The sequence below is a fragment of the Sabethes cyaneus genome, chromosome 2, assembly GCF_943734655.1.
Source record: "Sabethes cyaneus chromosome 2, idSabCyanKW18_F2, whole genome shotgun sequence".
In the NCBI taxonomy this organism is placed as follows: Eukaryota; Metazoa; Arthropoda; class Insecta; order Diptera; family Culicidae; genus Sabethes; species Sabethes cyaneus.
This window is the reverse complement of record NC_071354.1, coordinates 229,498,790-229,630,850: the sequence shown is the minus strand read 5'-3', so window position 1 is coordinate 229,630,850 and position 132,061 is coordinate 229,498,790. Positions and strand designations below refer to the sequence as shown.

The 132,061-nt window shown below is 39.3% G+C and overlaps 5 protein-coding genes across 5 annotated transcripts; 2 read left to right on the top strand and 3 right to left on the bottom strand.

Annotated features, from left to right (window-relative positions):
* Nucleotides 1-26,307: 26,307 nt before the first annotated feature.
* On the bottom strand, nucleotides 26,308-54,737 carry LOC128738964 (mitochondrial folate transporter/carrier). Its single transcript, XM_053834472.1, has 6 exons — nucleotides 53,593-54,737; nucleotides 37,561-37,714; nucleotides 37,241-37,496; nucleotides 37,048-37,161; nucleotides 27,743-27,888; nucleotides 26,308-26,801 (listed from the first exon to the last, which is right to left on the bottom strand). The coding sequence occupies exons 1-6, from the start codon at nucleotides 53,762-53,764 to the stop codon at nucleotides 26,672-26,674; spliced, it is 972 nt and encodes a 323-aa protein (XP_053690447.1). The 5' UTR covers nucleotides 53,765-54,737; the 3' UTR covers nucleotides 26,308-26,671.
* Nucleotides 54,738-62,598: 7,861 nt separating this feature from the next.
* LOC128736732 (uncharacterized protein K02A2.6-like) lies at nucleotides 62,599-63,702 on the bottom strand. Its single transcript, XM_053831218.1, has one exon. It carries the CDS (start codon nucleotides 63,700-63,702, stop codon nucleotides 62,599-62,601), a length of 1,104 nt encoding a protein of 367 aa, XP_053687193.1.
* LOC128734314 (electron transfer flavoprotein beta subunit lysine methyltransferase-like) lies at nucleotides 63,005-127,187 on the bottom strand. The gene is made up of 6 exons (XM_053828443.1): nucleotides 126,935-127,187; nucleotides 79,781-80,088; nucleotides 67,930-68,160; nucleotides 67,728-67,858; nucleotides 67,379-67,566; nucleotides 63,005-67,227 (listed from the first exon to the last, which is right to left on the bottom strand). Exons 2-6 carry the CDS (start codon nucleotides 80,035-80,037, stop codon nucleotides 67,075-67,077), a joined length of 960 nt encoding a protein of 319 aa, XP_053684418.1. The 5' UTR covers nucleotides 80,038-80,088; nucleotides 126,935-127,187; the 3' UTR covers nucleotides 63,005-67,074.
* Nucleotides 91,218-92,682, top strand: LOC128734315 (uncharacterized). The gene is made up of 2 exons (XM_053828444.1): nucleotides 91,218-91,715; nucleotides 91,988-92,682. The coding sequence occupies exons 1-2, from the start codon at nucleotides 91,398-91,400 to the stop codon at nucleotides 92,177-92,179; spliced, it is 510 nt and encodes a 169-aa protein (XP_053684419.1). The 5' UTR covers nucleotides 91,218-91,397; the 3' UTR covers nucleotides 92,180-92,682.
* LOC128734316 (growth arrest and DNA damage-inducible protein GADD45 alpha-like) lies at nucleotides 125,214-126,601 on the top strand. Its single transcript, XM_053828446.1, has 2 exons — nucleotides 125,214-125,745; nucleotides 125,836-126,601. Exons 1-2 carry the CDS (start codon nucleotides 125,470-125,472, stop codon nucleotides 126,031-126,033), a joined length of 474 nt encoding a protein of 157 aa, XP_053684421.1. The 5' UTR covers nucleotides 125,214-125,469; the 3' UTR covers nucleotides 126,034-126,601.
* Nucleotides 127,188-132,061: the final 4,874 nt, after the last annotated feature.

The following is a 132,061-nucleotide window of genomic DNA, read 5'->3' as shown; positions in this document are numbered from 1 at the left end:
ATTACCAAGACGCGCGGTTTCTAGTACCTATCGATGCAATGCATATTTCCATTTCATTTGTGCCTCGGTGATTCGACAAGATAGCATGAAGGTTGGAAAGCCAAACCGGGAAGCCAATGAAAATACGTTCCTTCGTAAGTACAGGTTTCCGTAAAATGACCAAAGCAACCGAATGAACCGAACGAACCGACCGAACCGCTTCCAAGCGAAACGAGTACGATTATTTCGGGCGGACATTTTTTTCCCTAAGCCGCTTATCAGTGGTAATTTGTTGCCTTCAGCTCGCCCCGCCGCATGAACTGTCTTCCGAACCTCATTAATAATCAAATGAGTGCGATTGGTTTGTGTATTTTGACCGAGAGAGAACGAGATTCCTTGCTGGCGCGGCGCGTCGTGAGGATGTGAAGTGACGCAGATCCGCCTGCGATGCCGGTGCGCGGTGCATCACAGGACAGGGCGCGTTTGTTATCTCACACAGTCGCTACAGAATCAAACGTTCTGATGCTTGTAATCTTCCGGATGTTTAATACTTTTTTGTTTGATAATATTGAACACCCTGTAGGGTAATATAGAGAAACGTGTACATAATCGCATTCGGGATTTGTATATTCTATTTTTATGAATGAGTCTGATTACCGACCGTTTCGAGTCGGCATTATTGCGTTGTTTAGTTGACCCCGATTGTTGCCGCAAGAATATATTGTTTTTAAGAAACAATCGGTTGATCAAAGAATATAAATGCTACTTAGTTACTTAACCTTCTAACGGATGAACTGTAAGTGCGTAAGTAATTTAGCTTCTATTGAGTGTACTTTCATGATCAATAGTCGTTAGCATGATCGCATTTTAACGATGTTGCCCGTTAAAGGGTTAGTGGCCAATCGCAGAGCAGAGCTCGAATAGTTATGGTAAAACTCTACGTCTTTTGAGGTTATTCACGAATCGAGTCATTGTTTGATATCTTTATATGAGTATAAGCGCTTACTATGTGCCATCGAACGGAACAAGTAATAATCGGATGGCGCAATATCTGGGAAATATAGGGAAATTCAATCTTAATTCAATCCTTCATGCCCAATGTCAACACTGATTTCCAGTCCAATTTTAAGACTAGTTCGACTAGAAATTCGAAATACAATTTCAAGTGCAATTTGAATCCAATTTATATCGAATTGCAAGTCCAATTTTAGTACCTACTTTAAGTTCAATTACACGTCTAAATTCATGTCCATCACCAAATCTAACTTCAAGTCCAATTTTAGCTTAGATTTTAGATTCAACTTTTAGTACAATTTCAAATTCTATTTCATGTCCAATTTGAAATCTTTCCAAGTTCAATTAAAAGTCCAATTACCAATTTCATTCATTTTGATATATGATATGATACTAGGGTAGTTGATCCAATAGTTGTGGTAGTACCAATAGTTGCGCTACTATTCATTATTAATGCATATTTTCGTCACCGTAGCATTTTAGATAAAACAATTACATTCATTATATAAAACAGGTTTTTAGAAGTATTGGTAGTTGGTGTATATAAAATTAAAGCATTATTTGCTAAAATGCCAATTTTCCAAAATCTAACGCGCAGTTGGAGCGCACAACTACTTAATTAAGGAAACATTAGCGCAACTGTTGGTACAATATAATTGAATCGGAAAATTCATTTTTTCCTTATAAAGCTTCTCGTACAACGAAAGCAATTGTCTTGCCTTGTGACAAATACCTTATATTTGATAAATTTATATCCCACAAGCATTAATTGAAGCATATACCTCAATAAACAAGCAAAATGAAGTTATATTGTGCTTAGTGGCGCAACTAATGGATCATCTACCCTATATGATATGATACGATTTATGCTATATGATATGATATGATAGAAAACACGAAGAAAAGCGTGTCAAAAACTAGACAAACGTTATAGAAAAAGAGGAAAGAGGAGAGAAAAAAGAAAAAATACTGGAACTGGAGTTCAAGCGGGACATAAAAAAGTAGAAAAAATAATTGGAAAGAAAAGAAAGGGAAAACAGAGGAGACTGAATAGAAAAAGAATAGAACTGAGACTGAATAGAATTGTCAGGCGGGTTTCATGGGGGCTCGCGCAACTACGGTCCAAATTTTTACTATCCGACAGATCTTGCAGAAATGTCGGGAGTACAACGTGCCCACGCATCAAATCTATATTGATTTTAAAGCAGCATACGGTACAGTCGATCGAGACAAGCTATGGAAGATAATTCACGAACACGGTTTTCCGGACAAACTGACGCGACTGATCAGAGCTACATTGGATCGAGTGATGTGTTTCGTACGCATCTCTGGGACACTCTCGAGGCCCTTCGAGACGCAGCGAGGGTTGAGACAAGGTGACGGTTTATCGTGCATGCTGTTCAACATCGCTCTTGAGGGGGTGATCCGACGAGCGGGCATCGAAACGAGAGTCACGATTTTTAGCAAGGGTAGCCAACTTCTAGGCTTTGCAGATAACTTCGGTATCATAGCCAGGAACTTTGCGACGGCGGAAGCAATCTACGCCAGACTGAAAGCGGAGTCTAGGAGAATTGGGCTAAAATTAATGCGTCGAAGACCAAATACATGAAAGGAAGAAGCTCAAAGGAAACAAATGCGCGTCTCCCACGGACGGTAACCGTTAACGGTGACGAACTAGAAGTGGTAGAGGAGTTCGTGTATTTGGGATCGCTGATGACCGCGGACAACAACACTAGTAAGGAATTCATGCGGCGCATCCAAGCGGGAAATCGGGCCTACTTTGCCCTTCGTAAAACGCTACGATCAGGAAGCATACGCCGCCGAACGAAGCTAACAATGTACAAAACCATTATTAGACCGGTAGTTCTTTATGGACTTGACGCTGCTTACGGAGGACATACGCGCCCTTGCCGTGTTTGAGCGGAAAGTGCTGCGGACGATATTTGGCGGAGTACAAACTGAAAGCGGAGAGTGGCGGAGGCGTATGAATCACGAGCTACAGACACTGCTTGGGGAGACTCCCATCGTATATCTAGCGAAAGTTAGCAGGCTACGATGGGCCGGACACGTCGTAAGGATGCCGGACGAAAGTGCGACGAAAATAGTCCTCTTCAACAACCCCACCGGCACTAGGAACAGGGGGGCACGATGGCTCGACCAGGTCGAAAGCGATTTGCGACTTCTGAGACGACGAGTGGCCCAAGATCGAGTTGAATGGAGACGAGTGCTTGAAACAGCACGAGCCACCCCGGCTCTAAGCTGAAGAAGAAAAAGAATAGAAAAAAAGAAAAATATGACAAAACACAAAAACAATATAGAAAACGAGAGAAAATAGACAGAAATGGAGAACAGGTTAAGAAAGCGGGAAAAGCAAAAGATAAATTACGGGAGCAGGAGAAAAGAGAATAGAAAAAGAAGAAAATTGAGAGAAAAGCAAAGGGGTATGGAAAAGACAGAAAATGACAAAGGACATAATAAGAGGAAGAATATACGAAAACGAAAAAATAGAAAAGGACGAAAGAATGAAAATGACAAAAAAAAAGGAAAAGAGAAAAAAACAGAAAAAGGAAGGAGAAACGGGACAATCAGAAGACAGACGGTACAGAGAAAATGTGACAGAAAACGTTGGAAAACGGTAGAGAAAAAAAAGCAAAATGATACAAGATAGGGAAAATGAAACAGAAAACAAGTGAAACCAAAAGAGAAAAGAACAGCGAGAGAAGAAAAAAACCTGATAGAGGAAACGAGGAAAACAGGAAAACGAGGTCAAACTGGATATAAAGGTAGAAAATGGGACAAAAAACGAGAAAATGGGACAGAAAAAGTAGAGAAAAGAACAGTAATTTTCCAAAGAATCAAAGAATAAGAAAAACGGGAGTGAAAAAGAGAAAAAAACAAAAGAATCGGAGTGCAAAGAAATAAGGGAACCAAAAACAGAATATTAGTTACAGAAAAGAAGGATACACAGGGTTTAAAAGAGGAAGAACGAAACAAACGAAGACGAACAACGAGAAACAAAGCAGATAAAAACAGTTAGAAAAAGACAAAAACTGGAAACGAAAATGACGGAAAACGGGAAAGAAAATAACAAAAAAAACGAGTGAAAACCAAAAGCAAAAATAGGATTGAAAATAAAATAATATGAGACGAAATACGATACACCAAACAAACCATAGAAAAAGAGGAAAATCGGAAGGAAAAGAAAGAAAGTGAGAGCAAAACCCATAAAAGTACGATTCAGAAAAAGAGAAAAAACGAAGCAAAGGGTGAAAAAAACTGGACCGGACAAGAGGTAAAACGTGTGAGAGAATAAGACGAAAAATTCCAGTCCTAATTTTAAGTCAAGCTTCGTACCGTTTGTCTGTCTGTCCGTACATTCCTTATAGAATCGAAAACTGCTGAACCGATCGGCGTGAAAATTTGCATGTAGGGGTTTTTGGTACCAGGGAAGGTTTTTATGATGGTTAGAGACCCCTCCCCGCCTAAGAGGGGGGGCTCCCATACAAATCTGTGCCTATGAAAATGGATTTCTGTCTGTCTGCCCGAATGTTCCTTATAGAATCGAAGACTACTGAACGGAGCGGCGTGAAAATTTGCATATAGGGGTTTTTGGGCTAGGGAAGGTTCTTATGATGGTTAGAGACCCCTCCCCCCACTAAGAGGGGGAGCTCCCATGCAAATGAAACACAAATTTCTGCATAACTCGAGAACTAATCAAGCAAATGGAACAAAATTTTACATGTGTGTGTTTTTGGAGGCAAGAATTTTTTCTATGGTGAATTGAGAACCCTTCCTACTTTAGGAGGGGGGGGCTCCTATACAAATGAAATTCAAATTTTCTCATAACTCGAGAAGTAATCAAGCAAATGGAACCAAATTTGGCATGTAGGAAGTTTTTTTTTTATTTTTATTTAAGGAGGCCCACCAACACACCCCCACACCAAAGAACATAGAGTCCCCTGGTAATGGACTTCTCATTTGGCAATAAAAATCTTAATACGAAAACTAAACGAAAAAACAGAAACTAAATATAATGCAATAATTTAAAGGTGTGTGCGATGAGCTATATAAAAAGTAATATCATGAAGTAGTCGTGGGATGTACCCAGTGGAACTAAGTTCCTTTGAAGGGTATCCCTAGAGTACTACAGGTTAATGATTCTAATGAATTTGGTTAAGTGTAGCTGTTTCTAGCTGATGCAAAATCATAGCAAAAACTGACTGATATATGATTTGTAGTGCTGCTTCAAACGGGATTTAAAAAGTACACGGTTATTTAAAATTTTCAGTCGTTCAGGTAGTTCATTATACACCGATGGACCATAAAACGAGATCCGAACTCGACCCATATTAATAGAAGCTCTGGACCGAACAAGGTTGCTCGCATACCGGGTGTAATGATCATGGTTTGTTATAGACAAAACGATGTTATGATGAATATTTGGGGTTTTTATTGCATCGTATATGAACAAACTTGTTTGTAGTTTACATAGTCCGCGTAGAGGAAGAATGCTGTGCGCCATATTTGTGTACAGTTGAATACAGTTGAATATTTGTGTACAGTTTTGGAGGCAGGATTTTTTTAATGATGGTTTGAGACCCCTCACCCCTGTAGTAGGGGGATAAGGACGCTCATACAAATAAAACAGAAATTTTTGCGTACTCAAAAACTAATCGAACTCGAGAAATTTTAGACTCTATCATAAAACATTAGTCAATAACAAGACCACCAAAAACTATCAATAGTAACATTAGATGATTCAGCGCGAGACGACCACAGGTCGCGAGTGTTGCCGGCCACTGCGGGGGAGCAGCCCCCCGTAGAGATCGCCTCTATCTAGGTTTATTTATTTTCCTAGATCTTCTGGCTTCTATCACTTTCATTCAGTTGGGTCACCCCTGCAAAATGATACTTTCTACGAAAAGACTTTCCGTGAGATGGTACATCCCGCGTAGTGATGGGCAAAACGGATCACTAGACTGATCGGATCAGAGCCGGTTCATTTAGTCAAGGATCCGGATCTTCGAAACGGTTCATCGGATCTTTAGTTACACAGAACATGTTTAGTTACACTGGGGTTTTCCCTACTCTTCAGGCAAAATTTTAGAAAAAGAGTCAATGTTACTCCATAGAGAGAAAGACATAACTCTGAAGAAAATTCTACGGAGATTATGGCCACGCATGCTTTACGTGCGCACGTTTCTCGTACAAGCTAGTACTTTTAAACGGGTTTCCTCATCCCTGCACGAACGTCATTCTCATACATGTTTCGGCTCGATTTTACGTACGTCAAATTTGACAGCAGCTGTAAGAATTACGCAATCATACGGTTTTATGCTTCAGAAAATTTGTTGCATGTGGGATGTAGATAATGAAACATGTTCGTTTTTTCTGTTATCGGCAACGTAAGAAAGGAACAATTCTGACTTTCGATAGTCTTATTTTTTACGATAAATGAATGAGGGGAAACAACACGCTGCATTCGTCATACTGCGCAGCATTAAATACATGCGTTGTCTCGTATAAATTTTGTTTAAAAATTTGATGTCTAGCTCTATTACCACCACTATCGGAGGCGGCTTTAGCTGACAACTGTCGTGACAGGGATCTGGTTTTCTCTCATTTTGTTAAAATGCTGTATGGCTACGGAGACATTTCCATTCAAACCCAAATTTGAATTTATTATTAAAGCGCACGAAGAATTGAGCCATTAGGCCGTATGAATAAAACAGTTTGCTTTGCTTATCCCGTTTAAAACGTATGGGAGCATTTGCTCTAACTGTTTTATTCATACGGCCTATTGTCTCTGATCTCGTTTTATCCTGCCTTGTCAGTAGTCTGCCTTCATGACAGCAACCTGAAATAGAGTGAAGAGAACGAAGAACTACTAGGTAAGACATAGAATGAAATTTTAGGTACAACTGTCATCAGCGAAATCAAACCTAATGAAAACCGCTGCAAACTAAAAGTCGCACGGGCAAGATCCGTGTCTTAAAAGAGAAGATTCACGGATCAGTCATTCTTTTTACGGATCCGGATCTTTTACATGGATCAGGAGCGGATTGCCCATCACTAATCCCGCGTAAGGTTTTTCGCGAAATGGTATTCTGCGAAACTCTATATTCCTTGTTATGGTCAATCGATTATTGGTGTTCCGCAAAATGGTATTCGGCGAAATGGTTTGTAATGATGGCGAATATTTAAATGCTATCCGCTTTATTTTAGACTGAAGGGGGGAACAAAAAAAAAACAAAGAGAGTTTTTTAATCGAGCAAAAAAAATATGGATTTTAATATATACGTTGTTAATTTCCATGCAATAATCTACGAAAAAAAGACAAAAATGTAAGATAATTTTTTTTGGCCGATTTTCAGAAATTCCGCTGTTTGAATTTCCATTTCTATTCCATGCTAGAAGCGTTAACTCAACTCGTACACTCATTTTTCAAGTTTTTCAGGCTGTAGAGCCCACAGACAATTGATTTTATAAAAAAAATTAGCTCATATCCTACAAATTATTTTTTGCCCCCTATTTTTCAAGCCAATTTCCAAGGAGGGGGGGTGACAAAAACTTTCAAAATGATTTGCATTGGCCTTATCAGGCTAAGCAACGAGGGAAGTTGTTTTCTACTTTACTGTGAGGAAAATTTGTATATTAAAACACCCATGAACTCCCCAGAAACTTGCAAAACTCGAGATTGCGACAAAGGTCATCCGAGATTCACGATTTATGTACAACACAATTTAATTTGTGGCAATACGAAGTTTGGTAGTGATACGGTTTGGTTGGTGAGCCTTTGAACTACACTGGATAAAAAAGAGACTCCACAACCCCCTTATTAAGTTTGTGACGTACTTACAACTACACTAACACTGGCAGGTCAAGTTATTTTTAAACACAAATTGTGCCTCTTCCTCCGTCAAATTGTGCCTCTTTCTTCGGTTGGTTGAGGTGGTACAGTAAAATAAGTGGAATCGGTTCACAGCAGGAGCAGGACAGCCCTGCTGAAAATAGATTCGACAGGCTTAAAATGATTGCCCTAAGCTACTCATTTATCGGGTTTAAAACTCAAATTGAGGAACATTTTATTGATATCGAAATACACTCAGATATTCACTAAACGTTATCGAAGGAATTGGTATAAAAATTTGCATTAAATAATTAAAGTTACATCATATTGTATGAGCATTATTCAGGCTGCCACTTAGCTGGCTGAAAATAGGTCTTCTGGCCTCTGCAACGATCGAGCCAGACTATCAAAATATTTACAAGATTACAGTAAAACCCAATCGAGATGACAAACAAAACACCACGACCAAAGTATAAACGCGTAAGTTGTACACGATATATTTGACCAAATTTGATTGCGTTATAATGGACGATGCAAATTATGCTAAGACGCATTTCAAGCAGCTCCCAGGTTAATAAAACTCTTTACCGGAAAAGAAAAGATTCAACGCGCAACCCGGAGCTGCGCCCCACTAAAAATAGGGAACTTTGGACCGACACACAATTGCTACCGGTTTCGAACGATCTGTTTCGATCTGTTAAAATATTGTCTATTTTGCTAGAGATAGCTACCCAACAAACATTTTTGTTGAATAACAGCTTAGCAAGCGCTTGTTTACTGGATATTAGCTGTATAATGGTTGAATAAACTGCTCTTCAAATAAAATGTTTGTTGGGTATTCTTTCTATTTCTATTCTTTTGTAGAATAAAAAGTGATCAACAAGATTGATTCAGAGTAAATTTTTAAAATCTCTAAAAAGTAAAGCTGTGAAACCTTGCAGAATGAATTTTGCTAGTTTCATTGCTTTCGATTATCTACTTTTAAAATTGACCAAATTATTTTATTCAGACACTGAGAGATCTCGTAAATATTATAATAAGGACACATTTGTGAAACTAAATTAACATGTCATTTCCGTTTGTCTGCGGACTAACGTAATTGTTTATATTAACATATTTGCTAAGAATTCAGAAGAACCTGGTGGTGCATTTCGCTGAACTGTGTTCACATCAGTTGGCAAAATATTTGCTTAGTATTGTAAACATTCCCATTCGAACTTAACGAGTGCTCAATCGACGAACTAAGCAGAATTCTAAAGCACTTTTATAAACTTTGTCGAAAATAATAAAATAAGAATAGACTCAACTGTGATGAGTTCTTCTCAATTGAAACCAAATCGAGATAACGTTCTAATCACGACACTGCGTCACACACTGACTGTTTGTTCACGGTACCTTGGACACGGTTCCAGCAGCCAAGCTCGCCGGCTGCGTCGTCACAGCACCGTTCGTTTCCCGTCTGAACCAGTTCTTCAGCACTGACGACCGTCGCCGATCGTCGTCACGAGTTACCGGACCCAGTTCTAGTTCTAGTTCACTGTATCCACCGGAAGCACCTGCACGGGAGGCGAACGCTGAAACAACCGTTATGACACTGGTGACCATCGCTACCAGAATGAACCCTGAAGAGATTTCGGAATCGGAAGAGCAGCAGCAGTGCAGTTCACTACATTGTCATCTTTCCGTTCGTTTGTTTGTTCAACAATTTCTTTCACGACTGTTGTTGACTGTCGGATGAAATATAATGCAATCGTCACATGTACAAAATAAAAATCTCGACCCTCGAGTCTGACTTCACCTCCTCTGCTCGCTACTCCACAACCGCGTACAATAAATAATTTCAACGTAAAGTGTTGTACCCGGTGCAACGCAGCAGCAGCATCTCTAGCTTTATCAGACAATCTGAATGTTTGACTTACTTCTTTTTCTTTCTCTGATATCGTCGCTAGGCTCTCTCACCTCGTCTACAAACGGAATTCTTCTACACACCACACCACATTAGAGCAAAACACCGATCACTCACGCGCTGTTTATCACTACGAAGATTCTGTTTGCACGCGGTTGGGATAAACAAAGCCAAGTCAGCACGATACTACTATTATTTTAGGCTGCGGGGCTGATGGCCATCGGCAGGGCCTTAAGTAAACACTACGACCTGCAAAGCGTTGCAGCAGTCACGACGACTACCGTTTGGGCGGAGTGTGGAAGTTCGTTCGTGCTATATGTAACCACGTCGAGTTTCTACACCTCGTGTTGGATGGACTCTCAGTCCAGTCCAGTAGGTGCGAGAGAGCATCTACGAGAATGTCGTTCTTTTTCCTGCCCGAACCGAGCTACGGCGGGGTTACCAACCATCATGATTGATAAGAAGTCGAACGGAGACGATGCGTGTGTCGTCGTCGTTGCCGCCGGCGCCGTCATTTTCGCCCGCGATTAAGCTTTCCGAGCTTTCGAAGATGATTAGGAATTAACCCATTAGAGGACTTTTTAATGAAATGACAATTTGAAGCAAATCAATCATTTTTGGAATGAAAAATTTACACGGTACAAACTTTATGATTTATCAAACCAGTAAGAAGGTTCAATTTGAGTAAGGCAACAGTGGGCTATAATGGGTTAAATTGTTGGTCCCATCCGAAATGCGTGCTCAAAAGAATGCTGCTACTGATGGTTAAACACTAGCGGAAGAAAATTAACACATTTACACAGTGAAAGGAGCGTTATCTTATCTGGGTGTCAGTGTCAAACCGATGAAACGAAAATAGCTTCAAATTCATGGTGAAACTGTATAGTAATAGTAAACTACCATTCCGGGCGAGTCTACAGAGTAAATCAACAGGCATTGTTTGCCGTAATAAAATATTTAATTCGATTAAAATCTCAATTTTAACAAAAAACTAAATCAACTAGCTTGGGACTTGGTTTGTTTGTACAACTAGTTTCTCCACAAACTATCAAAGAAGCAAAAAGGTCGATGATCGAACGTGTTTAGCCAACAAAAACCTTGACAGCTCTCACTATCTGCGTTTGTTCGTTATCATTTGCTGAAACTGAGCAGCAATCCGTAGGTACTTGTACGGGACCTGTCAAAAATGTGAATCATGCTGTAATTCATAAAACGACTGCGTGTTTCATTTTAAACAACAGAGTCATGAGCCGACCTTGCAAGCGCCATTCGATTCGGGAAAACTTTCCCCTTATTTTCTTATCAGGCAATAAGTTGGAATCATAAGTCATTATTCACATTGTAAATAGTGTTAAACAGCACATATAGTTCGGTATCGATTATTCAAAGACTTGATTATCCAGATCATTATCCGACTATCCAGGGCTCAAATATCTGAAATTTTTTGGAATCTAGAGTATCTGAAGCAAATATTGAAATTACGCAACTGACTTTATTTCTAAAATTCGTCGTACCGTTTTAAAATTGGGCCATCCAAATTTTTAATCGTCCGAACTAAAAATCACAACAATGTTTACGAAGCAAACGCGCATGTTATTGTGTAGGACGGCATAACAAATGTTATTCTACAAAATTTCTGCAGGTGAGGCAAGTTTTCCTGTCTGTAGAATAACGACAATGCCTTGCGTGAGTTATTTTCATTCATGAATGACGAAAATTAAAACGATTAGTCGACATTGTCTTCTTCGTCGCACGAAAAAACGTCGGAAATTCAGCTGGTAGGACTTCTTTAATGATAAAGAGCATTTAAATAGATCTCAGCTCACTTTGATTGATCGCGTATGATAGACAACAAACTAAAATATTAGGGAATAACTAGTTTTGCATTATGCATGTCATAAAAATGCTGATATTTTTAATAATTTGTGTTAGATAGGACGGGAATAGGCAATTACGACGAAGTAGCAACATACCCTATGTTTTAATTAACTTTTGGGGTTCCTTCGGAGTGCAGTTGATAAAAGTTTTTATTTTATATAGACAAACTATAGAAGTTACTTTCCTCTAAAAGTTGTTTATTTTATCCAAACAGACTCCAAATAGATAAAAAAAATTAGAACAGCGTGATTAGTTTTAATATTCTTTAACACACTAGTTGAGCCCAAATCTTACGATCCGGAAAATATAAATTTCAGATTTCAGAAAACTGCGGATACATTCCATTGGCCAGTGTTTGCGAAAATGTTTAATCTTTGTATTAGTTCTTTGAATTCTTATACAGTAATGTTCCGATTTTGTCAGCCCCATGTTAAATTTTGGGCTGACAAAAGGGGGAAACTAACAAAATCGGGAAATTTTTTTTTCGAAATATCGAAAATATTTTGAAAATTCAAGACTTAAGCCTTGCAATATCAAAGATTTCCATTGAAAATTAAATTTTAACCCCCAATTGGTCAACCGAAAGCTCAATCAACCGGGCACAGCATGCTGGTCCAGAATCTTTATTAGTACGCATATTAGCTTTGAGCAGGGAAACTTGGTTTTAGGTCTATGGAACCTTTGGAAGAGTTTCTAAAAATTAAAAGTTCTATCGTTCAGCAGAATTTAAATTTTGATTAATCCCCCTAAAAGTGCAATAAAATATGTATTTTTCTTCAGTTTCAATATAACGCATTGCTGTGTTCTGCAAAGTTTTACAGAAACATCCGATTTCTCATAAATGAGAAATCATCAAATCAGTTTTTCGATTTTAGCTGCTTTTGTAGTTGTTGTATGACTTTTTTCCGTTCTACAAAATTGTACAAATAGTAAAAATACACAACATTGCTGAATGTAATATACCTCTATCTTTGCTTGTTTAGGAACTGTAGAACTTTTACTATCAAAATACCCTAATTTTGACCCTGAATTACTCGCCTGACAGTATCATTTTATTCAAAAGCTCTTCCCAGAGAATCAGAATAGTTTCAAGCAGGCTGCAGTTGAGTCAAGTAGTCCAGTTAAGCAGCTGAGTCGAGCAGTCGAGTCGAGCAGTCGAGTCGAGCAGCTGAGTCGAGTAGTCCAGTCGAGCAGTTAAGTCGAGCTGTCGAATCAAACAGAAGTCAAGCAGTTGAGTCGAGCAGTCTAGTCGAGCAGTTAAAACAAGCTTTTCAGTCAAGCAGTCCAGCCGAGCAGTTGAGTCGAGCAGTCGAGTTGGGGAGTTGAACCGAGCAGTCCAGTCGAGCAGTTAAGTCGAGTAGTCTAGTCGAGCAGCTGAATCGAGCAATCGGGTTGAGCAGTTGAGTCGAGCAGCCGATTCGAATAGTCCAATCGAGTAGTTGAGTCAAGTAGTTCATTCGAGCAGTCGAGTCGAATAATTGAGTCGAGTAGTGCAGTCAAGCAGTAGAGTCAAGCAGTTGAATCGAGCAGTTGAGTCGAGCGTCGAATCGAACAGTTGAGTCGAGCAGTCTAGTCGAGCAGATTAATCATGCTGTCCAATCAAGCGGTCCAGTCGAGCAGTCCAGTCGACCAGTTCAATCGTGCAATTAAGTCGCGCAGTCAGGTCGAGTAGTACGTCAAGCAAATGTGTCATGCAGTCGAATCGAGTAGTTAAGTCGAGTAGTCCACTCGAGCAGTTAAATCGAGCTGTTCAGTGAAGCAGTCAAGTCGATCTGTCCAATCAAGCAGTTGAGTCGAGCAGTCGAATTGAACAGTTCAGTTAAGCAGTCCAGTCGAGCAATCAAATCGAGCAGTCTAATCGACCAGTCCAGTCGAGCAGTCTAGTCAACCAGTTGAACAATCGAGCAGTCCAGCAGTCGACCAGTGAGGTGACTGAGAATACAACCCATTGCTACGAAAGCATGACGTCCTGTCAGGGACCTGTTTCAATTACCGATAAGCCTCTTATGACGTCCTGTCAGATACCTGGTTTTCGGTACAGACATAAGCCTCTTATATAAATAGATTATTAAAATAGATAGAAGATAGATTAAGTATGGATCCTAGCAATAAACAGTCTTCAAAGAAAATGTGTATTTTGACTGTATAACTTTGTTGAACATTTGAAAGAAAGTGTGGGTTGTGTTCTTATTAAGTTGTCAAGTTATTGTGCAGAGAAAAAAATTGTTTGGATGCATTCAAAAATACAAAAGTTTGTATCACCCTAGAAGGGGGTAACACGGTCACACTGATAGTGGAAAAGTACGATTTTATCAATAATTTTTTCCAGATAGGGTTTATTTCTAATTCCCGTCACAATAAGTAAAGCCATTCTAATTTTCATCATTTGTTGGATGGATTTAATGAATACTCCAAAAGTTCTTGTGCTGATTTGACTAAACCACACTTACCTTCCGATCCGTGAACTTTGAAATCACCGAAAAGCGATTATTAAAGCATATTATTGAAATTACGCAACTGACTTCATTTCTTAAATTTGTCGTATCGTTTTGAAATCCGTCCATCAAAATTTTTCATCGTCCGAACTAAAAATCACAACAATGTTTACGAAGCTAACGCGCATGTATTTGTGTAGGACGGCATGACAAATGTTATTCTGCAAAATTTCTGCAGGTCAGGCAAGTTTTGACGTAGGACTACGTCTTACGGCAAGTTTTGAGATAGGGTGTCATTCCAAAAAATCGAAAAATGCGAGCGTCACGAAAAATGAAAGGTTTTGAGCGCTAATGGCTCAGCGGTTTTCCGATCGATTTTCAATATTCTTAAACCAATCGATCGGAAAATCTTCTAAGAATTGACACAAATGAAGAAAAGTATGGATTCTTGATGTTGAACTATTGAAAAATTGAAAATAATGAACCTATGTTTTACCAGAATTCTCGCTTCGTGATTGGTTGGAAGATTCTGTACGATGATCTAAACCTATACCAATTTGATATCTGTGCTTGGGAAGTAAGCCAAAACAAGTGACAAAGTTTCCTCATTTCAACAAGATTTCTTAACACCGCGGTTCAACCTACACACTTAAAAAAAAGTACCGAGTTCGGTAAAATATCGTAAATTTTACCGAACTCTAAGCAGCAAAACGTTCGGAAAAAAATTTTTATGATGCCAAACATTATTAATGATCCGTAAACGTCGATTGGCACCATCGAATTTTACCGAACGTTCGGCTGCTCAGAGTTCGGTAAAAAAAATTTAAGTGTGTAGACCATTTTGATGTCCTTGCTTGGGAAGTACGCCAGAAAGAGTAACAAAGCCCCCTCGTGCCAACAGATTTCTTACGAACGCGATTAAACCTAGTCCAATCTGATGTCTGTGTTAGGGAAGTGTGCCAGAAAAAATGACACAAGCTCGTTGTCCCAATAGATCGCAAATTCTTTACTGCGTGACGATTAAACCTCGGCGAATTTGATATCTGTGTTGGAAAAATGTGCTACAGCTGTTAAGTTATAATACGGTTGTGTATGAATACGCATGCTTGCCGTTTCATTAGAAGTGTAGTGAAAATATGTGCTGTTGATAAAATAGGATTGAATTGGTAAAATCCTTTCAACGTGGGAAACCATGGATAATAAAAACAATCTTTAATTTCAGTAAGGTAGCAGGAAAGTAATAGTTTGTGTTCTTGATTTTGTTCAATTGTTTTCAAATGCACAATCTTTTGAACGTATGCAATGTTACTACTTTGATAAATGTTACATACAACGCATGTAGCATGTATATATGTTGCATATAGCATGTATACATGAAGAATCGAATGATTACAAGCATGAATACATGCTACTTTCACTACAAAGAGACTTACGTAGTCCTGCGTCACCTATATATGCGGTCGTGTCTTGTATGCAACCCCTCTGATTTTTTTTTTGGTTGTATAATAACGACAATGCCTTGCGTGAGTTATTTTCATTTATGAATGACGAAAATTAAAACGATTAGTCGACATTTTCTTCTTCTTCGCATGAAAAAACGTAGGAAATTTGGATGGTAGGACTTTTTTAATGATAAAAAGCATTTAAATAGATCTCAGCTCACTTTGATTGATCGCGTATGATAGACAACAAACTAAAATATTGGGGAATAACTAGTTTTGCATTGTGTGTCATAAACATGCTGCTATTTTTAATAATTTGTGTTGGATAGGACGGGAATGGGCAATTACGACGAAGCAGCAACATCCCCTACCTCTCTAGAAAAATTACGCATTTATCACTCAATTCTTTTTGCCATTCGGCACCTCTGTACCTCCGTCAGAACAAGCAGCTTCCAGCTCATCTCAACTAGTTTGTCCTTGTCGACGTGAAGGCCACGCGGTTGGTATTATGGAAGCCCTCCGCTGTAGTCTTGCAATTTCTGCCAGCGACCAGCACTCATCCCTGCCCTGTGTGCTGGTGTGGTTACAGGGTCTTCCAACCTAGTTATGCAGGCAAATGCATTTGTAATCCGAAGATTCCTTCCGTTGATGTATTTCCCGCTTCCAGCTTGAGATCTCCACGCGTAGGGAGTTCTGTTTTGGAGCTTTCACGACAATGACGCGGATAGTATTTGTGCATGCTATCAGAATGTGCGAGGTTTATCCAAGTAACATTTTTGTTGTATAATAGCTTATCGAACACTTGTTCCACGTTTGTTGGGTGAGGACTAAAGTACACGACCTATTCCTAGCATCTAATGACTATCTGCTAATTATGATGCATCGATTCCCTCCAGCTGTTTGGATCCGCCTTCAACGTGTATCGTTGTGATAGTAGCTCGAAGAATAGTAACAAAAATAGGTTAGGTGGCGTATTGATTGCCTTTGCTCAACAGTTCCCTAGTTCACTGGTCGATTCAAGACATGGCAATTGTCTCGAATAAATCTGTGTTTCTGCTATCATCAAAGGAATCAAGTATTTGCTTGCTGCAGTTCACAAACCACCTGACAGAAGTAAGGTTATCAACTTTATCGACGAGCATATCTTTTTACGTGACAAAGAGTCTTCAAACGAAAGAATTCTCATTTGCGGTGACCGCAAATTTCTTGGTTTATTGAATAGGATGGAGTACAGTGAAGATCCAGCTGTTAGTTTCGGAGTTGCTCTTCTAAGGTATCATCGTATTAATTTTGATGCACTTGGGGAGCATCTTTCGTCCCTATATTAGGCTACCTTACTGGACGAAATTGATGTTGGCTGAACGAAAATCTTTCCAGAATTAGCCCCTTCCCTAAGAGGGGGGCTCCCACACAAATGAAACATAAATTTCTGCATAACTCGAGAACTAATCAACCAAATGGGACCAAATTTGACATGTGGTGGTTTTTTGAAGCAATATTTTTTTCTGTGATGAATCAGAAGCCCTCCCCTCTTTAGAAGAGGGGCTCCCATACAAATGAAATATAAATTGCCTCATAACTCTAGAACTAATCAAGCAAATGGAACCAAATTTGGCATATAAATATAAACAAATTTTCAGACTAGAACAAGATGCAAACGATGCTTTTAAGGGCGGTGAAAACTGGATCTTGGGGGTCGAAAATTGATACCTCAACATGCATTACAAATTTTACATTTATAATGATTTTTTAAAATATTTAGTCATAATTTTTATACGTGATATCGCAGCCAAACTGTTTGTGTTTGTTTGATGACAAAAAATTTAGGTTTTCTCATTTTCTGTTTACAAAAGTGGCGATTTTTGGAGCCGTTATCTTACAGTATTCAGTCCATTATGTACACTTGGCGGATAGAACATACAGATTCAAACAATATTAAACCATTTATTTCAACCTGCATGTTGAAAACCGAAACATATTGGAAACGTAAACAAATATACAAGAGATTGTGCCAGTTTACTGCTCATGAATTTTAATAAGCATCTGTTACCCGACGGAACACGTGTCTTATCGTTACAGTACGGTTGATTTGCGGCTCTATTGAGCCTGCAGGCCGCATACGACTAAAAGTGGTTTGCTTTTTCCACGTGAGAAGCTAAAAATTCTCCGTTAAAAAAGTGGCTGCGTTGCTAAGGGCTAATTTATCAACAAACGCCACTAACAATATTTAGGTTTTGCTTATTCATGTCAGCGAGACTAATCGAATTTCAGCACAAAAAGAGTTAATAAGTTTATTTAACTTTCATAATACTGAAAGTTGAGTGCAGAGGAATGGCGGTTTATTATTAGCAGTGTTATTTACCTGATTTTAATTAATCTTATTCAGTAGTTACCTTTCAAAAATCCAACAGTAATGTATCTTTTTACATATCATTAAAATATGGTGAAACTAATGCAATGGATACAGTTGCACAGATTTTTATAGAACTTTTTTTGTTTTGACCTTCAAACCAAAATACGAGCAGCCTTCGGATCTCTTACCTTTTACTATTAACTGCGAACGCAATTTATTTCATCACATCCAGCCGCCCAAAACACTGCACTATCAAACTACTATTTATATTCACAATATCCAGGTCCTTCTCGTTTGTTGTTTTATCACTCATCGAACGGCACGCTGATTCTGATTATATGGCTCCCCGTTGTTGGACGGTCACACGATGGTTATGAGTAATCAAAACAAAATCACACAAGCAGTATGGGAGACTTCCCCCGTGTTCTGCATACCCCTTGCGACCTCTCCGACTGCGTCGTGTCCGATTACTTAACCCTGACTGCGGCGGTGGCAGTATTTTATCTTAACATTTAACACCTATCAATAGTAAGACTAGAAAAACGAACGAACTAAAACTAGAAAAACACCGGAAAAGGACGCACGCACTACACAATTCGTGTCAATAATTAATCAGTCCCAAAAGGTTCGACAGCATCGCGTTGGTTTCGGCAATCTTATTTTTGATAACAAACGTCTATCACTACTCTGCTGTTGCTGCTGCTGCTGCTTACCGATTTGATAGAACAGAAAGGGGGCTCTCGTGTAGGTACATTTCACTTTCCTTCGTCACCAGACTGTCGCTAACGGCTCCCCAATACAACACGACAGTCATGCTATGGATGTGTGTTGGATGAAAAACTCGCATTCTTCGATGAGGAGCCTGATATGTAGCTGATAGCGTCGCGTTGCCAGCTTCTCTATAGCGAACGACGAAGGGCAAGCAGTGTGCGTGCCGAAATTTCTCGCAGGAACAACACTCACTTAGTGCGCCGGCGCAATAGAACTCACAGATGGTATATTAGGAAGGGTTTCTACTGTGATTACCGTACGATAGCGATTTTTACGTGGTTTACAGTTATAGAAAACCTTTATCACGAATGTGACAGCGTCCGCATAATTTTTCCAAATGAAGGAGACGTGTGGTGTTCGATCCAAAAGCTGAAACACAATGCGTACGGTTTTGGTTATAATGGAGTTTGACAGTTTTACTACAGAATTTCTGTAAAATTTTCGCAACGTAGATAAAACTGTATACATTAGACAGCATGAATAAATCAGTTTGCTTTGCTTTTCTCGTGTAAATCTTGTGGGACAAGTAGAGCAAACTCTTTTATTCATACGGCCTATTGTCGTCCAGAAATGATCATATGATCGTCGCATGCAGGAAACGAAGCGAAATCTAAATGGGTTGGATTTTAGAGATTCAACCAGAAAGTGGTTGATTTGCCAACCTGCTTAGCAGAAATTCCTTGCCATTTCCGGGTTAAGCAGATAGGAACAATCGGCGATATACGTGAAATGTTTCACCAGTTCTATATAGGACGTGTAAACCGCTCCGCTCAATGCTTCCTCATGCGAAAAATTCCAAATCAGAATCCAGAAGTGCATTTAATGGACGCAGGCATCTTTGGCTCCAGCTGTTCACCGTGCAGTGTGCACTATCATTAAGAACCAGAATGCAGAGGAATTTTTCGTAAAATATCCCAGGGCAGCAGAGACGATAGTTAGGTAGCACTAAGTGGACGACCATTTGGATAGCTAGGGCAGTAAAATGGAAGCTAAAAGAGTTGCACCAGAAGTAAAAATATTCCACGAAAAGGGCGGCTTCGAGATACCTGGCTGGAGTTCAAACTCCTCGCAAGTACTTACCCATTTGGGCGGAAGTGAGGTTCCGGTATCTGATAACTTGAACTTGGGCAAAAGCTATGTATTAGCAAGAGTTATTGGTATGCGATGGCTTCCCACAGATAATGTTTTGGGGTTTTCAACTCTAATGAGAAACGATACAGCTACGTTTATCAACAATGCCAATAATCAAGCGCCAAGTCCTTCGGTGTAAATCATATCATTATTTGAGCCCCTCGGATTGTTGGCTGTGTACGTGTGGAAAGGTTTTGATTCAGTCGATGTGGAGTTCGGACACGGAGTAGGATAAGGAAAGCCATTCTCATTCCTTGTTGTTATATTGTTCGAACGGTTTCTATAGTATAGCATTCCGCCGGGTTGCACGTATTCGTGGAGGTATACAATGAAGAATTCTCTGGTCAGATTCTAGCACCGTCCTGGCTTGGATGCGATCGGACGTCCATAAATACTGACAGCGTGCCACATCGGTGAACTTCTCACAATGTCGGAATGCAGCGATTGCCTAGGAAAATGAACAGTGCGCACGTAGCAACGAAGTGGGGTCAAGCACATTGCTTATCATCGTTATGGGAGTGGTTTCGTGGTCCGGACTTCCAGAACAGAAAAGAAACGAGACCTATCGCCCTTGAACTCGAAAAAAATATTCTCTGGTACCACTTGCAGGAAGAGTCTTTCCTGAACGAGGTCATCGTTCGGGCGAAAAAACCGTGAAAAGTCTTCACCAATCTACAAACGGTGTCCACACATCGATGAGTGTGGAGTTTGGGGGTAGGACGGACGGATCAGAGCCGTAAAAACATAGAATCAAATGTCAAATTTCTGATTATCTTGCCTAAATCACACATTGATTGATTGCTCCTGGATCACTATCATCGTAAGGCACCATGATAACCATAAGTCGGTGATAATTGACGTGAGCCGCTCTTTCAGCCGCTAGACTGGCATAATGAGCGTTCCTTCTCGTTCGTAGGAGTGGATTTTTTTGTCCGGTTTTAGTATAGGGTAGTGTTTTAGTTGGGTATGAAACGGAGAGAGTTACCTGGAAGGAGCGTCAAACATAGCTCTGGCTCTCTCAAGCTCCTATCTAGCGCCTTCACGCAGATCTAAATCAAATGATGACGGTCGATGGCCTTACCCGGAAATGCTTCATGTACTTACTGAAGCAGCTAAGCGAGGAGGTGCGAACTAGAGCGCCTGTTCTTCAGGCGAGGGGCGGCTCACACAGCGTCTGTCTCGAAACGGGTGGCTGAATATGAAATGCTGTATCCCGCAAGCTATACCTAAGATGGCAGACCCATCAGCGGGATGTAGATATCGCGACCCCGGTGAGGTACGAAGAAAGGACATGGCAAGGGAGAAGGAAACGATTAAGGAATAATGATGGATGGTAAATGGTTGAATAATGCACTCCAGAACCACCATGAGGTTCCACAGCCTTTTATTCAGCAACTCCTATCTCGACCTCCTCGTGGTACCATCCGGGATACGTTCCTTAGTGGAAATCGGACAACCGGTGGAAACTAGGGTCGTATGCGGACAGAGAAGGGGGCACTCATGCGAAGGCTGAAGTGTAAACTCTCCTCCTGCAGGGCTCTTCTCTTGACTCCCAGGAACCAAAGTAGAGGGTCCAAAGCCTCCGAAGGAGATGGTTGTAATAGCTGTTATCCATGGCTATTATGTAAAAACTTGAATGGATAAACTCTTAATCCAAGGTGTGACGCGACCCGTGCCGAGGAATGAATGGTGGAGGGGGTTCTATAAATTCTCTCGCCGCAACGGAGCCTGTGGAGTACCAGGGCGCCCTTCACAGCAATTTGCCTTTGCTGCATCAAGCCGGTCACTGATGCAGTGGACGATTTCTTACCGTGCAAGCTCTCTCTGTTGAAAAACAAAGAAACGAATGAGGTGGAGAGGAGAGTAGGGGAGGAGCAGGACTTGAACGATGCGCTAGCAGAGGTTCAGTCCTGATCCTCGTCTATTCTCAACACGCCGACTCGTTGTGAGTCGACAAACGAAGCTGTGGCTCCAAAACATTCTACTCACGGGTCGAGATTCACTCTGTCTGATCTCTGACTGTGTGCTGGAGGGTCGGCTGAAACAAAAGGAGAGCCGAACAGTTATGGCCAATAGGATGGCTGTACAATCGTTCAAATAATCTAAATAAATATATAACGTCGAGTATCCACCCCTAGGTTACTCAAAAGTTGCTGAGTCTCAATAAGAGAGATCTCAGCAAGCTTACCGGTCTTGCAACAGGATATTGTCCGAGTAAATATCATCTTCGGAATCTCAGTTTCGTACAAGATGATATTTAACCTCGGAACTCTTGCAATCGTGGAGCACAAAAAGTACGCAGACTGCAGTATCTCAAAAAGGGGAGATCTGGTTGGCGTCGCCGATCAGGGTACTGGGTTCATAAACCTAGTCATCCCTGATTGGCACATGTCTCGCTCCAGCTACCAGCCTGTCTCTTCCTCAATAAGTGATAGGTAAGCTTGAAGCGTACAGTAAAACAATAAAACGGGGCATACCACAATAGTTCAAAATAATGGACGCAGTGGTAAGAGTACCCAACAGAGGAGAAAAAAAGGGATAATGATTGGAAACTTGGTACCTGGAATGTCCGAACTCTCCATGAACCGGCACGGGCAGGCTTGCTTGCTCGAGAGCTGCATCAACTCGGAGTGGAGATCGCTGCTATTCAGGAAGTTCGGTGGCCAAATTCCGGAGAAGGAGAATTCCGTTCTTCCGTTCAGTCATTGGGAACATAACCTTCATCTGTCGACCAATGATAACGGTCTGAGGCTCATAAATTTTGCCGCGGCCAGAGGAATGGCCATCTGTAGCATAAATGGGCTATGGAGGAACATCCATGGTGCCATCGAAACAGCTCTGAGAGAGGTGGTAGGTACGACGCGTGGAAGACAGCGTAACAGCTGGTTTGAAGTCCAATGCCAGAGAGTGACACATGAAAAGAACCAGGCCAGGAGTCGCATGATCACTACGGCAACGCGTCAAAAAAGAGAGAAGTACAGAGAGACTAGAGCTGCGGAAAAAAGAATCTATCGTCTAAAGAAACGCGAGAACGAGGAGCACGTACTCGCCGGCGCAGAGGAACGATACGCCAGCAACGATACACGGAGGTTCTATAAAACGGTGAGATGCAGGAATTTTGCCATGCCTGTGATGTGCAATGATAGTGCTGGCAACCTGCTTACCAACAAAACGGCGGTAGCAGCCAGGGGGAAGGTAAATGCGGAGGTCAGCAGGGGAAGGATAGGACTTTTAAGCGGTAAGGCTGCTGGGAAGGACGGTATCCCGGCTGAACTACTAATAGCGGGGAGCGAGCGGCTGCCCGAAGCAATCCTCCGGATCATTGTCAGGATATAAGTGGATAAGCGGATAAGTGGAAAAGCGGCGTACGATTCAGTTAAACGAAATGAGCTGTGGCAGATAATGCTAGAAGATGGTTTTCCGACGAAACTAGTTACGCTGATTCGTGCGACGCTGGACATTGTTTGTGATTTGACAGAATCACAAATCGACCACGTTCTGATAGATGGTCGGCACTTTTCAGGCATTATTGACGTCAGAACTTATCCGGGCGCTAACATCCATTCGGATCACTACCTAGTGATGGTAAGGATTCGTCAAAAACTATCTGTTGTGAAGAACAACGATACCGGCGCCCGCCACGGTATAATCTAGCAGGACTGGAGCAACCGGATGTCTCTGAAAGCTACGCGTTATCTCTCGAAACCGCGCTGCCGGAAGAGGGTGAGCTAGATGAAGCCCATCTTGAGCACCGTTGGAATGCCGTAAAAATAGCCATTAACAGCGTAGCGGAGAACGTCCTAGGTTCGTGTGGCACCGAATCGACGTAACGACTGGTTTGACTAGGAATGCCAGCAGATATTGGCTGAGAAGAACGCAGCGCAGGTTCAAATGTTGTGTAGAGCTACCCGGCACAATATGGAGCGATACAAACAGAAGCGGAGACAGCAAACCCGACTCTTCAAGGAGAACAAGGGCCACCAAGAGGAGAAGGAGTACGAAGAACTCGAACAGCTTTCACGACATACGGAAGTTCTATCAGAGACTCAACAAATCTCGCAAAGGCTTTGTGCCGCGGGCCAAAATGTGCAGAGATAAAGACTGACTGACGAACGTGCGGCGATCGAAAGGTGGAAGCAGCACTACGATGTACACCTGAATGGCGTGCAGGCGGAAGACCATGACAGCGGGGGAAGTGACCACATTGGTGTAGCAAGCAATGAAGATGTGCCACCCCCATCGATAAGGGAAGTTAAAGAGGCTATCCAGCGACTGAAGAACAACAAAGCAGCCGGAAAGGATAGCATTGGATACGGAACGACTACCGGAGGAGTGGAAAGACGGGGTTATCTGCCCTATCTACAAGAAAGACGATAAGCTAAATTGTGAGAACTACCGAGCAATCACTATGCCGCCTACAAAGTGCTATCCCAAGTCCTCTTTCATCGACTATCGCCAATAGCCAATAGATTTGTGGGAAGTTACCAGGCCGGCTTCATGGAGGGTCGGTCTACAACAGACCAAATCTTCACCCTGCGGCAGATCCTCCAGAAGTGCGGCGAATTGTGAGTCCCCACGCACCTCCTGTTTATCGATTTCAAAGCCGCATATGATAGTGTAAACCGACAAGAGCTATGGAAAATTTTGGACCAAAACAGCTTTCCGGGTAAGCTTACTAGATTTATCATGGCTACGACGGATGGGATCCAGTGCTGTGTGAGAATCTCGGGTGGATTGTCGGACCCATTCGAATCTCGCAGGGGACGTCGACAAGGAGATGGCCTTTCCTGCCTGTTATTCAACATTGTGTTTGAAGGTGTTATAAGACGAGCGGCGATCAAAATGCGGGGCACGATTTTCAATAAATCCAATCAATTTATCTGCTTTGCTGATGACGTGGATGCTGTCGGTAGAATATTTGAGGCGGTGGAAGATCAGTTCACCAGACTAAAGTGCGAAGCAGAGAAGATTGGTTTGAAGATAAATACGTTTAAAACGTAGTATATGCTGGCGGGCGGGACCGAGCGTGACAGGGCCCGCTTGGGCAGTACCATGGTAATCGACGGGGATGAGTTCGAGGTAGTCGACGAGTTCGTATACCTTGGCTCACTGGCAATAGAGGACTACAATACCAGCCGTGAGAATAAAAGGCGTATTATCAGCGGAAGTCGGGCCTACCAGGGGCTCCACAAATACTTGCGGTCGAACAATCTGAGCCCCCGTACAAAGTGCATACTGCACAAAACGCTAATTAGACCGGTTGTCCTCTACGGGCACGAAACGTAGACACTGCTAGAACAGGACCTACGAGCACTCGGAGTTTTCGAACGGCGGGTGCTAAGAACCATCTTTGGCGTAGTGCAAGAGAACGGTGTATGGTTGGCGAAGAATGAACCACGAGCTCGCGCGTCTCTACGGCGAACCAAGTATTCAGAAAGTGGTTGAAGCTGGACGGATATGTTGGGCAGGACATGTTGCTAGAATGCCGGACAACTATCCTGCAAATCACTTCAAATCCGGTAGGAACAAGACGAAAGGGGTACAGTGAGCGAGGTGGCAAGACCAGGTGGAGCGGGATCTGACGAGCACTGGGTGCCCGCGGAACTGGAGTCCAGTTGCCATGGACCGAAACAGACGGAGAAATTATACTGTGCAGGCCTTGTGGCCATTATGGGGCACTTTGGAACATCCGCTTTGTGTGAATTGGATGCGGGCGTCACTATTTAGCTAAACGTTAGAATTTTTTTTGGTTGAAATGCACTACCAGGAAAGCTGCTCTGGATAATGATCTGGATTGGTCATACAATGTCTAACGTCACAGCCGATGAAGCGGAAATTTTTTGGATCTGGATTGGACGCTATACCATCAATTTTCCAAAAAAAAGATCTCATACATAGGATACAATTTACAATATTATTCACTCACCTGCATATTTCGTCGAGAAACGAAAATATTAGCAAAAATATTTCAGAAAGTTGGTGACCCTTCTACCAACTTGCCAAAAGCGTTTCCCCTTTTTCGTTGGCTTCATGATATTTTCGTCATCTTAAAAACTTTTTGATAATCCAAAAATTGTCACCTAAACCGCACCAAACTTCACTTTTGGCCTTCCGGCTTTACAACTGCACTAAACGTTCAATAATCTAAAATATTACATTTTTAGAGAACAAATGCACTGCCCTACTGACACAACCCAACAAGATGCAAAACTTAAATAAAAGTCAAAGCATGCTGCGAACGTGGAATTTATGTGCGACGAAAGATCATCTCAGAAGATACCTAATACCGTTTGATTAAATACAAATGACATGTATCGCGTTTTTCATCCCGGGAGCCTTTTGCTGTCTTGATCGATGCACCAGGTCCCGGCGTTAATCAAGAAAATTTTCAACCCGAAAAAATCCTCGATCCTCTGATCGGCGGGACTGGAATTTGATTTTACTGCAGCTTGAATGAGCCGTCCGGCACGGCTAACTACAGAGCCATGGGGACCTCTCAACATGACAACTTTCGGAGCATTACAACCATAAACTCGTAATTTGGCAAAAGCTTGTGTGTATGTACTTTTATAAAAGTATTATAACATAAACGAAATAGTCTTAACCATTCTAACGTTATGATTGTATCGAAATAAGATAAGAGTCCTTAAAGCGTCCTATTGTGATGCAGCATACAGACTAAATTTGCGCACAGCCAATCGGTAGTGACCGACGCGTACTTCACGCTATGTATTTTAAGCTATTCTACGGTACTACTCCTGTACTAGTCATTTTTGGTTGGTTGTATTTAGTTTTACGGCTGGAGCCAGCCAATAGATGCAATTAATTTGCGCATGGCACACGGTGCACAGCACGGTAATGTGCACTTTGCCGGTCGCATTTCGTTTTTGTCGCTTTTTTCGAACGACTTTATTACGACTTCCGGAAGCCCAACAGATAGCGCGAGACGTGCTCGTACGTAACGAACGTAACCATAGTCGCCGGCATCACGCGCAACAAATTCGGACCGAGCCCTTTATAGAAGCCACGCCAGGACTCATATCTGGGAGAGGGGAGAGAAAGAAAAAGAAGGAAAACAAACGATTACTTTTGGTAGTTTTCTTTTGCTTGATTTTTTTTTTGTTATTTTAATTCGACTTTATTACTTCGCTCGAAAAAAAAATTAAGTAGCTATAATTAAAGTCTTTAACTGTTTCCCGGTTGAATCGCTAACTCTGGAATAAAAGAGGGGTCTTGGTGCGTTGTACTAGGAGTAAAAAACTAACTAAGCGGATATTGTGCTGTCATTTTTTTTTGTTTGCTCTAGCTTGAGTAACTTTTTTCTTCCTTAAGTTTTATGCATGAAAAAAAGAATGAGTAAGAACGTAGTTCGGATAGTTTTTAAACCTTTTTCCTATTTTCTTCTAAATGGATTACAAAAAAATGTTTCATCAATGAAGGATATTCGATTGGCAAGAAAAAAATACAGGTGATATTCTGCCACACAAACTATCATTCAAAAAACTTGAACGATACTTTCGTGCCCTATTGATTACTAATAATAATAGTAATAGTAATGTCTGATGACCGTTCAATCAAGGATTATTTTCCAGCTTTTGTGTTGAGTAGGCAACCTGTTATTTCCTTCAATGAAAAATGATTTCGCTTGCAAAACACTTAAATACTTAAACGCTATCTAGACGACGATTTTTTGTATCATTAGAAAAAGACGGAAACATGTCGAGAGAATTGGTATTACACACGATCTTAAGTTTTAATCAGTGGGACAGCCAGAAGAGAATTATATTTTTTTTTACGGTTTTGCGCTTCGAGCCTCTGAAGGTTTTTTTTTCGTTTATTCTTTCCGCATCCTGCGCGCAGCTTCCAGCATCCGTCTAGTGCTTGTTGAACTGCTCATAGATCAACATGACCAGGCAGATGTTGGGCGTGACGTGGACCAGGTACGGCCAGAGCCCCTTGTAAAACCCGGACAAACGTTCGTACCTCCAAGTGAGCTTGATGCAGTCCCAGGTGCCCTTGTAGCGGTGGTTGTGGTCCTGCAGCCGGGCCCGCACTACCTGGTACGGGTAGGTCGTGGCGGCCGCAATCAGCTTCGAAACGGCGGCGAACGTCAAATACTCTACGGTAGTCTGAAAAGAGATAGAACGCAATGATTGCGGGTTATTGGAATCCATTGCACGAAGTTAGAACTGAAATCTGACATAAATCGCAAATCAAATTTCAACAATCTGGGGTTTAAAGGGTTATTGGTTATTAAAAATATCTTCACCCCATATCTTATGTTCAAGATTGCCCAGTAACTAAAAGACGCATTAAACGATGATTAAATAACTAAATTTCTGTTTAGAAACTGGGCATCTCAGCTTCCAATTTGGACTACAATAAGATATGTTTCTATTAAAGAATTGCTGATTTACCGATTTATTAATTATGACGTTAAATTTTCAATTAAAATTAAACTGTCAGCGAAAATATGAGCCGGGTTAAGTCACACTCAAAATGCAGTCATTCGGTAGGTAAATTTTAAACCGAAGTCCACTAACGTTCTAACAATACACCCGAAGTTAAGCGATCATAATAGAGTCAGCGCAGCTCGTTATTTGTTTATTTGTTAAAAAGAAGTCAACGGATTTCTGGATCCTAATGACTAATAAAAACTACCAGCTAATGTTCTAAAGCGAGATTTTAACACGTTGCGGCTAACGCAAAAACAGGATACAAAACGGTTAAAATTGCGTTGTAAGCCAGATATAGTGCTAAAGTTGCTGTAGTTGGTTCTTCTGTGTGGTGTACGTAAAAATGAATTGTTCCGTGTTAAGCGAGGCGGAGCTGAAATGTCGATTCTCACAAGTATCCAAGGGCAGTCGATCCGGGACGTCAAAACATCTGATATAAAAACAGCTTTGATTACGTCCTGACGACTTTGCAGAGAGTCCAGGTTGATTAGTCTGCAACGCTGTTCGTAGCTTGGTAGTCTGATCGATCTGAAAGCGAATGAACCTCCGCTGTACTGCCTCGATTCGGGTGATGCCGTTTTGATAATACGGGCTCCATACGGGTGCGCAGTATTCAAGATTAGAACGAACTAACGCACAGTAGAGTGATTTCAGGCAGTATATAACATTGAAGTTGTTGGCGATACGCGTGATCAATCCCAAATTCCTGAGATTGATCATGCGTATCGCCGAGATCTTTGACGCAATCGTAAAGATATGCTTGACAGTCGGTGTTCGAAGATTATCGGATTCAGCTTTCTGGAGAACGTAATCACTTCACACTTATCGGGGTTCAATGTTAGACGATTGTTTTTACGCCATTCGGCAAATATCGACAGCTGGTCCTGGAGTGCGAGAGTATCATACGAGTCATTTACTTTTGCAAAAAATTTTAAGTCGTCGGCAAACGCAAGCCGAGCACCGTTGAGTGTTATGTAGACGTCGCTAAAATAGATAAGGAAAACCAAAGGACCAAGATGGCTACCTTGCGGAATTCCAGAGAAGGCGATGAAAGCCTGCGAAATGGACCCGTCGATAGATACATTAACGAGACGATTCGACAGATACGATTTAAACCACTGGAGCAGCGGCCCTCCAAAGCCGTGTTTATACTGTTTAGCGATAGCGATTTGATGATTCAGCTTATCAAAGGCAGCAGAGAGGTCCGTGTAGATGACGTCTGTCTGAGAACGGTCGTCGAAGCAGTCCATTATGTGGGAAGTGAGTGTTAGTAGATTGGTCGTAGTCGTTGCGCGCTTGGGCATGAATCCGTGTTGTTCATCGGCCAAATACTGCTGGACGAACGAGGAAATTGATGCAATCACGACGAGCTCGAAGAGTTTTAATAATGCACATAAGGCCGAGATTCCTCTGTATTTGTCCACGTTTCTTTTATTACCCTTCTTATGAACTGGAAACATATAAGCGGATTTCCAGGCAAAAGGAAATACACCTGAGCTAATCGATAAGCTAAACAGACGACGGATTGGGGATACCAAGGCTTCAACACAGTTCTTCAAAAAGATTAAAGGTATGCCGTCCGGTCCAGCGGAGGAAGAGCTTTTTAACTTCAGAGCTGCCAGCCTAATCATAGCATCGTCAATAGTCAGGTTATTGAGAGAGTCGCCGAGACTAGGAACGCTTTCTAGGGCAGTAGATACTTCTTTGTCAGACAGCCTTTCATTAACAAAGACACTGGAGAATTTCCGTGATAATAGTTGACAAACCATATCCATATTAGTAGCAGTGTCGTTTCCAAAGAACATTGCTGACGGAAGATCGTCGTCTTTTCGTTGAGCATTCACATATTTCCAGAACGACTTAGGGCTACGTTTCAATCTGCGCTGAACGTTAAGTATTTACGGAAGCAGTGACGACTGAACTTTTTATAACGTCTGTTGAGCGCCAGATAGTGGTTTCGCAGCGTTTGGGTCTTGTACCTTGAGTACCTACTTAATGCAGCTTTTTTTCGGATTTGAGGCGATGCAGCGTAGCGTTTATCCACGGTAGATACGGTTCTGTGCGTATCGTTTTTTTAGGCACGTGGCGGTCGATAATGTAATTCAAAATATGCGAAAAAGTCAAAGCAGCAGCGTTAACGTCATTACAATCCTGGGACTGTATCCCAGTCGATACACGTTAAGGATCTTTGGATAAGATCGAAATCGGCGCGAATAAATCGTAGTACATGGGCAGTGGCATATTAGACATCCTGGACGATGTATGTTGATGAATTGAAATTAGTAATGGTGGATGATGGAGGGCGTCTTTGACGAGAGGAGCCGGTGCCAAGACACATTCTGGAGCAAGACTGCAAATGCTGGGGAAGCAAAGATCCAAACAGCGTCCGTTTTCGTTGAGGATTTTATTGATTTGTTGCAAAGTAGCTGTGCTATAGCAGTCGAGCAATTCATTGGTGATCGGGGGAAGTAATGAAGAACTAGAGTCGACGAACAGATATCCATTGCCGCGTTCACACCAATTTATACTGGGAAGGTTGAAATCGCCCAATCAGAAGCGGAAGCTGTCGAGAACCCATGCAAGAAGAAATCGAAAAACTCTACAGCATGAAAGCTTATCTGCCCCACCACACTTACACCATTCTCCTCATCGAATCCCTGGCCTCTGGCATCCATCGAACCAATCGCGCTGTAAAATCAGGGAATTCTATAGCCGTAGTTGATGACCCCATCAAAATGGAAACAAAAGTGTCTAGTTCATTCGCCTTCGTTCTCGTTCCGAAAATGGCTGAATTTGGACCTATTCTCTGCCTTCCGCTCAAACACGTCAGGGAGGTCAATTGCTTCATTTGTTTCGTTGTCTGGAACTATAAGCTTACGTGAACCTTAAAGTGATCAAGCTGGTCCCAAGGGGAAATGACATACATACGCTCAATTACGTCTCTTTCAAAATCGGCTTATGCGGACGATTCAAAGCAAAAGCGATGTCTAGCGACCCAACACATTTGGTTTCGGTAATTTGAAGACAATATCGCAAAAGCTTACCGGAAAACCCCATCGGAACCTCTTGGAACGGACAAATTCACCAGCTTCGAGTTTGCTGAGCACGGATGTACCAGAAATACTGGGCTGCCAGGACGCACGCAACGAGACATGATGGCAGCTCTTTCTGATCCCGTACACTCTTAAATGAGTTTACCCGTAAATTGGTTGGGTTTAGCTAAGACTTGGTTACAACTACTTAAAATACTCTTAAAATACCCTTAAAAACTCGCATTTTGAGTAGCTTTTCAACCAAAAAATTGGTAGCAGGAACTTAAAAGTGCGTTGTTTGTCACAGAGAATAATTCAATTATCGGCAGCAAGTAGCCAAAATTGGTTGAATTTCTTATCCATCAACCTAGTTTATCTCTTCGCTATCTTCTCAGTTTTCTTGACCCTGCTCACGGTGGGCCTGTACTCTCAGGCAAGTGTGCGTGTAAAATAAGATTCGTTGAAAAGAAAAATTTCAGCCTTATTTCGTCTAAAAGCCACTGGCGAATTCTGACTGCAACGAATCTTTTTCTTTTGCTACTCTACAACCGGGCCGCACTTCGGATAGTAATAAGCAAGCTCCCGGCTCTCCTAACCCAGTTGAGCTAGTCGCAGCCTGCGCTCCTCGCCTGCGCAACGCGAACTGGATGCATCCAATGACTGCTACGATATCATCGTGTTAACTGAAAGCTGGCTTGACCCGCGAACTCTCTCTCTCTCTTGTCAAGCGTTCGGTCCCGAATGTGAAGTATCCCGTTGCGACCGTGGGTCCGGAAATAGTCGAAAGTGTGGGTGTGTATCGAGCTCGCAAATAGCAAACTTTTCCTGGATGGATCTTACATTCCGCCGATCGAGTACGCGGCGATGCTTTGAGCGCTGGTCACTCCCGGTCGGTTATTTCAGTGATTTCAACTTGCCAGGACTTCTGTGGCAACTATTCAGCAATGGTTTTTCTCCATCCGGATCCCGATCACTCCACTGTCCTCGAAGCATTAGATAATTTGGACACTTACATTTGATTTTGCTGTAAGTACAGCTGCTGATGGGATCCAAAATACGTTGGTTACCATAAAGTCTCTTGATTGCTATAGCTGTGCTACCTTGCGACAGTTTAGTCACGTGACAACGAAAACAATCGCAATATGGATCTCTGGTTCGTCACTGTACAGAATGTTGCCCCAGTGATTTCGCTCGCTCCGTCGCCTCCGGTTAAGCTAGTAAGACACCACCCTTCACTCATCCTAGCCATTCACGACCATTATTCTGATCAAACGAAAGTCATCCCATCTGTTTCGTCTGGCTTTCCGAATGCTGATCATCGAAGTATTGCCGAATTTTTTACCATTATCTACTGAATTGGTGTTCACGACGGCAACGACACCGACAACGTAGCCGGTAATTTTCTTGCTTCTTTATTTGCACGATTGAACATTCGGAAGCACACCTGGAAACACCCTGATGGAGAGGTCTGCTCTCAGAGCGACTACATTTTGGTTGATGGCCGGCACTTTTCTGATGTCGTAGATGTTCGATCCTTCCGGGAACCAAACGTCGACTCGGACCACTATCTCGTAGTAAGCAAAATCCGCGCCCGGTTGTCCAACGTATTCCAATCGAAACCAACGAGAAAGATACGGCTGAACATTCGGCGGTTATCAGCAGAAGGAGTTGCTGCAGTACTCTCGGAAGTCTGAGGAGCGGATCGGTGAACAACTTGAACAAGAGAACCAGTGAGTGGTTTGACGCAGAGTGCCAGCGAGTGACTGATGAGAAGAATGGAGCCAGAAGTCACATATTGGCTGTAACTGTGTCACGCCAGAGCAGAGAGAAATACCGAGATGCCGAAAAGAGACTTCACCGTCGTAAGAAACGCCAGCACTGGTGATCGCGTTCTTTGGGAGGCGGAGGATTGCTTCGAGAGGCACGATACACGAGGACGAGGTTAGTAAAGCAGCGAGAGAGCTGAAAAACGGCAAAGCAGCAGAACTTTTGAAAGTCGGAAGCGAACGGTTGTATAGTGCAATCCATCAGGTAATACTAAATATATGGACTGAGGAGGAATTACCTACGGACTGGTTGGAAGGTCTCATATGCTCGATTTAAAAGGACCATTGACTCGAATGCAGCAATTATCTAGGCATTACTCTCCTCAATTCTGCATACAAAATTTTCTCCCGCCTCCTGTTTCTCAGACTGCGGCCGTTGCAGGAAACCGAACCGGACCGGACGGACCAAATGTTCACCTTGCGACAGGTCCCCGATAAATTCCGGGAATTCAACTTGCAGACTCGCCATTTGAATATAGACTTCAAGGCGGCGTGCGGTTCAGTTAAACGAAATGAGCTGTGGTAGATTATGCTTGAGCATGGTTTTCCAACAAAATTGATAAGGCTGAAACGTGCTACCCTTGATGACTCAAAATCAAGCGTCAGGCTAGCGGGTGAAACATCGAACTCGTTTGTGACGTTAGTTGGTTTGAGGCAAGCTGTCGGGCTAACGAATTTGCAATGTTCAACATTGCGTTGGAAGGTGTTATTCGAAGGCGTGCAGCAAAGCGGTATCATCAGCTCCGGGACCTCCGTATGAAACTTGCGCTCTGTAAGATGCTTAAATTTTTAAATGCTTAAATAAATTAAAAGACGGCAATCAATCTACAGTGGGCTGGTCACGTAGTAAAGATGCCCGATGAGAGACCAGCGAAAACAATTTTCAGCAGCTAACCTGGTAGAAACCGACGACTTCGAGGCAGACCCCACATTTGTTAGATGAGCGCTGTTGACAAAGATGCTAGAACAGTGGATGTCAGAGGCGTTTGGAGATTAGCAGCCTAAGACCGATCAAGGTGGAGACGGCTCCTAAATTTGACCCTAATTTGGCAAGCGGATTGTCGACGAAAGACCGGTTCAGTTTCTCATCTTCGGCTATGCGGTCCGAAGCGCGAAGTCCGATATTTAACTGGATCTTTTCGTGATCGATAGTTGAGATTACGCAATGGATTTACCTAGCAATGAAACAACTTCGAGGAAACAGTTTCTCGTACGAGTTAGGAAGAAGCCAATGTTTTTGTTACAGTTTAGTTTTCGGAAGTGTATTTAGGGGAGCATCACCATGTCTCCCGTGACTCGATCCTGAGCTATTCATTGTGAAGTCGTTGATTATGGCTGCACACACAAGTCGGCTTTGACCTAGACGAGTTATCTAGCACGTTGCGTGTGCTTCTTGAAGAGAACAGATTCCATTGTGCACAGTCGTCCGGAATTCTTGCGACATACCCACCGTGGCCTCCTAACTTTCATAGGATGTACGGTGGAAATCTCTCCAAGTAGTACCTGCCCTGCAGTGGTTAATATTCTGAACCACTCACCACTTTCCTCTTTTGTACTCCTCCTAAAATAGTCCGCAACACCTTTCGTTCAAATACGCAAGTGCACATATATCTTCCGTAAGCAAAGTTACAGGCTTAACTGCGTAGAGGACTACCGGGCTGATTAAAGTTTTGTACAAAGCCGCCGTTTTTAGTCTGCTGTAGATTTCCTCTACTGTCTTAAATTTTTTAGTAATTATGTCAAGAGCGTTTGCAAAGGCTAGAAGTTGGGTAATTTTGCGACGATCGTTCCCCTCTTCACCTTCAATAGCGATATTAAATAACATACAGGACAGTCCATCGAGAATGCTTCCGAAACACACAACTTTGACCATCCGCGTCAGTTTTTCGGCGAAACTGTTCTCGTCCATTATTGGTCATAGCTGTTCGCGCTCGACTGTAACCGTATGCTACCATGAAATTCGCGAAAATATGATACGTGGGCACGTTGTACTCCCGACATTTCTGGATTTGTCGTAGAGTCGGAAATTTGATCCGTAGTAACAGGGGTCTCCATAAAGTCCGCCTGATACTGCCCTACGAACGAATGGCTGATACTGCCCTTTCCATGGCTTTAGCTGTTATTTCTTGTCGGATTACTTGGAGATCGGGAGCCGTGACTGTATTATCGTTTGTGATCACTCTCATTTTAATTTCCGTTCCACCTTGTTATATCGCAGTTGAGATGCTTATCGACGAACTGTTTCCTGCTGTTGGCCACCTCACGCTCGTTTGTGACCAGGTTTTTCTCCTTGGATGTAACAATTCTCGGGTAAATTTTCAAATAGCCCTAAGTGACAATGAGAGATTCTCTTCGCGTCTCTACTCTTCCGCTTTTTACGGTGATCCTAATGCATTTTAACACATCAGCTTTGCATAAAACGGTTGCCGGAGTCACTAGTTAGCTAAATGTTTTGAAAATTTCCTTTTCTATGCATTTATGTAGCCGTGAAAGACGGAAGAGAGGAGACGCGAAGAGAAGCTCTCATTGTCACTTAGGTCTATTTGAAAAGTTACCCGAGAATTGCTCCTGTCAGTAAGGGAAACAGTTATTTCTGCCCTCTTTTGAAGCTTTTTCCTTCTCATGAACGTGCTAAACTGATCCCGTGCTCGACGGTATATGACTGAATTCATCTTTGTAGCATTTCTTTTCCATCTTTTTCTTCTTTTCATCATTTGCTGGTATTCTCCCCCAAACCTAACATTTCGTGCACTCGAGATTTCTGTACCTTACGTTGACGTTACAGCCGATTATATCCTACCCCATCTATCTTCGAGGGTCGTAGCGTATGTTGGTAACGTTCGATAAAAATCAGCCATCGATGAAAATATAGTCGATAGTCGATTTGGTTCAATGCTCGTTCGTCAAGTGATCTCCAAGTGACCTTGCAGATGTTTTTGCGAGGAAAGAAAGTGCTTATGATCACAAGACTTCAAGAAGATACCAAGTTTATCCACCGTTTTTCAATATCGTTCGTGTCAGTGGACAGGTCATGAGGCTCTATCATCGTTCCGTATATCGCTTCCCACCCGACCTGGACGTTCATACCCCGATGACGTTCTTGATGTCCCGTACGTTGCCTCCAGCCGCTTGTAGAACGCTTCCTTGTCATGGTAGGGTCTATCTTCGTGCAGGAACTTAAGTAGTGACGATGCTATAATTGAAAAAACTTCCTTTTATCTTCAACTGACTCATTCTCTCGTTGATCACTTTCCAGTCTATAACGCAATCCGTTCTCAGTTTGTTGGGGGCTCCACCGCTCTGGTAAGCTTGGTCCTTACCCCCACTGGTTTACCTGAAAGCTACCTTTGACTGTAGGTAGCCAAGACCACGGTTCCAACGGTTTACGAATTGGTTAAAATCTTATCGGATTGATCGACACTTTTAAGATAAACTAGGTAAGGTAATTTCTACCACGTGCTGCAACCAATTTAGTGTTACATGAGGAAATAACATAGGACCGCTTTTGTTGTCATTATTCATTATAAGGAGAGTAATATCTTGTCGTTGCCAGTTATCCGATAATCGAATTCTCGATAAAAAACAAAGAATTTTGTTTATCAAGAAACTATTTGTTTAGTGAATTGAGCTCTAGCAGTATTTTCTGCTCTGCAAGGCACAAAATTGTTTCTCTAACAAACCAGTTACGCCCAGAATAAACCAATGTGTTAAGTTATTTAGATTTCAATTGTGTTAATTGATAGTTTTTAACACTGCTGCTCACAAGAGGTACATTCAAGTTTTTTTTTCAGATTTTGCTTCCCCTGAGGTGATTCAGTTAAATAAGCAAATTCATATTTAAATATTCGAGCCAAGCCCTGCGCAAGAATTTTAAAATTATTTGTCACCAGTGAGGGTTTTTTTGATCGCTTTGCTTGACTATTAAACAATTTCGAATTGTTTGAAAGTAAACAGAACCATATCTTCTAACTCACCAGCTTGGCATCGATGGGTCGCTTCCGATGCTGGTTGTACTTATTCTTCATCTCTTCGTACGTCATGAATTGCAGCGCACCATGTGACACACCGAGCATTCCCGGCACAAAGCCCTAAAAATAGAGAACACAAATCAGTGCAACTGAAAGCAACAACTGGTTTAAGAAAAAACGGTAAATCACACAAACGTACACTGTACAGTCCTCGGACACCCTCGGTGCGGTAGATCTTCTTCAACCCGTCGACCATACCGGCATACATGGCGCTGTTGTTCGCCTTTTGGCCCGGTTCTGTAAGTTGCAAACAGAGCCGTGTTTTTACCACCCAAATCGGGTTGGTCATCACGAGGGTCAGCACGCCGGCTTCGGCCGCCGCCAGCATGTGCAGAGACGGACCCAACGGTTGGGCGGTATTACCATCCTGGATGTACGTTTTAATGGTGTTGTAACTAATGGGAGACACGAAAAAAAGTTATATTTTTTAAATCACAACGTTGCATGAAGCACACTTACAACAAAAAGTAGAATCCCCACGCGCTGCCAGATCCCCAAACATTCGGTGTGACGCCTTTGTACAGTCCCTTGAAGCCTTCCTGGCGGAATATGGTCAGGAATGCACCGGTCAGACCACGGTACTGGGGCACCGCAGCTGTTCGGCCATCGTTCACTGTAACGAAGGGAAAAGATAATGAGTACAACAAAACAGTTATAAATGTGAAACATAAACGTTTATTGCAAATGTTGCTATGTCAAGTAGTTCACGTGTTATCGCAGGCAGACGTCTAGCGCGCATTGCATTGCAGTTGACCGTCAAGGACAGTTTAAACTTTTGTTGTTGAGCTCTTATGCCACATAGAAAAAAAAAACTCGCGATAAGATAAAGATTACAACGCAAAATTTAGATATTTTCTCCAAAGCTAGTCTGAAGCGGAAAGAGGTATAAAAAAGCTGACGGTAGCAAGTGATAATTGGCTGGGTTTGCATAAACATTTACACTAAGCATTAGCGAGAGGATTGGTGTTTTGCCCACGGCAACAAACAACCTCTTTTTTGCGAGCTAGCTAGCTTTCGAAATTGTTGTTTTCGCCAAAATCAATGAACCATTGCTGGCAGTCAATTCATCGTCCCAAATCCACAGGTCACCTTTCAACCGTGCGCGCAGTTCTTCGCCTATTTTTTACGATCCTCCTGACTGACTGAAGAAATAAAGATGACGAAGCAAAGCCCCAGCAGCAGCAGCACGTGGCAGACAGCGCAACAGACACTCGGCGGCCATGACATTGCCCGTATCCCCGCGCGTACGCGCTCGCTTGTTTTCAACAAATTATAAAATTGCTTTAAATAACTAGGATTAAACCGTTCCGTTGTTGGACGGTCGTAAAAATAAACGTCTACCAAGCGTGTTCGAAGTAAAGTCACATTTTTCTCGTTTGTCTAGAATTTATTAAACAGCTGATGAGCGCGGTAAGCAAACATATGATAGCAACGAAACTAGTCAAATCCGGTTCACCGAACCGGATCAATTTCAGATACAAATCGGTTGGCTACTTAACAAAGTTCAAAGAGTGCTTCTTCCGCAATGAATAGTACACAGATTGTATAACGTTTCGTGGCACCGCAATTGGCAGTCGTCCATTTCGCGTTTCGTATTAAAATCGCGTGAAACACATTTCTCGTTTTGAATACGAAAATTTTCCGATGACCTTGATTGTTAACACCAAAGTGCCGACAATCAATTTGCAATTCTGTCCTTTGAACTTTGGCGTTCGGTAGTTTTGGACACGCGGTTAATTTTTGCGTTTGTTTCAGTAAGTCAGTAAACAGTACACTTCCCTAAGCCAGATCTAGTTAATCGAGTGAAAGTGTTCGAGGAAAAACAATTACTTCATCCTGAGTAGGAGCCAAGAAAAACAACGACTTTTAGTGCCGCGCTTTGATCAAAACATAGGTCTTTGTTGGCATCTATGTAGTGTCTGATCAGTTCACAAATATTTACCAATATGATTTACGTCATCAAAATATATTCACAGTACTTAAACAGTAAACTGTTTCTTCATTCCACATTTGCTGGATAAACATCCTCGTCGATCATTAATGAAGGTACTGACTGGGAAAAGGGTATAGCAAAAAGAAACTCATTGCAAGCTGAAGAATTTGAAACGGAAGGCACAGGCGATTATTATTTGCATCGTAAGCCTATTTTTAATCAAATCGAATTTCTTTGTTCTTTCTCTAAACAGTTTCGTTCGCTAGCTCTTCTAATCAGGGGTTAAAGTCCGAAGCACGACCACATATGGTTAACGTGGGATTGCGAAACCATTTTGTACATTTTTCATTTTCTCTTCTAAATGTTTCGAAATGAAAAAATTTAAAAACTTATAGAATGGTGCTTCTACTGAATAGTTTGTTGCTTCTATATAAACTACTAGCTGACCCGACAAACTTCGTATTGCCACAAATAAACCTGTGTTGTACATAAATCATGAATCTCGGATGATCTTTGTCACAATCTCGAGTTTTGCAAGCCCCCCAGTGGGCGGCGCTTCTGACGGCGGGTCACCGGCAACACTCGCGACCGTCTCGTCCTGAATGATCTAATGTTACTATAGATAGTTTTTGTGGTCTTAATTGACTAATGTTTTATGGAAGAGTCTGGAATTTCTCGAGTTCGATTAGTTTTTGAGTTTCGCAAAAATTTCTGTTTTATTTGTATGAGAGTCCGTATCTCCCTACCACAGGGGTGAGAGGTCTCTAACTATCGTAAAATAAATTCAAGACTCCAAAATCTCGCACATGCCAAATTTGGTTCCATTTGCTTGATTAGTTCTCAAGTTATAAGGAAATTTGAATTTCATTTGTATGGGAGCTCCCCTCTTAAAAGGGGAAGGGGTCGTAATTCACCATAGAAAAAAATTCTGCCATCTAAAACTCCCACATGCCAAATTTGGTTCCATTTGATTGATTAGTTCTCGAGATAAGAGGAAATTTGCATTTCATTTGTATGGAAGCCCACCCTCTTAAAGGGGAGATGGGCCTTAACTCGCTTTCTAAAGAAGAGAGGGGTCCTATTTCACCATAGAAAATATTTTTGCCTCCAGAAACCTCCACATGCCAAATTTGGTTCTATTTTCTTGATTAGTTCTCGAGTTATGAGGAAATTTGAATTTCATTTGTATAGGAGCCCCGCCTCCTAAAGTGGGTAGGGGTCCCAATTCATCATAGAAAAAATTTTTGTCTCCAAAAACACTCACGTGCCAAATTTGGTTCCATTTGCTTGATTAGTTCTCGAGTTATGAGGAAATTTGTATTTCGTTTGTATAGGAGCCCCCCTCTTAAAGATGGGAGGGGTCCTAATTCACCATAGAAAATATTCTTGCCCTCGAAAACTTTCACATGCCAAATTTGGTTTCATTTGCTTGATTAGCTCTCGAGTTATGAGAAAATTTGTATTTCATTTGTATAGGAGCCCCCCTCCTAAAGTGAGGAGGGGCCCAGTTCATCATAGAAAAAATTGTTGTCTCCAAAAACACACACGTGTCAAATTTGGTTCCATTTGCTTGATTATTTCTCGAGTTATGAGGAAATTTGTATTTCGTTTGTATAGGAGTCCCCCCTCTTAAAGTGGGGAGGGGTTCTAATTCACCACAGAAAATATTCATGCCCTAGAAAACTTTCACGTACCAAATTTGGTTCCATTTGCTTGATTAATTCTCGAGTCATGAGGAAATTTGCATTTCATTTGTATAGGAGCCCCCCTTCCTAAAGTGGGGAGGGGTCCTAATTCATCATAGAAAAAAATTTTGTCTCCGAAAACACTCACTTGCCAAATTTTGTTCCATTTGCTTGATTAGTTCTCGAATTATGAGGAGATTTGTATTTCATTTGTGTAGAAGCCCCCCCTCTTGAAGTGTGGAAGGATCCTAATTCACCGTAGAAAATATTTTTGCCTCCAAAAACCTCCACATGCCGAATTTGGTTCTATTTGCTTGATTAGTTCTCGAGTTATGGGGAAATTTGTATTTCATTTGTATTGGAGCCCCCCCTCCTAATGTGAGAAGAGGTCCTAATTCATCACAGAAAAAATTCTTGCCTCCAAAAACACCTACACGCCAAATTTGGTTCCATTTGCTGGATTAGTTCTCGAGTTATGAGGAAATTTGTATTTCGTTTGTATAGGACCCCCCCTCCTAAAGTGGGGAGGGGTCCCAATTCATCATTGAAAAAAAAATTGTCTCCAAAAACACACACACGCCAAATTTGGTTCAATTCGCTTGATTAGTTCTCGAGTTATGAGGAAATTTGTATTTCATTTGTACAGGAGCCCCTCCTCTTAAAGTGGGGAGGGGTCCTAATTCACCGTAGAAAATTTTCTTGCTCTCGAAAACCTTCACATGCCAAATTTGGTTGCATTTGCTTGATTAGTTCTCGAGTTATGAGGAAATTTGTATGGAAGCCCCCCTCTTAAAGGAGAGAGGAGTTACAATTCCCCTTATAAAGAGGGAGGGGTCTCAATTTACCATAGAATAAATTCTTGTCACCGAAAACACCCACATGCCAAATTTGGTTCTATTTGCTTGATTAGTTCTCGAGTTATGAGGAAATTTGTATTTCATTTGTATAGGAGCCCCCCCTCCTAAAGTGGGGAGAGGATCTTATTCATCATAGAAAACATTCTTGCCTCCAAAAACACCTACATGCCAAATTTGGTTCCATTTGCTGGATTAGCTCTCGAGTTATAAGGAAATTTGTATTTCGTTTGTATAGGAGCCCCCCCCCCCCCTCTTAAAGTGGGGAGGGGTCCCAATTCATCATAGAAAAAAATTTTGTCTCCAAAAACACCCACATGCCAAATTTGGTTCCATTTGCTTGATTAGTTCTCGAGTTATGAGGAAATTGGTATTTCATTTGCACAGGAGCCCCCCCTCTTAAAGTGAGGAGGGGTCCTAATTCAACATAGAAAATTTTCTTGCCCTCGAAAACCTTCACTTGCCGAATTTGGTTCCATTTGCTTGATTAGTTCTCGAGTTATGAGGAAATTTGTATGGAAACCCCCCCTCTTAAAGAGGAGAGGAGTTATAATTCCCCTTATAAAGAGGGGAGGGGTCTCGAATTACCCTAGAATAAATTCTTGTCACCGAAAACACCCACATGCCAAATTTGGTTCTATTTGCTTGATTAGTTCTCGAGTTATGCAGAAATTTGTGTTTCATTTGTATGGGAGCCCCCCCTCTTAGTGGGGGGAGGGGTCTCTAACCATCACTAAAACCTTTCCTGGCCCCAAAAACCTCTACATGCAAATTTTCACGCCGATTGGTTCAGTAGTTTTTGATTCTATAAGGAACACAGGACAGACAGACAGACAGACAGACAGAAATCCTTCTTTATAGGTATAGATTCTATACTTTATAAACTTTCAGCTAACTTAACAGAGGTATGTATGTATGTATGTATGTATGGGGCTAGCCACCATCACCTCAAGGGTTTCCCATTGTATACAAGTGGAGACATCCGGTTTCCAGATACATAACTTCGCCGTACAAACTTATCTTGCGTGATGATTTGTGTGCTAGAAGGGCGCGTAAAAATTCTCTTCGACCTTATATGACTTGGGCTAGTTACCACAACTTCAGCTAACTTAACGGAGGTGGTCCCAAATTACTACCTTGTGGCACTCTAGTAATATCAAAATATCGAACAGGTAGTGAGGTAAGCTATTTTAAATGTTGAGATTGAAAAAAGTCTTAAAGCTCTTTGTAAAATAATAAACAAGCCATCAGTTTTCGATTTCTGGTTTCTAGTTTGAATGAAACCGTCAAAACGATTTTTGAAATATCCTCATAGAAGTCGAACATTTTGATCATGGAGCTTGGATTGATTTGCTACTGCAACTGTACCAGCTAACTGTGCTTTTCCTTTGTGTCCTGTCTTTTGCTGAAGGCGATGTTAATATAGTACCTTTCCTTTGTGTCATGTTAATATTGTGGTTGAACATTGTGGTTGATATTGGCGCGTTAATATTGTGGTTGAAGACCAAATTATTGCGTACTATGCGGTCTTCAAACATTTGGGGATAGTCATGAACAGTTACTTGGGCGTCCCAGGTATCAGCCGTTTGTAAAAAGTTTACGGTCTACGGTCATTAGCAGCAATGCGCCATTTCACTCCTTAAGCAATTTGGTTCCAACTAGCTTGAACTCTTATTATTTGACTGTGGAAATGTCCTGTATGCAAATGCAATCCAACGAGAAATTTGAACAATTCATATTGGCATTCAATTTAGTCACCCGTTATCACTCATATTTGCTGATTTGACAACATTTCAAAATATCAGAAATCTCCGATTGGATGTCCATCCACAAACTCATCTTGACCTTCGAATGCGCTTTAAAACAAGCAAAATATGTACTGTTTGACAGGCCAGCTTATCTTTTTTTTTTTTTTTAATGAATGGAGTTATTTATTTTATTATTATTATCCTTTTCTTTTTTCTAGGGAGCAGGGAAAAGCCCGTTGGAGTAAACCTCTTTCAGGTTTCTTCTCCAACAGGCACAAAACCTCGTCTTCTTTTCCATATTTTATCTATAATTTTACAAAGAACTGTTTGATTGATTTCACTTCCAGTGAGCATTTGCTCTTTTAAGGAAGTGTTACGCAGTTTTTGTACAGCATGTGGAAATTGATAACGGGTGATGACGGTGGGTGGCGACGAATGGTGATGTTTGGCGACGTGCAGCGGTTGGTGGCGGCATTGGTGGTGGCAGGCAGTGCATGGCGGAAAGAATAAATAAAAATAAAGTGTGGCATTAGGGTGACTAACTTTAAGAGAGGTAGTGCGGAATTTTTGCTTTGATGACGGCTCGCAGACGACGTTTGAAAATATGGATTGATGGGGCATTCTTGCACGAGGGAGGGAGGTTGTTAAATAGTTTGCTGCCGATGTACCAAATTTTTTTGCGGCCGAACTCGGTATTGAATCTAGGCAGGTAAAGGTGACCCATTTGTCTGCTGGAGCGACTTTCGTGCATTCTACTCGGTATCGAAGAGGATTCAGTAAGGGTATTCCGCAAGTAAACCAACATTTGGAACTCTTGTAACGCCCGAATCGGTAGCATTGAATCATCGGGATTCTGATATAGCAGCCTTGTGGGGTACATAACGGGTTTTCTGAAAACAGCTTTTAGGCATCTGTTTTGTATCACCTGGAGTTCTCGTAGTGATGACTTACAGGCAAGTCCCCAATTGGCAACCAGATATTGGAGTCGGGAGTGAATCAGCGAAAAATATAGTGTTTTCAACGTGGTAATGGGCAGGAAGGAGGAGACCTTCCTCAAAATTCCACACAAGGACGATAACTTCCGCTTTAGTGATTCGACGTGGGCGTTCCAGTTCATCTTGCTGTCTAACGTTAAACCAAGAAACGGGAAATCCTGTACTTCCTCGATAACTTCATCATTGACTACAATTGGAACTCTATCCGGGAGACTTCGGCGGGGTGAATGAATCAGCATGTATTTGGTTTTCGTTAGATTCATCGATAGCAGGTTGGTTGCAAAAAAATCGTCGAGAAGCATAAGATCTTGTTTGATATGGAGCTGTATTGTAGCACAATCATTTCCTTGGCAGAAGATTGATGTATCATCGGCAAAGAGGCGCAATTTTCCACGGAGGTTCAGCTTGGCTAGATCGTTGATAAATATTAGGAACAATATTGGCCCCAGATTGCTACCTTGGGGCACACCCGTAGGCACCGTTCCTAGCGAACTTTTACAGTCTCCTACAGACACGAACTGGGTTCTGTTTGTGAGGTAACTTTTAATGAGCGATTTTGCGACCCCTCTAATTCCATAAACATCCAGTTTATCAATTAGCAATCCATGGTCTATTGTATCAAAGGCCTTTTTCAAATCAATAAACAAGGATCCTACTATTTTTCTATTATCCAATGAGTCATAGATGCTCTCCACTAAGTTACAGGAGGCTGACAATGTGCTTAAGCCTTGCCTGAATCCATACTGATGTTTATAAATGAGGCCATGATGATCGATGAAGCTCATAATCCGACTAACGATAAGCTTTTCTATTATTTTATCAAGGACAGACAAGCAGGATATTGGGCGATAGTTGCTAGGATTTTTCGTATCCCCAGATTTATGCACAGGAGTCACTCGAGCAATTTTTAAGCAGTCAGGATAAATTCCTGTTTGCACAATTTCATTAAATACGTCGGTTAGAAGAGGAGCAAATACATTATGATGTAGTTTGACAAAACTTGCAGGAATAATATCTGGGCCGGAAGATTTCTTGGAGGAGAGGTCGTTAATCAATATTGTAGTTTCATTCACGGATGCAGGCCGAAGAAAGATGGACGATTGGATGGGAGAGAGGGTGCCAAATTTTCGAACATTTCTATCACTATCAATTGATGCTGCCAGTGTTGGCCCAATTCCGCAGAAAAAATCATTAAAAGCCTGGCAAATTTCAGTCCTATTCGAGATGGTGTTTCCATTGCTGTGTATTTCTTTCGGGAAAACGCGCGACTGCTGTTTTCCCAAAACACCATTTATAAGTTTCCAGGCTGACTTTTGATCTCCATTAGACAGAAGATTGGCGTAATAATTTCTTTTGCAAGCAGCTTTTTCGTGTTGTACTTTTTTGGAAATGTGCGTCAAGAGATCATGTAATCGTTGGTTGTTGGGATTGCGCCGTTTGGATTTCAGTGTGTTCTCCTTAATTTGTATTAATTTCCACAAATTAAATGTCATCCAAGGGCAATGTTCTTTAACTCTCGCTCGTATTGTTACGGTTCGCGTACATTGCTCGCGTAATGAATTGTAGCAACTGATCACATAAGATAGCTTTGCATCGGCATGAGGAAGTTGGGACAGCCCTGACAGGGATTCAAGAAATCTAATGTTCAGCTGCTGATGATTTACGATCTGTTTTTCCAAACTCCGTTTTTCCGGGGGGGTTTTTCGAGAATTAGTAAGAAGTTATTTGTGTTACAATCAAGATATTTATAGTATGAAACACTACATGCCGACCTCTGTATTCTATCTCATTTTCATGTAGTGCTCGATTTTTCGGGAAACCGTGAGACCTAGAGGTAGGCACCGCTTATCAGTTAACTGCTAATAGTTTAGCTAGCGAGTAGCGCGTTCGCTAAGTTTCAAGTGTTCCAGCGCTGCTATTAGCTTCCGATAAATATAAGTACTACTAAATAAACTACCAACCGCTAATTTTTGGAAATAGTACAACTAGTCATGAATCAACTATATTTACTCGCGTTGCGAACAGCAGTGACCAATTTGATCAATTTGCAAGCTATCGCACACTCATGTTTGTTATTATTTTCAAAAATTAGCGGCTAGTAGTTTATTTAGTGGCAACAGAGTGTTTCTAATTCAAAGTGGTTAGTAATGGTCCGAGCACGCTGCCCTGGGGTACGCTGGACAAGATAAAAAAAAGTTCAAGGGTAAGTGAAGTTCACTAGTGCCTAGGCGATGCGCGCCACGTCAAATATGATGTTGGTTAATCTTTGATCCAATCCAGAAGGCTCATGCGCTTGGCGTTAAGCAAAATGACAGGTACTCTGTGAAAACCTTTTGCAAAGTCATTACCCAGGTAAGCAATAAACATTTCCAATGCAATTTAAATGCAAGCCAATAAGCATTTACTTAGATGCTATTTTGGCAAAATATGCGACTACTTTACTGCTAGCCCTCTTATAGTGCTGACAATGCTTATTTGCAGCTAGTTATCGATAAGAATTTAAATAGAGTTGTGGATGCCAATTTACAACAGTTACAGTCCTGGGTATTCATTTGCTGTTTATTTTGCTTCGATTTTTTGTTAGAAATGAGATAATCGGTCGACAAATAGGCTGAAATTATTGCTATTCTCGCTGAGTAGTAAAATAAAAAGTGCATGGAAAACATCAACTGACAGAGTGACAGCAACAGAATGCCGAGCGTGACAAGGTTAAGCTGCGTGTTTGGTTGACAGCTTAGTTGTAGTCTATTGATAGACAAATATATGTATCTGAAGAGCGATTTGTGTTGTACTGCATAGCTTTTGCATGTAGGTATGGAATATTTTTCAGACGTTCAGTTCGATGAAATGAATATTGTCATATTTTGTTTGAGATTCTCGCTGTCAGCCAAACAGTCAGCTCATAACAGTTTCTGAGGTGATTTCTGGCGCCAACTAGCATACTTCCATGCCGAGAATGAAGGTTGGTTGACGTAAACAGATCAAAACTTATATTGCTATCATGAATGAATAGTGACTAGAAGCGATAAAGCGGTCGAAGGTATTTAGAACGTTGGTACCTTGGTTGGCATGGAGACGAAGTTGACAATGTTGACCTACCACCGAACTGCACGCAATGTGGCTAAAGGTCCTTTTTCGTCTGAGTCTCACAATAGACGAATAAATCCAGTAGATCATCTTCGGCTTTAGTCCACACTGCTTACGAAAAGTTCTTATACACATCCATAGAGCATTTTTAGCTTTGTTTGCTACGTGCTTTAGATGTGTGTTCGAATTATTATTTTGTAAAGAAACACTCCAAAGTATTTGACAGTGTATGAAAGTTCAAAAACTGTTCCTTTCACTCTTACGTTATTCAATGCAAATTTTTGCTTCAAAGCAAAAGGTACGATAGCACTTTATTTACCATTAATGATCGATGATCGAATCAAATTTTCCATGAACGATTATGACTAGGCTTGTCAACGTTTGAAGATCATCAACTATCAAAGATCACAATAAAAGTCCTTGTGGGCATCCTTTCCCTGCTCTAACGCTGATAGATGACCTTCCAAAGTTTGCTGATATCTCTCTTTATGATAACGCTTCGCTAATCCAGGAGATGATGAGTATATCGAAACCACGCTTCGGTAATTCTCTGCAGAAGGGTACTGGGAGACTGTGTTTTTAGCAAGTTGCTCAGGAAACACGATGCACGATCTATAAGCGTAAAAGTGTTGTAACGGACATTCAATGAGGTTCTGCTGCAGGCGACTCACGTGATCTTAGCGATTTAGCCCGTACACGTATCTCACACAGTAGTTTAGTGCGACACGTAACCGATCAAAAAAGCTTGCGCGGGGAGGGGGGATGCGGTAGGATCAGGGATTTATATAGCTTCAGCTTGACAGTAGTACTACAGTAGTTGATTCCTCTGCATCAACTGTATAGCGTCGGAGGCTAACATAGATCTTTCGCTTTCCACACTATTGTACTATCAATCCATCCCACTGCAGATCATTTTGGAAAACAAAATCCAGGTTGCTGGCCCTTGCTAACGGTTCGATGCTCTGACCGTCCAGAATAAGTCCAGGTAGTGGCGAAACGATGGTTCCGGTTCGACGACGTCATCCTGTGATGAACAGTGGTTTGTTCTTAGCAGGATTCACGAAAAGTCTATTTCGTTGTGACCAAGCCGACCGACATAGAGTTGCACGTCATCGGCGTACATCTGAATCGACCAGTACTTCAACACCGTCGGTACCTAAGTCATTGATATGTTTTCTTCCACACAGGTACGATTCCACCCGGCTTACGGCAGCAGCAGAGAAGTTGAGTTAAAGTTTTCAGCTTGGTTAGCAGTTTACTGCACGGAATGGTATCGAAAGTCTTCGAGAAGTCGAGCATTAGCAATAAAGCAGCACCTTTCTTGGAAACAGTGGCTCATAAATCATCATTTACTCGTAGAACTGTGGTTTTGATGCTCTGACTTCTACGGAATCGAGCATGGTAGTCCGTCAGCAGTTCATTGGCGTCGATGTAGGATGTTATTTGCTGTTTAAGAAGCTTCTCAGAAGCCAACGCACAAAGTATGCTTATTGGTCGCAGATTGTTAATGTCATTCAAGAGCGCTTTCTTCTTTAGCGAAGAACTATGAACGTGTTGAATAAATACGTAATATGCTGCACAATTAACGGTAGGATAATCTTCATGAACTTAATTGGTAAATCGTTCATTCCGATAGCATTAGACTTCATGTCACAGATGGTATTAACGACTTCCCATTAATGCACTTCGTGAAAGGAGAAACTGTGCAACGATGCTGAGGCTGAATTCACGGGTATTGGTCTTCGGTGGATACTGTTCATAAAATTAGCTAAAAATGTATGATTCACTTCATCTGGAACCAAATCGCAGGGACCATACTGCTTATCCTTTCCGACTCCTAGACTCTTCACCCGTTGCCATAGGAGTTTCGACGGTGCTCTGCTATCCAGAAGAACCAAAGAACGGTTCAGGTACTGGTATTTGGCTTGGGCAATTTTCGTATTAGCACGGTTTCTCAGTGCCTTCAGAATTCCAGGGAGTCATTCGGGTTTTCCATCGCGTAAAACTGATTCCAGGGGATGGGCAGAATTTCGTTTTCCGGGATATAAGAATTTAAGTTGGTCTAGTCTCTATAAATACGCAAACTGGAGGATCGAGAGACATTAAAATCCACAGATGCAAAAATTAAATCGTGCTGACAATGCGGGAAATTAGGCATGTCCAAATCGCAAAACCTTCTCGTTACTGTTGGTTGGGAAGAGATCGAGTTGCGAGCATCCTCCATCATAGAAATATGTTGGTTCTTCACTAACGGATGTCAGGGAAAAGGTACGGAGCATCGACTCAAATAGCGTACGTACGTTAGTATTAAAGTAGCCTACCAGAAAAATGTAGCGCACAGCAAAACTAGATAACTTTCTGCCAAGAAAGAGGAACAGTCGTTTTCCGGAGCATTGTAGATGACTGACTTAAATGCTGTCTTTTCTTACAACGCGGTAAACTGCGACGACGAATTGACTGATCAAATTAGCATCGTCAGTTTCCTCGTGGGTCTTATCGATGTCAGTGTCACTCTGCGCTGTTCCTCCTAATTGCTTACATCTCGATGGTCTTAATTAGCCTTGGAAGAACCGGAAATGACGCTTCCAATACCAACCTGTACAAAAAAACGTAGCCAACATAGAGCGGGCCCAAGCTGACAGCCGACTCGGATGTGTAAATTATTAAATTTTGTTAGTTTTGGTTTGATTTTAGCCAAGGTTTTAGCATCACATAGCCAATACCAAACAGGCAATTGATGCGAAATACATGAAACTGTGAAAATGGTTAGTTAAATTCGTTTTGCGAAATCGCTTTGCGTTTGCCGCCTTTTTCATGTGAGCAACGAAAATGTGACGTCATATCAGCCCCCAGGGGAAGAAGAATCAACTATCCTTTAGCAGCTTAAAATTAGGTACGAGAATTGGGGTCCTCCTCCGCAATTTGCTCAAAATGTAGTATGCTCCAATGTTGCTTGCTATCATTGAGAGCAAAAAATGTACAAGTTTTGCGTGATAAGATGTGGTTTGCAATCTTTCTAGCCCTAATGACTCTTGCATTAATTGCGTTTCAAACTGTTGACTTTGATCCGAAGTGAGTTTAACTAAAGTTCCGAATCTTAATACGACGAAACCTTGTTGTATTATTGCCGTAGTGGCGCACGCGAACGTAAGCAGCGCTGTCGTAGCTTGCATATTGTCGTTCACGGTCACTGAATTTGGCGCAAAGCTGACCCGGTGGATTCCAGACATTCTTCAATAGCTGCAATAATACAGCTCCGGCAGTCTACATATGTCTGTCGCGTTGACCCACAGCGCCAGCTGATAATTCGAATGACACTCTGTTAACACTTTCACAAGCATTTTCATTACCACCGGTCCAGACGATCAGCGATCTGCGTTTTTTTTGTCCGACGGTATCAGCTTACATAAGCGAAATTGAGTTTCAGCGACATCGGTGATGATAGTCTATGTACAAATTTCACTACTTGAAATATTTGGCCAGAGCACTGGCAGCACATCACAAGAAACTCATTTTTCAACATCCTTCTTGTTAACGTGGAAATTTAATTTGTACACAAACGCAAGGTCGACCACCAAAAACATGGTCTTATGGTGCAGTGTATGGAATATTTTATAAATATATTTTAAGTATATCTTGTAATCCCCTATAAGACTATACTTATACCCTATACCAATTTTACAGTGAGGTATACCGGACGTGGGTTTTGCACGGTTGAATATAGCCGAGTCAAGTTGGTTGGTTATTGGACCAGCTGTGGTAAATGAAGATTACTTTTTGGCCCATTAAGGCTGTGAACCATTTCGCGAAACTTTTAACTTTTTGGTTAAAATTTGGCAGTTCGATGGTTATTTCTCCTAGAGTGGTTAAAATCAGTTCAGAATGTGAACCATTTCATATTTGACGGATTGATAGTTTTTTTGCTCAATGAGAGCATATAAGGTGAGGATGAAAATATTGTTTTTTCTGTCCGAGTTAAAATCGGAAGAATTTTTGATGTTCATTTGCTTTTATTTGATAGATAAAATTCATCTCATTTCAACCCGGGTTGTTTGAACAAATTTATAATGCGATAAGCATCCATACCAATGTAAAAAAAATCTAACGAAAAATCAGTGAAACTTGTCGAAGCTCTCTTCCTCACTTGTGCATATCTCATTGGCTCTCAGAACTTGGTTAAAAATAACCATGCTCCCGAGCAGGGTTATTATCGGAAAACTATCGAACTGTCAAATTTTAACCAAAAAGTTAAAAATTTCGCGAAATGGTTCACAGCCTAAGAGCGACTTGTGAATTTTCGGGTAGCTGAACGTTAGTGATGGAAGTTTCCTCTCGCTCGTAGCCACATTTTTACCGGGTAAAAAAGCTTACAGGTCTTTCGACGAGATGTTGACGAAAACTCGTCTGTGGTGTAACTGGAAATGCATTTAACCCGAGATTGAGAGTTGTGGATTCAAATCCCATCTGGACAGTCAATTAGTTTTCAGTTTGCATATCGTTTTTCCTTGTTCATCCAATGTTCTTCACGAAAACTCATTTGCTCCCTCTTAAGAAAATACATAATATCTTGACCAGTATTAAACGTCCATACTAAAATGATAAAAGTTACAAAAACTAGTTTACGCTTCGATTTGTTCTTGTACTGAATGACAGCAATGAAGGAAATATATTCCTAATACTAGATATACAGGTTTTAATAACTTAGTTACTTGTTGGAAGTATGACTAGCCTTCAATTACCCTAAAAACTTTCAGTGATGGTGAGAAGTTATGTTTTAATTGTGTGGAATGTGCGACTTGCATGATTCATTGTAAATTTAAGCTCGATGAAACGCCCTTGAATGCGATTTACTCAAGTTTGCAAGTGTCTCTCATGATATGACTCACGATTGTACATAATAACAATGGGCCTCAAGAGGTCAAAAACATTGTTATCTTACTGTCAAATTGACAGACAGAAGACAGGTATGTTGTCTCCTGCGTTATCGAATCTAATTTCCCGGTTAGTTAAGTCCGATCCATTTGAAAAAAAAACAAGCTTGTTTGCGTCTCATCTATGTTTTGTTTTCCTTTGAGGTAGAAATTTCCTGAAAACTTTGGGTTTTCCAGAGCATGCAAAAATTGCCGAGAATAACCGGTTTTCCAAGCTTTTTCTTCTTCTAATTTACCTAGTTGAGTAAAAATTACTACCCGTGCTCAATGTATTGAGAACAACGCGCAGGACCCGTCGCGTCGTCTGTATGTATGATGATTCTCAGTGTTATAAAGTAATAATTATCTAATACTAGGCTTACCAATAATACCTGAGGTTAATAAATCATTGAGTTCTTTTTATTGATCGATCGTGAATTGGAAAATGTGTCACAATGGCGTTACTGGGCGTTACTCATGCAATTTGCGAGCATATTCGCAGCCTATTGCTGCGACCGTCGTTATGGTAAATGTTAAAATTCCTCAGAAATAACATCAACCAGAAAATGGTTACGAAATTCAATTGCAGATTATGATTATGAGTCAAAAATGAACAAAATTTGACATTGGGAATAAGACAAGTGCTGAATATGAAGTCGTGTTATCTCATCTCATATCTTCTATTATCTAATGGTATCATTAGGATTTAGCCGACTCACCCTGCATACTAAAAGTTACCCTATCCGGATGTACCTTACTGCAGAATATGATGTGCGCATTTTAAAACCAACGTAAAAGCCAGAAGACACATTATTATACAGATTACGTTTATATTTTCAACAAAATTCCTTCTATTATCTTAATCCCGAGTTTTCCAAACAAACAACTGCAAATGATCATAAACCCAGTCGTAGTACGCAGTTCAGATTTCCTACGCGACTTTTGTGCAAACAAATTAACAACAACGTCAACGGAACATATTTTGCCCGGCAGAATGGAACATCCCATCCCGGGCTGCGGGTTTTGAAGTGAACAAACTAAACAGGCGATAACGGGGGCAAGTTTACGAACAACAAACCCGAACCCGCAATATTCCCAAACCAATAAATGTGGCTTATCTGCCGTGCCGTGCCCGGCTATCTCCGTCGCACAATTATTATTCACATCGACGCGATTATCAGCACGGTCTGTTGTACCTATCACTATAGTGACCTATCCCGTCCGGCACTTCGGCGGACGGCAACGAAGCCTATGATGGTTTGACTGCAGCAGCACTTACCTGCGAATCGTATCTTGATCAGATCCAGCGGATGTAGCAACAGGGTCGATGTTACACCACCGGAAATTCCGGCCACCAGATGTTCGTATTTGACGTGCTTCAGCCAATTGAATTGTCCACCGCTGCCGCCACCGGCGGCCGGGCCTTTGTGGCCCTTCAAAGCCGTTGCCATCTCCTGTTCCTGTTTCTGGGCTTTCTCGGGGTTGGATATGATGATGTTCCGGTTATTGTCTGCGGGTTCCGTTTTGCTTCTGTTTGGTCCCAACCCTGTCTGAAGGGGGCTAGGAACTCGCTAGGATTCCGGAACCGTTTTACGGTGCAATTGATCTCTTGGAATAAGGGTTTCTTCCTACTGGGAGTGTCAGTTCCGACTGACTGTCCAGCACTGGAGTCAAAACCTTCGTCCGTGTGTACTTACTATTACTGCTATTATTAGAATATTTTTAAATATAAAACGGTGCGTTGTGTGCGGTGCGGTTCCGATTCGAACTCGGTTCGAGGGATTTTCAGAGTAAGGATACTTTTAGCTTGAATATATACATTATATACAGAGGGCGAATGCAAGAGGACGCGACTCCAACTCCACGGTCCACGGACGAGCTGCGGTTCATAGGTTGACGACGAGCACTTCTTGTTCGAAAACTGCTGGACACTTTTCAGCAGCCATTTAGCGACTGATAAGAGCATAGAAGCATGACGTAAACGCAGTCTTTTTGCAGTCAATTTCGTAAGCGGATATTTTTTCTTCTTCAGTCAATGGCAATTCACACATCTTGTGAGCACAATTTAACACGGGTCACAATTTTGCACAGGTTCAGTGTAGTTGCAAAAACTTCAAAAAACACGGAAGCAGGGCGATTCGATTCTCGAAACTAGGAGAAAATGTGTCGTCGAACTGCGGACTGGTTCTTTCCAACTTTCAAGGTTGCTTATCGATCGATTTTTGGTCACTTTTCACTGCAACATGGAGGGTTGCTTATGTTGGGATGTAGTTGTATGGATGGCGTAAAATAATCGTTATTCCATCCAACGGGCTGAACAAAAAGCACTAGACAACTGGAATATTCGGAATTTTATATAGCAAACGGAATTTAACCGTCACGAACACAAGCGAACAGCACCGAATCAAAGCTCACGCCACGACTAGACAGAGTGAGAGAAGACAGCGGAAGAAAAATCTGATGAAATAATTTTTAGCTCTAACATGACAGCAGCGTTGACTGTGACAGCTAACCAAAGTACTTGGTACCGAATACATAAGGTCAGGTAGAGTGTTTTAGCTGTGCAAGCAAAATCAGTTGAATCAATGTTGCCCCGAATAAAAATATACAGCGAAAAAACATTGTATTTCATTGTTGGTATTATTGAAATAGCGAAAAGCTTTGCAAAAGTTATACACTGAAGTTACCACAAATACTGCTGTTTTCACAGTAAATTTTAATGTAAACTGCAGATTTTCCAACGAATAAGGAGGTGAGTAAGTGCTGTTCGACTTTTTTTTTCATATACAAATAAAAACAAAAGACAGTGAACTGTGTGGTCCATTCACTGTAAATTTTCTATTGTGTTTCAGGCAAATAACAGTGAAATTTTAGGTAACCCGTATATAAATACACAACCCACAGAGAACAGACATTCATCTTGAGCTCGTAAAACGCTCGTAAACGTGTGTAAAAGCTTAGCCACCATTTTGAAAGTAAGTGGTAATGCTCCCGTTACGTGGCGCTCACGTCACTAACATAATAGGCTTTGGTTGTTAATGTCTGTCAACGATTTGATTTGAGCTTTCGTCGTATTTTCACCAAAGCTTTTAACAGTTGCTACAGCAACTAACGTATTGTTTACCCAATCTACCGAACTCAAAATAAAAGTAAACATTATTCATCAAAAATAGTAATTATTGAATAATTCGTTTTTAATTCTTCGGAGAAACTGTGTATCTGTACCGGATTGCGAACGAACCAGATGGGGGTAACAGAATTGCTTGCAGATAACTTTCGCCAATTGAAATTAAAACGAACTTCATGGCGATAAGGGTGATTTTGATTATGAATTCGGTGTTACGAGTCATTGGCATATAGGTCGAGAATATACCACGATTTTAGTGGTCGTCACCTCTGAGGTCAATGAATCACAGCCAAACGCTTCTCCTACGGTGGACTTCGATGAAGTAGTAGTACGGATTTCCCGGTGCTCAGAGATGAAAAATTCATAGCTAGTACCGCTGCGGTGAGGTCATGCTGGTATAACGATGAAATGGCACGATTCAATGTGGAAAACTTTAAATACGATACCTGTTTGGCCATACTAATCCAAAATAACAGAAAAATTATAAATGCGTTTTGGTTTCTGTTTTCAATGATTAGCCGTGTTCGGCAAATAACAAACAAAATCTCCCCGTTGCTACGGTTGCTAGAGTAACTGATATTGGAGTTGCCAGTGTTTCGACGATGTAGATTATGACAAGCATATATAATAAATTTGGCAATGAGGATGTTGGACAACTGGTGCACTCTAAGAGAGATGTCGCTAGTGTCTTGTTTAAAAGCTTTACACACCTTTTGCGAAATATTTTATATGAACATAATTGTCTGTTCTCTGTGCACAACCGGCACTACTGGGAAAAAACAACATAACTGTTCTCATATCGTCTTTATGCTTTAAAGGGTGTTCCACATTAAATTGCATCATGAAAAAAAGCGGTAGAAAATAACTCATTGACCGATTAGTAAGCTTTGGGCATATTTATTTCACTCAACTTCAATACAGTCAACTTTCGCTAACTGCACTAAGCTCTTAGCCCATTTAGTGAAAGACTTTCGTTAATTGGGCTGAGACGTCAAAACCGAGGGATATATCGATTGTTTTTGTCGAAATCGTCACAGAAAGGTTTATACAAATATACACTTATATTAAATACGGAATTAAAGTGGAAACTAATCTTTTCGTTGTTGAAATTTATTTCTAGATTATTTAACAAGTAAATAGTAGAATTTCATGCGACAATGTTAATATATATTGGCATTTTTAACTGTTTTACCGTGATTCTAAAAATGGGAGGGTCAAGTTCATAATTGATCGAAAAACGATGTGATGCAATTGTATTCCATTTAAGTAATTTTAATATTTTCTATATAAAATATTTTCCACTCTTGAATGAACTATATTCAAGAGCCCCTCAGAAGAAAAAATACGCTGTCAGAAATGACGTTTGACTTCGTTTTAGATGGGCTATAGCCCAATTAACGGGAGCCCGATTAAAACGTAGCCCACTTAAAGATAGCCCAACAAACGAAAGTTGACTGTACCATAACCGTACGTTCGCAACTTATGCTTTACTCCACTCATAAGGTTCTGTACAACATCTGGCTGCAGCTTCTACTGTACGAAATCCTACTTTTCCATGATGTCTTCCTTAGATTTGACCTCCTTGGGATACTGCCGTATAGTGTCTGCTTCATAATAGCCCAGAATTTTCCGATGGGCCTTAGTTCCGGAGCGTTGGGGGGTTAATGTCCTTCGGTACTAGAGTGACCCCGTTGGTTTCGTACCACTACCAGTCCAGAACATCCTTACAATAGTGAGACGAAGCTAGATCCAGCAAGAAGATCGTAGGGTCCTCGTGTTGCTTCAACAGAGGAAACAGACGTTTCTGTTGACATTCCTTAAAGTAGATCTGCCCGTTTACAGTCCCGGTAGTCACGAACGGCGCACTCCGTTTGCCACATGAGCAGATCGCTTGACAAACTTTGAAACTGCAGTTTTTGAAGCGTCTTAGTAGAATACGAAGCCTGAAATTAGTCGTAAGCGAAATACGTATCTGTCGTGAAGAAATATGCATAGTACATACATCCCTGACCAAAGCATTGGGATTCCGCTTAATGGTTTCGAAGCTCAGAGTTTCGTAGTAACGTTTAATAACACGACTCATCGTCGACTGCACAATTCCGAATTGTTTTCTAATGTTCCGATGAGAGAGATGAGGATTTTCCAAAAGCTTTTGCGATTCCATCAGAATCAGAACGACGGCTTTTCAACGCAAACGTGGCAGGTAGGCCGTCGTAATATGTTTGGAAGGACCATTGAATTGCTGATGGAGGTTGACAGTCTCTGTTGCAAAGTCGAGGACGGTACGAGCGGAACTTCCTTCTGGGAGTGCCCCGCCACCATCAAGACAATGCAATCCCGCAGCGTTAAGGTTGGAAGTGCGGAACTTCCCTCCGGAAGTGTCACGCCGCCGTCTAAACAAAGCAATCTTGCGAAGACCAGGAGGGCGCCCCGAAAACCTCCCAAGAGGCGTACGCAGCAACCACTAGTCAATAGCAGCCAACCTCAGAGGTTCAATCCGCCGTCAAGTGCGATCTTTCATCCTTCCTGCCGCAGTCGCGCCTTTCCTGCCAGCGGTCATCAGTCGTTCCGGCCCTGCGTGTGGGTGTAGTGAAAGGAGCTTCCAAAATTACCTTCGCGACAAGGGCACTACCGCTAATTTTGACCTCATCGTTGATTCGTCTCTCACTTTTAGCCCATTACCCAACCGGTTACCGAATAGGACGCGCAACGTCCAGTAAATCATCCACATGTACTATCAGAATGTAGGCGGAATGAACGCAAGCGTTCACGACTATCTGCTAGTGCGTGTCGACAGTCCATAGTAATTGTTTTAGCTGAAACTTGACTTGACGAATGAACCTCTTCCAGACAAATCTTCGGATCGAACTACGAAGTCTTCCGTTGTGACCGGAGTACGCATAACCGCCGAAAATCAACGTGCGGCGGCGTTTTAATAACAGTTCATCGCCAACTCAAGGCCTCTGTCTTAGAACACAACGATTGGTTACCTGTTGAGAAAGTTTTCCGATCGTTGTGTCGCCCACTGGATCGAGTAAGGGACGTCATACATCTCAAGACTCATATGGCAGCGGTCTCCGCAATTTCTTCGGCAGGGGACTCTGGTCCAAGTTTCGACCCAAAAAGTCGCTGGTTTACCGGGCCAAATTTTCTTCGAGAACCGGAGGAATCCTTGCCACATGAGCCTCTACAGCAGCTAATTACGGATAAAGAACTTCGGGCTTCAGTTATGTATCACAAAGTTCTACCCCAACCACTTCTGAATCCAACCCGTTTCTCGAATAGGAACAAAATGCTTCGAGCAGCACGAGCAGCAGCCTATGTACTGCGGCCTTTGAAACTGTTTCAGGGACAGGAGATATGGTGTCCTCTTACGCAAGAGGAATTGTTCAAAGCCGAGAACTGGATCTGGCGCCAAACGCAATCAGAAGCATACGGTGACGAATACGCAACACTCCGTACCAAGCAGGGATCAGAAACACGTCAGCTGTCCAAAAGCAGCTCACTGCATCAGCTGACGCCATTTATCGACCAACAAGGGGTTATTCGGATGAATAGCAGAATTGGGGCTGCTCCTACTACCCCGTTCGAAGCTAAGTATCCCGTGATCTTACCGTCAAAACATCGAATAACATTCCTACTCGTCGACAGTTACCACCGCCGTTATTTGCACTGTAACAACGAAACGGTGCTCAATCAACTGCGTCAAAGATTCTGGATTCCTCGGCTCCGTACTTTGATCAAGCAATTGGCGAAGAGTTGTCAACACTGTAGGATCTACAAGGCAAACCCGAAAGCTCCGCAGATGGCATCACTCCCCAGCGTTCGACTGACACCCTTTATTCTACCTTTTACCCACACCGTAGTTGACTATTTTGGACCGTAGTCGGTAAAACAGTCGCGCAGTCTGGTGAAACGATGGGTGTGTCTCTTTACATGTCTTTCCACTAGAGCTGTGCACGTGGAAATGGCACATAGTTTATCTACCGAAGCGTGTATGATGGCCATACGGAGATTCGTTGTACGCTGTGGAGCTCCTAGTTCATTCTACTCCGACAATGGAACAAATTTCGTCGGAGCGAACAACCTGCTGGAAAACCAGAAACTCCAGATCCATGAATCCTGTGCCGTGGCCTTTACAAATGCCACAACCTCTTGGAATTTCAATCCGCCGTCAGCTCCTCACATGGGCGGCTTGTGGGAGCGTATGGTATGCTCCATAAAGGCCGCACTTGCGGCAATGTCAGATTACCCCCACCAACCAAGTGACGAAGTCCTCGAGACGGTATTAATCAAAGCTGAAGGAATCGTAAATTCCAGGCCACTTACATACGTTCCCGTCGAGCACCCATCGCAACCAGCACTTACACCAAACAACTTTCTTCTTTATGGCATCGAAGGCATCAATCAGCCGACCATGGTCACAGAGAAAGAAGGACTAGTCCTGCGAAATAGCTGGTGTGGTAACCAGACAAGACTCGATGCGTCACGCACGATGTGTATCTCACGAGGTGTAGTATAGAACTGCCGATATCGAGTTGTGTGTCGGAGGGTATATCATTACAGTGATGTGTCATGTATGTCTTGGTATTAGTAGGGTATCACATCTCCCTTTTTGCCTTTCTACTATATAAATATATAGTATAAAGGTATAGAAATCACTTGGACAACCGGAAATGGAAAGAAGGTCCTGCGGGCCGAATGTCATATACCATTCGACTTAGTTTCGAAAACTGAGCATTTTCTGTGTGTGTGTATGTATGTGTGTGTGTGTGTGTGTGTGTATGTGTGTGTGTGTGTATGTGACGCTTTTAATCTCACTCACTTTTCTCGGAGATGACTGGACCGATTTTAATGTTCTTAGTGTCAAATGAAAGGTCTAGGTGTCCCATTGGTCGCTATTGAATTTCATACCGATCGGACTTTTAGTTCAAAAGTTATGTATAAAAATATGAAAAATATGGGACTTCATTATCTCATAGGTCCCTTAACCGATTTGAACAAAATTGATTGCATATGAAAGAGGAGCCTTGCAAACCCTTAACTTCCAAATTTCATGACGATTGGGCTTGTAGTTTGAAAGTTACATAAAGAAATGTGAAAAAATAGTATTTAAAACATATTTTTGAAACATATAAACATTAATTCAATGAAAAACATCACACATTTTATTATTATTTGAAAATTACTGCTGAGATCTATCAAACGAAACCGAGTTATTAAAAATCGGACGGTTCATTCAAAAGTTATTTAAACTTTAACACTTAAGCACCGTATATTAAACCGTTAAAACGCGTGAAATCAAAACAAATGTTGATTGTAGTCAATGTGTGTGATGTATGTGTGTATGTATGTATGTATGTATGTATGTATGTATGTATGTATGTGTGTATGTATGTATGTATGTGTGTATGTATGTATGTATGTATGTATGTATGTATGTATGTATGTATGTATGTATGTATGTATGTATGTATGTATGTATGTATGTATGTATGTATATATGTATGTATGTATGTATGTATATATGTATGTATGTATGTATGTATGTGTGTGTATGTGGTCCCAAGCAACAATGTGAGTTTGATTGTACTCTTGTGGTGGTTTTCATGACCAATTTTGGTCTTGAATGCCATCATAGGAGTGTAATAAAACTCAAATTGTTATTTGGGATGACAATTTGCAATTTTTAAATTTGCATTGAAATTCAAGAAAAGATGTTTCTCACTTTTGTGAATCAATTGTCTGAAGTTTTTGAAGCCTCTTAGTGGAATACGAAATTTGAAATCAAAGAAAAGAAAAAACTTTTACCGACTAAATTCCACAATTTAATATTTATTTGTGACAAATACGTATACGCTTTGAAATAAGACACTGATGAAGCCTGCACGTCGTAGACGAACTACGTATCTGTTGCAAATAAATATTAAATAGTGGGATTTAATCGAAAAGCTATTTCTTTTCTTTGATTTCAGATTTCAATTGTCATTTTGTTCACTTGCTGTTACTCACAATTGTACACGAAAAGCAAACAGCGAAAAGAAGCAGTTAATTTAAGCATGTAGGTATAGTGGTGTATAGGATTAAAAATACTAATGAGTTTTCCAAATAAATTTATACAAATTTCAAACAAATTTTACGCATCAATAGACGCTCTTTTTAATCAATAGATACTGGAGCTTAGAAATGTTATATGAAAAATAGGAAGTAAACTTTGCACGGTAGTAATTTTTTAGGATTTGTTTTCGTTAATGACATTTTAAAGGACAGATGTCTTATGTCATGTATCATGTTTGAACAAATAAATCAAAAATGACAAGCACTGGAAATCATATCGATCATATTTCCCATTCTCAAGCATGTTTAAGGCGCAGCTTGCACTATTTTTCGACGTCATCTTGTTTTCCTAACCCTCTAACATTGTAAAAACGATGCGATCAAGCTAATGACTATCTTTTCATGAAAGTACATTCAAAAGAAGCTTAAGTTTTGATTTTCATGCAAAATAATTATCTGAAGGAGCGCCAGCTAAGAAAAAGTTCAATTTCTCTTTTTCATATCTAATGCTCTATTCAGTTATTTTTTCTAATTCAAATATACTGCAAAATTGAAGCCAAGCAAACTAATAGTAAAATTTTGAGATTAATCATTTTGTTGTCGATATCCTTTGTCTTCAAAAGCGAAGTATAATAATAATTTTTCTGAACTCTTGTTTTTCAAAGATGCTCACTTTTGAACGCATGGTATTAATTAATTATCAAAAAATCTGTTATAACCACATATTTCATATTGTCAATTCAAAACAAGTTTCGTATGTGGCTCTGAAGCCCGAAAGTTAAGGCCGACCGATTATAAAACTAAATAAGGTATTACAAGTATTTACGCACCCAAGGAAAGAAAATTTAATTATTCTACGCAATACGTTGGTAATTTTAGTGGCAAATAAGGATTTTCAGGAATACGGAACGGATATTTAAAAATATAGTCAAGTTAATTATACATAGATGTTCCTGAGAAATTAAATAATGATTATTGTGGCAGTAGAAAGGCTAGGTCACGCCGCTAGGTGGATTAATTCGGGTTTTTTTATTTCAAATTACTTAAGATAGTATAATAAAAGATTACCTTCTAATTAGGATTTAATCATAACTTTATTTCTCAGGGTGAGTATCGTACTGATGGTTTTGCAATCCTTGATGATCGTCGTATGTTGACGTCTTTTTCCTTTTCCTCCCGTAAAGATGAATCACTCAACTCCGTATCATTTTCTAATATTTTTAGAAGATGGGATGAGTTTCTCTCAAACTGCTTTCCGGTAACCTGCGATTCTACGGTAACATTTGATCCTTTTTTCTCAATGACCTTGAACTTTTCTTTCGAAAAATCGGTAGAGAGTTTATCCTTCGGTAGGAGATTTTTCATTAAAACTGTATCGTCGAGCTCAAGAACACTCGGTTTTGAGCCTCGCCTAACATCTTCAGCCATTTTACTGTCAAATTTTTGTTTTAAATCACGGTCACGGAACTCCGTTATCGGTGGTGTTGTAGAAATATCGTCTGTCTGCGGTATCTTAAATCTCAATTTACGATTTTGGAGCAACTCACTTGGTGGTTGTCCAGTTACACTATGAGGATTGTTATTATAAAGTATCAGGTAATCGTCTAGTTCGGTCTTCCAATCCCCATATAACGCATTAGAGATCTTCAGTCGCTTTAGCAACGATCGGTTTTGACGTTCCACTTCGCCATTAGCTTGCGGCCAATATGGCGTAGTGTGATTTAAGACAATGCCAGTTCTTTTACAAAATTCGTCGAATTCTTGGGAGACAAACTGTTTCCCATTATCTAGAGTTATTGTCCGGGGGTATCCCCACGTTCGAAAAATCTTCTGCAATCGTTTAACCGTCTCCTGTGCTGTTATTCGTTTCATTATTTCTATTTCCATATATCGGCTATAGTAATCAATAATAACCAGTATGTATTCTCCTGAAGGCAACGGGCCCAAGAAATCTATCGCCAAATCTATCCAGGGTTTTTCCGGTAGTTTCCGTCGTTCCATTGGTTCAGGAGGGGCTGCCGCATGAACGAGGCGACATTCCTCGCATTGGTCACACATCTTCACAGCCTCCTGATCCATATTCGGCCACCAACATTTGTCTCGTAGTCTGCTTTTCATCGCGGAATGTCCCGGATGTCCTTCGTGTGCTAGTTGGCACATACGGGTTCGAAGCATTTTTGGAATAACCAGTTTCATTCCACGCATTATTATGCCGTTTGCGTAACTCAGTTCGTGTTGAAAAGGGGCGAAGGGTTTCACTTTGGGGTTTGTCCAGTTATTAGACATAATTGCTTCCTTGATTGCAGTTAATTCTTCATCTGTTCTTGTCATTTGAACTACTTCGGTAATATCGATAGCTGCAGTTTCCTGAATAGCCCTTATCTCAATTTCAGTATCTAGATCAAACTCTGCCCCATATCCTGCGTTGGAAGTCGAGAGAAAACCTGCCGCGACCTGACGTATGTAGACCTCCGATTCATCTTGCCAGTGTACATCATTAACATGTGCCGCTAATCGCGACAACGAGTCGGCCAAATTGGCGGATCCTTTCCGATACACTACCTTGAATTTATATCCCTGCAATCGTAGTAGCCATCGCTCAATTCTAATTGTAGGTCTTGAAGTGCTCGTAAAAATACTTTCCAGTGGACGATGGTCGGTTTCCAACTCGAAGCTAATGCCAATTAAATATATACGAAATCTCTCCACAGCCCACACTATGGCTAGAGCTTCTTTTTCAATAGGAGGGTATTTTATTTCCGTTTGAGAGAGACTTTTTGAAGCATAGCTGATGACTCTTGGTTTTTCGTTTTTATACTGAATTAGGACTGCTCCTAGGCCTACACCTGAGGCATCCGTAACCAGCAATGTGCGATCTTTAGGATCGAAATAGCCTAGGTAGTCCAATGATCCGATACGACGTTTAACCATTTCAAAAGATTTTTGGTGTTCCATCGACCACTCGAATGGCGTAGACTGTTTTTTAAGTTTTCGCAATGGATGGTTTGCTGTTGCCAAATCCGGAATGAAACGCGAGACAAATGTGACCAGTCCGAGAAAGCTTCTTAGTTCTTCTTTTGATTTCGGTGAAAGGTCGATTTCAACCAGTGAAAGCTCTGGAACCTGGCGATGTCGTCGTAGTGGTCGACCAGAAGAGTCGGCTGAATACGTGGCAGGAACCCTCAGGAAACAGTTTAAATAAAAAGTCGGGATCCCCGGAACTCCACGGGCGGGGGGATGTTGACAAACCCACTGTGCAAATAGTGACAACCAGTACGTGTGTCCCTTGTGATCCCCAGCTCAGTGATAGTGTCAAGTGACAGTTCAATCTATGCTAACGTCATGCTACGACCGAGAACTGTCACATGGAGCATAAATGGACCGACAACGTGGACGATTCATTAGGAAAACTGTAAACAACTGGTGGTCTAATAGAAGATTTTGTAGTTTTTTAAGTGAAAATTTGTAATATTTAGATGCTTCAGCTTGCCTAAACGGCCAATAACTAGTAGTTTTCATTTGTTACAAAATATACCTGTGGAGAACAGGTCTTGATAAATCGTATTGGTACAGCAAATCCTGTATTATACCGCTAGTTTGTAAGTATTCTCATGCACTTATATACTCACGATCATTTGTTCGATTATTGATTTAGATTAGCTTCGCAGTGTTGGATCGACACATGAATTACGTTGCAATGCCAGAAGACTACAATTACACTAGAACGTAAGAACTTGTTATTTTCTTTATACAAATCTTAATTAAATCAATAAATTACAGTTTTGAAACTGATTTCATCACACTATCAAAAAGTGTACTTCGTTTGTTGTACCCACGTTTGTTTCCTATGAGGCGTTTCCTTTCATGTATTTGGTCTTTGACGTATTTATTGCTAGCCCAATCCTCCCATACTCCGCTTTCAGTCTGGCGTAGATGGCTTCCGTCGTCGCAGAGTCCCTGGTTATGATATCAAAGACATCTACCCAGGAGGGCGCAAAGTCTAGGAGTTGGCTCTCGTTTTGATCACCCGCTTGTCGGATCACCCCCTCAAAAGCGATGTTGAACAGCATGCAGGATAAGCCGACGTTATCTCAAGCTCAACCCTCACCGCGTCTCAAAGGGACTCGAGAGTGTCCTCAAGATGCGCAAGAAGCACAAAACTCGATCCAATGTAGCTCGGACTAATCACGTTAGTCTATTTTTATCCGGAAATCCTTGTTTGTGCATTATCTGCCACAGCTGGTCTCGATCGACTGTATCGTATGCTGCTTTGAAATCAATAAAGATTTGATGCAAGATCTGTCGGATGGTGAAAATCTGGTCAGTAGTTGTGCGAGCTCCCATGAAGCCTGCCTGGTAATTCCCAACAAAACCCTATGCTATCCGTGACAGCCGACGTTACAGGATCCGGGAGAGTGCCTTGTAGGCGGCGTTTACCAGCGTTATGCCACGATAGTTGCAACAGTCGAGTCGATCGACCTTTCTGTAGGTCAACTGGTTCCTTGTTCGTTGCTATTTGGTCAAGTTCTGCGTGGTGGCAAAGCTCAGATAATGTTTCCAAGCACTTGTTGGCATTCCGCATCAAATCAATCATTTTGTAGACCTCGGGGCTCTTCACCTAGTTCCGGTAGCCGAGCGTATTCTGCCCGAACCGTCTTCGAGGTTTGAAACACCTGACTCTTCGGAAGAAGACAGTGCTTCATCCAGTGTTCTCGCGTAGTTCTCGGCAGACTGCAGGTTATTTAACTGTCTGATGTTTAGCCGAGAACGAATTTGAAGTTTCTGGTATACGGTTGACAGTTTCGAGCGCACATATACTGCTACTAGGTGATCGTTAGAGTCAATATCGTGATGTTAGAGAAGAATCGGCCCTCTGTGAAAACCTGGTCAATCTGGTTCATTGTACGTTAGTCAGCAACTGAAAAAATCCTTACGTTATTCACCGAAGACGTACGAATTGTTCCCAAGTGCACCAAACAGCAAATTCAGTTTTCTTCTTTTATCCCTTCATATTCAAAGCAGGAAAATTTACCGCCAGCAGAGGCTTCGCTTTTAGGCAAATTACGAATTTTTCCTTCATCGACTGAGTGCAAAACGGGATATCTTTCCGTAGCACCATCATCTTCGGTCACTAAGTAAGTCGCTTTGATATTCCGCCTGTTGAGTGAATCAAGATAGCTACTGAAGTCTTGATAAATATTTCTTAGTCTTTCTTCACAGATCGTTTGATAGTTGGATTGCTTAATACGGAAAAGTGACCACTTGATTCCTGATAAATGTGAATCATTTTTTTTCTCCAAAAATCAAGTTGCGTCGATCACTACATGAGAAATAACTCAATAACTTACCTAAGCTTGTCATACTAGCAAAAACAAATTGTATTCCTATAATCCTATCGCATCACTAAAGACTGCAGAAAATGTCTTATAAATTTTTGCTTCTGATAGCTAACATTTAGAATGACAATACAGCATCTCGCACCTAATTCGGGAAACACACGCATTTCGCGCATTTAATTTCTAACAAGCAATTTTTGTTTGCTTGCTAAAATTGCATAATGTTGTATTAACTGAACAATCAATTAAACGACCCGAATTCCCAGACACTAGCATGCGAAAACCCGTTATTTTCTATGCAAACATCCGGCGGCAGCCGGTAACGTGCTACTTGCGTCATATTCCGCAAGCGCGTCTCCGTCAATCCATGTCGTCCGGGATCACCAATGTAAATCTGCCATAAAAAACAGGTGGGATAAATATTTAGTTTGAATTATGTTAATTACAGATAGAGAAGGTACTTTCTTGTACCTATATCTTCGTCTGTGGAAGCTATCATCGTAAAAACAAATGCAATTAAAAATGCATTGCATTTTTTCACCTACATTTTTTCGCTTAGCAGCCAGCTGCACTAACCACGGAATCAGCGTCTCGGCGATATCGGTATCGTAGAAAAGATCTCCTATCAACAGGACGTCACAATTATCACATGGCTGTCCGATCAGATTTCGACTACTTATCTCCAGGTCCACGGAATTGAGCTCAGCGTTCAGAAGGGTGGCCTGCAGTGCGGCTGCAAAGTGGTGATGAAGAGACGAAACGACAAAATACAAGTTATCACGCGAGTTGCAGTGAACAGCTATGCCGAGTGCGCTGGGGCAAGAGCACTCGTAATCTAGTTCAATTTGCTCCACCAAAGCGAGTAATCGTTTAAAAAATACCATTCTGACTTACTAGGGTCAATGTCGTTAGCAGTGGCATCGTTTGCTCCGACCAGCCTGGCGGCGATGGCTCCGGCACCGCACCCGGCGCCCACATCCAGAACGTGTTTTCCCGCGAATAATTGTTTGTTATCTAAAATGAACCTGTTCGGGTTCGAGTTCGAGTGCGATTAGTATGCGGTAAATTTCCTACATGTGTTATGATTTGATTCTACCTGGTCAACGCTTGACCTCCGGGCCAGAAAAATCCCCAGAACGGTTCGGCCGGGAAGCAAAAGTCATCCCCGATGGGTTGATGATAAATGCTGCATTCCGCGGTGATAAGATGCAGTGCCAGCTCGGGTACCATGTGGCGACGCGAAATTCGCGTATTGCGCAATATGGTTTCACGCTCGGCGGGATTAATGCGGCTATCCGGTGGCGGCAGCAAGCGGTCAGTCGATAATCTGCGAACAAATAGAACTTTACACTTAAGTATAATGAGATCGATGGTTGTAAGAGTTCGACCGTTAGAAAAACACCAAACAAAACTCAAGTGTGAGTCCCGCCGCTGCACTGGCGCTGTTGGGTTATCAAACCGCACATTTAGACGGAACCCGATAAGCAGAACGGGAGAGGAGTTTCCTACGAATGCAATCAATGATAACACGAAAGATGTTGCAAAACACGACAGTTCATGTGAGCCGCGCTTGAGCGGCGGAAGAATCCCCTTCTGCGAATGAATTTGACATTGATTAAAAGGGAGACCACTTCTAGGAAAAACGTTCGTTCGGTCGATAACGATGATAGCGGCTAATCTTTTGCACCTGCCCGACTGGTGGTGGCTGATAAGTTCGTTTACGCTACGCGATAAGATGATCGAGAATCGTTTGAATGATTGCAGTCGGAGAGCAGATGACCGGAATTATCTTGAAATTGATGGAATTTTTTTACATGGTCGATTTGAGTGGACTAATTATCCAAGTTACAATCATGTGAAAACTTGTCTATTTATGCTTCAATGAAATCCGTGAACAAAATCCAGTTTCAAATTTTAAATGTTTGTTTTTTTTCTCTACAAGCTAATACGACACAATGTAATAGTGATTATCACGCACTTGATCAGTGAAGTACTTGACTAAAAGCGATTCATTCAATGTTTTGTCTGGTTCGAAGAGCCCTATGCTTTCAATTCTATAGATAACCGAAGCCAATAAGTTGAAGCACGTTTTGAAGTTTAGAGGTTCTGGTGAAAGTGGAAACAATATTCAATAAACTAAATAATTCAACTGAATTCTATTTAGATTTTTTTGTTTCAATCTGCGTCAGGTTTGTACAAAATTGAAATCAATGTAGATAAATCTCCTAGAAGGAAAATTTTGCAGCTCAACGCACTAATCATTACGGCCCTCCGGTTATATCGCTGATTCCTGCTAAATTAAAACTCGCCGCTATATTTTTATCATTTCATTGTCGATTTTTTAATAAGTATTTTTCGACACTTCCACTAAATCGAAGTATTCGTAAAAGCTAACTTAATATTTTTAGATAAATAAGAATTTGACTAATAGGAAAAACTTCAATAAATTTCGATGCATGCATTGCATCCACGGCGTCACTCGTTTGCTTATACGTAACCAAAGTAACGCCTCACAGATATAAACTGATGATAGTCTTAATAAGCGATTAATTGATAGTTTGATGAATAATTTTACTCTAGGTTAGCATCAACTTAATCCGAAGTCATCAAAAATTATAAAATTACATACAAGATAATATGCGCATAGATAACTTTCAACTAAATATAAATAATTTCATTTGAAGATTTTTAGTATTTTTTTATAATTGTGATTCTATTTATTTTCTATTTTTATTTTTATTGCATTTTTGGTTATTGTACTTGAAAATATTCTTCATGGTTGCATTCTAGCATTTTCTGTATATTTTTAGTTATTAACATTGATTGTAGATCTTTCGTGTTCTGAGATTTTTATTTTGTTTTCTTTTTTTCATTTTCTTCGCGAGCTTTATGCAGTGATTATTCGATTTTTCTTCTTACGATTTTTTTAGGTTTTATTCTTTCTTTTTTGTCACGTTTTTTACGTAATTTAGTTTTGTCAAAATGAACTGCTTTTCTGCTCGGGTTTTATATGTTGGTGCTTTTATGATTTGCGAGTGGCGTGGTATCAATTTGACTGCCTAGGAAGGAGCAGCAAATGTCTACAGAGAGGTAGAAGGGAGTTTTAAATCTCCTAAAAGTGGTCAACATGGAATATAGGCAGTTCATTAAACATTATCAACCAAAAAAAAAATAATAATTCTCGACCTTGCTATTGTACTATTTTTGCCGCCACTAAATTTATCAAAAAATCGGGTCATTATACTGTATTGTATATTCTTTGAAAATTGTTTTAAATTTTTTTGCTTTGTGATTTATACGATTTAATTGTTTTGGACTTGTACTTGGACCGGAACTGGGACTGGGGATTTTCGTGCTTAAATTTAAATTTAAATTTGAATCTTAAATTTTGAATTTTCATCGTTGTTTTAATTTTTATAGAGATTGTGACTGGGATTTGATTTATTTAAATTTAAGTTCGAATTTAAAATATTATATGTTTTGATCTGAATTTGCTTTTGATTTGATTTATTGCATTTTCCTTTTCTTTGTGAATTTGTTTTTGAATTTGGTTTAGGTTTAGCTTTTGTTTTCATTTTTTCTTTTGCTTTTGCTCTTGTTTTTTGTTTTCAACTTTGTATTAGCTTTGACTTTGGTTTTTGTTTTGGCTTTGGCTTTGCCGTGGCTTAGGCTTTCTCTTCCTTTTTATCTTTATCTTTATCTTCTATCTTCTATCTTCTATCTTCTATCTTCTATCTTCTATCTTCTATCTTCTATCTTCTATCTTCTATCTTCTATCTTCTATCTTCTATCTTCTATCTTCTATCTTCTATCTTCTATCTTCTATCTTCTATCTTCTATCTTCTATCTTCTATCTTCTATCTTCTATCTTCTATCTTCTATCTTCTATCTTCTATCTTCTATCTTCTATCTTCTATCTTCTATCTTCTATCTTCTATCTTCTATCTTCTATCTTCTATCTTCTATCTTCTATCTTCTATCTTCTATCTTCTATCTTCTATCTTCTATCTTCTATCTTCTATCTTCTATCTTCTTCAATCTTCTATCTTCTATCTTCTATCTTCTATCTTCTATCTTCTATCTATCTTCTATCAATTTTAAATTTTCAATTTTAAATTTAAATTTTAAATTTTAAATTTTAAATTTTAAATTTTAAATTTTAAATTTTCAATTTTCAATTTTCAATTTTCAATTTTCAATTTTCAATTTTCAATTTTCAATTTTCAATTTTCAATTTTCAATTTCCAATTTTCAATTTTCAATTTTCAATTTTCAATTTTCAATTTTCAATTTTCAATTTTCAATTTTCAATTTTCAATTTTCAATTTTCAATCTTCAATTTTCAATTTTCAATTTTCAATTTTCAATTTTCAATTTTCAATTTTCAATTTTCAATTTTCAATTTTCAATTTTCAATTTTCAATTTTCAATTTTCAATTTTCAATTTTCAATTTTCAATTTTCAATTTTCAATTTTCAATTTTCAATTTTCAATTTTCAATTTTCAATTTTCAATTTTCAATTTTCAATTTTCAATTTTCAATTTTCAATTTTCAATTTTCAATTTTCAATTTTCAATTTTCAATTTTCAATTTTCAATTTTCAATTTTCAATTTTCAATTTTCAATTTTCAATTTTCAATTTTCAATTTTCAATTTTCAATTTTCAATTTTCAATTTTCAATTTTCAATTTTCAATTTTCAATTTTCAATTTTCAATTTTCAATTTTCAATTTTCAATTTTCAATTTTCAATTTTCAATTCTTAATCTTCTATTTACAATTCACCAATCATCAATTCGATTTTCGGTTCTCAATTGTCGTCGTTCTATTTGAGATCTTTGATCTTTGATTTTTAATTTTCGATCTACGACTTTTCAGTTTCGAAATTCGTGTCTCGACATTTTGTTTCCGACTCTTGATTTTTGGGGTTTGACTTTTCGACTCAACGACTTCGACGACTTAATTTTCGATCTGCGATTTTCGGCTTTCGGATTTCGATCTGGGATTTTTGATTTTTGATTTTCAACTTTGTTTTTTATGTTTTGTATTTCGTCTTTCGTATTTTGTATTTTGTATTTTGTATTTTGTATTTTGTATTTTGTATTTTGTATTTTGTATTTTGTATTTTGTATTTTGTATTTTGTATTTTGTATTTTGTATTTTGTATTTTGTATTTTGTATTTTGTATTTTGTATTTTGTATTTTGTATTTTGTATTTTGTATTTTGTATTTTGTATTTTGTATTTTGTATTTTGTATTTTGTATTTTGTATTTTGTATTTTGTATTTTGTATTTTGTATTTTGTATTTTGTATTTTGTATTTTGTATTTTGTATTTTGTATTTTGTATTTTGTATTTTGTATTTTGTATTTTGTATTTTGTATTTTGTATTTTGTATTTTGTATTTTGTATTTTGTATTTTGTATTTTGTATTTTGTATTTTGTATTTTGTATTTTGTATTTTGTATTTTGTATTTTGTATTTTGTATTTTGTATTTTGGATAATTTTTTGATATGTATTTTGGATTGAATTCTGAATTATTTCAATTCTGAATTACTGAATTTAAAATTTAAAATTTGAATTTTAATGTGCATATTTTTACATTCACTTTTTCATTTTCTTTTTTTCTTATCCTTTTCCGATTTGCTTTTTCTATTTTCGACAAAAAGAAATTTTTTAATCAACCAAAAAAAAATATGCGTTTCAAGCATTTTTACTTAAAGTTGACATGAAAAACAAATCTATTCTTGCTTTTTCTATGTACCTAAATGTTTTTCATGCAAAGATCTACGAAAAGAGACACAAAATCGAATGGCATTTTTTTTGCCGATTTTCGGAAATTCCATTGTTCGAATTTCCATGTCTGTTTTGTGTTAGAAGCGTTGCGTACACTCATTTTTCGAGTTCTTTAGGCTGTAGAGCCCACAGACAATTTATTTTTTTTTTAAATTACTTATGTCCCGCAAACTGTTTTTTGCTCTCCGATTTTTCAAGCCATTTTCAAAGGGGTGGGAGGGATAAAAACTTTAAAAATAATTTGCAATGGCCCTAATGGATGGACTAAGTTTTATCGCCTTGTGAGTGAATTGAAATGGTAAATTAGCTCAAAAGGAATTGGACATCATGTTACCGTCTAAATGGTTTAGTATTCCGGAAATGGCAGACAAGCAAAGACAGCCGATTATACAGTGTGACGCATATATATTCGAACAATTGATTGAGCTTGATACAATCAAACTAAGACCATGTGTGTATGCCATCATGACTTAAGTCTTACTTGACGTAGTCTCATTTTCGTATTTTGTCTCATTCTGTGTGCACGTACCAGAGTTTGAGTTACGGTCGTTGATAATAAATAAATTCCGAAACGGTGCAACATGCGGCACTATTTTTCGTGATCTCAAACATCTCGGCATAAAAAGAGGATTTACATACTATACATTAAAAAGATTTGTTGAGACGGGATCCAAAAAAATCAATAGATTAACGGAAGCAACCAAACCAAAACGGTAGTAAAGATGCAAAATACCATCTAGAAATGGTCTTACGTTCGAGGAATGTATGGTGAAGAATATTAGTGCTTCCAACAGGATGGAGCTCCTGCCCACACTGCAAATCTTGTGCAGACGTGGTGCAAAGTTAATCTGACGGGTTTCATATCGAAAAAGGAATGGCCTCCAAGTTCTCCTGATTTGAACCCACTGGATTTTTGTATATGGCGGTACATGCAGCAGAAGCTCAAGGATTATAAATATCATAATTTGGATGAATTTAAGTTAGTTATCAATAAGATATGGGATGATATTCCGATGGAAGTAGTGCGTGCCGCATGTAACGACTTCAAAAAGCGATTCAATAGAGCTGTATCTATGGGTAAACAACTTTTAAAACTAAAATTCGAAATAAAGCCTTTATGTACAAAAATCTATGACTTTGTTTTTGTTCGAATATATATGTGTCACACTGTACAATTCATAAAATATTAGGAATTTTGTAATTCTGCGTTCATAAAGTAAATCTTGTTCTCGCTAAATCAGTTTAATTAACTAGTACTAAGGTCGAAGATAATTTGTGATTCAGACCTTAATAATTACTCAAAAAAGTAGTAATTATTAAGTGCCAAGGTCTAAAATTTTAACGAATGATAATTATCGCCCATTCGCTGCGCTAAAGATTTGAACCCAAAAGGCGGCAAAATAACAAACGATGATTCACGAATGATACAGGTAGGTAAATCTAGGACAATAATCTAAACGAAATATACAGTTGGATTATTGTTCTTACGCTTGTAACTCTAAATCGAATCAAGAACATATTTCACGCATTATTCAAAATATGTATGCCAAAAGGAACGGCTCTCACGCTCCAAGCCCTAATGTCCGATGTTGCCCCCAGCGAAATCGACGCAGTTAAACGACGAAATATCGCGTTCAAAGTTCTTCCCGAGCAATTGCGTAAATTGCATGAGGCACCGAAATTGGAGAGAGCTGCGTAGCGGATCACGACGGTGGCCGTTGGCCGTGAATAATTTACGACGACGTCGAGCTGCGCTCCGATTGATGGGGAGCGCGTATATTTTGATGACGTTTCATTCGTTCTAGATTAACCGTTTATTCTCAAATTTCGCCGAAGTTTCCATTCGGTTATTATGTCACATCGCAATTCGCCATCCGATTCCCATTGGGGCGTATTGAATCGCAAAACAAATAAGGAGCTTTATTTTTAAAGAAGTATGTTAGGGATTTTATTGTGGTGTCACATGAATCCGGTATACTAGGTCGTGGTTGTTGGTCAACCCGATCGTATGAATGTGGCAAGCATTAAGCATAGAAGGTTAGAAGGTGTTGTTTGACCGAACGTAAGCAAATACCTCTCATGTTGCATCGGTGCACCGTTATGGTTTGCTGTTAACTAATTTGTTTGTTTGTTTGTTTGCTTGTACAGCTCGAGTACGAGTACGGTACTTTCTCTGGCGTGTGGTGGGAAAATTATTATCGATCGCATGGTTCTAGGCGTGAAGGCGAGAACCGCCTGGTACAAATCATGCCACCCTCTATTGCGATAGAATGCCACATATCTACGTTCTAATTTCGCCTTCGGCGAAAACGAGGATATTAGTCAACGGCGCAAATTCCGGTGAATTAAGGGAAAGTGTGTCGTATTGCTGCATACGAGACGCTCGAACACGTGAAATGTTATTGTAGTACACACGCAGATAGTGAACCGTTATTCGTGATCGTGGCGTGATTATGGGTATGATGTTTATTTGCACACAAAATAAAAACTCTTGTTGAATTGTTCACATTTTGTCGCAATATGAGTTACTGGCTAAAACTGGTTTCAGCGACATTTTTTGTTTGACATGGGATTAGCCACGTCGCAGCTTTCAATCTACCTTGACCAGGTGATAATTAACACTAATCACTGGATTTCAAGTGGCATCCGGAGTGTGGTGAAAAGCTGATGATGAAAAATGTCCGTATCAAAATGATAACGGCTGGAGTGTTTCTGTGACAATTCCTTTACTATAAAACGAAAGTATTATCAGCTTTGGCATGGGAATGTTTTCATTAGGACTCAAGGGTGATTGGCTTATTTATGGCTGTTTGACGCACAGAGTTGAATGAAACCGTACTTTAAGAAAACTACAAAGTAAACAGCCCGAGCGTTTAGTACGAGACCGTGAACTATTTTGTGTACAAATGTTTCTCATAATACAATGTTGCAAGAAGATTCAAGGTTTTGTGAGTTTTGCATGTTGTACGACATTTTTGCTGAGTCTGAAGCCGATAAAGTAGGTACAGTAGAAAATAAAAAATGTGAAGAAAAATCGTTGGATTGTTATTCTGAAATGCCAAATCGTTAGCACAGCGTGGAGGGTGTGAACGTTTCATACTAGCGATCCTAACTACGGTCTTTTCATACCCCCTTCTCACTGAAATCGAAAATTAAAATAGTTGAGCGGCGAATTTCCATTTTAAATAGTGCACAATCGCCGTTTGTTCTCGGGAGTTTGATGCTGTTGGACAGCCACGTAGCCAGAAGGGGGGGGGCCCGGAGGCCCAATTTTGATTTTAACTGTTTTATATGCATATTTTTGCGTTTAGAACTACAATACATTAAATGTATTATAATGTATTATATTTATAAGCAGTAAGATATGCATATAATGTATTTGGAGCCAAGATAGGACTCCTGGCCCCCACCTCTGGCTACGTGGCTGCTGTTGGATGCTGTGTCGGCTCAATGCTATATAGCTTATGGAGATTACCGCGAACGCTTGCATCCGCTATACTCATTTAGTACCTATAAACCAAAGTTCGATTGGACAAAATAGGCTTGTCCGCTATACAGAACCAGAACCAGAACCAGAACCAGAACCAGAACCAGAACCAGAACCAGAACCAGAACCAGAACCAGAACCAGAACCAGAACCAGAACCAGAACCAGAACCAGAACCAGAACCAGAACCAGAACCAGAACCAGAACCAGAACCAGAACCAGAACCAGAACCAGAACCAGAACCAGAACCAGAACCAGAACCAGAACCAGAACCAGAACCAGAACCAGAACCAGAACCAGAACCAGAACCAGAACCAGAACCAGAACCAGAACCAGAACCAGAACCAGAACCAGAACCAGAACCAGAACCAGAACCAGAACCAGAACCAGAACCAGAACCAGAACCAGAACCAGAACCAGAACCAGAACCAGAACCAGAACCAGAACCAGAACCAGAACCAGAACCAGAACCAGAACCAGAACCAGAACCAGAACCAGAACCAGAACCAGAACCAGAACCAGAACCAGAACCAGAACCAGAACCAGAACCAGAACCAGAACCAGAACCAGAACCAGAACCAGAACCAGAACCAGAACCAGAACCAGAACCAGAACCAGAACCAGAACCAGAACCAGAACCAGAACCAGAACCAGAACCAGAACCAGAACCAGAACCAGAACCAGAACCAGAACCAGAACCAGAACCAGAACCAGAACCAGAACCAGAACCAGAACCAGAACCAGAACCAGAACCAGAACCAGAACCAGAACCAGAACCAGAACCAGAACCAGAACCAGAACCAGAACCAGAACCAGAACCAGAACCAGAACCAGAACCAGAACCAGAACCAGAACCAAAGTTAAAAATTAAGGCAAACTGAAAAAATGGAACAGATGATAACGGGAAGCAAAAGAGGCTAAAAAGAACTAGAAAAAGAAGAAAACTGGAAACAAAAACCAGGTAAAACAGGTTCGAAAACATACACTGCTGAAGTCGGCAAATCGTAGGCGAAATACGTATCTGTCAGGAATAAATATTATATAGTAGAATTCAATGTGGAAAAAGTTTTCTTCTTTTCTTTAATTTCAGGTAAAGAGAAAAGATGGAAAACGGGAAAAAATAATTAAAAACGAGTCTAAATCATGAAAAAAAAACAGAATTACAAATAACAAAAAAATTTAAGAGGAAACGAGCAATAAACCAGAGAATGCGGGACAGGAAAAAAGGAGTGGAAAAGAGAAAAAACGGAAGGAAAGAGACAATAAAAACCAAAAAAAAATGGTATGGAAAAGAAAAACGGGAATAAAACGTGAAAAAACGGGACTGTGAGGGAGAAAAAACGAAACAAAAAAGATGATGTACATGTAAGAGAATAGGGCAAAAAATGTCAATCCAAATTAAGTAAAGTATAGTGTCTAATTTCATGTTCATAACCGCTTTGAAGCAAAACTTCAAGTTTAATTGAAATGTCCATTGTCAAGCACATTTTCAAGGTCAGTTGCATATCCGCCTTAAAGCCCATTTTCGAATCTAACTAAATTCCAATTTTATGTTTAGTTTAAACATTGATGTTTCATAAGACAGAAAATTTTTATTTTCTCGTTTTTTAACGAGACTAGATTTGAGAAAAAATTAGCCTGATAATGAGGAAAAAGGATTTGTTCCTTTTTATTCATTATCAGGCTAGTTTTTTCTCATAGAAACAGAAACAGAAACAGAAAAAAACAGAAGGAAAACTAGGACTGAGAAGGACAAAAATCGGGACAGAAAAGTAGAGAAAGAACCGGCAGAAAAAGGGAAACCGAGAGGGACAAGAGTGGAAAACAAGACAAACAATGAAAAGACGAGACAGAAAAACAAAAAAGAAACGTGATAGAAAAAATGAGAAAACGAGAAAAAAAAATAGAGACAAGAAAGGAAAACCGAAACATAAAATAAAAAAAACGAGAAAAGAAAAATAGCGGGAGAGGAAATAGAACGAGAAAAACGGAACCAAAAAAAAGAGCTCAAACGGAATGTAAAAGGAGAAAGGTGGGACAAAATGATAATGAGATGGAAAAATGGGACAGAAAAAAAACAAAAACAGGAAAAACGGACAAAAAGTGAAGCGGAAAAGACAAAAAATAAGTAAAAAACTAAAACAAAACAGAAAATAATGACAATTAAAACAGAACAGTAGTGACAGGAAAGAAGAAAAAGCAGGACATGAGAAGACAAACATAATAGAAGATGAAAAACGCGAAACAGGAAAGTTAGAAAAACATGAAAACAGGAAACGATAAGATGGAAAATACAAAAAATAAGTAAAAAACAGGATGAAAAATAGGATCGGAAATATGAGGTAGAACTGGAAATAAGAGGGGAAAACGGGCAGGGGAAAAAGGAGGAAAATCGAAAGCAAAGAAGAAAGGTGAGAATAAAAACCAAGAGAACGAACAGAAAACAGAAAAAAAAGTTAGAAAAACGGAACGTGAAATGAGAAAAAGAGGTAAAACGTGCGAGAAAAAGAAAAAAAATGCAAAATGAAAAACGAAAAATGAAAAACGAAAAATGAAAATGAAAAATGAAAAATGAAAAATGAAAAATGAAAAATGAAAAATGAAAAATGAAAAATGAAAAATGAAAAATGGAAAATGAAAAATGAAAAATGAAAAATGAAAAATGAAAAATGAAAAATGAAAAATGAAAAATGAAAAATGAAAAATGAAAAATGAAAAATGAAAAATGGAAAATGGAAAATGAAAAATGAAAAATGAAAAATGAAAAATGAAAAATGAAAAATGAAAAATGAAAAATGAAAAATGAAAAATGAAAAATGAAAAATGAAAAATGAAAAATGAAAAATGAAAAATGAAAAATGAAAAATGAAAAATGAAAAATGAAAAATGAAAAATGAAAAATGAAAAATGAAAAATGAAAAATGAAAAATGGAAAATGGAAAATCAAAAATAACTCATAAAAGACCGCATAAATTTGCAAGTTCGTGCCATAAAAACAATGTAAACTATGAATTTTTGTTGTCAATTTAGAAAACTACTTTAAAAAATTCCTAAATTCTCAAAAAGGCGAATCAATTCCCAATTTCGTATCACCCAAAATTTGCGTCGAAAACGTAAAAAGGAAACAGTATCAGCCTTCTCGGAAAATTGCACTCCTCATCAAGTTATTCACTAGTGTACATGCATTACTTTTCAATTAAGCTCGCTTCTGTGGGACGCAATTTCTCTTCTAAACAAGTTGTTTTCCCAAAACAATGATCACAGGATGAAAACAACCAGTGTCGTTGTGTTTCCTAGGAATGGACAAAAACAAGCTCTATACCAAACAAAATCGGGCAACTACGAGCTAGCGACGACGACAAAAAACGAATATGGACAGTGTTTTGAACAACAGAAAAACACAAAAAAAAACATTCAACCGTTACAGTGCGAATACATGCGCGCGCGCGCCACTAAGTGACGACGCTAAAAACAGGGCAGACGAACGACCGTAGTCATGGCAATTCTTGTTATGAGCGGTTACTGATTCGATTCGGTTACTATTCCAGTTCCAGCTGTTATCAACCGAAATACATAATACCCGTAGCCTAGGCATGCTTTGGTGTTTGGATGCTTTCATTCTGTTATTATTGCTGTTGTTGTTGTGCTACTGTCGTCAACTTACGGATGGTTCAGCATGCTCTCGTTGTTGTTGTTGTTTTTGTTGCCTGTGGTCGTTGCTAGGTGTTTGTTTGAACCGCCGCCGCCGGCGGCAGTGGCCTCGTGATGATAACGTACTGCGCCATGCGACGACGCCGCCTGATGTTGTCGTCGTCGTTGAGACAGCAGTAAACGCCTCCAATTTACGACTTCCCTAAGCTGCTGGGTCCACTGGCACTGGGTGGGGTGATATCGCAAGTGCACCAACCTTTGCCACCACATGGCTTTCGTCCGAAGCACGAATTTCCTCTCGTATGAAGATGCCAATTGAACCTGACGTAGAAATAAATTGCAAGTAGGTAAAATAATGGTGCTTGGAGAGGGCATGTTTTATTGCCAGGTTAGAGCGATCACTCTGACGAGACAATTTTAACGAATGTGAAATAACGATGACTCGGCGATTCAGGTTTTTTCATGCATGGAGATCGCGACAGCATGCATGCTGTCGATCAAAGTCCGGACGGGAGCCAAAATAGGCATTGCAAACCAGTCGCGATATTCCGAGAAAAAAAATCTTACCGAAACGATCTTGCGTCACGTGCTGCTCGTATCCGTCTCGTAGTTTACAAAGTTCAAGATTCAAAATTCCCCAAAAGTAAGCATCCGTATTCTCCGTGGTTAGAGTGCATATGAACTTGAACACGCATCAGAGGTGTAAAAAACGCAGTTTACCTGCAGTGCAGGGAAACCAATCATTTTCGAAATCCCTCCCCGGTCGGTGAGTGGCAAATCTAGAACACCGGCTCAGCTGCCAGACGATCACCTTTTCACTCTTATTCCAATGAACACGGATTTTCTGTGTATAGCCTCGAGTCGCTGAACACGACGAGGCAGTCGGCGGTGCACAGTGGTCCCATTGGTATCAGAACACGCGTTTTTTTAATTGCGCCGAAATGGTTGATTATACTGGTTAAGTATGTTCAGAGAAATTTCTCAGCGTTAAAAGCTCTTTCATATGGCATGAACGATTATTTGATTAATCCCCCTAAAAGTTAGATAAAAAATTTATTTTTTGAACAGTAAGAGATACAGCAAAACAAAGTTCTACAAAAGTTTTGAAAAGATTATTATAAAGAACTTTGCCAAAGAAAGCAACCTTCTAGCTATTATAGTTTTAAAGATAAAGAACAATTTTTGTGGAGACTTTACGAAAATCAATTTTTTGACCACAGTTCTTTCTACAGTATTTATACGCATTTGACATGTTCGGCAAAGATTTTCTAACAGTCAAATTACATACTTTTGTAGAATATAGTAACTTGCTATCATCAATATTTGCGGAGAAAATTAAAGTTTTCGTTTAAAAATTAACCAATTTTCAACAGCAATAACTCCCAAACATGCAAATATATTCAAGCCATTTATTACCCATGTGAAAGTACAAGAAAAATACTACAAAATGCAAAACAAATTAGCTTGACCCTGGCCATCCCTCTACCAAAACACTCGCATTGAAAATTGTTACTCGGTTGAATTTAATATGACGTAGTGTAAAAACCGTGTTATCCCGATCAAGTAAAGTGTGCAAAATAAATTATGAAAATGTGTAATCCAAGCAGCATGGATTATTAAGATTTTTCAAATTCGTTTTCGGATGAAATTTAATTACTGCAGTTCGAGGTGTACAAATTTCGAAGTGTATTTGAAGATACTTCATCCTCACTATCGCTGTTACTGTGCATATCAAACCTCGTCAAGTATTATCAGCTCGAAAACTGCATCACTAAACACGTTTTCTGATGAAGAACTGAAGACAGTAACCGAAAGAAGATGAAGATGAAACCGCAGATCTTAGCGAGTATTAGCAAACAAACCGGGTGCGTGTGACGTATGAACGAAGGAGAATGTTTTAGCACGGCGTGCGGAGCGGCGCGTGCTTTCACATGTCTGCAAACATTCATTGATGATGATCACATCACATCAATTGTTCCCATGAAAGCAGTAACAAATGGAAAGAATATATTCCTAAATCCACATCCATCTTCGACCAGATATGTTTCTTTGAATTAGCCTAATTAGATCGTCTTCGACCAGGTATTGCCGGCCGTTGCATCTCCAGTTTGCAAAGGAAACGACTGCACTAACGCTGCAAGAAAAAATTAACATAGACCAGCAAATCGCAAAAAATCATCCTACATCCTACATCATGTACGTGAAGGTAGAACGGTAGTGGTTACGAGCTGATGATGACAATGGTGGACAAGGACATACAACAGTTCCGAACTCATCACACAAGGAAGATCTCCAGAATGGCTACAAATACGGATCTTCTGCCGTCTGTTAGAATCTTCTGATCCGGTAATTTCTAGCATGAGGGAACTACCAAATAACAAAAATGCCATGTCCTCTGAAGATGTACCTACTGCAACTGTTGGTCAGTACATATGATATGCACAATAATAGCGATAGTGAGGATGAAGAATCTTCAAATACATTTCGAAATTCGTACACCTCGAACTGCAGTAATCAAATTTCATCCGAAAACGAATTTTGAAAATCTTTTTCTCTACAAACAATCCATGCTGCTTGGATTACACATTTTCATAATTTATTTTGCACACTTACTTGATCGGGATAACACGGTTTTTACACTACACCATATTAAATTCAACCGAGTAACAATTTTCAATGCGAGTGTTTTGGTAGAGGGATAGCCAGGGTCAAGCTAATTTGTTTTGCATTTTGTAGTATTTTTCTTGTACTTTCACATGGGCAATAAATGGTTTGAATATATTTGCATGTTTGGGAGTTATTACTGTTGAAAATTGGTTAATTTTTAAACGAAAACTTTAATTTTCTTCGCAAATATTGACGATAGCAAGTTACTATATTCTACAAAAGTATGTAATTTGACTGTTAGAAAATCTTTGCCGAACATGTCAAATGCGTATAAATACTGTAGAAAGAACTGTGGTCAAAAAATTGATTTTCGTAAAGTCTCCACAAAAATTGTTCTTTATCTCTAAAACTATAATAGCTAGAAAGTTACTTTCTTTGGCAAAGTTCTTTATAATAATCTTTTCAAAACTTTTGTAGAACTTTGTTTTGCTGTATCTCTTACTGTTCAAAAAATAAATTTTTTATCTAACTTTTAGGGGGATTAATCAAATAATCGTTCATGCCATATGAAAGAGCTTTTAACGCTGAGAAATTTCTCTGAACATACTTAACCAGTATAATCAACCATTTCGGCGCAATTAAAAAAACGCGTGTTCTGATACCAATGGGACCACTGTGCGGTGGTGCAAACTGATTTGGATTTTCCCAACCTGCTCAGCCCCCCCTTTTAGGGGGAGGCTGGTCAAAGGATGCGACGCGACGAGTAACCGGTTTTCATTCAGAATTCGCCGACTTCCACGAATAATCACGATCCGGCAGATGCGAACGTGTATTCCCCATTTGCTGTGAAACTTTGTAGATTGGCGAACCGAACGAAACGAAACAAACCAAAACAAACCGAACGAGCGAACGTGGCCACCACGAACGGCTGAACGGCTAGTGTTGCCAGCACGGCGGCAACGAACCGTGAATGTGAGTTTGCGCAGCAAACTTATGTCGATGTGTTCGCGGGGCAGGACGTGAAAATTCATGTGAAAATAATTCAATTGAGCGTTAATTGGGGAAACACGATGATTTTACCGCCCAAATCTTGAACTTGTTTGGCAATGGCCGATTTTACTTTTTTCAAGAGGATCATAAATAAATTTTTTATACGGTTTAGAAAATTTTCAGTTTTCTATTTAATTTTCAATATATTCTGGCTAACCTAACTATTAAAGAACTTAAAAAATCGATTTTTCCTATTTTGTCATTATTGAAAGAAAGAAAGCTTTAGGATTTATGATTTTAAATTAAAGTATCTATCACCTATTGGTACAAACAGATGTTTTGAGAATAATATTATATTTTATGAAATAATACTATAACCTACTGGTGAATTTGGAGAGAATAAAAATATTATAAATAAGCGCTACATAGAATAATCATAAAAAACCGCTAATAGAGGTAATTCGAGAACTATTAGGGTAAACGTACCATTAGTGGTGGTAGTACCAGTAGTGGTGGTAGTACCAGTAGTGGTGGAAACTCGAATTATTCCATTATTTTTGAAGATTTTGGAACAAGTTAGATACTTATCAAATAATACTGTTACTGGTAGTTCGATACTTATCAAACATGTACCAAAATATGCAAAAATCATGGAATAATTCAAGTTTCCACCACTACTGGTACTACCACCACTAATGGTGCGTCTACCCTATTTAAATGATTATAGTCGAAAAGGCTACCAAGAATAGTCAGAAAGTTTTGTTCTGTCATGTGGAAATTTTTTGAACTATTATATTCTTGTTTGTTAATTCAGTCTTTCCTAATTAAAAAAAATACGTATCTCATGAATCAAACAATGCAAACAACTTCTTAAGAACAAGTTAGTAAATTTTCTTAGCATTTCACGGATGACCGATGGATGTAGAGGTTCGTCTCTTGCTGCTCTCCAGAAAAGGAAGCAATAAAGGAAAAATAATACAGAAGGAGGAAAAACGGAAAAGAGCACAAAGGAAAACGTGACAAAAACTAAACAAATAGCTTAGAAAAAGAGGAAATGCGTGAGAGAAAACTATAAAAACTTGCATGAAAAAATGATTACATTCAAGTCGCTTTTTGCGCGAAAGATACGTCCCGCGTAAAAAAACAGCGTAAATTCCAAAATTCGCGTGAAAAAACCGCGTAAATTCCGAAATTCGCGTAAAAAAACCACGTAAATTCCGAAATTCGCGTAAAAAACCGCGTAAATTCCGAATTTCGCGTAAAAAAACTGCGTAAATTGCGTAAAAAAACCGCGTAGATTCCGAAATTCGCGTTAAAAAACCGCGTAAATTCCGAAATTCGCGTAAAAAAAATCGCGTAAATTCCAGACTTCGCCTAAAAAAACCAAAATTTCGTGCCAAAAAAAAAACTTTGTGGATTTGAGCACATCCGCGTAAATTCCGAAAATCGCGTAGAAAAACCGCGTGAATTCCGCGTTAAAAATCCGCTTAAATTCCGAAATTCGCGTAAATTCAGAAAATCGCGTAAAAAAACCGCGTAAATTCCGAAAATCGCGTAAAAAACCGCGTAAATTCTGGAATACGCGTAAAAAAACAAAATTTCGCGTAAAAAAACTTTGTGGATTTCACATCCGCGAAAATTTTGAAAATTGCGTAAAAAAACACGTAAATTCCGAAATTCGCGTAAAAAAACCGTGTAAATTCCAAAATTCGCGTAAAAAAACCGCGTAAATTCCGAAATTCGCGTAAAAATAGTCGCGTAAAAAAACCGCGTAAGAAAAAACCACGTAAAAAACGACTTCAGTGTACTTTGACGGAGAACGGATGGGTAAACGGGATATGAAAAGAGAAAAAACAGAAATAAAGAAGAAAACAGGGCAGAAAAAGAGGGAAAACTAAAGAAAAAATTAGAACAAACGGGACAAAAAAGAAGTAAAAATGGGATAGACAAGGTGAAACAGTAAAGGAGAAAGCACGAGAGTAGAAAAACGGAGAAACAACAACAGAAAAAGAGGTACATATCAGGCGCGGGAATGGGACAGAACAAGAAAAAAATGAAAAGAAATGGAGAAAAAATGGAAAACGGATGACAAAAGGGATAACACGGACATGGAAACAAAATGTGATAGAAAAGTAGAGCATAATAAGAGAAAGAATGGAACAGATGAAAATGAAAAAAGGATAGAAAAAGAGTTAAAAGAAGAAATTCGAGACTGAACAGAAAAATAAAGACGGGAGAGCAAAAGTCAAAAAATGAAACAGGAACAGTGGATAAACGGGCCTGAAAACGAGCAAAAACGGGTAAATAAATACGAAAAACGGTGCAGAAAGAGAAAAACTAGAGAAAAATCAGTGGAAAGAACTGGGTGAAAAAACGATGGGGAAAACAGTGTACAGAAAAAAGCAAAAACCAGAGAGAAAAGAAAGGAAAATTAGACAAATTGAGAGAACACGGATCAGAAAAAGAAGAAAAATTCGACAAGTGAAAGGTGGGAAAACGGTAGAAAATATGAGAAAAACCCGATTTAATCCACCTAGTGGTGAAAGGAACCTTTGTTATACGGTCTTACTTGGTATTTGAGATAAAAATCGATACGTTTTCGGAACATAATTCATCTATTGGTTAACGTTGCGTAATGCGTTGGTTTACATAAAAATTTTGAAAATTGAACAAGTTTACAAATTTTGAACAAAATAGGAACACTTTTAAATTTTGATAGATCCTATTTTCATGTAATTGCTGAGTAAGGATAAGTAAGTTGTTATTAATTTGAGTAAGTGCAAATAAAAGTAAGTTGTAAGAGGAAATCTTATTCTTTAACATATACATTGCCTAGTAAAGGTCTAGTTTATAGGTTTTTGAACTATGCATAATTTTCTGTAATGCCATTCTATTTGATTCACATCAATAGAGTTTACTTGAATAATTTTAATCAATTTTTATTAACCTTCGGTTACTCACTCTGTTGTATTTTGTACAACACGTGTAGGTTTTTCAACGCCATATTGTTATAAAGTTACAAATCGTTGTTTAACTAACGAATATTCTTCAATAAACTTATTCTGAGCAAAATGTCATAATTATTCAATGCATTAATAATTTAAATTGTTGGAAAAATAGATCAGCATAAACCGTCATCACAGAAACGAAACAATCAGCATGCGAGGTGTACCACAATTGACCCCAAGTGGAATTTTCTTTCGTTTCTTCATATGGAAAAATGGTGTCTGTATGCAGCAAAACTAGCCAATGTAAAATGTTTAAAATGTATCCGTCTGCTGGTAGTCGAGTAATTCGTAATCAAAATTAAGGTATTTTTTATAATCAAAGTTCTACAGTTCCTAAACAAGCAAACATAGAGGTATACTAAATTCAGCAAAGTTGTGTATTTTTATCATTTGTACAATTTTGTAATACAAGAAAAAGTCATACAACAATTACAAAAAGAGCAAAAATATAAAAACTGAGTTTACAAATTCATATACAACAAATAAGATTTTTCTATCTTAGCTGCAGAGATGGAAGGTTACTATCTCTAGCAAAATTTCTTGTAATAATATGCTCTATAACTTTGCAGAACACATCAATGTGTTATATTGATACTGAAGAAAATTTTTTTTTATTTCACTTTTAGGGGGATTAATCAAAGTTTAGATTCCACCAGACGATAGAGCTTTTAATTTCAAGAAACTATTCTAAAGGTTCGATAAACCTAAAACCAAGTTTTCCCAGTCAAACCTCTAGTGCGCACGTTTTCTTTGGTTTGGGGTTATAGTGCGCGCGAGTAACTGTGTTGCAAAAGTTGGCGCGAGTGTTCGAGGGTTAATATCTTTTGACCGGTACAACCAATTCTTATGAAATTTTGCATATATATTCGTAGTGTCAAAACCTCTCGTTTGATATTAAAATAATTGAAATTAGGTAAATTATCTTGGTTAAAATCATTATAAATTATTGTTAATTTTGGTGTGGTGTATACGGTTGCTCATAACTTTCAAATTAAACGTCCAATCAAAAAACCATTCAATAGTGATCTATTAGCATATATTATCTTTCAAATGAGACTAATAGCGCATAAATCGGTTTGGCCATCTCTAAGAAACAGGCGATAATTATTTCCTTGTCAAAACAGGTTTTTTAAGCATAACTTTTAAACTACTTGTTTGTTTTCAATTAAAAAATTCTGAATAATTTAGCTTTAATAAGGGCTTTCATTTGATACTAAGATCGTTGAAATCGGTCATGTAGTTCCGGAGAAAACCGTGTCACGTATTTTTCACATTTTTGCTTATAACTTTTAAACGAGACGTCGTGTCACGAAGCAACTCAATAGTGATCTACTAGACAATAATACCTTTCAAACAAAAGTAATAGCGAACGATTCGGTTCAGCCATCTTTGAGAAACAGGCGATAGAAAAAATCATTACATACATACACACACACACACACACACACACAGACATTGCTCAAATCGTCGAACCCTATCGATTGGTATATGTGACTTGGCCCTCCGGGCCTCGGATCAATTTCGTGTTTTTCGACCAATTTTTAAACCTTTGTTATAGTATAACAAAGGTAAAACGCGACAAGGAAAGGAAGATAAAATAAACAGCGAGAGAAATCAAAAGGGAAAAGAAGAATAGCGAGGGAGTAAGAAACCAACAGAAGAACTGAGGGAAACAGGAAAAATGAACCAAAGAAACAAGTAAAATGAAAAAGGAGAACTGGAGAGGAAAGTGAAAATATGTGCCAAAAATAGATTAAATGCGACTAAAAAGACGGAAAAACGGGGCGTCAAAAAGAAGAAAAACGAGAAAGAAACGGTAAAAAGAGAAAAGAAAAGACGGAAAACGAGGAACAAAAATACAAAAAACGAATCATAAACATACACAACAGGACTGAAAGTAAAAAAAATGGAGGAAACAAAGAAAAAAGGTAAAACAATATAAAACAAAATAGAAAATATGGGACAGAAAAAAACGAAAACGAGAGAAAATGAGGAAAAACGGAAAATAAGTGACAGCGAATACCATGAAAATGGTAAGTTAACCCTCTAACGGGTAAGACCGTCTGTAGACGGCCTTCGCTTTTGAAGCTCCAAAGCCGCATACGAAATTTGTTTTGAATTGACAATACGCAAAATGGGTTCAGAACAGATTTCTTAACATTTTGATATTAATATCACAACATTCTGACTATGCATTCAAAAGTTATCATTTTTCAAAATCAAAAATTCCGAAAAATTTCGAAATTAATTAATGCGCGAATATTTCCATTTTTACTTTTGATGAAAAAGCACATCTAGAACAAAATGATTGACCTTAAAACTTTTCCATGAGTAAATTTCATGCTTTATATCAATTTTGTAATGTATTTGAACTGAAAAAATATCTGGGTAGAGCGTTGGACATGAAAAACGAAAAAGAGAAATTGGACTTTTTCTAACCTGGCGCTCCTCCAGATAATTATTTTTGCATGAAAATCAGAACATAAGGTTCTTTTGAGTGTACTTTCATGATAATACAGTCATTAGCTTGATCGCATCGTTTTTACGATGTTGCCCGTTAGAGGGTTAAGTAGAAAAGCGAAACAAAACGTTGAAAAACGGGACTGGAAGAGAGAAAAAACGGAGCAGAAAAGATGTAAAACGTGTAAGAGAATACGACGAAAAATGTTAATGCTAATTTCCAGTAAAACTTAGTAAAGCAACTTCGGGTCCATAACCGGCTTAAGATAAAACTTCAAATAAGTTCAAATTTAATGTTCATTGTCAAACCCAATTTCAAGTTCAATTGGAGATTCGCCCAATTAAATTCCGATTTCATGTTAGGTTTAAACTGTGATCTTTCACGAAACAGAAAACAAAAAACGAAACTGAAAAAACGGGTTTAATAATGAGGAAAAACAGAACAGACGAGAGAAAAACGATCAGAAAACCAAGACTGAAAACGGCGCAAGCAGGGCAAGAAGAGAAAGAGGAAACAGTGGGCAGAAAAAAGGAAAAAGCGAGAGAGAAAAAGATGAAAAACGAGACAAATATGCGAAAGACTGGACAGAGAAAGATAAATACTGGACAGAAAAGGTGGGAAAACGGCAACGAAAAAGAGGAAAAATGAGACAAGAAGAGGAACAGATAATAAGAGCAACCAAACTAGAAGAGAAGAATTACGTGACAGGAAATAGAAATTCTTTAGAGGAGACGAGAGGAAAAAAGACGAAAAAATAGGAAAAACGGACCAAAAAATATGAGTAAAACAGAAGCGAAAAGGGCAAAAAACGAAAGATAAAAAGCCAAAACAAAAAGATAAAAGAACAAAAAACAGAACAAAATGGAAAAAAAAGGACGAAAAGCCAGAAGAGGAAAGTTGTAAAAGACGAAAACAGGAAACGAAAGAAAGAAAAGGGAAGAGAAAATATGGAAAACAAGAGAAGGAAAATTACAAAAAAATGAGTGAAAAACACGAGGAAAAATTTGACTGAAAATAAGAGAAGATGGGGCAGGAAACGGAATAAAACGGAACAAGAAAACGGTACAAAAAAGAGAAAAAACGAAACAAAAAGTTGGAAAAACGGGACATGTAAAAGGAACAGAAAACGGGACAGAAAACAAAAAATGAGACAGAAAAAACGGGTCTGATAATGAGGAAAAACAGAACAGAAAAGAGGAAACCGATCAGGAAAACCAGAACCGACAATTGTGCAAAGCGGGACAGAGCAAGAAGTGAAACAGGGAACAGTGGGCAGAAAAAAGGAAAAACGAAGACCAGAAGACTGGACAGAAAAAGATAAATACTGAACAGAAAAGGTGGAAAAACGGGAAAGAAAAAGAGGGATGATGAGACAAGAAAAGAAGCAGAAAACAAGAAAAACCAAACAAGAAGATAAGAATTACGAGATAGAAAAAAGAAATCCTTGGGAAAATGGAACAGAAAAGACGAACAGGAAAAGCGGAACAAAAGTAAAAGTAAAACAGTAGCGAAAAAGGCGAAAAACGAAAAATAAAAAGCCAAAACAAGAAGATAACAGAGCGAAAAACAGAACAAAACGGTACAAACGAAGGCGAAAAACGAGAAGCAGGAAAGTTAGAAAAGACGAAAACAGGAAACGGAAAACAGAAAAGGGAAAAGAAAAGATGGAAAACAAAAAGGAAAAATTGACAAAAAAATGAGTGAAAAACTAGAGGAAAAATTGGACTGAAAATAAGAGAAAATGGGGCAGGAAACGAAGAAAAACGGAACAATGAAACAGAAAACACCGTACAGAAAAAAAAGAAGAAACACTTTTCCTTCCGTCCGAAAGGTGAGAGCAAAAACCAAAAAAAAAAAACGGTACAGAAAAGAGAAAAAACGAAGCAAAAAGATGGAAAAACAGGACTTGAAAAGCGAACAAAAAGGAACAGAAAAGAGATATAACCAATTCAATTCTAATTTCAAGTCTAATTTCCAGTTCAATTTCAAATAAAGCTTCAAACTCAAATTAGTCCAGATCCTAGTCTTCTTTAATGTCCTATGTCAAGTTTCCATTTATCCGGAACAAAACGTACTCCTGAAAGGTCGGGTGTCCCACTATTTTGTTTATGTCTAGGCACGCTGGTGTTGGTATTTATTTGTATCTCTCAAGCAACACAAACGATTAAAGATGTCATGCAGTTTCAAGATATATTTACAATTAATATTTTTGAATTATAATTAATCAAGAAAATATTTACAAATTGCTAAATAAAATAAGTAAATAAAGCCACGTGCACATCTGCCAAACTTCTGCCAGCGCTGCTCGCGCCGGCAGACTACTGCGCACGAAGCGATTGTCTATAAAAGGCTACCGACCAGCGCGAATCGGGCAATCATTTCGCGCTATTCAACTAAGCAGTTCGCGTCACTCGCAAGTAGCAACGCAGCAAAGTGAAACGTTAAGTTAAACCGGTTCGAACTCGAAACCCCGCAGTGTGTGAAGAAGCAAACAAAAACAAACAATCTTGCCAGTTTTATTACACGAGCAAGTCACGTACAGTGGTGATCGCAAGTTAAGCACGATGGTGGTAGCAACTGAAGAGCAATACAGCAGCAGCGCCTGCCAGGCGACGGCCGCGGCGGCGGCGGCGACCTCGTTCGATTACAGCAGTGCCGAGTGTGTGCCAATTGGCGTAACGGCAAAGCACGCGCTCCTGATGGCAAACATCGAAAAGCGACTGATTATGGGCTTATCGGATGCGATCAGCAGTTTGGCCAAAACGCCCGATGAGTATCTGTTCTGCTTTATGGCGCCACCGCAACCCGGCGACAGTGCCACCCATATGCACGAGGTTCTCCTGCAGGCCTTCTGCTTCGAGCACGATATTTACATAATCAAGGTGGGTGTCCTTTCCGGGAAAACAATGTCCCTTCGCACGGAACGTGCGAAAATGGAAATTTCAAAATTAGATTTTCTCCACCCAGGGTAAAAGTGTTTTGAAGTTTTCATTTTCCAACTTTCCGTGCGGCAAATACGCACCAGCCTCCGTTTCTCGGAAACGGTTTCATCAGCCATCTTTCGTACCTGCACCCGATTTGCATAATCCTTCATGATGCCGTTAAAGATTGCGATTATTAATAACGAATTTCTTTGTTTTGCTTTCGCTTACAGGTCGACAGTGCGGAAAAACTGAGCCGCCTGCTTGGCTCCAGCAGCCTGCAATCGTGTGCCTTGATCCAGAAAAGTTGGTCCTCCGACCATCGCACCGAACTGTTGTCCAAGGTCGAAGACCAGCTGGTCGACTACTGTGAAGAACACTGGGATTCTCCGATCAAACCAACCCTTCGCTTGCCAGATAAATAAATCAGCGGCTGATCGTTTTCGCTATGCAACTAGCGAAAATTCGAACTTGCAATCAATTGGTGAAACACCCCCACCGCCCGTATCCCCGCTGTGAGCGATGCATGAGAAGCATTCAACAGTGGAAGTGGAAGGAGGGGGATTTTACGTGCTGGCAAACTGTACTGTTGCCTCCGCGACGCAGCTTTAGTGGCCGCGTTCGCGCGTAACACATCACACAAGCGAAACCGGTGCCGGGTGGGAATTTCCCTCGCCGTGACTTCGGTTGTGCGCAAAGTGCACACAAACAGGGGATCGTTGGAAGTTTGAGACGGTTTTCCGACTGTGTGTACTAGTGAAGGAAGAAGAAAACAGTGTTTATACAAAAGTCATAGAGGACTATTTTTAGTAAATGCATTATTTCTTTAGTTACGATAGTTATTAGTATATACAAAAAGAGACAATTAGTGATTGAAGGCCAGACGGCCCTTAATAGGTGCAAATAGTGTGCTAATTAATCTTGCGATAGTGTGATTTATTCGCAATACATACAAAGTTGAAAATGCTTGTTTATTGTTGAAAAGAAAAAAAAAACAAAATAAAACAAATTTTATTGAATTAAATTTGCTTGTTAATTTTAAAATACTCCTCGATATCACAGCCATCAGTTTTACATGCGTGGGCAAAAGCGAGTGCGACATAGAAAAAGTCCTATGAGACGTAGTATTTCACGTATGATTTACAAAAAAATGTGCTTTTCGATATTTAAAGATTCAACGGTTAAGAAGGAGAAATATTTCACTGAGTGTCACTGTGCTTGCTCCGTAAAATAACAAGCAACTTGGACGACTTTTCTAGATAGTAGTTTGATTTTTTTTGTGTTTTGTCAGGTTCGACGAATTTCCTTGCAAATTCTGATACCGAAACATTTTCCGCTTGACTACGGTTCAAGCAATGCACGATAAGCGCTTGATCGTTGTGTTTGACCTTTGTTTCTATTTCAATGAAAAATAAAACATTTAGCTTTACATGTAGTCTTTCCGGCGAGAACAGTTTTTTAGACAACACAAACTGGCTGGCTGTAAACTGTATTATTTTTTCAATATTTTTGAATTGAAAAGTGTTATATGACGATTGTAATATAATGAATTATAATGTTGCATGTGGATAAGTCAAGTGAGAGGGTGTTTGCATGAGTATGATATTCAAATCCGTAAACATTACTGTGTTAGTAAAATGGTCAAACCTTCTACAAGTTGCAATCGATTGTTGTTATTTACTCCCTGATTTCTTTGTTGTTTTACCGGTTTTTAAGGCCCACAGAAAATAAAATTTTTCAAGCGCGTTAATCTTATCTCAAAACTTTGATAAAGTTAAGATTGTTCTAAAAAATGCGTTCTTTTTTGTTTTGTTGTTAACAAATTCACAAATATCAACAGTACTATTATTCTTACAAAAAAGTGAAGTTCAACTGAACGATAGAAAATTTTCTCATCTTTAATATGAAAAAAAAATAAAGTTGATGCACTGCAGCCGGAGATATTTGCATTTATGTACATGTACTTTTTTATGCAAAATTTAAAAAAAAAACAAGGAGATTTTCCTAATCGACAAAAAAAAATATGCGTTTTAAGCATTTTTACTTAAAGTTTAAACGTAAAAACCAGTTCTATTCTTGCTTTTAATATGTGCGTTCTTATTTTAAAAAGAATTTTTTTTGCTGATTTTTGGAAATTCCATGCCCCCCCCGATTTTTTTGCCCCCCGATTTTGCAAGTTGATTTAAAAGGGGGGCGGGGTGGGTGAGAAGAACTTTAAAAATAATTTGCAATGGCCTAACTAATCTTATTAAAACAAGATTTTTTTTCGCTGCCATTTTCCTTAAAACTGCTAAGCGCTCCCTATCGATTTATTGTTGTTTTGATTTCATATTTGTTTTTGCTTGGCTGCCATATGAAATGAGTGAGAATTTAACGACCGAATCGTGAAAGATGGGAAATCCACTCGGAAACTAGGAAACCCAACAATTCATTTTTGTTGTTTAATCATCATAAAGAGTTCACCAGAAAAGGCACACTGATAATGATTTGCCACCACAAGGCATCATTTTGATGGTTCTTTGTGCACTTCCAGCTAATCTAGATCCAGGGTTGGCGGTTCCCTTAAGCAGAAAAAGCAGATGGTTGGAGTGCCACTTTGAATCAAATAAATAAATTGCCAGTGAGCATTGAGTGAGCTGCCTGGGAGCAGGTCTCACAGTAAATGTAGCTAAGTCTATGGTAGTGAACACTGACAATTCCACCAGCTTCACAGTACAACAAGGGACAACAAGTTGAGCTGGAAGACGCCTTTCAATATCTTGGTAGCCAGACAACGGACGATGGTGGTACCAAGCCCGATATAGCCACATGGATCAAGAAGGTCAGGGGTGCCTATGCAGATCTGCGAAACATTTGGCGCTCAAACCAGATCACTCTACGTACGAAAACTCGAATCTTTGATACAAACGTTAAAGCCGTACTGCTGTACGCCTGCGAAATGTGGTGCGTCTCAGCGGAGACAACGCAAAAACTACAGGTATTCATTAACCGGTGCCTGCGATATATCATTCGTGCCTAGCGGCCTGACAACTGGATAACCAACGAGGAACTCCATCGTCGATGTCATCAACGGCCGATAGCCACAGAAACGTGAACGTAGGTGGAAGCGGATCGGACACACCTTGAGGAAAGGAGCGAACGACTGGAATCCATACGGACAACGTAGAAGAGGTAGACCCAGAGGCTCATGGCGACGCAGCTTAGCCAACGACATCGGAGCTGTAGATGAAAACCTGTCATGGCGGCAGGTAAAAGCCATGGCGGGTAATCGTCAGCAGTGGAGATCTCTGATTTCATCCCTTTGTTCTGCCGGACCGGCGGACATAGACACATAAGTAAGTAAGTAACTGAGTGAGTGGACATTTTTGCTGGTGCTGTTCAGGTGCTTCACCACCATTGCCATGTACCACCCAGCTAGCACCAACTCGTATATCAATATACGAAAACTATCGTTAATATCTCCTAACAAACTCGAAATCGTAACTAAAGCTGGATAAAGTGGGATCAAGTTGATTTTTTGTCGTATATAATGATAATGACTGACATACATACGATTTTCAGCACAAAATCGTAGAATAGTACGGAGCGACTCGCGCTTAATCGGATATTATCGTATATAAATACTTATATAGTCGTAACGCTCAAAATTATTCGTAATCACGTATATCGCCTCCAAAATAGTACGGATATGCCATTTTGCGCATGAAATACGATTTATTTAGCTGCTGATTTTTACCTTTTTTATACATATGAAAATGCTAGCTGGGCATGTCTCTTCACTGGCCCACACATTCATACAATTTTCAAGTTAAGTTTTTACAAAAAAATCCCTTAGCAATGCAATGAAGTTGCGGAACTCGACAAGACTAAACTATGGAGTATATGGCTAAGCACAAAGCCTGTAACCTAAAGTGATGTTTCCCTGTTAGTGATTTTTGATCAGGCTTTATTTTCAGCTTTTTTGCTAAGTAGATGCTCATTTGAGTACAGCACCTCAACGAAACAGAATTCGAAAAAGTAGTGTAAACGGTAATTGTAGAGTTACTTATTATCTACATTATTGTTGGAGAAAGTACTATCTTTTGTATTTACGGCGCTATGGGGCTGCTACCCCGTTGGTAGCAACAAGAGCGCTCATTCAGCTACCAACGGGGTAACAATCGTATAGCGCCGTAAATGCAAAAGATAAAACTATACTTTCTTCGACAATAATGTAGATAATAATTAGCTCTACAATCGCCGCTTACACTACTTTTCCGAATTCTGTTTCGTTGAGGCGCTGCAGTCTAATAAGCATCTACTGAGCAAAAAACCGAGAATGAAGCCTGTTTTTAATGCGACCGTCTAAGACGGAATTTCTTACTTTGGCATGATCCAAGCAGTCTATAATTTTTCAGTGGCTCTAGCAAGAGTTGGGTTTTTTTGAAAACATATTTACAAAAAAAAACTTTACAATATAATCACTTAGTCAAAGGCGTGGAAAGTTGTATCTCCAAGTTGTCACTCCAAATTACTCCAATTAACTTTTTCGTTTGAAAAAAATTACCATAACACAATAATATTTACTGTAAATCAAAATTTTTGTTCGCGGAAAAAATAAGTTTTTTATTGTTAAGATACCCACCTTCCATTTTTATGGCACAATCTCGCAAAATTATGAAAGTAATGATTTACAGCAATAGGTTTGATAGTATGATTATCATTTCTGACAATAAATATTAATGTTTTAACATTATTTTGTGTACGGTAAATCCAATAATTTTCATATACGTGTTACGGTTTTTTTATCGGGAACGTGTATTAAGCATACTATGGCGCAGAGGTGGTCAAAAGTCAAAAATCTAATTTCAACATTTTGCCATTATTATATTTTTATCATTTTATGGAGTAATTTAGGAGGTTAACTTGAAATTTTTAGCCAGTTTGAAGTTAAAATGAATTTTTGACAAATGTTTGAAGTTAAACATGTTGAAGAATGATATTTTGTTCTTCCATACAAAGTGTATGAGAAACTCAACACCATTATTCAACGATCAAGAAAGTATGGTGCGTAACATCAGAAAATGCTCAAGTTAAATCAATCATTATACGAAATTTTAACTACTTTTCGGAAAACTAAGTGGCTTTCTGCGCTTTGCTGCGCTAAGGAAGGAATATCGATTTTTTGACGGGTATATTGAAAGTGATTTCTTCTCGTAATATGGAGGAACGATTTTCTCTTTCATAGGAGGATTGAAATCACTATAAAAGTCATCTTTTCAACATAAAAATCAAAAAGGTTAGTGTTATGCATCATTTAACTTTTCTAGGCGCTTAGAGTGCCTCTTTCTGAGTTAGGGTGGTCCCAAAAATCATCATTTTTGCCAAATTTTCTTTGTTTAAAAAATTCATAACTGCCCAGCCAGCACTAACTCGTCTGTCTTGTGCGAAAATTATCATAAATATCTCTAAACCAATTCGAAATCGTAAGCACAGCCTAAAAAAGCGAGCACAAGTTTTTTTAAAGTTTTTTTTTATTTTATTTAGAGTGGTTTTAACCCAAAGAGTCATTCACCACTTCGCGCACAAGTTGATATTCCATCGTTTATAATGACAGTAGCAAACAAACGTACGATTTTCAGCACAAAGTTGCATAGTGGAATGAATCTGGTAGCGCTTAATCGGATCTTATCGCATAGAAATACCTATATAAATAAATCGTTTAAAATTATTCCTAAATGCGTATTACGCCTCCAAAATGGTACATAAAGACTACGTTTGCGCATCGAAAACGATTTTATTGGATACGTACTACTCAATTGTAACCTTAAAATAGGGTACGGGAGGGTATTTCCAGCCCATTAAGCGGTAGCCTGAACAATATTCAGGAATTACGCTGAAACTATATTTATTCGAGACAAGATTTTTATACCAGTTCATAGAATAATATTTACTGAATATCGGCGTGAATTTTGGTCTTAACGAAACGCTACGGAATTTGAGTTATAGTCGCGAGAAATGATGAAGTCGCTGCGGCTAAATTGAGCCCATTTTCTATATGTAGTGGTGTCTGTGTTTTTTAAATCCGACCGGCCGAAATAGCCAGCACAGGGATTAAATGCTTTTCAAAAACAGATCAAAAGAGAGACCGATTAATAACGTGTCGGTATAGCCTATATATCGGCTCTTTGAAGATAACTAGTTTTTCAGTGACAACAGCTTGCTGCTGGCACTAGTGTATCATTGAATCGTTCATATACGTTAGCGCCGGTTGTCACTCAAATACTAGCTATGTCAACACGATAGAACACTTTTAGGAGTAACTACCTCACACATTGGTAGTAGTGTAAATAACGCACCATATGCTGGAATTAAAAACAAAATGCTGCTAATGTCTAGTGAATGAAAATTGATTTATATTTTCATATCAGCGGGGAATTTTTGTGTGCTTCCGTGAAGTGTAGAAGTAGAATTGTTCTGCGATAGCATTTTCACAGCTGTTTAGTTTCTAGAATAAGTAAACGTGATCATAATTGTGTGTTTTCCAAACCATCATCAAGAGCGGATACGCGTAAGCGATTGCTGCTGGTTTTTTCAGCCTGATTACGTGCCAGTGAAAAAACAGTGGTTTTGACGTTTATTGAATAAAATTTAGCAAACTACTTACATTTTTATGAAAATAGTTATAACACATTAAAGCCTATGAGTGCTACATTCGCTTCAGTATTGTTATATAGTGGTAAAGTTTTTATTTGGGAAAGCGCAGCAAAAAAAGGTAATGTATGCCGAATTTAGTAGCGTGCTGGGAATACTCTCCCGTACCCTGTATATTAAAAGCAAGAATAGATTTGGTGTTCACGTTTTAACTTTAAATAAAGATCACCGGAAGGACAAAAACTTAATAAAATATTTGTAATGGCCTAACTACCATAGTGTAGTGTATTCTGAAAGCGTGTCGAATTCTGACTCAAATGACAAATGAGATGGTATAACAAGGGTTCCTTTCACCAATAGGTTGATTAAATCGGGTTTTTATCCTTGTTATGCTCATTCTTTCAGCTTACAAAGTTTGGTAGATATAATTGGAGATTATGAAATACTTGTTGCGTAATCAAATCGGTATCCCAGTCTTTTTGCTACTCAGGTGCTTCACCACTATTGTCATGTACCATGCGTCTGCACTGGCCCACATATTCATACAATTTTCAAATTAAGTTTTCTCAAAAACGTTTCTTGGGCATATGAGAGCAGTGAGTGAAGTTGTGGATCAACAGAACTACACTATGGTGGATTTTTCCACTATGTTGTGCGACCGTCTAAAGGGACAAACAGAATGCTGCGTCAACGTATCCGTTAGCGCCAACTTGACAGTTAACCCATTGGAAAACTGTCAGAATAACGCTGACGGACGCGTTAACGCAGCATTCTGTTTGGGCCTTAAGATGGAATTTCTTACTTAGGAATGATCCAAGCAGTCTATAATTTTCCAGTGGTTCTAGCAAAACTTAGGATTTTTTGAAAACAGATTTGTACCTCATATTTGTAAAATTTAGCTCAGTTAAACGCGGCGGAAAGTTGTATTGACAGTGTCAATTTGATGCAATTAAACCATATAGAATTTTTTCGGGAAAGATTTTCGATTATCTATTCAAGCTCAACAACGAATCATTTTGCAAAGAAGAATTGAAGATATGAAGCAGATGCTTTAGCAAAGATGAAAATTTTTCGCAAAACTGCCTTTATCGGTTTGTGGTATAAGATATTGAGTCACATTAATTTAATAAACAAAATATTCTAGATTAAGAATTATACTTTATTTAAAGCAGCAGAAATTCTGAACACAACTTTTCGTTCCTAAAGGCTTATTTTGTTTACAAAAGATCTCAGAAAACCGTCGGAGATGGCGATTAAGTGTGTCTTTAAAATATCGTTCGTTTCTGACGATAGAATCCGTTTCAGGTAAAATAAAATAAAATTTTATATGAAATAGATGACAAACAAAATTACAAAACTTGTACATATAGAAAAACAAAGTTATTTCGTGACTCGTTTGGACCGTAAGCAATCGCCAAAGCAATTACGGAAAACTATGAAATCATCCGGTCTACACACTTAAAAAAAAGTGCCGAAGTCGGCTAAATTTTGCCGAGATTTGGACAGCCGAGCGTTCGGTAAAAATTTCGGTTTTGCAAATCGACGTTTACGGATCTTTACTAACGTTTGACATCATAAAAAATTTTACCGAACGCTCGGCTGTCCAAATCTCGGCAAAATTTAGCCGACTTCGGCGCTTTTTTTTAAGTGTGTAGGATCTTCCAAAACACTGTTGAACTGTTGAACCACATCCGACAGTAATCCTATGACATAAACTGTTATTTACGGTGAATTTTATTATCAGTGAATTTTAGAAGTATATTATCGACACTCTACGACCTTTAATTTAATAGCGAAAATAATTGGTCAAATTCATGCTCAAATGTTTACGTTGGCATCACTCCATATAAACGTCCGTTCCCTTGGCAACGTACGACAGTCGCGAATTCGGAATTGCAATCGAAACGAAGTAAAGTTTTTCCTATCAATTCAAGTGAACAATTTGGGCTAAATGATTATAATATCTCTTTAAATTACTGTTCGGGTAATAAATGAAAGTTTTTTGTGCCTCAAGTTAAGTTTCGCGAGAGATTTGACGACTGAAACGGCTGAAAAAATTAATGAGAAACCCACGGCAAAAAAGTGAAAATATAGTGATGAATATTAATTGGTCACTAACCTCAGTATTTAGTGTAATTAATGATCGAAAAAGTAATAGAACTTTTAGAATGCAATGTTTAGTGCTTCGAGTTGCAAGATCTTATTATCTTATTAGTTGAACTAATTTTATATTTTTGTGATGGTTTCCCGAGTCTATGGGAGCATGTTGGTACAATGAAGAAGGGAAGGGAAGGGTGATATTCGGTGCCATGCTGACTGCCATAAATTGACTCTGACGACCTTGTCGTTAACTAAACCCTCTGTGTGATTTTCTTAACAATCCACTCGAACACAGCACTGACCATGTTGTTGTTGTTGTTGTTGTTGTTGCTGACCATAAATTTGTTTTCCTGCATGATTTTCCATAGCTCTTTCCGGTCGATGGTATCATATGCGGCTTTGAAGTCAACGAACAAATGGTGCGTGGGAACCCTGTATTCACGGCCCTTTTGCTGGATCTACCGCAGTGTAAATATTTGATCCGCTGTAGACCGCCCTTCGACGAAACCGATTTGATAAGTTCCCACAAAATTTGTTAGCAATTGGTGATAACGGGTGACAACTAAAATTTTGGAATTTTTTCGAGGCCCCTATACTCAACAACAAACAAGCTCAGGGAGAAATGAGAGTGTATGTGTTAGCTCTTTCTCTCCTCTTTCTGTCAGTTTTGCTTAAAATGGCGTCAAAACAAGAAGCATTCCGCAAGCTCGTTGTACATTTCTACGAACTTTCACAGAAATCTCGGGAAAAGTTTACGGTACAACATTTAAAAAGCGAATATGTTGCGGCTTCGACTGTTTACCATATCTTAAGATACACAACAACTATTCGCAAGCAAGGTAGTGGAAGACCAGCCAAAATTATGGACGCAGAAGGACATCGTTCCCTTTCTCGTTTCTTCAACAACAAGCCTTCTGGTTTGGCTATCAATTAAGATACACCAAACGAATTTTTGAAGAAAATTTTGATCCTGTTTCTATAAAAACATCATGCAGATGAACAATACGTGTTTTGACCGGATAGAGCATCATCGCATTATGCCAAAAAACACAATCGCTCCTGAATACCCATTCGATCGCATTTTTACCGAAAGACCACGACCCGTAAAATCTGTCTCAGTGCGCCCCATCGAGGATTTTGAGTTACTTGGTGTACAAAAATAACTGGAGAGCTACGAATTGCAAACAGTTGATTGGTAGAATCAAGAGATGCATTCGCAAAGTTGACATGGCGACCGTACAACGCTCCTGTTTCGACGTCAAACGAAAGCTTCGCCGAACAGCCGATTACGAACCGTTTTCAAATGTACACTAATTTTTTTTTTCAACAATGGATAATGTATCTTTCATTTCGGTAAATCAGATCTTCTTCATGTATCTTTGTCTTTTTTTGACAGCTTGAGAAAAAATTCCAAAATTTTAGTTGTCAACCGTTAGTTGGCGGACAATGATTTGGGGCGGCATTGAGAACGGTGATCGCTCGATAGTTCTCACAGTCCAACTTGTCGCCCTTTTTGTAGATCGGGCAGATAACCCCATCTTTCCACTCCTCCGGTAGCTGTTCCGTATCCCAAATTCTAACAATTAGCCGGTGCATACCTACAAGCGGCCAGCTTTCCTGGTTCCATTTTAATCCGCTCCGATGCCATCTTTCTTATTGTTTTTTAGCTGCATAATGGCTTCCTCAACTTCGTTTATCGTTCGAGCTGGCACCTCTTCCCCGTTTGTTGCACAGCCTAGACACCATTCAGGTGTTTATCGAATTGCTACTCCCACCTTTCGGCCACCTTACTTTCGTTCTTCATAAGATTGCCATTCTTATTCCGACACATTTCGGCTCGCGGCACAAAGCCTTTGCGGAATCCGTTCAGTTTCTGGTAGAACTTTCGCGTTTCCTGAGAACGATGCGGCCGCTCCAATTCTGCATATTCCTGCTCTTCCAGGTAGCGCTTTTTCTCCCGGAAGATTTGGTTTCGCTGCATCTTTTCCTGTTTGTGTCTTTCCATGTTCTGACATGTGGCACTGCGTATTTTGGTCGCCCGCGCAGTGTTCTCCTCGCCCATCACACTCTTACATTTATCTTGAAACCAATTGTTCCGTTGATTTCGGGCCACATGCTCGATGGGACTCTCCGCTACACTGCTGATAACTGTTTTGATGGTGTTCCAACAGTCCTCGAGAGGGGTTTCGTCCAGCTTGTCCTCTTCTGGCAGCGCAGCTTCGAATGAATGCGCGTAGTAGTTGGTGACGTCTGGCTGTTTTAGCCGCGCGAGATCTAACCGAGGCTGGTGTCGGTACCGAATGTTATTCACAACAGAGAGTTCTGGACGCATCTTAACCATCACTAGGTAGTGGTCCGTGTCAACGTTAGCGCTTCGATAGGATTTGACGTCGATAATGCCTGAGTCGATAGTGCCGACCGTCGATCAAAACATGGTCAATGGGTGATTTTGTCTGATTTGATGACCTCCAGCTGTACTTGTGTAGGATTCTGTGCTGGAAAAAGGTACGGCAATGTTCTTGAAGTCTTAGGCCCATTTCATTTGTCAGCTAGTGTGCGCTGAACCTTCTAATCACCGGTTTGTATTCTTCCTCCTGGCTGACCTGAGCATTGAAATCCCCGATGACGATCTTGATATCATGTTTTGGGCAGCGGTCGTATTCACTCTCCAACTGATAGATGGTATGTCCATCTCTGAACGTACTTACCGTTGAGCTCTTCTAGCACGCCTCCTCCAGCGCTACAACACCGAACTTGCGGCTCTTCAATACGTCGGAAAGCACTCGAGTGCTCCCCTGGGAAGTTGAGAGATCGGCAGTTGCACGTCCCGAGTTCCCAATCCATAGTACTTTTTCGTCGCGTGGGTCTATTCCGATTGTTCCAGTTAGAATTTTCTTGTTCTTCGTGCCGTGCTTTAGTATTTTTTGTGATGGCGGCTTGCAAAGCCTGCAACACTAACCCCCTGTTTGGCTGGAGGGCCAACGAAGTTCGAAAGAGCCCTTATTTCTTGTCGGCATATGACCTTGACTTCCACCGGCGATTGTTTAAGGCACTGCCTACAGGTGCCCAAAGAAAATCATATGAAATAGATGACAAACCGCTACCAGATACAACTTTTACAAAAATTAAATTGTGTAATTGGTTAAACAACACGCTCAACTAGAGATTGGGAGCTGTGAGTTCGACTCTCACCTTCGCTAAGTCTATATTTTTGGCCTAATATCAAGAATTTTCAGTTTGCCTGAATCTTCATTTCTCGCATTAAGCATTTATTCTTCCCAACAGAAAAGTAAAAAGCCGACTGCTATACGTCGTTGAAAAGAGAAAAAAAAAAAAAAAAAAACAAAAAAAAAAACAAAAAAAAAAAAAAAAAAAAAAAAGTTGAAAGTTTTAACACCAAAAGTACAGACTGAACTCCACAAATATTTTGCGTTGAAAAGTAGAGCAGCAAGCTTTGCATTATGTTTTGAATATATTACATGACAATGAGAGATTCTCGTCGGGTCTCTCGTCTTTCGCTTATCATGGCGATGCAAAGGCACTTTAATACATCAGCTTTACATGAATCGGTTGCTGGCATCACAAGCTAACTATTCGTTAAGAAAACTTTGGTTAAAATGCATTTATGTCGCTGCAATAATCAGAAGAGAGGGACACTAGAGAAAGTCTCTCAATGTTACTTAGGTCCTTTTGAAAAGTTTCGCGAGAATTATTCATATATCGGTCGCCACAACTATTTTATAACAATGGTGTTAGTTAACACAATGCAATGCCCGAAATATGATATGTGGTATTAGAAGAAAACTTCGTGATTACATCTAAAACAAATATGTTTTCGCTACTTTCCTCCAAAGTACAATAAGTGACCTACATTGATTTTCGCGATTTTTCATGCGAAAACAGTCCAGTAACTACGCTTGATGTTTTGTCCGTACTGACAGCTCCACCTCGGAGCAAAGAAGTTGGACATCGTTAGACACTTCGTGTCCGCCTGACATAACCTCTTCCTTCTTGAGATAGACGAGAGCGTCGAACGAAAACCTGGTTCCAGCCGCCCAACGGTACTGTGCAATTGTGAAGTGCAGCACCGCTGGCTGCAATGCTGAAGAGAAAGGCCTGCGCAGCAAGCAATCACGTGAGTACAAACGGAAAAGATTATGAATCCTGCTCATGATATGCCAACTTAAAACGGAATGTGCCATTATTTCTGTAATCTTGCGCAACAAAGCTCAGCGGTCCGTATCGTAATTTGTCATTGAGCAAAAATCCAGCTAGACTCATTTTTTTATGACAGGAAAATCAACATGAGTTTGAACAGTTAAGAAACACTTGACTCAAATAAAACTCGAACTTTTCCACGGAACCCAATCTTGTTTAAACAGCATCTCCTTCCTTGAAGTCCAACAGCTCGATCCGGCTTTGAAGCGAAAGTGATTTCGTTCTCCGTATCGTATTGGAGCAGCAGATAAGTCGGCCTTCATCCGCTGATTGTAGCATCACCTCGCTTCGTAAGGGTGGATACACAGGTAGGTATTACCTCGTCTATTTAGAGCGGACGGTTGTTCGATGAATCACATTCGTTCCATTTCGGTGACTAATCTACTGCTGCTCTGTGCAAAATTTTAGGGGGTTTACCGACTGTTTGCCCGCGTATGCTCCTGATAAAACCCGGCTATCAAAATCGACGGTCAACCGACCGGGTGGGCGATGCCGTTTGTTTGCTATTGTTGGCGATTTTTTATTGTTTTATTTAGTCAGTCAGATTTGTGCTAGCTTAGGAGTTGCTACCGTCAGCAGAGTGCGATCATTCCTAATATGGCAAGAAAAATGCAGATGAATAATACAGTCAGCTGGATTAAAATTGATTCTAGCTGATTTATTTTTCCCTATCCACTAATTCCATCCACCTATCTTATTCAATTGCATGTATGATCATGAAATGATAGCTAAATGAGCAAACGGTTTATTCCCAAATAAGGTTTATTCAGCAGAGAACATTAACATTAACAATCAGTAGAAACAAACAGGAATCAAAACCAAGTGTAAAATTACACAAACAACTTGAACCATTTTGTAGTGATCGGTTGTTGTTCCAATTAGCTTTTATTATTTTTCATTCACACATGATCATATGCTCATGCTCATATGATCAACCTTATCTATGAATTGCGCCTATGAAATACACAAAACAATTCACTCTACTCTGATGCTGCGACGAAAACCTACAGACTAGTGACGTCGGTTCTCGAGTTCCGTTTTTCTCATGACGTATCCAGCCTGCCCGACCGAACCGACCGACTGCGAGATGATTGACGGTCAGAACAAGGCAAAAAAAAACCGCTGATGGCGCGTGTGAATCAATTAGAACCGGCGAAACTGCCCTAACAAATTCATGAGCTTGCGTTGGTTCAACTCAACTCGGAGATCATAGCGCTGCGCGTTTTCGTCGTCGATAACGTTAACCGGAAGGCGCGGCCGGTCGGTTTCGTTCGACTGGAATGGCAAACATGCGGGTTGATCGATGCTATGCTATGTTGGGGCTAAAAATAGCACATCGTAAATAATACGTATTTCGCAACCTTGATCGCATGAGAATAAAGATGAATGTAGACGATTTATTTCAATGTAGTGATTGTTGGAGGTCTAGAGGAATACGTTTTGGTGACTAACTGTAATAGTAGTTATTTTTCTTCTGCAATTTTTTAAAGGATGATTACAGAAAGTCTACTAGCATTTTAGATGAGCCCACAAAAATATTCACTAGTACCTAGTGGCTGAACCAATCTGTTGTTTATCACGAGCTGTATGTATGGAACCAGAAATTTTCACTGTTTTTTTTTGTCAAGCTCATCGATTGGATGGGTATTGTAATGGACTTCCCTGCTACCGTGACTAGTAAAGGAAATTAGTAGCAAATTCATGTTTGTTCAGGTTAGCATAACATGGCGAGAATACGATAGAGGCAAGCATATTCCTAATTTCCCAAATTGTACGTACACAATATTCCGTAATAGACGCATGTCAACTGATAAAAGCACCGGCACCTTTGATTGTTATCAATTGGGTTTTCTCGGCTAAGATGAAGGTGACTTGGTTGCTGGGTTTTTTGGACAGCACAGCTGGCAAAGTCGATGGAGGCGTCGGAGGTTTTCAATGAGCGTCTTGGTGCTTTGCAATTTTAAATTGCAAATGTAAATTTGTCAAACCAGAGTTAACAGGTTTATCAAATTTAAAAGATTGACAATGTTTTAGGACCATTGGTCGGTGTTAAATCAGACCGGACCGGTACTGATACTGTAACTGCAAAGCATATTGACGAAAGTATAGTTTTCGATTTTCGAGCAAATCTCTATATAATTTTATTCTGTACACGCAGAAGAAATCTATCCAGCTTGTGGTGGTATCGGTCAATGAGATGGTTTAGTTTTGCCGGTACCAAACAATGCTACCATACAAGGTCAATCAAAATAATTTCAAGACAACAAAACAGACTGCAAATCATTCTCTTGTCAAAACGCAAAAATCTGCATTATCATCCAATTTCGCGAGCGACTGTTAATTGAGTAGCTTATCAACCGACCCCGAGCTGGCAGTATTGTCAGTGCAGTGGCACGCGGGTTAAGCCGTCTGTTTTCTGATGAAATTTCACTTGAATACGGTATCAGCAAAGTATCGTTGATAAGATGAGATTTTTTTTTTTTTTTGGGATAGCCGCATCTTTATAGGTCGGAGCCATCGAACAGGTGTCTAAATTTATTCGGTAATGGTTTGTTGATATTTTCGGTTGGCTGCAGTTTTTGATTGTAATGCATGATATGTATGCTTTTATGAGTCAACTAGCCAGAGAAGTAACAAGTGATTACAACTACAAGTGAAATATAAGTGATTTGCAGCAGCCATCACGAGAACAGTCAAGCACGCTCGATTCTTTGTTCTTACTACCATCTATACTCTGGAGCGAAGAAGTTGAACATCGTGAGGCACTTCGTGTCCATTGGATATAACCGATCCGGCATTTACAACATTGTCTATTGTCTGGGAAAAGGCGAGAGCGTAGAATGAAAGCCTGGTTTCGGCCACTCGCCGGTGCTGCGAGACCATAAAGTACAGCAGAAGCAGAATATCTTCCTTCGAGTGAAACTTCTTGATAAAACCGGCAAGTTCTGGCAGGCACTTCGTATTTTTTATCTTTCCGTTCGCGGCAGATTCCAAAGAAAAAAAAATAGCGGCTCGACCATTTCACAGGTTGAACATGAGATCATGAAGAGATCTCTGGAGGAGGTGCAGCGACCGAAAGGAAACTTTGGGGCGAACCTCAAACGGAGGATCTATTACAATACTTTCGTGGCTAAAATGCAGTTGCAGCTGACCCCAAGGCCACGAAAGTGCTGAGTGCTACGCCAGTTTGGGTAAAAGGCTTAATAAACCTAGGATTAACCCCTCTAAGGTCTACATCATTTTCAGCACCGAAAATTTCACTAAAATGGCCGGAACTTTTCTATCTTTTGATATTTTATCACCAAATTGGGGAATTTGCCCGAAAATCTTTTCTATTTTCATATTTCCCGCAGATGGTGGCGATATGGAGTTATTCCGGTGTTCCTTCGACGACCGCTAGATCCCAGGTAACATTGAAAGTTTTATTACGCTCTTATGATGGTTTTGTGACTAAAATTGATCATAAATACCATCATAAGCGTGCAACAAAACTCAAATTGTTACTTGGGATGGCATTTGTCATATTATTTTGTCAAATTAATAAAAAATTTTGAAACAAATCATCGACTGTAGCCATATCAGTTACTTTGCTGCACTTACGAGCTATAATACGAGCCAACCGGATCCGGGAGATCACTATGAACCGTAACCGTAACCGGTAACCATAAAGAGATATTTGAAAACAAATATATATATATATATATATATATATATATATATATATATATATATATATATATATATATATATATATATATATATATATATATATATATATATATATATATATATATATATATATATATATATATATATATATATAAGTTAAGAGTTGGGTTACATACGAGGAGTTTTTAAAAAAAGGAAACTAAGTACTGCCCGCCACAGTGGTCGACAATGGAATGGTTTTATTGGAATCGTTTATGGTACTCACTGCCCTAGTCTGTTGCCTAAAATATGCTAAGCCTGCAAAACCTGGCGATGTCACGTTGCATGCACTGATGTTCGCTGCCTTCGATCGTCCGGTGTTGCTGGGTGTCAAAACTGCTGACTGTTTTCCTGTACAGGTGATTGATCGCTGAGTTAGAGTTGGTTGGTTGTCGTTCGGTTCGTGTACTTTGGATCCGTCGTTAACTCGTCCCTCCTCAAGTATTGCTCGTCCCGAGCAATCGCCTGTTTCCGTTAGCTGGTGAATTTTGATGATGCCAAAAATTATAAGTCCGATCATGAAAATTATGGCAATGCTGAGCGATGTGAAACCGACTAAGTGTTTTTCGTCGATTGTTTCTAGGTGTTGTCTGTTTTGTAGATTGAGTTCGTGCAGCTCTGTAAAATTTACATGCCTTTCGATTTGCAGGGGTTTTATTTTCCCAGGTTGCAGTGGAAGAATTATTGGTTGGTAGAACTGAAGTTCGTAATTTTCATAGAGCTGGTTTCCAACGTATATTGAACAACTGCGGAATGTTACTAGGTGGATTCCGGTTAATTTTTCGTTGCTGACGCCGCAGGTGCTGTTGATTTTTACGTCTTGGTGAACGGTTTGAACCAACAGTGTGTCTGGGGCTAGCATTTTTATATCTGAAGTTGGAGGTTTTTCTGAAAGGTTGCAATTACCATGATGGCCTCGCAAAAGTGGTGCTTCGCATAGGCTATCGCTGATATCGGTTAATTGTGTCCGTTCACAGATTGTAACTTTATGATTTTCTTGGCATTGTGAGTTGATTGCCAAAATCTCCATTTCATTCATAAATACTGTTTTGTGGGGTATCTTGGCTGTATGATTGAGAAGAGGTAATGGTTCGATGATGATTTTTCTGTAGGATGTAGTAACTAGTTGCGGAATGTTTACGCTGATGATTAATGTTGATCCCTTGTAAATTATGGTGGTCGTGAGGTAGCCGCTGGCATCGTCAGGTCTATTGATTTCTAAGCCCTGATTCTTGATCTCTTGTGCTATTATCTCTAATTCTTTAGGTGTCAGTAAAAATTTGCTTACAATGTTTAATTTGGCTAACATTATTGCGTACTCGATTGATTTAAGAGTTTCTAGGAAAGTATCCATCTGTAGAATGATTGATAGTTTTTGAAATTCTGATATAATGTAATCATCTTTTTCGATTATGTTGTGCAAAATGCTTTGATGGTTTCTAATTTCGTTGTTAATCAGTTGAAGTCTGTTTTCGAATTTTGTGTTGATTTTTATCTGTCTATTATTTTGCTTTATCAGAGAATTTCCTGTTTTTCTAAGCTCATTCAAATTATTGTCAATTAGAATCATATCTTCTGCGTCTAGGTTGCCTGTAATAAATTTGATTGCACTTCCTAACATGTTAATTGAGCGTCTGTTTCTATTTGATTTGATATGTAACAAACTGAAGAATGATTTAATTTCTTTTAGTTTCATTCTGATGATACCTGAGAAATCACTGGATGAATTGTTTAGCTGATTGATTACGTTTTCAATAATTGATACGGAAATTTCGAATTGTGGGAAATCGATAATATGCAATAGTCTATCATGTCCAGCAATTACTCTCCCTTCCCCCCTTTGTAAAAGCAACGCTCCTGCGTTGTTGGTAATGTCGTGGATTTGAATGGATTGTTGGTAGGATGGTGGGATGTTGGTGTTTATGAGGAATATTGTTAGGATTATCCTTGCCGTATTTTCCATCTTGTTGGCCTAAAAATATACAAAGCATTAGTTATTGTACTTGAAAAGAATGTGCAACACGGTCTTTTAGGTCCGTTTCACATTCTCTTTGTGTATCTCCCGGCCAGAGTCGTCTTCAAAGGTTCTGCCTTTGTCCTCGACCACTCTGATCGGTGAACACTGTGGCTTGGTCTTCTTTTTTATTCCTTGCACTTTGTTATATGCGATTTTGTTCGGCTCGAAGTCTGGTTCGATTTCTCTGTGTTTGTTGTGATAGTCAAGGTTCTGTTTTTTTGACTTTTCATGTGCTAAAATAATTTCATCATATACTTTGTTTCTGTTTTGGATCATTAATTCCATATCGAGAGACCTTTCTTGATTGTCTTTCAATCCAAAGAAGGCTTCTCTTGGTTTAATCTTGATTGCGGAATGGATGGTGTTATTGTATTGTGTGCAAGCAATATAAAAGATTTCCTTCGTACTTAGATCTTCATAGTTTGGTTTGGTGCATCGAAAGATCTCGGTTACGGTAGAGTGAAACCTTTCGACGGTACCATTACTTTCACTATGGTTAGGAGGTGTATAATAGATTTCTATATCTAGATCATGTAGGAGTCCTCGTACTTCTACTGATCGCAAAGACGGTTCATTGTCACATATTATTTTCTTCGGTGTTCCATACGTTTTTATGAATTTTGTCAGTCCTTTTCTGACGTCTACTATGCTTCTTGATTTAATATGTGTCAATGATCCAAAGCGGGAAAACTTATCGACTGCTGAAAGGAAGTATATTTGTTGCGCGGTAAAAATATCAATATGTACGATATCTAGAGGTCTATTAGGATTAGGGGTAGAACCTAGCTTAAGTTTAAAGGGATGACGTTCATATTTGTTCTTGTGACAGGTTTCACAGAACTTAATATGATCTCTAATTTTTGCTTTCATCTTAGGAAAGTAAAATCTTTTAGAGATTTGTTGGAGATTCTCCCATATACCTCTATGCGAGCGATCGTGTGTCTGTTCAATGATAATGTTTTGTTCCTCCAAGGTTCTTAGATCGATCATTAATTTTTGCGTTAAGTAAATTTTAAACGGTTTCGTTCTACTGAAATGGTTTTTATAAACTGTTTGGATTAAATTCATGAGACTTTCTGGACAATAAATACAATTCGCTCTTCTCAAATCCATAAAGTCTTTAAACATTTTGAAAATTGCGGGTACACCGAAGACGAGTCTTGTAATCGTTCTTCGATATACTCTCGGAAAAATTTGGTCATAGTTATCTGGTTCATCTGGACCTATTTTCAATATTATTTGGTTACTGAAACTGTTCAGCGGTTTCTCAGTGCAACTTATGAATTCTGAGTCGTCAGTGTCTGCCGAGTGCACGGTAGCATCATCAGACGACACGTCCTCATTTTCGTTAATATTAAGTTCGTTTCGAACTCGAGAGAGGCCATCGGCAACAATATTTTGTTTGCCTGGCCGATAGCGAATTTCATAATCGAATTCACTAAGGGAAAGACGCCAGTGGACCAATCTGTTATTGGTGTCTTTTAAATTGAGACCATACGTCAAAGGTTTATGGTCTGTGTATAGAACAAATTTCCTTCCGTAGAGATATGGGCGGAAATATTTGCAGGCCCATACTACTGCTAATAACTCCTTTTCGATTGCGGAGTATTTCTCTTCACTTTTGTTCAATGTTCTAGAAGCGAAGGCTATTGGCTTATCGCTTCCTATACAGCCTTGTGATAATACAGCGCCAATTGCAAAATTTGAGGCGTCTGTAGTTAGAATAAATTGTTTGCTGAAGTCGGGATACTGTAGAATGTTACTCCCAGTTAGAATGTTTCGGCACTTTTCAAAAGCATCTACAAATTCTTTACAATGGGAAATTTCCTCTCCTTTTCTTAATGCATTTGTCAAAGGTTTTGCTATCTTAGCAAAATCTTTTATAAATTTCCTGTAGTATCCGAGGATTCCAAGGAATCCGCGTAATTCTTTTTCATTTACAGGGATAGGCCAGTTTTCAATGATTGCAATTTTGTCCGGATTAGGCTTAACGCCCTCTGGAGTGACAATATGGCCTAAGAAAGCGACTTCCCTTTGCAAGAATTCGCTCTTGTCCAATTGTACTTTCAAATTGTGCTCTTGCAAAGTCCGGAAAATTTTTGCAAGATTATCAACATGCTCTGTAAGGCTAGTTGAAAAAACAATGATGTCATCCATGTATACCAAGCAGATGACACCAATGTGTTCACGAAGAACGTTGTCCATCACACGTTGAAACGTTGACGGTGCGTTCTTCAACCCGAAAGGCATTCTAAGGAACTCATAGTGTCCATTTTCGACACTAAAAGCTGTTTTTTGAATGTCCCTTTCGTCTACCTCGACCTGGTGAAATCCAGATGCGAGATCTAAAGTCGTGAAATACATGCATCGTCCTAATTTATCCAAAATATCTGTGATATTTGGTATAGGATAACGATCATCGATCGTTTTTTCATTTAATTTGCGGTAGTCGATGACTAACCGCCATTTCTTTTTGCCGGAAGCATCCATTTTTTTGGAACTATCCAAACAGGGGAAGTCCATGGACTGCTTGAAGGCCGAATAATTCTTTGATCCAAAAGCTTAGAGATTTGCTGTTTAATTTCATCTCTATGGCAAAATGGATATCTATACGATTTAACATGTATAGGCATCTCATCTTTTGTTCTGATGCTGTGTTTAATAGCACTTGTGAACGAAAGTTGTGTGCCCTCGATGAAAAAGATATCTTCGTACCGAGAAATAAGATTTAATAATTTTTTTCTTTCATCATCATTGAGATGGTCGGTTCTAATTTGTTTTCGCAGAGATTCTTTCATGCATGGCTCATCCTCCGGGATTCCTGTTTCAAAATTGTTTATTTCGAGTTTCAAAAAGCTAGTGTTCAACTCAACCTTGCGGGATTCTAGAGAATAATTTGTGATTAATATTTTCGTAATCCCGTTTTCTGCTTTATATAATCCGGAGTGCAGAATTATATTAGGGTTAATTTCTAAATCGTTTTCTACCAAAAAGTCGCCATTTACGTTCGCAGGAATATTCGCAATCTTTGACTCATGAGAATTCAAGTAGATTGACATTACATCAGGGTATTTTCGTTTCATTGTGATTCTACCCTTTGGAAATTTTAGTTCATTCGTTGAGGTGATGATGTCTGCATTCAGGTTCTTTAAAGTTTCGTACCCTATCAGACCATCAAAAAACGAGTGGAAATCGAAAATAAGAAAAATTTGTTTTTGCGTATCAGGAATTTCTAGAAATGGGTTTAGTTCTACGAATTGGTTCACCGTATGTAATCCTTTAACATTTCGAACGGTAGTTGGGTTTGTATACCTGCAGTTTTGTAAATTCACGTGTTTCGGGGATAGATAGTTTCGGTTACTTCCAGAATCGATCAAAAATTTTAAGTCCCCTTTACTAGTATGCACTACGATATAGGGAATAAAATTATTCACGTCGTTGCGTGATGATGAATTACCATGTGAAAATTTAAATCATCAACCTGTTGTTGATCTGTGTTATCTGTTTTATTGTTGTCTGGTTGTTCATGCTCCGTTTCTATAGAGTGCGAATTTGAAAAGTGATCCGGTGCTTGCATTGTTTCTTGTTCACCATAATTTTGTTCATAATAATCTGGATAATGGTAATAATTGTAATCTGGTGTGTATTGTTCATAATAATTATCGTAATCGTGATAATCATGTTCTAGATGGAAATGCGGTCTGTTCATATAATTGATCTGTCTGGATCTTATGGAAGGATCCACTTCCATGGGTGTTGGTTTCGGTTGAGTAGGGAATCTAGGCATGAAAGCGTTTTGTGGTGGCGGAAAATTTTGTTGTCTAGGTGGGTTGTAAGGATGGGAATGTGGTAACATTTTGAAAGGATTTGGTCTATTCTGTTGGTAAAATTGGTTTTGCGGCGGTTTAGGGTTGACTGGTTTGAATGGGGGTTGCTGTTGTGGGAATTTGAATATTGGTGGTTGTATTGGAAATCTCAGCATGGGTGGTGGTTGTGGAAATTTTGGCGGAATAATGGGTGCTTGGACTTTAAACGGGTTTTTTACGTAGCTGTAGTTGCTCTCTTCCAAACACAATCTTAGGGCTTCCCTAAGTGTTTCTGGAGCTTGCGCACGAATGATAGGTCCTAGTGGATCCTTTAACCCAGCTACGAACACTTTCAGCCCAATTAATTGATAAAATTTTTGTTTTGCTGATTTTACCGCAGCGTTGGTTTCATTTAAATTTAACTGATTTAACATCAGTGAGATTATGTAGGAAACTTTACCGTAATATTCTTCTACCGTTCCCATTTGTTGTAATTTAAAGAGATCTCTAGTCAGAGAGACTTCGTCTCTCTTATCGTTATAGTGCGTAATAAGATTTACTTTTATATCCCGCCAGACGAGATCTGTACCGTATAATTCCAGTACAGTATCCGCGTCTCCAATGATTTTGGATCTAATTGATTGAATCCACACGTTGTACATAGGAGTTCCCCGAGCCGTTTCGATAATTGGCATAATGTTATCTATGGCTCTCAAAAATTGGTGCAGTTTAATAGGATTGCCGTCGAAACATGGCAAATCCCTGATGATATTGGGAGTTTGTAAGCTTTTCAACACATTGTCAGCTTCGTTATTCCCTCTTCGAGAGGTTGCTTCTTGAACGGTTCTAACGGCCTCTTGCAGTTCTCTTTCGAGAGCAGAAATTCTCGCTTCATTCTGCTGGGCGATTTGCGCGGCTGCTCCCGCTTCGGCTTGTGCAGCCTCTACGGCATGCGCTGCCCCCTGAGCCTCTAGGGCCATCCTAGCTAATTGATCCTCACGTTCTTGCAATAATAGTTGCATATCCGCATAAGATATTTGGTTGGTCATATTGATTATCACTATTATTCACAGTCACACTACACAACTTAAATTTATCTCTTATTCTAGCACTTACCTTACCAAATCACTAATATTTTCTTTACAAATCCACGATATTCGTTCGTTTCAAATATTTTCTCTTTACAAATCCACGATATTCGTTCGTTTCAATTATTTTCTTCACAAATCCACGATATTCGTTCGTTTCAACTATTTTCTTCACAAATCCACGATATTCGTTCGTGTTACAATTTACTAGGTTCCTACGGATTTCAAATACTTTTCTTCACAAATTCGCGATATTCGTTCGCGAACGCACCTTAGCGGAAGATAAAACTATTCGAGATCCGCGCCGACTGCGCCAGTTAAGAGTTGGGTTACATACGAGGAGTTTTTAAAAAAAGGAAACTAAGTACTGCCCGCCACAGTGGTCGACAATGGAATGGTTTTATTGGAATCGTTTATGGTACTCACTGCCCTAGTCTGTTGCCTAAAATATGCTAAGCCTGCAAAACCTGGCGATGTCACGTTGCATGCACTGATGTTCGCTGCCTTCGATCGTCCGGTGTTGCTGGGTGTCAAAACTGCTGACTGTTTTCCTGTACAGGTGATTGATCGCTGAGTTAGAGTTGGTTGGTTGTCGTTCGGTTCGTGTACTTTGGATCCGTCGTTAACTTATATATATATATATATATATATATATATATATATATATATATATATATATATATATATATATATATATATATATATATATATATATATATATATATATATATATATATATATATATATATGTCATAAACAAGCTAGTCGTCACATGTTTCAATCTCGACTGGGCGGTATTGCTAGAGCAAGTATGATCATTGCACTAGCTACGTAGTTGTCCTGTGGATAAAGTCTGTAGATAAAGAAGGATAATGTCTAAAGGCCCCAAGGCCCAAGGCTATGCTTTTATGTATGTCATGCCGCACATCAAGCAAATGTAAAAACATCAGCACTCGAAAAAATTGCGATTGGCGACCAAAGGCACGGAACGAAAACTTGGCTACCGTTCCGACGTGGTCATTGTTGCACGGTAAACATAAAATATACGGCAAAACTTTGTTCGCCAATATTGTAGCTAATAGCTAGCTCTACAAGTGTTCCGTACATAACTTTTTCAAATTTTGCTTGGCTGAGACGGTGCTGTCAAACGAATTAAAATCGAGTCAAAGTGATTGAGCCATCTCTGGACAAGAAGCCGAAAACCAAGAAATGGCAGAATTGTTATGCTGTCTGATCAAAGGTAGCAACCTTTTTACAGACACTCTTTCACGTAGTTTTCTCCATTCATTGTGCTTATTGTAATAAATGGAATGAAATGATTTTATAGTCGAATTTATGTTGGTTTGTCATACATGGTAATACGACTGGCCGTTGGATTTATTTGTCGTAAAACTTCCGAGCCCTTGGCCACGGATTTAGCCTGGTTTGGCTGCTTCAGTTTCCGATGGGTCTAACATTTCGTGGCGTGATTTAAATAAAATTTCTATGATTTTTCGCATTTTTGGAAACCGCGTTTTTACGTAATATTAGCGCGCCCGCTCTAGGGTTAATTCATAGTTTTGATTCACCAATTCGTACAAATACTATATCCAAAATCATCATATATTCAATTCTAAATACACTGAGTGCGTGAGTAACTCTAAGGCCTTAATTTTTTTCTAATCATCAAAACGCGTGAGCTCCGGCATATGGGGGATATCACTTTTTGTAGCAATGGAGGCCGTATGTTACAGTTTAGACCAAATAATTCAGACCACAAATTGCCCATAGGCCGTAAAATAAAAGTGCGGTGTTTAAATGCATAATTTTGAAAACCAATCCACGATTTCATTACGCGAAATTATTCTTTTATAAAATCAATTGTGGCACGAACAATGTGGCATGTTGTACCGTCTTGTTGAAAACATAGCTCTTCCATACCAGGTGCACACAATTGTGGCACATTGAAATTCGTATTCATTTTACCAAAAATAAGGTTCAGCGCTGCACAAAATTTTTTAGTAAAATTTGAAATTCGTTTAACAACAGCTTCGTTTTGAGTCTTACCACTAAATGTGCGTACAAGTTCAAGTTTGTAAGTTCGCAAATCCAAATCTTTCCACAAAATATTCAATAAAATGGATGAACATAGTTCCAATTGTTGTATAAGATACAACGCTCTACAGCCCGTAACTCGTTTGATACGCGCTGTAAACCAAAAGTGTAGCTAAATGCAAGAAAACACCAATCATAAAAATATTTTACAAACTGAATAAGGCACCTCCACCAATTCCAACAAAACGGGAACGGGAAGCTTAAAAGGAAACATCACTATCGGTCGTAGGTTTTGAGTTTAACCATATACACCATAGTGTAGTCGATCCCCTTATAACCGAATCACCTTATAACCGAACATTACAGCTGTACCGCACTTTTCCAATACAGATATCAAATTCGTCTAGGTTTAATCATCTCGCCGTGAAGAATTTGCAATCTGTTGGGGCAATGGACTTAAGTCATTTTTTCTTTTCGTAACGCTCGCATTTTTAAATTTTCAGCTACCTTCCTGAAAGACGTAGTCCTACGTCAAAATATGGCTTTATGTTGCAAATCTGCATATTTTACATATTTTTCAAAACAAATTTGAATGCCCGTTTTCCTTTTATGGACTCTTGTGGTTTTACAATAGGGCATAGCAATTTATTAATAGCAATTAATAAATTTAATATAATGCCATTGGTGCTCTATACAACCATAATTTAATTAATATCGAAAAAAAACTACGCACATGCGAGATTTACGACTCGAAAATTACGTGACAACTTGAACTATAATAAGTAACTGAAAACAAAAATCAGGCATAATGAAACGAGCCAATATAGTCCCTAAGTTGATACGCATTTCCTATTACCAACGCTAATATGTAGAGATATAGCACCCTGCGCGCTTAAATAATAATTAAATGCAACTAAAACTTTAAAAACTAAAATGTGTGTTTTGTTTAGTACTTTCTGTTTCATGTCATATATGGTCAGAAATATAGAGTTAAAACTAGTATACGCCGATACCCGCGGTTCATTCTAGGTAAAGGGTCCATTATAGGTTAACTTCAGGGACGTAAAATGTACTGGTTGGTGACCAATATCTGAAGACATTGGGCATTATTTCTTGTGACCAGTCATGCGGCAGATTTCTAGTACACACGCACCGAGTAGAAATACCAGAAAAACGAAAACATCGCTTGCTCGTCGTGTCGTACACACTTCGGAGCGGCAGAGACACGCTTCAACATTCTAGCGGCATGCATGACAAAAGGTGTAGTGGTTTTTGGTATTCTCGTTTGCTGCTTTATTCGTATACCTACAGCTTTTCTCCAAATAATGCGGATTCAAAGAAGAACGTTACCAAAATTGAAAATGAACTCTACTGCATGTATGATTACAAGATCTTTAAAGTAGTGATCAACCACAAAACCGTGTAAAAATTCAATAATTTTTATTAAATAAATTGCAAAAAGCGGCGAATACCTGTCACTTCTATACTGTGATACTTTTTTCGACTGGTCACAGTGAAATAAGAATGTTTGCTTATTATCATGTACGTATTCCAGCTAGTTTCAAAACATGAAGAGATAGGCTCTCTCAATACAGAAACAATGCGAAGCGACGGTATTGGCTGAGATTCTGACATGACACTGCATACTGGCAAATGTATAGAAAAAATGTAACCGTTTCGGTCCCTTAACTTACCCTAATAATCTTCATCTTGCGGTTTTCGAGACTCTTCCAGGAGTACCAAATGTTCATCTTGCGACAAATCCCCTATCCAGCTTTCCACGAGCGGTAATGGCGGCTGCTGGGTACAACTTTCTGAAGGGTACAGTTCAATTTAGACATTGAATGCAGGAGCGTCTACAGCGGTTACTCTTTCGATGCGCAAGTTCCACGATAGTTGCTGTGGACACCATACTAAACTGCAGTTCTTAAGCAGCGGTCGGACAAGGGCGCAATATAGTTATTTTAAGCAAGTGTGGATGCTTGAAATCCCGTCCGATTTTTGAAATAAATCCGAGTTGACGCGTTTCTTTCGAAATAATTTACTCGCGATGTGCGTTAAACGTTAGCTTAGTATCAAGTAAAATGCCAACGTCCGTAACATGTTTGACTCTGCGCAAATCAAGTCCATCAATTCGGTAACTAAAGAAGATCGGGTTTTTTAGGCGATAAAAGCTCATCACCTCGCGTTCAGCAACACTTATTGTGAGCCAGTTTCGATTGCACCAAGCAACAAAAATATCGAGTAGAGCTTGTAGGCGGCGACAATCATCAACTTTTTCATCTGCCAGAAGCAGTTTAAGGTCATCAGCATACACAAGTCTGCATCCGGTAGCCAACTGGAAGGTGACGTTGTTGAAAAACAGCGAGAAAAGCAACGGGCCCAAATTGCTGCCTTGCGGAACTCCAGAAATGCTAGTAAATTGAAAGGATACCTAGGAACCTAGCTTCACACGCAACACTCTACCACGCAGGTACGTGCTCAGCCATTGTATCATCTGTGGAGATGCACCGAGCCGGAAAAGTCTCCGCAATAATATTGCATGATCAATTCGATCAAAAGCTGCTTTCAACTCTGTGTAAATTACATCAACCTGCTTCTTGTTCTCCATATGCGAGATGCAAGTCGAAGTAAATTCCATAATGTTTGTGCAAACGGAACGACCCGGCATGAAACCATGCTGAGCTGCAGATATATAATTTTTTTTGTGCGGGACAACATCACTCCACTCACGATTATCTCAAACAGCTTTGACGCTGCAGATAGGCTAATAATTCCACGATAGTTTCTTACGTTTCTACGGTCGCCAGTTTTATAAACATGAAACATAAACGACTGCTTCCAAATATTCGGAATTTACATTGTTCAAACGATTTGTTGAAAATAGTGCATAGAGGAGTGGCCAATGGCACGATACAACGACTCAAAAGCACAGCTGGAATATCGTCAGGTCCGGCGGAGAAAGAACGCTTCAACTTTTTTGCACCGGCTATTACCATTTCATTATTGATCTCAAACACGCTCAAGTCGATCAAAATGCCATCTTGAAGGTTGCTCAAACTTCCCGAAAACCGCAACTTTCTAGATAGTCAGCAGCGCATGATACAGCCTATACAAAAATATTACATACACGCTAGCGCCACGCAGTGAGGCAATTCCGAAATACTACAATCCAAACGCAAAGCCCTCGATCTGCTGAACAACTTTGTCGAAGACACCAACATTCTATATGGTCAAGATCACGAGTTATTCCATGTTGGAACCAATTAAGTCAATTTCCATATGCTACGTAGACTCCATTAACACGGTTTCGATTAACGCGGTCCCTATTAGCGTCCTTATTGTGGGGATTACTGTATTTGACTGTATAATTTCTTTTAAGTCTACCAAAAATATGAAAAAAAAGGCTTTGGATTCATCACACTGGCGAAATATGGCTTCTGGCGAAATATGGAGCCTCTACCCTATATGCTATCCATGATGGCGTCAGTATAGCGGGTGAGACACTGGACTCGTTTGTAGCAAGGCGACGGGCTATCGAATTTGCTGTTCAACATTGTGTTGGAAGGTGCTAAGGGCAAGGCGTACAAAGAAACGGTACCATCATCACGAAATTCACGATGTGAGCCGTGAAGTAAAAAGAGGGATAATGGTCTAATAGGGTCCTTTACTGATTACGCAGCAAGCTGGGGACCGGTATATTGCAACTCCGTACGAAACTGGTGCTTTGTGAGATGCTAATTCTCCCGGTGGTACTTGTGAAGCGAATAAAACACGGCAGGCTACAGAAGGCTGGTCATGAAGCAAAGATGCCTGATGAGCAAACAGCCAATATTCAGTAGCCAGACCCGACGACTTCGAGGCACACCACGTTCAAGCAACAAATTCAATTTTAAGATGTACTTGAAGAGGTTTTCAACAGTTAACCCTTAAAATCGACTATGAAACTTTTAATTCTATAAAACGACTATAAAACGTTCATAAAACTCTAATAAAACTAAAGTTCTCAAAAATATTTCCAAAGATCCTCTTAAAACTTATTCTAATTTTCGTAATTTTTAATTCGTAATATAATTTATTACGTATAATTCGTAATTTTTTCGCTTTCTATAAATAGTGACTTCCAAGAGTCCCTCAAGACTATGATAAAACCACCACAAGTATTGATGGTTTTCTGATTCCCCCCTTCAAGTACATTTACAAGTCATCATACATTTTGTACACACTTTATTTCCTGAAATTTCAGGCTTATTTTAAATTGACTAAGGCCTATAAGAGAAAAAAGTAGCTACCTAAAAAGGGGTTACATTCATCATCGGGGTAACATTGATCAGTTAGACCATTCTCACAAATAAGTGAAACTTCTGCCAACTTTGCGCTGAACTGATCAATGTTACTTCCGATGATCAATTGTACCCCGTTTCACAGTATCCACAAATATTGCTTTTCTATAATGGACGTAAGAGAAAATAGAAAATAGAAATTGTTAAAAAAGCATCCACTTTGTAGCACATAAATGTGAAATTTGTCACATCCCGTCCACATGTCTATTTATTTGAATTATTTAAGGTAATCAAGTTTTTGGCAAGATAAGCATTTTAGTACAAACAAGGAGATCGAAGTAAGCAGCGCGTGTGGTCAGCAGCAAAAATTTTCGCTGTCAATTTTTTCGTGTGTTTTCCTGAAAAATGGTTCAATAAATACCGAATAACCATTGAAGCTAGCAGTTTTCGAAATAAATGCAGGATACCCAAGTCATCAAGCCCTTTAATATGTGAATGTGAATGTTTGGTGTAAATCTTGCGCTGGAGCGGTGAGAATCGATGTTCAATTAGTTTTGGACATAACCATAAAAAAGTGACCTAGTGATCTCGAATATGGAAAATCAAACCCTACCGGCGGTGCTCCTAGTGGGGTCAATCACCACCAGCGATTCCCGTTCGACAATCTGGAGTCAAAGGATTTTCTCTGCCATAAACTGCGGATTCTTCTAGCCTGCTGAACGGGTTGCCAAATAAGAGAGAATTACACTTGTTTCCTAAATCAATCTCGGTGTACGGAAATATCTACAGTCGTATATGACGCGGTGGTTCTTGCAGATCATCGTTTCTAATCAAGAAACATTCAAGGTTAAGCAATCATCATATCACCTAGTTTCACTATCTTGGATTGCAGCAAATTCAAAGATGTGCTGATGAAATTAACAAGAGAACACATTGGAAGTGCCGGTGAGATCGTTTTAAATTTAATTATTCATCATGAGTATGATTTTCTGCATGCTAAACGTAGCATCTTGAATTATATAATTTAAAATATAACTTACTTATTTCTATTTTAAATTTTTGTTAAATTGATTATTTCACATTTTAACTTTCACTAATTTAGTTTTGTATCAATTTTGAATAATCATATTCAATTGTTACATACGCATATCATAAATAAATCATAAGCCTTGTTTATCAATCAAGCTTTACAATGACTGCATTCTCATCATTTCTTCATTTCAGTTAGTTTATTAAGCAAATATCTTACTTCTTTTATGTTTTTATCCTAATACATCTTTGGTAGATCGTACTATTTACTACATCTTTGGTAGTTTCATCTATTTGCAGAGAGCGAAATAAGGCGCTATAACCTTGGCCTATTGCAGCCGGACATCCTCGAGGGTCCGGAGTACGAGACGGTTGGTACGAGACGTCCTCGTTTCTTCTTTCCCTGCTGATTCAGAAATGTATGTATGTATGAATAACTTATTCACACAAGATACATTTCACAGAATCGTCTTTGCAGCAATACTTCACAGTTGGCCTGGCCGATTTAACATTTGCGATGTATCTCGGATGTTTTCCAAATGTTAATACAGACAAGAAAATAATTTAAAATATTTCTATCATTAGAAATAATTAAAATTATTTCCAGGAATCCTTTATTGTGGCTGTGATGGTATTAATAAGAATAAGAATAAGATAAGCATTTTAGTACAAACAAAGGAAGCCAACGAGAGAGATGACATTCTCCTGCTTTAACCGTTGTATTCGGAACAACTAACAGTTTTTTCCACACGTGAGATGAGGCACGTGTTCGCTTTGCTATTTCGCTTATTAATAAGATCCCGTGGCGTGAAAGTAAATCTGAATAACTCAAGTATTTACGTGTTTTCAAATAAAAATTTAGTTTTTAAAAGATCGTCTCATGTGTTAAGTGCAAATTTTCAAATCTACTTGTACTATTGATCGGCTGTCGTATCCGTCAAAAATAACTATACAAAGTAGAATTAAATTGGATAAGTTTTCTTTTTATTTATTTATAGGTTTCGTATTCTACTAAGACGCTCCAAAAACTTCAATTACTATATTTTGAATATATCTGTATTGAATCGATCAAGGAAACTGGATAAAGCAATTTTGAAGGTAACTATTATTAAGTAGTTATTTAAGATAAACTTAGCAGAATAACAAAGTAAATATGCAAAAGTTTAAAATTGAAATAAATTGTTTATAAATTACATATTTTAATTTGAAACAATTTGTAACAATTCGAAACAATATTTTAAAAGTTTGATGCATTATCTCCTGTCGAATTCAGGGTCAATCGATGCCACGTTGGGTACACTGCAATCAACAGAGTAGTTTCAGTGGAAAATTCGCGTGTGTGCTAGTCCTGTGACTTTTAAACATCCGTTTTGAAAGAAAATACCCATTGGATATCAGAAAAAATTCTTTTTGTCCTCACATGATTAAACCTTCGGAAAACACTCGCAAAAACCCCAGCTTCTGGCTCCGTCAACGGCACGGAAGAAAAGTTGGAAATCCCCGCAAACATCTGGTACGAACTACTAAAATAGTATTTAAACTGAACGTGATCTGTTTACTTTATCGCAAGCCTTGCAACTACATCGCAAAGGAGCTTAGCCACCCAGCAAGGCTGAATAGACGTCGTCTAGTCGTACACTCCGCTAGGAGCTGATTCATAGTACTATTTAAGCGACAGACGGACGTGTATCACGCGACTTGAAGCACCACCATGGCGCGATAGTCCACCTCGAATGAACTTTTTTTGTTCCTTTTGATGCAGCAAGAGGCATGCGATCGCCATCCGGTGCCCAACCGGACCGGGTCGATCGTTTGTCGGCGAATATGCCTCACAAAAAAGTGCGTGATCATCGTCACGTGTGTGATTCTGGTCCGAATCTTGACTGCGGTCATTCACTCGAAACAGGTCAATCGTTGGCTTTTGATTGGGCTCCAATCAAGGAAAGTGCAATTTGGCGCAAAATTTCGTTCGCTCGGAACATGCTCCAACATTGCATCATGCACCCAAATGGCTGTCTGGCTAAAGATTTGTTATTGTTATTATTGCTGTCGTTATCTTCCAGCTCGGTGGAATCCACGCCATGACTTGTGTGTTGTACTCAGGTGACTTGGCCTATTATCAAACCCTCATGGAGCAACCCTCATCATTTTGTACGCAATTTCTCGGTGCCCAACCAATTCGCGCCATGTCGACCTAATTGCCGACGAACACAAGCGTGTACGGCCCGTGCGAGAATGAACACAGAGATGAACACTAGCGTGAACTTGCGTGTGTTTTGCAAAACCCACCAAAGGGGGCAAAGCAGGTTGAATTAGAATTTTCATTGGCATCAAGCTTTCCCATGTTTGAACGTGAATTATCTTGATGTTACAAAGGTTGTTACAAAATATCGCAAAAACCGAACCGAACGTTCGGGTGTTCACTTGGGTGCCTTCGGGTGGCGTTCGGTCAGCGGGGGTGTGCTTGCCAGCTTGCCACCCCTCGATTATAAGTATAACTGCCCATTCGGTGAACACAGTGGAATCATTCGGTGTAAAGCTCTGAACAAGTTAACAAGCAAATACGCGAGTGGGAAACTATCGTGCAAAAAAATAGGTGTGAGTAATTTCACAACGTCGCCCAATCGTTTCAACCAGTGTAAAAATAGAAGAAAGTTATCAGTTATATCACGGCCGTCAGAAGGCCCCGATCAAGTGCAAATCAAACAACCCACGGCCACTGGTTCCGTGCGTGCTTCGAAACTAAACGGGTTTACCCTGGATTCGTACGCTAACCGCAATAATTACAACAGTTTGAAAATGGTGGTCGCCACCAAGGAATCTATACCCATAATGTCCAAGACTGGCTTCAAAACGGTCGGCATCGGTGCCAACGTCCGCTCTACGTTGGTGGCCGCCTCCGCCGAACATCGGGTCGTTGCCGGAATGACCGCAGCGATTCGCAGCCTGACCGAGGAACCGCACAAATTCGTGTTCTGTTTCATCGTTCAACCAAAAGCGAACGACAGTGGAGCTCACATGCAAGAGGTTCTGCTGGAAGCGTTCTGTTTCGAGAATGACATCTACATAATTAAGGTGAGTTGGTTGACCCCCCTTCTTGCAAGCACAGGAAACTAGCTAACAATACTAATGATGTTTTTCCCTTTTTTTCATTTCCCTCGATAGGTCGACAGTGCGGAAAAGTTAAGCCGATTATTGGGCACCGCTTGTCTGGTATCCTGCGCTTTGGTTCGAAAAGCCGATTCCATCACCAGCAGCAGCAGCGAGGACTGCTATTCTCGCAGTGAAAACATCCTAATCGATCACTGTGAGTTCTATTGGGACGAACCGGTGAAACCCGTCATTAAACTACCGGAAAAGTGAATCCATCGACGACGACGACGACGACTGCAAAACGTTGTTTAAACAGTGATAAGGGCTTGATTTAGCGTCAGAAAGCTATCTAATGTAAATGAGATAACGAGAGCTGCTGCTCTCGACTTCTAAAACAATGCCTCACAATGGCAGGTATATGATTAGCTGGAAGCCTATAGCTGAACAGTTCAGTTCGTATGTTGTAATGGACTATCGTATAGATTAAACTCGGCTCGAGTGCCGAACTACGGATGTACGCAGTGAGTGACAGTGTTTAACCCCAGTGATGTAGGGAAGATATATTGATATGAAGACTACCACTTATAGAACGATTCAAGAGTTACGAAACATTGTCAGTATAGTCACTAGTGGATCCAATCTTACTTTATCCTCTACTACAACATAAAGCAAAAACTGAATGCGGTTTTACGTAGATCAGTTTGTTATTTTAATCATTTTAAATAATCGATATCACGGATGGCACGAAGCATTACTTTGTACATAAAACTAATCACGATAGCTTAGTAGTGATAGTGGTGATTATGGACTATAATTTAATTGGTGAAATAAAAGCAAAACTGGTGCAGTAATACACGATTGTTTTAATCTTATTACTCGAAATGGCCCCAAACAGATGTTTGTCTTTAAATTTTGGACTAAACTAAATTTTAAATGTTATTCTATTAGAACACTTGCAGACTATTTTCGAGCGTCTTAGTAGAATTCACGAATTAACGAGAAAAATTTGGAGTATGGAAAATTAAGGACTTCGCCGACCATATCAATCAGAATAGCTTTTGTTTGTATATGAATTTTTAAACGTTTGAACAATCATGTGATAATGATTACCCACAACTTTATTTAGTAATCTGGGCTGGTTGTAGTCTGTAGTTTGTTTGCTCGCACTTACATGAAATTCCGTGTGCTGAACGGGGAGAATGTTTGTGAAAACAAAAGCAAAAATATTTCCTTCTCTCTTTTCCTCACACAAAAGTCTCAAAAATATCACCTAGCGGTTTGTTTTCAGTTTCCAATGAAATGCCGGCTGTTGACTGAAGACTGGCAACTGTAAAAACTGAACTTTGCCGTAATTGTTTTAAAGGAACAGCGTCGTCGAACACATCTTTAAAGGAATTTCAATTTAAAAAATCGAACTAAAACACCGATAAGTAACTTATTGTTATGAAATCAGTACTATCTGTCAAAAAGTCGACCGCGAGAGATTCATTCCATTCATTCGAAACGTCAGCACGCATCAGATGTCAGACGTCAGAGGTATCAACAGAGATGCCAGCCAAGTTCGAAGATTGTCTGAGATTGCTTGAAAAATTATAATAAACTGCTTCAATGTCGAAAATAATCAGAAAATTGTACATAAGAAAACAGCAAAAAATTGCGTAAATTACATTGGAAAATATCAGTGCTTTTTTGTATTCTTCGGCGACAAAAACGAAGCGAATTTTTTGCAGCATGAATCAAAACAGTGTTTGCTGGTTTTCGAAATTGAATATTTTAACGCCTAGCGATATGCAAAACACACAGCACACAACAGCCATTTACAGTGACGAACATAGCAACTAGCCTACAAGGTCTATAACACATGGCAGAGAATGGCGGGTTGATTTTTACGCAATTAATTTACTTATCCCCTCCCAAAAGTACCGATTGATTAGATTAAAACCTACGTATTGCTGATTTGTGTCTTTGTCAAAACGCCACGATCAAGCAGCATACTGCACCGTACGAAGCTGAGACCAGCAGATCTATATGAACTTGAAACCGAGACGCTGTTCACGGAGGACGTGCACTCCCTGCCGTGTCGAACGGAAGGTAGGGGTACCTGGGGTAATAAGCACCGTCAAGGCAAAATGCACCCCCTTCGTTTTTAAGCTAGAACACCCGTTCTGGCCGTTCTATCTAATAAGGAAATGTAAATAATGACACAAATATGTATTCTATATTGTACCTTGCAGCAATTTTACGAGTCCCACGCAAATACGTTTTTTAATAATAATTATCCTGTACTTACTAAATACACTGGAACTATGCTTATCAATTCTAATTTTTTCAAGGGACTGGGTTGCAAAAAAGCCGTCGAAATCTCCTATATCCAAAGATTTTGTATTGCATTGGTTCGATTACAAACAAATAGCTAATCTGAGAATTTGTCCGATTTACTAAAACGAAGGTTGTTTTTGTAGTTGTGGTCCAACGAGTGGCAGCGGATTAGACAGCGAATGTCTTCCCGGTATAATGCAATCAATATTTGCTGCAATCATACTTTTGGGGACACCATATTTAAATTTTGTCTCGATTCTAAAATTGAGTAGGGTATTGTCGTTATCGTCGGGCCACTGTTATGGTCGGGCCATCACGATTTTACAGTTTTAGTAACTCATGATATCTATGATACAACCATTGTAAAACTTCTTACTGTAATAGCTAACTTTTCACAATATTGTGAGTTTCAATCGTGTATTCAAAACACCCGTACTGAATTCGGTGACTAAATCTTACAAAAAAAATTTTCAGGCGCAATGAACTTTTCTTCAAGAAGTGATTCATGAAATGTAATTATCGAGATAAATTTTGAAAATGTATGAAGTGTGTTGTGCTGCACACGAAGACTATAGAAAAATCCCATCCAGTAAGGTGTTTGGGAAGGCTAAGGTGAAAAAAATACTAGAAACGCGCTTTTTGTAAAGGTCGGGCCACTTGAGTAGTCATGGTTGGGCTACCATAATTTTAAGCGCAATAATCGCTAGAGAATGTCATTCGCGTAAAATGTGATGAAATAAAGCAAAATCAATACGATAAAAACCTAGGTCTGTGTTTTTTTTTCATTGTAGTTGTACACTTCGGAAAAGGTGATTGTAGCAATACATTGTATTGATTTTACAAGATCGCCAAAATTTTGCAAAAATGCAATCAAAAATATGGTATTTGTACCTATATGAACCGTTGTTCACGGACTTCATTCTTTTCATGTCTCTATATAGAATTTCAATACGTATGTCTTAGATTTTCCGCGGTGGCCCAACCTGTACAACATGGCCCGACAACATTTTTTGTCTTCACGTAAATGCCTATAACTTTTTTATTTTCCAACGATGTATTTAGATTTCCAAATTCCTTCTGAAACGAAAGTTATGGGCGAATTCCAAAACGTGGCCCAACCACGACGACACTCGCCTACTTACCTCGATCAGCACGTTCTTTACAATTGGAAAATTTTTGCCCTTTTATCTAAGCCCCGTTTGCTTCGTTTCTAGGTTACACGTGTTTTAATTAATGGAAGGTTGCCAATTTTAAAGCTGTTTCACTAATAAATTTTACGTGCTATAGAATTATAAACCATATTACATTTTCAAAGGTTTTGGTATCGTGGCTAGCCACGACGGGTCAACTTAGTATTACTATAAAAGGATTAGTTCGTAACGATAAATTGATTAGAAATATAAAAACCCGAATTAATCCACCTAGCGGCGTGACCTAGCCTTTCTACTGCCGCAATAATCATTATTTAATTTCCCAGGTACATCTATAATTAACTTGACTATATTTTTAAATATACGTTCCGTATTCCTCAAAATACTCATTTGCCAGTAAAATTCACAACGTATTGCGTAGAGCAATTATATTTTCTTTCCTTGGGTGCGTAAATACTTGTAAGCGTCATTTATGTTACTTGATGAACACCTTATTTAGTTTTATAATATTTACGTGATTTATAGAAAAATAATATAGACACAAAAGATAATTTTTGCAGACTTCAATGAATATATATAGAAAATTAGAAATTAACCCTCTAACGGGTCTACAGACGGCCTTAACTTTCGGGCTTCAGAGCCACATACGAAACTTGTTTTGAATTGACAATATGAAATATGTGTTTATAGCAGATTTTTTGATATTTTGATATTAATGAACGCATGGTTCAAAAATTAGCATCTTTGAAAAACAAAAGTTCAGAAAAATTATTATGATGCTTCGCTTTTGAAGAAAAACGAAATCTACAACAAAATGAATAATCTCAAAATTTTGCTATTAGTTTGCTTGGCTTGAATTTTGCAATATATCTGAATTAGAAAAAATAACTGATGAAAGCATTAAATATGAAAAAGAAAAATTGAACTTTTTCTTAGCTGGCGCTCCTTCAGATAATTATTTTTGCATGAAAATCAAAACTTAAGGTTCTTTTGAATGTAATTCATGAAATGATAGTCATTAGCTTGATCGCATCGTTTTTCCAATGTATCGAATGTTAGAGGGCTAGGAAAACAAGATGAGGTCGAAAAATAGTGCAAAAGCTGCGCCATAAACATGCTTGAGAATGGGAAATATGAATGATATGATTTCCAGTGCTTGTCATTTTTTATTTATTTATTAAAACATGATTCATGACATAACACATCTGTCCTTTAAAATGTCACTAACGAAAACAAATCTTACAAAATTACTACCGTGCAACGTTTACTTCCTATTTTTCATATAAAATTTCTAAGCTCTAGTATCTATTGATTGAAAAGAGCATCTATTGATGCGCAGAATTTGTTTGGAATTTGTACAAATTTATTTGGAAAAATCAATTCACTAGTATTTTTGATTCTATACACCACTATACCTACATGCTTAAACAAACTGCTATTCTTCGCTTTTTGCTTTTCTTGTACAATTGTGAGCAACAGCAAGTGAAGAAAATGACAATTGAATTCTGAAATCAAAGAAAAGAAAAAACTTTTCGATTGAATCTCACTATTTAATATTTATTTGCGACAGATACGTAGTTCACCTACGACGTGCAGGCTTCATCAGTGTCTTATTTCAAAGCGTATACGTCGCGAATAAATTTGAAATAGTGGAATTTAGTCGGTAAAAGTTTTTTCTTTCCTCTAATTTCAGAGTTCGTATTCCACTAAGAGGCTTCAATAACTTCAGACAATTGACATAATTCTCACTTTGCTTGAATTTCAATGCAAATTTAAAAATTGCAAATTGTCATCACATACACACGTATATACATACCTACATACATACATACATACACATACATACATACATACATACATTCATATATACATACATACATACATACATACATACATACATACATACATTACACACATTGGATACAATCAACATTTGATTGATATGTTTTGATTTCACACGTTTTAACGATTTAATATACGGTGCTTAAGTGTTAAAGTTTGAATAACTTTTGAATGAACCGTCCGATTTTAAATAACTTGGTTTCGTTTGATAGATCTCAGCAGTAATTTTCAAATAATAATAAAATGCGTGACGTTTTTCATTGAATTGATGCTTATATGTTACAAAAATATGTTTTAAATACTATTTTTTCACATTTCTTTATGTAACTTTCAAACTACAAGTCCAATCGTCATGAAATTTGGAAGTTAAGGGTTTGCAAGGCTCCCCTTTCATATGCAATCAATTTTGTTCAAATCAGTTAAGGGACCTATGAGATAATGAAGTCCCATATTTTTCGTATTTTTATACATAACTTTTGAACTAAAAGTCCGATCAGTATGAAATTCAATAGCGACCAATGGGACACCTAGACCTTTCATTTGACACTAAGAACATTAAAATCGGTCCAGCCATCTCCGAGAAAAATGAGTGAGTTTGAAAGCGTTACACACACACACATACACACACACACACACACACACACACACACACACACACACACACACACACACACACACACACACACACACACACACACACACACATACATACACACAAACAGAAAATGCTCAGTTTTCGAAACTGAGTCGAATGGTATATGACATTCGGCCCGCAGGACCTTTTTTCCATTTCCGGTTTTCCGAGTGATTTCTATACCTTTATACTATATATTTATATAGTAGAAAGGCAAAACCTGTTTTAATCCACCTAGTGGTGAAAGGAACCTTTGTTATACGGTCTTACTTGCTATTTGAGATAGAAATCGACACGTCTTCGGAACATAATTCATCTATTGGTTAACGATGCATGGTGCGTTGGTTTACAT

Coding starts and splice junctions, on each gene's coding strand:
- LOC128738964 (XM_053834472.1), bottom strand. CDS start 53,764: ATGGCAACGGCTTTGAAGGGCCACAAAGGCCCGGCCGCCGGTGGCGGC. Junction 37,715..53,592: donor GATCAAGATACGATTCGCAG/GTAAGTGCTGCT, acceptor CCTTCGTTACAG/TGAACGATGGCCGAACAGCT. Junction 26,802..27,742: donor TGCATCAAGCTCACTTGGAG/GTACGAACGTTT, acceptor CCCCTCTCCCAG/ATATGAGTCCTGGCGTGGCT.
- LOC128736732 (XM_053831218.1), bottom strand. CDS start 63,702: ATGCGTGGAATGAAACTGGTTATTCCAAAAATGCTTCGAACCCGTATG.
- LOC128734314 (XM_053828443.1), bottom strand. CDS start 80,037: ATGTGGTGGCAAAGGTTGGTGCACTTGCGATATCACCCCACCCAGTGC. Junction 68,161..79,780: donor GAGAGCATGCTGAACCATCC/GTAAGTTGACGA, acceptor ATTTGTTCGCAG/ATTATCGACTGACCGCTTGC. Junction 67,228..67,378: donor TGGCTGCTAAGCGAAAAAAT/GTAGGTGAAAAA, acceptor TTTTTATGGCAG/ATTTACATTGGTGATCCCGG.
- LOC128734315 (XM_053828444.1), top strand. CDS start 91,398: ATGGTGGTAGCAACTGAAGAGCAATACAGCAGCAGCGCCTGCCAGGCG. Junction 91,716..91,987: donor ACGATATTTACATAATCAAG/GTGGGTGTCCTT, acceptor TTTCGCTTACAG/GTCGACAGTGCGGAAAAACT.
- LOC128734316 (XM_053828446.1), top strand. CDS start 125,470: ATGGTGGTCGCCACCAAGGAATCTATACCCATAATGTCCAAGACTGGC. Junction 125,746..125,835: donor ATGACATCTACATAATTAAG/GTGAGTTGGTTG, acceptor TTCCCTCGATAG/GTCGACAGTGCGGAAAAGTT.